At 42.7% G+C, this 144,179-nt stretch overlaps 5 protein-coding genes across 5 annotated transcripts; 1 reads left to right on the forward strand and 4 right to left on the reverse strand.

The window, feature by feature from the left end:
• Positions 1 to 8,047: 8,047 nt before the first annotated feature.
• On the reverse strand, positions 8,048 to 10,301 carry LOC124007928 (zinc finger protein 251-like). Its single transcript, XM_046318810.1, has 2 exons — positions 10,031 to 10,301; positions 8,048 to 9,700 (listed from the first exon to the last, which is right to left on the reverse strand). Exons 1-2 carry the CDS (start codon positions 10,194 to 10,196, stop codon positions 8,580 to 8,582), a joined length of 1,287 nt encoding a protein of 428 aa, XP_046174766.1. The 5' UTR covers positions 10,197 to 10,301; the 3' UTR covers positions 8,048 to 8,579.
• A 25,735-nt stretch (positions 10,302 to 36,036) lies between these two features.
• Positions 36,037 to 44,469, forward strand: LOC124007922 (zinc finger protein 135-like). The gene is made up of 2 exons (XM_046318802.1): positions 36,037 to 36,312; positions 40,620 to 44,469. The coding sequence occupies exons 1-2, from the start codon at positions 36,147 to 36,149 to the stop codon at positions 42,116 to 42,118; spliced, it is 1,665 nt and encodes a 554-aa protein (XP_046174758.1). The 5' UTR covers positions 36,037 to 36,146; the 3' UTR covers positions 42,119 to 44,469.
• A 6,168-nt stretch (positions 44,470 to 50,637) lies between these two features.
• LOC124008866 (zinc finger protein 250-like) lies at positions 50,638 to 120,324 on the reverse strand. Its single transcript, XM_046320450.1, has 3 exons — positions 120,242 to 120,324; positions 118,968 to 119,092; positions 50,638 to 51,744 (listed from the first exon to the last, which is right to left on the reverse strand). Exons 1-3 carry the CDS (start codon positions 120,322 to 120,324, stop codon positions 50,924 to 50,926), a joined length of 1,029 nt encoding a protein of 342 aa, XP_046176406.1. The 3' UTR covers positions 50,638 to 50,923.
• On the reverse strand, positions 85,644 to 88,983 carry LOC124007931 (zinc finger protein 84-like). The gene is made up of 2 exons (XM_046318813.1): positions 88,729 to 88,983; positions 85,644 to 86,923 (listed from the first exon to the last, which is right to left on the reverse strand). Exons 1-2 carry the CDS (start codon positions 88,892 to 88,894, stop codon positions 86,010 to 86,012), a joined length of 1,080 nt encoding a protein of 359 aa, XP_046174769.1. The 5' UTR covers positions 88,895 to 88,983; the 3' UTR covers positions 85,644 to 86,009.
• A 7,832-nt stretch (positions 120,325 to 128,156) lies between the features above and the next one.
• Positions 128,157 to 138,230, reverse strand: LOC124007919 (zinc finger protein 629-like). Its single transcript, XM_046318797.1, has 2 exons — positions 137,923 to 138,230; positions 128,157 to 130,885 (listed from the first exon to the last, which is right to left on the reverse strand). Exons 1-2 carry the CDS (start codon positions 138,086 to 138,088, stop codon positions 129,258 to 129,260), a joined length of 1,794 nt encoding a protein of 597 aa, XP_046174753.1. The 5' UTR covers positions 138,089 to 138,230; the 3' UTR covers positions 128,157 to 129,257.
• Positions 138,231 to 144,179: the final 5,949 nt, after the last annotated feature.

Genomic DNA, 144,179 nt, shown 5'->3' on the forward strand with positions numbered 1-144,179 from the left:
GGTAGCCTGTACCGATAAAACATAAGCCTATCACAATAATTTAAACAAAATGTCAAGAAAACTGTAGGCTATTACACACGTATTTATCATGACGCATGTCAGAGGAATTAACAATTTGCAAATGGACTTGTGGTATTGCCTACAATTCAAAATGCGATGTGGTTCTATGATAACACTGAAATTTTGCCAAGGCAGAGATGAGTGGCTGACACCAAGATGCGCGCGGGGACAACTGTTAACGCATAAATTCTGGCCCTAATGACAATCGGCCAATGTCATTACACTTTTTGGTGTTTTGTGTAAAATATGTCTCTTTCCATTCACTACTGTTTGGAGGCTGGAAATATGGTAGGGGAGAGTGAGGTATGTTCAATTCAATTCAAGGGCTTTATTGGCATGGGAAACATGTGTTAACATTGCCAAAGCAAAAAAAAAAAAAAACAAAGCAAAAGGTATGTTGACACACTTTTCACACTGTGTAACATTTACTAGGCGCAATACATCACAATGGAGCACAATACATCACAATACATCACAATGGAGCACAATACATCACAATACATCACAATGGAGCACAATACATCACAATACATCACAATGGAGCACAATACATCACAATACATAACAATGGTATACATGTCATACCAAATGAAATACGGAAGTCTTGGGCACATATGTTGTATTCATGACATCTCCATATCTTATTTCAGTAGGGAGTTGTAGACCGTTAAATAGAGAGTGAGCACTTGTGACAATTTGCCCCATCAGCGGGTAAATTGTCACACTACGTCAGGTAAGTTATCACATTGGATTATCAACAAATAAGAACAGCCTGTCTGAGCTTGTGCTAGGCAGGGCTGGAATGGTGCTGGGGCCTGGCAGGTTGGTGCTGGGGTCTGGCAGGGCTGGAATGGTGCTGGGGCCTGGCAGGTTGGTGCTGAGGCCTGGCAGGGCTGAAATGGTGCTGGGGCCTGGCAGGTTGGTGCTGGGGCATGGCAGGGCTGGAATGGTGCTGGGCACTGGCAGGTTGGTGCTGGGGCCTGGCAGGGCTGGAATTGTGCAGGGGCCTGGCAGGGCTGGAATGGTGATGTGACCTGGCAGGTTGGTGCTGGGGCCTGGCAGGTTGGTGCTGGGGCCTGGCAGGTTGGTGCTGAGGCCTGGCAGGGCTGGGATGGTGCTGGGGCCTGGCAGGTTGGTGCTGGGGTCTGGCAGGGCTGGAATGGTGCTGGGGACTGGCAGGTTGGTGCTGGGGCCTGGCAGGGCTGGAATTGTGCAGGGGCCTGGCAGGGCTGGAATGGTGATGTGACCTGGCAGGTTGGTGCTGGGGCCTGGCAGGTTGGTGCTGGGGCCTGGCAGGTTGGTGCTGAGGCCTGGCAGGGCTGGAATGGTGCTGGGGTCTGGCAGGGCTGGAATGGTGCTGGGGCCTGGCAGGTTGGTGCTGAGGCCTGGCAGGTTGGTTCTGAGGCCTGGCAGGTTGGTGCTGAGGCCTGGCAGGGCTGGAATGGTGCTGGGGCCTGGCAGGTTGGTGCTGGGCCCTGGCAGGTCTGGAATGGTGCTGGGGCCTGGCAGGTTGGTGCTGGGACCTGGCAGGTTGGTAACTGAGCTAAACGACTATCGCTCCGTAGGACTCACTTCCGTCATCATGAAGTGCTTTGAGAGACTAGTCAAGGATCATATCATCTCCACCCTACCTGACACCCTAGACCCACTCCAATTGGCTTACCTCCCCAATAGGTCCACAGACGACGCAATCACACTGCACACTGCCCTAACCCATCTGGACAAGTGGAATACCTATGTAAGAATGCTGTTCATCGACTACAGCTCAGCATTTAACACCATTGTGCCCTCCAAACTCGTCATTAAGCTCGAGACCCTGGGTCTCGACCCCGCCCTGTGCAACTGGGTCCTGGAAATTCTGACGGGCCACCGTTCTCAGCCCTCTCCTGTACTCCCTGTTCACCCATGACTGCATGGCCATGCACGCCTCCAACTCAATCATCAAGTTTGCAGACAACACTACAGTGGTAGGCTTGATTACCAACAACGACAAGACAGCCTACAGGGAGGAGGTGAGGGCCCTCGGAGTGTGGTGTCAGGAAAACAACCTCACACTCAACGTCAACAAAACAAAGGATATGATCGTGGACTTCAGGAAACAGCAGAGGGAGCACCCCCCTTTCCACATCGACGGGACAGTAGTGGAGAAGGTGGAGAGTTTTAAGTTCCTCTGTATACACATCACAGACAAATTGAAAGGGTCCACCCACACAGACAGCGTGGTGAAGCAGGCGCAACAACACCTCTTCAACCCCAGGAGGCTGAAGAAATTTGGCTGGTCACCAAAAACACTTACAAACTTTTACAAGTGCACAATCGAGAGCATCTTCTCAGACTGTATCACTGCCTGGTACGGCAACTGCTCCGCCCACAACTGTAAGGCTCTCCAGCGGTTAGTGAGGTCTGCACAACGCATCACCGGGGGCAAACTACCTGCCCTCCAAGACACCTTCACCACCCGATGTCACAGGAAGGCCATAAAGATCATCAAGGACAACAATCACCCAAGCCACTGCCTGTTCACACCGTTACTATCCAGAAGGCGAGGTCAGTACAGGTGCATCAATGCTGGGACCGAGAGACTGAAAAACAGTTTCTATCTCAAGGCCATCAGACTGTTTAACAGCCATCACTAGTCACTTTAAACAATGCCACTTTATATAATATTTACACACCCTACATTACTCATCTCATATGTATATACTGTACTCTATACCATCAACTGCATTCTGCCTATGCCGTTCGGTCATCGCTCATCCATATATTTATATGTACATATTCTTATTCATTCCTTTACACTTGTGTGTATAAGGTAGTTGTTGTGAAATTGTTAGATGACTTGTTAGATATTACTGCAGGGTCGGAACTAGAAGCACAAGCATTTCACTACACTCGCATTAACATCTGCTAACCATGTGTATGTGACCAATAACATCTGCTAACCATGTATATGTGACCAATAACATCTGCTAACCATGTGTATGTGACCAATAACATCTGCTAACCATGTGTATGTGACCAATAAAATTGGATTTGATTTGAATATAAAATATGGAGGTATACTATTCCCTGCGGCTGAGACAGCACAGGCCAGTGTGACGACGGGTTCCCCTTTCAGCGGAGGTCAGTGACCCTACTTGTTTGAATCCACATCTGCCCACCACTTTGTCAGGTGTATGTACATTCCATACGTCTCCTGGTCCAAGTTGATATCTCTGTAGCACCTCTGCTACATTGTTGAAGAAAGCAGTAACTCTTTAGGAAACCTGTAAACCACTCCAAGCTGGCCTTTTTCTGCCCCCATTTGCACAAACTTCAGCTGGTGTGCCACAGAAAACTGGTAGGCAAGTCTTCTGACCTCACTTGGCAACAGACCAAAATAAATGTCAGCTGACCTATTAATATACTGAACAAGCTGCATCTCCAAATCAGGTTGAAAAACCTGCCGTGGCTTTGTATAGGCAACAACTGTTGTTGGCGTGGCTGTCTGACTTTCAACTTCTTCTCTGGTAACCTTATGACAATACCGAGTCAGAGTACGGTAATTTATGTCAAAAAAACCTTGCTGTACTCCTGATTGACTTGTTCTGCAACTTCACCTGCCTCGCATCCTTTAACATTATGCCAGGTGGTGTGGTCTGCTATTTTATCTTTCTTTCTTTCCTTCTTTCCTTCTTTCCTTCTTTCCTTCTTTCCTTCTTTCCTTCTTTCCTTCTTTCCTTCCTTCCTTCCTTCCTTCCTTCCTTCCTTCCTTCCTTCCTTCCTTCCTTCCTTCCTTCCTTCCTTCCTTCCTTAAAAAACAAATTTCCTCATTGCAATGACATATTCATTACAGGCTAACTATACCCACCTCCCTGTCTACTATCCTTGTTGCCACAATGCAATTCATAACACCACATTAAATTCCACCTGGCTACCCCTACCCCGGTCAACTGCCCTGCGCCCCCCACAGCAACTCGCCCAAGCATCCCCCATTTCTCCCTCATCCAAATCCAGACAGCAGATGTTCTGAAAGAGCTGCAAAATCTGGACCCCTACGAATCAGCCCGGCTAGACAATCCGGACCCTCTCTTTCTAAAAATGATCTGCCGAAATTGTTGCAACCCCTATTACTAGCCTGTTCAACCTCTCTTTCGTCTTGTCTGAGATCCCCAAAGATTGGAAAGCTGCTGTGGTTGTCACCCTCTTCAAAGGGGGAGACACTCTAGACCCAAACTGCTACAGACCTATGTCTATCCTACCCTGCCTTTCTAATGTCTTCGAAAGCCAAGTTAACTAACAGATCACCGACCATTTCGAATCCCACCGTACCTTCGCCACTATGCAATCTGGCTTCCGAGCTGGTCATAGGTGCACCTCAGCCACGCTCAAGGTCCTAAACGGTATCATAACTGCCATCAATAAGAGACAATATTGTGCAGCCGTATTCATCAACCTGGCCAAGGCTTGACTCTGTCAACCACCACATTCTTATCGGCAGACTCAACAGCCTTGGTTTCTCAAATGACTGCCTTGCCTGGTTCACCAACGACTTCTCTGATAGAGGTCAATGTGTCAAATCGGAGTGCCTGTTGTCCGGACCTCTGGCAGTCTCTATGGGGGTGCCGCAGGGTTCAATTCTCGGGCCGACTCTCTTCTCTCTATACATCAATGATGTTGCTCTTGTTGCTGGTGATTCTCTGATCCACCTCTACGCAGACGACACCATTCTGTGTACTTCTGGACCCTCCTTGGACACTGTGTTAACTAACCTCCAGACTAGCTTCAATGCCATACAACTCTCCTTCCGTGGCCTCCAACTGCTCTTAAATACAAGTAAAACTAAATGCATGTTCTTAAACCGATCACTGCCCACACCTGCCCGCCCGTCCAGCACCACTACTCTGGACGGTTCTGAATATGCACAAATACCTAGGTGTCTGGTTAGACTGTAAACTCTCCTTCCAGACCCACATTAAGCATCTCCAATCCAAAATTAAATCTAGAATCGGCTTCACTCATTCTGCCAAACATACCCTCGTAATACTGACTGTCCTACCGATCCTCGACTTTGGCGATGTCATTTACAAAATAGCCTCCAAAACTCTACTCAACCAATTGGATGCAGTCTATCACAGTGCCATCTGTTTTGTCACCTAAGCCCCATATACTACTCAACACTGCAACCTGTACGCTCTCGTTGGCTGGCCCTCGCTTCATACTCATCGCCAAACCCACTGGCTCCAGGTCATCTACAAGTCTTTGCATCTACAAGTAAAGTCCTGCCTTATCTCAGTTCACTGGTCACCATAGCAGCACCCACCCGCAGCACGCGCTCCAGCAGGTATATCTCACTGGTCACCCCCAAAGCCAATTCCTTCTTTGGCCGCCTTTCCTTCCAGTTCTCTGCTGCCAATGACTGGAAAAAACTGCAAATATCACTGAAGCTGGAGACTAATCTCCATCACTAACTTCAAGCTCCAACTGTCAGAGCAGCTCACAGATCACTGCACCTGTACATAACCCATCTGTAAAGAGCCCATCTAACTACCTCATCCCCATACTGTATTTATTTTGCTCCTTTGCACCCCAGTATCTCTACTTGCACATTCATCTTCTGCACATCTATCACTCCAGTGTTTAATTGCTATGTCGTAATTACCTCGCCACTATGGCCTATTTATTGCCTTTACCTCCCTAATTTTACTACATTTCCACACACTGTATATAGACATTATTGTGTTATTGACTGTACTTTTGTTTAATTCCATGTCTAACTCTGTGTTGTTGTATGTGTCAAACTGCTTTGATTTATCTTGGCCAGGTCGCAGTTGCAAATGAGAACTTGTTCTCAACTAGCCTACCTGGTTAAATAAAGGTGTTCTCAACTAGCCTACCTGGTTAAATAAAGGTGAAATAAAAAATTAATGACGCTGTATTAAGTAGTGTGTGTGGACATACTGTCTCATACAGTAGGCATGCAGTGTGTTAGTACACACACACACACACAAAACCAGGGCCTGTCTTGTGTAGTCCAGGGATATGTCTGTTGCTCTAAACTATATGTATATATAATCAATTTACTGTAACCATTTAATACTATTATCCAAGCTGATTACACAATATCACAATGTTTTTTGAGCACTGTGTCTATGTATACTGGGGCAAGTTGTCACATGTGAAGACTTGCCCCAAGGTCATTGAGACAACTTGCCCCAAACTGACATGTGTGCTAATGTTGGGTAAATCTCAGGGTTAGCTCAACATAGAACTGCAGCTAAAGTATCAAAAATACACATTATTGTCTCCTCTACTCAGTGTAAAATTATAATTTTTGAACATTCATACTTTACATATTATTGCATAACATTTATAGTGGTAGATCTTTTACTTTTGAAGGGGGGGGGGGGATTAACTTGTGCTCCCTTCAGATTAGAGTGACCTTTACAACATGTGAACAGGAAGTTGACCATAGAACATGTAGTCACACAAAATAGCTGTTTGATTTTGGAGCTAGCGCCTCTAGTATTGGAGGTATGAAGTTTACCCGCGGTGACAACTTACCTCGCTCTCCCCTACGTTGCGTGTGGATGACCGTGAAAGGGTAGCCTCGTAAAGCAGCTCTTTGAAGTGATTGTTTGACAATCAGATGAAAACATCATGACTGGTTGTTTTTATGCCAATAAAAAGGTAAAACATAAAAAAAGTTACATGACAAATATTTACGACTCGGCCCACAGAGATCCTATTGAATTAATAGGGGTTCTATATGGAATTCTATGACTAGAGTCATAAAAAATGAAATATATGAACCTTTTTTTATGGGACCTCCTATGTGTGCAACCGTGTAGGAGGTCCCATACCGGGAAGAAATTCAATCTGCTTTCATCCCTAGTTTTAGTCTAAAAATATATAAAATATAATGCATATTTTGGGGGTTGCCTGTGCTGAAAACGTCTATATCAGTGAGCAAATACAGGACTAGTAAAGGCCCAGTGCACTGCATTTGTGAGCAAAAAAAAATATACATCATTTTTTAAAATTCAGATTTTTCAGGGGGTGCACAACTACTTCCCACAGCTATGCCTCCTTCTCAACACTCATTGGAGGAGAATGTCATAGAGGCTGGACCTATGGCTTGCTCATCCAATAGGTTTTAAGAAGGAGGTGAAAAGAGACGTGAAAGAACGCAAGAAGTACGCAATTGAGATTCTCCCGGACAATGAAATAAAAAAGTAAAAAAACCTTTTTTATACAATTAGATTTGCTAAACTCTTGTGTCCTCTCTCCTCAGTACTCTCTCGCTTCCTTTTGAAAAAGGTCAAAGTTAATCGAGGAGAGTCATCGAGCAGTGTGAAAGTGGATGGAAATGTGCTCGTTTGAAATTAGACGGTCCTCCACTCTTGCATCATTAGGCAATTTACGTTTAGTAAATACTTTAACACTTTTTGTTATTCTTAAAACTGCATTGTTGGTTAGTTAAAGGCTTGTAAGTAAGCAGTTCACTGTATGGTCGACACCCGTTGTATCCGTGCATGTGACAAATACAATTTGATTTGGATCCCAAACTTAATGTGTAAAGTGCTCAAAACAAATTAAATTCGTTGTGGAAGCCATTTTATAGATAAAAACAATATGCTACTTATCGTTTTAGAAGTGTGTATGGTTTTCTACTCCGACAATACAACTGCTGATTTAAAAGGGGGATGTGGAAGAGAGCTAAACTCTTCCGTGGTAGGCTTCACCTGGAGTGGAGGACACTCGACTGTACATCAATACTCCATAAAATATTAAATCAACATCATGAACGAGCAGCAGTAGGTCAACATTTCTGAGAAATACTCTTGGACGAATTGGGGGAGATATTTCCCAGAAAGTAAACATGTTTTAATGCATCAATGACATCAGTCAGACCATTCTCTCATCACCCGAGAGATGTAACAGATGTCAGTCGTACTCTCCTTGCGTTGTGTTTTGTCCAAAATAAATCACCCCCCAGCCAGTGGTCCCAGTTGAACATTCATTTATTATCTGTAGTTAAAAAGGAAACAGCACGTTAGTTGTGCAGATCTTAGCGATGTTGATGGTTGATGGTAAAATCTGTAGCATGAAAACTGTGTCAGTAGTGAGCTTGTGTGACCATTACATCGGTGCGTGCTAGCTAACACACTTATATACAGTAATCATGTAGCAACCAAAACAAGTGTTAAAACAAACCAAAATATATTTTAGATTCTTCAAAGTAGCGACCCTTTGCCTTGATGACAGCTTTGCACACTCTTACAAGGTAGAAAATAAAGTAAAACCCTCGAATGAGTTAGGTGTGTCCAAACTTGACAGATACTGTATGTTGCCATCTTAGGTGCATGCACTACTCATGAAGCAAATGTAGAATTTTAACTATTCAAAAACATAAAATACCTTCAAATATCATCCATTAAATATATATATACACCAGCTCTACTTAAAACGTGTTGTCCACATACTGCCTGTTTTTCCCATTCTTTTGACAGAACAGCTTTGTCCTCATTTTCTTTCTTTCAGTTTTTGTCCTGCTTTCCTCCTTTGTGGATGTTTTTCACATGCATCAGCAGGTTAGTCTTTTGAGTGAAGCTTTTCCCGCAGTCACCACAGCTAAATGGTTTCTCTCCTGTGTGAGTCAGTTTATGCCTGGTTAAGTTCATATTGAGACTGAAGCTTCTCCCACAGTCTCCACAGCTAAATGGTTTCTCTCCTGTGTGAGTCAGTTTATGCTTCCTTAGGTTGCCTTTCAAATTGAAGCTTTTCCCACAGTCACCACAGCTAAATGGTTTCTCTCCTGTGTGAGTCCTTATATGATCTGTAAGGTGTCCCTTCTGATAGAAGCTTTTCCCACAGACACCACAGCTAAATGGTTTCTCTCCTGTGTGAATACCCATGTGCCTAGACAGATCTCCCTTGTGTTTGATGGTCATGCCACAAATAGGGCAAGTGCAGGATTTCTCCATGGGACAGAGTTGGACATGGGCTTCCGGTTTACAGGTGGAGTTGTACTGTTTATTGGATAAGTGACATTCGCTGAGTCTCTTCTTGGTAAGAGTCCCGTGCCTCTGCAGGTCAGCTTTCAGAGGAAACGTTTCACCATAGTCATGGCAGTGGTGAGTTTTTCTAGACGTGGTGCTGGGTTTGGAACCGCGTTCCCCCATTGACATGTTTGGATCTAATGGTGGGGTGGGACCCAATGGTGGGCTGCTGTCAAGTCCTACTGGGTCGCTGCTTATGGCTGAACTGTGGCTGGAGGCATTGTTCTGAGTATATGGGGATAAACAGGGAATGTAAAGACCCTTAATGTGGGTCACAGTGGCAAAAGGTTTGAGATCCACTGGTTTAGAGTCTCTCTCTTTGTTCTCCACAGTCTTGGTTTGGGGAAGAGTCAAGGACTGAAGTGGGTCTTCCTGATCACATTCACTTTTCACACAGGAAGGAGTGAATATGAACTCTATGATATCAGGCTCCACCCCTTGAAGCTGCTCTTCCTCCTGATTGGTCCTGACTTCCTCCTGTTTCCCTTTAATCAGTGTGGTATCTGGGTCCTCCTGCCCCAAACTGGGGCTCCACTCCTGTTCACAGTGCTGCTGCTCAGGGGGAACCTCCTTTTCAGAGACAGAGAGCTGCAGGGAGTCTGGAGGGAAGGAGAGGAGGGGCAGAGGTTACCTAGACTTTAGACATCAGGGTTGGGGTCCATTTTAATTAGGTCAACTGTAATTCCAACTCAATAACTGGAAAACTAGAATCTATTTTAGACTATTTCTCAATAAATAAAGAGAATCATATTTATTTATAACGTTCTCTCATTTATTATACATCCAAATCACTTCCTGGTTTTCATCCATGCGCGGTAAATTAAAAAAACAAGTCTTAAAATTGATGTAATGATGATCACTGTTAGCCCAAACAGTTTATCAATAAGGTAGAAAGAACTATAGCTAGCTTTCTGTATCTACATACGAACCTATTTTACATAGTTGCATCTCTGGTGTCCTCCGCAGCAGTCTCCGTAGCCGATCATTCTCCTCCTGGTACTCCACTACCGTTTTCTCAACTGCACCGAAAATCTCCACAGCAGCCGCCGATAAACGCTCATTTAAAAACAAACGCAATAACTGTAGTTTAGACATTTTCAGTCGAATGAGATTCGGGTATCTTATTCAATTCAGTTAGTGGATATTTTGTTACTCCACGCAATGAATGCAAAATGAAAACAGAGTCGTTTCCAATCCTACTTCCGTGTTCTAGTCAAGGAAATTTTAGAAAATACCTCGGTTCTAACTGTGGCGAACCCGGAAACTGTGGCGAACCCGGAAACGCACAACAGCGCCGCCAGCTGGATGGGAGTTTACTACTGTGCAAGGCAGCCTACATGCCAGAAGTAAAGGGAAACAATAACTACATGTAGACAAACAGTGGTTATCATAAGTAAAGGATGATCTGAGATGGACAATTATTAAGCAGGAGTCGACTGTATATCATTACTTTATGCAGGATTCATTCAATATCATGAATGAGGAGCATTAGGTCAACATTTGTATTTAACCTTTATATTAACACAGAGTCATACTGAGACGAAACCCTGTAATTACAAAAAATATAGACATTAATACAATATGAAAAGCAAAGCAGAGATACAAAACAGTCACAGAAAACAAACACATACTACAAAATGTCCTCAATCAGCGTCCGAAATGCCCTAGAGGTACCAAATCATCACCTTTGAGAGTTTGAGATTATTCCACAAGTAAATTGCAAAAAACCCTCAAAAGCTGATTTACCTAACTGTAGAGAACCAAGGAATTTACAGAGTTAGTCATTCTTGGTAACTTGTACTTCTAAAAAGTTATTAATGATGTTAGGTATAGTGGGAGGTTTTGTAAGAAAAGCAATGCATCGATCTACGAGACTGCAGAGGGCCAACCTACTCTCTGATACAGAATGCAGTGATGTGAACCTGTCGCCCGTAATAAAGTGTAGTGCTCTGTGATAAACTGCATCTAATGGTTTCAGTGTATTTGGCAGCTGCATTAACGTAGATATTGTCGCCGTAGTCTATGACCGGTAGGAGCGGTGATGATAAATACTGTTGGACAAATGCAAGGAGATGTTTTCTTGAAAGCATATTTGAAATGTATCAATAACTTGGTGTTTTTTTACAGAACAGGGATAATGGAAATGGATAACTACATGTGGGGAAACAGTTACAATAAAAACAAGTCTAAATTTAAGGACACAAAATTGTTGCGTTTCCCTGATTTGTTATCCTGACTCCCCCTGTGGCTAAATATGGAAGTCAGGTTCACAACAAATTCCTCTCTTCCAGCTATGCTTTTATCCAAAGCAGATTGCCCAAAAATCATTCAGAATTAAACCAGATGAAACATGTTTATGAGGTGACCGATACCTCAGTATACACTCCAATATGTTTCAACCCTCCTTTTGTTCCACCTCGGTCTGATAAAGTGTTTGTTGAATGGAGTGAGAATGGGCTGGCCACAACTGAAAACCTAGACATAGAGAAGTCATTTGCATATTTTAACCAGTTAAAGAACACATTTGAACTCTCGAATTCCAAATGGTTCTGCTATTTACAAGTCAGACACTATATCAAAGGGAAAACATTTAAAACTTTGAAATCCTCCCTGTACAACATTCATTTTTAGAACCTGTTACAGCACCCTCCCTGTGCAACATTCATTTAATGACCTGTTACAGCACCCTCCCTGTGCAACATTCATTTAATGACCTGTTACAGCACCCTCCCTGTGCAACATTCATTTAAATGACCTGTTACAGCACCCTCCCTGTGCAACATTCAATTAATGACCTGTTACAGCACCCTCCCTGTGCAACATTCATTTTTAGAACCTGTTACAGCACCCTCCCTGTGCAACATTCATTTAATGACCTGTTACAGCACCCTCCCTGTGCAACATTCATTTAATGACCTGTTACAGCACCCTCCCTGTGCAACATTCATTTAATGACCTGTTACAGCACCCTCCCTGTGCAACATTCATTTAATGACCTGTTACAGCACCCTCCCTGTGCAACATTCATTTTTAGAACCTGTTACAGCACCCTCCCTGTGCAACATTCATTTAATGACCTGTTACAGCACCCTCCCTGTGCAACATTCATTTAAATGACCTGTTACAGCACCCTCCCTGTGCAACATTCAATTAATGACCTGTTACAGCACCCTCCCTGTGCAACATTCATTTTTAGAACCTGTTACAGCACCCTCCCTGTGCAACATTCATTTAATGACCTGTTACAGCACCCTCCCTGTGCAACATTCATTTAATGACCTGTTACAGCACCCTCCCTGTGCAACATTCATTTTTAGATCCTGTTACAGCACCCTCCCTGTGCAACATTCATTTTTAGATCCTGTTACAGCACCCTCCCTGTGCAACATTCATTTTTAGAACCTGTTACAGCACCCTCCCTGTGCAACATTCATTTAATGACCTGTTACAGCACCCTCCCTGTGCAACATTCATTTAATGACCTGTTACAGCACCCTCCCTGTGCAACATTCATTTTTAGATCCTGTTACAGCAACCTCCCTGTGCAAAATTCATTTAATGACCTGTTACAGCACCCTCCCTGTGCAACATTCATTTAATGACCTGTTGCAGCAACCTCCCTGTGCAACATTCATTTAAATGACCTGTTACAGCACCCTCCCAACTCAACACACCTAGTCTCCCAGTTTGTATCCTTTAATGACCTGTTACAGCACCCTCCCAACATTCATTTAATGACCTGTTACAGCAGTTTGTATCCTTTAATGACCTGTTACAGCACCCTCCCAACTCAACACACCTAGTCTCCCAGTTTGTATCCTTTAATGACCTGTTACAGCACCCTCCCAACTCAACACACCTAGTCTCCCAGTTTGTATCCTTTAATGACCTGTTACAGCACCCTCCCAACTCAACACACCTAGTCTCCCAGTTTGTATCCTTTAATGACCTGTTACAGCACCCTCCCAACTCAACACACCTAGTCTCCCAGTTTGTATCCTTTTCATTTAATGACCTGTTACAGCACCCTCCCAACTCATTTTTATAACCTAGTCTCCCAGTTTGTATCCTTTAATGACCTGTTACAGCACCCTCCCAACTCAACACACCTAGTCTCCCAGTTACTCAACACACCTAGTCTCCCAGTTACTCAACACACCTAGTCTCAAAGTTTGTATCATTTAATGACCTGTTACAGCTCCCTCCCAACTCAACACACCTAGTCTCCCAGTTACTCAACACACCTAGTCTCAAAGTTTGTATCAACACACCTAGTCTCCCAACTCAACACACCTAGTCTCCCAGTTTGTATCATTTAATGACCTGTTACAGCACCCTCCCAACTCAACACACCTAGTCTCCCAGTTACTCAACACACCTAGTCTCCCAGTTACTCAACACATCTAGTCTCCCAGTTACTCAACACACCTAGTCTCCCAGTTACTCAACACACCTAGTCTCCCAGTTACTCAACACACCTAGTCTCCCAGTTACTCAACACACCTAGTCTCCCAGTTTGTATCATTTAATGACCTGTTACAGCTCCCTCACAACAGCTCTATTCAATCAGATCCGACATCCGCATCGGTGTTGGAGGTGCAACTGCTTTTAGCTTAATGTGTTCATATACGAGGTTCTGTTTGCTCCGAGCAGAACTCAACTAGGAGAAAGCGAACATCTGTGCCCTTAACACCTTCTTCGGTTGAAAAACAAAAAGTCAAGCGGCATTATTACAATTTGCCCCTCTTGAGATGCCGTAGCAACAAATAGCCAATAAACACTTCCTCAAAATAGATAAATCAAGAAATTTGTGCCAAGGAGATCTTAGTCGCACATTTTTAACGTCTTACTAAGCTGTTTGGTGCAATGTTTCTCAAGTGAAAGATTGGCATGAAAACAAGTATTTTCTCATTGAATGACAAACACTTCGTTCAAGAATCCCTACTGTTGACCAATTACTGACAAAGGGGCATAGACTTCAGCTACCAAACTTTATGTTTTATATATCTATATTTTTTTTAGACCGTCATTGTAAATAAGAATTTCTTCATAACCGACTTGCCTAGTTAAATAAAGGCTAAATAAAAATGACTCCAAAACAAAACTATATAGAATCTACCTCCATGTTTCCTCAATGTGTGACAGGTGTAAACTATATAGAATCTATGTTTCTCCAATGTGTGACAGGTGTAAATCTTCTTCTTCTTCTATGGTTGATTGGCGGTCCACAAACAAACGTTCCATGTGCATGCCACCACCTACTGTTCTGGCGTGTGCGATCAATCATGGTTTGCCTAGTTCTGTACCACTAAAATAAATAAATAAATAAATCCCTACTAAGGTAGGGACAGCACATTTATCAGAGCAAGACAGAGCAAGAGAAACTGTGTCAGGACTAGTAGGGACACCAGTTCGGACAGTAGATCCACATACGACGGAAGACGCCATGATAAAGACATTAGTCCGCCTAGTAGTCACACTCTGTGGGCTGGCAGGTAGCCTAGCAGTTAAGAATGTTGGTACAGTAACCCAAAAGGTTGCTGGTTCGAATCCCCGAGCTGGCAATGTGTAAAACATATTCTGTTCTGCCCTTGTGCAAAAGAAAACTAAGAGTCTGAGTTATTCACCACAACCTGCAGAGAATGGGCTTTGGTCTGATATTCCACCTGGCCGGAGACAATGGGGCGTCCAGCAAGGCTTGAATCTGCAGTAGGATGGGCTTTGGTCTGATATTCCACCTGGCCGGAGCCAATGGGGCGCCCAGCAAGGCTTGAATCTGCAGTAGGATGGGCTTTGGTCTGATATTCCACCTGGCCGGAGCCAATGGGGCGTCCAGCAAGGCTTGAATCTGCAGGATGGGCTTTGGTCTGAATTCCACCTGGCTGGGGCGTGCAAGGCTCTGCAGGGCTTTGGTCTGAGGGGGGCGCCCAGCAAGGCTTGAATCTGCATGGGACCAATGGGGCATCCAGCAAGGCTTGATTTGTAATTATCTGTCTTGAATCTGCAAGGATGGGCTTTGGTCTGAAATGATCTGCTGCGGCCCCAGAGTTTCCCCGCTTCTCGGTGGTTGAAGGCTAAAATGGAGCTGCAGGATGGTGGCTGCTGGTCCCACACCGCCGTTGCCCAAGTTAGGGCCTTGCCCGAGAGTTGAAAGATACTGTAAGTGATCATAGCCCGATCGGTGTGGAACGAGGAGGACTGTAGCTCGAACAGAGAGCACTGAGTGAGGAACCCGTTGCATCCTCTCGGGTGGCAGTCATACCGCTCGGGGGCTGGGATCTTGGGTTCCCTGGAGGAACTACGACGACACCTGTAGCACTAGGTGATGCCTGTAGCACTGGGTGATGAGACTTGGGTATTGGCTCCCCCTGCGCCGAGGTTGGACTGTGGTTGGAGGGAGTCGGTAAGTGCCCGGAGGGTCTCTGATATTTGGGAGAGTTGTTCTTGCTGCCGCCCCAGCAGTGCTCCTTGGTGGGTTACAACCTTCTTGATCTGGGTGATCTCTACTGGGTGCTTGAGGCAGAAGCTTGCTGTGACGTGGTGAGGTTGGACCCAGGTACAGAGAAAATACCAGATGAGGAATCAGTTGTTAAGGATAAATATAATAGTTTGCTGAGAACGGTAGGATTACAGTAACACAGGAAAAACAACAAACACTAAGTCTCGGAAACTCACTCAGGAAACAAATACACCCGGTAAACAATTCAAGCTTCTGCAAAGGAAACCAGAAACACACCTCTTTTAACGGGGAAATCATAATGAATAATAGGACATACCTGAGTGTCACTAATGTCTCTAGGATGGTCTCTGCCGCCCTCTGGTGACGGGTGGTACCAATGACACGCACTGTATCTGCGAGCTGTTGGCTAGAGCGCTTGTGCCAAGAACATGGCTTTCTGAAATGAAACTTAACGAACCCCAAGTAACGAAACGTAACGTAACAAACCCCAATAAACGAAACGTAATGAACCCCAAGTAACGAAACGTAACGTAAAGAACCCCAAGTTAAAAGTGATTGCTTTTGTATTGGAACCGCAGCCCGGGCGTTCTTTCACGTGGAAAAGTGCTTTAAAAATCAAATAAAAAAGTAAAAACTTCTGTGGGTTTTATGGCAGACTACAACCCAACAAGGTGTATTGCCGCCACCAACTGGGCAGGTTGAATTTTTTGTTGTTGTTAAATATCTAATCCATACATGATAGGGAAACACATTTATAATCCAACAAAATAAAAAGAGTACAAAAAACCTCCCACTTCATCCTTCTTTCAATTCTTCATATCTCCCTTCTCTAGGGTCTGAGAGGGTGGTACAGCTTGTGACGACATCCACAATAATAATATCTATTTTCCTGGACCTTCTCTCCACCTTTGCAGTTCCGTTAATTACCACAGCTATAAAGGCTACAAAGTCCATCTTCTCTCCACCTTGGCAGTTCCATTAATTACCACAGCTATAAAGGCTACAAAGTCCATCTTCTCTCCACCTTGGCAGTTCCATTAATTACCACAGCTATAAAGGCTACAAAGTCCACCTTCTCTCCACCTTGGCAGTTCCATTAATTACCACAGCTATAAAGGCTACAAAGTCCACCTTCTTAACCTTTCAAATATCAGGGTCCTGCTGGTGAAAGGCAACCTCTGCAGCCTGCGGTGATGGCCTATCCACCTACATGGACTCTTCAGGAGCACCATTTCAACCCTCAACCCTTTTAAAAAGTTGGACAACCATGACTTTGGGTCACCTCGTTATCTTTTTTTGCAACACTTCAACGTTTTCATCACTTATATAACACGGGATAGGATCTTTTCCACACCTTGGACATCTCGGTTTCTCCCATCTGCAAACACTTGAAAACACCACCAAAAGCTTTTAGAGTGATAACACTGCATTGATCTTGGGATATATAATAATAATAATAATATATGCCCCAGACTCCAAAGCGACTTACAGTCAGTTTACAGAACCTTGGCGTTACAAGCGCCAAAACTGAGCGCCCGACTATTCAGACTCCTTGACTTTTTCCACATTTTGTTACGTTACAGCCTTTGTTCTAAAATTGATTAAATTGTCCCCCCCCCCGCATCAATCTACACATAATGACAAATATATATATTTTAATTTATTAGAAATACAAAACCAAAATATCACACTTACATAAGTATTCAGACCCTTTATTCAGTACGTTGTTGAAGCACCTTTGGCAGCGATTACAGCCTCGGGTCTTCCTGGGTATGAAGCTACAAGCTTGGAACCCATGTATTTGGGGAATTTCTCCCATTCTTCTCTGCAGATCCTCTCAAGCTCTGTCAGGTTGGATGGGGAGCGTCGCTGCACAGCTGTTTTCAGGTTGGATGGGGAGCGTCGCTGCACAGCTATTTTCAGGTTGGATGGGGAGCGTCGCTGCACAGCTATTTTCAGGTTGGATGGGGAGCGTCGCTGCACAGCTGTTTTCAGGTTGGATGGGGAGCGTCGCTGCACAGCTATTTTCAGGTTGGATGGGGAGCGTCGCTGCACAGCTATTTTCAGGTTGGATGGGGAGCGTCGCTGCACAGCTATTTTCAGGTTGGATGGGGAGCGTCGCTGCACAGCTATTTTCAGGTTGGATGGGGAGCGTCGCTGCACAGCTATTTTCAGGTTGGATGGGGAGCGTCGCTGCACAGCTGTTTTCAGGTTGGATGGGGAGCGTCGCTGCACAGCTATTTTCAGGTTGGATGGGGAGCGTCGCTGCACAGCTGTTGTCAGGTTGGATGGGGAGCGTCGCTGCACAGCTATTTTCAGGCCTCTCCTGATATGTTAGATCGGGATCAAGTCTGGGCCACACAAGGACAACTCCTGCATTGTCTTGACTGTGTGCTTATGATATTGTCCTGTTGGAAGGTGAAACTTTTCCCCGATTCCAGGCTGTGTCGCAGCTGGCCGTGACCGGGAGACCCATGAGGCGGCGCAAAATAGTCCTGGACGACGTTAGGAGAGGGTTTGGCTGGCTGGGATGTCCTTGTACCATCACACTCTAGTAACTCCTGTGGCGGGCCGGGCGCATGCACGCTGACACGGTTGCCAGGTGGTTCCTCCGACACATTGGTGCGGCTGGCGGGGTCGTGTTTCGGAGGACACACGGCTTTTGATCCTTTCCAGGGTGCTCAATGGAGACAGGAAGCACCTGAGCTCAATTTTTAGTCTCATAGCAATGTGTGTGCACACAATAAGGTATTTCATTTTTTTTTTACTTAAAAAAAAAATAGATTTGCTGTTTTCGCTTTGTCATTATGGGGTATTGTGATGTCATTACGGGTTATTGTGATGTCATTACGGGGTATTGTGATGTCATTACGGGGTATTGTGTGTAGATTGTTGAGGAAAGGCTGTATAAAGTAACAAAGTGTGGAAAAAGTCAAGTGGTCCGAATACTTCCCAAAGGCAATGTATCATATCCTAAGAGCAGGGAGTATATATCCTAACTGCACTTGAGCAGGGAGAGACTCCACATCTGCCACGTATAGGTAGCTCGAGGTCACCCGTCGGCTTATTATTACACACACCTGTCACCAGCGTTACGCTGTGGTGGAAATTCTACCTTTATTTACTAATAATGAGGAGAGGCAAAGTCTATAATTAAATCAAGGTGTTACTTTTATTTAAAACGTATTGCAATAAGGAAGTTGGTTGTAATCACAAACAGAGTGAACGGAGTGAGAGCCCCCGCAAAAAAACAGGTTACAGACTATAATAGAGAGGTTGTCTCAGTCCGTCACAACTGAGTGAGGACAATAGGCACCCAAAGTGACAGGAAGTCACTCCAGACATACTTCCTCTAACAGTAGCTCAACGGTTCCCCAAAGTTGGGCAAGCAAGCACCTTTGACCGTGAACCCAGATGATGTATGGTCCTATTGGTCGGTCACACACACACACACACACACACACACACACACACACACACACACACACACACACACACACACACACACACACACACACACACACACACACACACACACACACACACACACACACACACACACACACACACACACACACACACACACACACACACACACACACATTTTGCCTGGAAACAGGCTCCAAACAGAACAACAGAACAACAGCTTTATCACTGGTGAGTAAGATATAACCTTTACTCTGTCTCCACTTAAGCTAAGAGGAACAAGTCAGTTTCCCCAGACATCATGGGGTCATTCTACACACCCACAGAACAGTTAGAACAGAACCTCAACTTATGCACACACACTTTACTATCGTATAGGAGTTTGTTAAAGGAACTCTCAAGCACAATGCCTAGTCTTAAAGAACAATATTTTAGTACACAAGCATTAGTAAGGTTAAACAGAAAATGCCCTCACAGCCTACGCAATAAATAACGTATAATATTGGTACTGGGAGCAATACTGGCATTTCTCGCACGTTATGTTGTATTCTAACATCTATAAGTGACTTTTGTTGAGCTTCAAAATCAATTTGAGATACTTTCAGATGATTTGGACATGATGTGCGAAAAGTGGCAATATCGGTCCCATGAATTGAATTGGGATTTGTGCCAAAAATGCTAAAACATTAGCATGTGGAAACGGTCCCAGGGAAAATAAACCAAAGCATGGTTTGTTGTCATACCCTTGTCCATAGACAAGTTACAAGGAAACCAATTTGTTATTTGGGTGAACTATCCCTTTAACCACACTGCTAACCTTATGCCTAACCCTAAATTAAGACCAAAAAACTCATTTTGACTTTGTGGCTGTGGAATCTGACTTTATGCCTAGAGAAGCTAGTAGAAAGAAAAACAAAGGTTGTCACTCATTAGTTACCACCGCCACAAAGTTAACCACACCTGTTTCTACAATTTCTCTTCTTAAATTCCAATTTTTATACATAACCCTAACCCCACCGTTAATTTATTGCCTAATCCTAATTTTAAATTGAGACCAAAAAAGCCATTTTGGTTCTCGTTTATTTTTACGATATAGCCCATTTTGACTTTGTGATTGTTGTAACTAGTGACAACGCAAAACAAAACTGCATTTCCTTCTTCCGCTTGTGTCATGTTAATCTATATATTTTTTAAACACAGTGCACCCTGGTGGACGGAGTTCTACTACAAGCTACATACCAGTGGTAATATTTTTATTTTATATAACTAGGCAAGTCATTTAAGAACAAATTCTTATGAAAGCCTAGGAACAGTGGGTTAACTGCCTGTTCAGGGGCAGAACGACAGATTTGTACCTTGTCAGCTCGGGGATTTGAACTAGCAACCTTTCGGTTACCGGCCCAGCCGGTATGATAGAAGACAAACTATGAAATGACTCATATGGAATCATGTCGTAACCTAAGAAGTGTTAAATAAATCTAAATATGTTTTATATTTGAGATTCTTCAAAGTAGCCACCCTTTTCCTTTGATGACAGCTTTGCACACTCACTCAGGCATTCGCCTGTCATCACCCTGGGAGACATTCCAAAACAAACAATCAAGAATTCCTCTTATAATGACGTCAAAATATCGACACAGAGCTGCGATTTTCCTACAGTAGTGTTTGATCATTACCTCATCATCCAAATCAAACTTAATTTCATAAAAATGTTTACATAACTTTCTCACATTCAATTATCTGAGAGCAACAGGAAGTTGCTCTGCTCACATCCTGCTTTTTTATTCCCATCTTCCGACAGAAGATCTTAGTTCTAATGTAATTTTTTTCCCTTTCAGTTTTCATCCTGTTTTCTTCCTTTGTGGATGTTTTTGACATGAGTCAGCAGGTTAATCTTCTGAGTGAAGCTCTTCCCACAGTCACCACAGATAAAAGGTTTCTCTCTTGTGTGAGTCCGTTTATGCATGGTTAGATGTTCCTTGCGATTGAAGCTCTTCCCACAGTCACCACAGCTAAATGGTTTCTCTCCTGTGTGAGTCAGTTTATGCCTGGTTAGATGCTCCTTGCGATTGAAGCTCTTCCCACAGTGCCCACAGGTAAACGGTTTCTCTCCTGTGTGAATATTCATGTGCCTGGACAGATCTCCTTTGTATTTGAAGGTCTTTCCACAAACAGGGCAGGTGCAGGATTTACCACCATGACAGAGTCGGACATGGGCCTTCAGTTTACAGGTGGAGTTGTAGCCTTTCTTGCAGAAGCAGCATTCACCGAGTCTCGTCTTGGGGAGAGTCACATGCCTCTCTGGAGGGTAACAGGGAATGTCCAGACCCTATAGATGGGTCACAGTGCCAAAATGTTTCAGATCCCGAAGTGGGTCCTCCAGATCACATTCACTTTTCACACAGGAAGGAGTGAATATAAACTTTATGATATCAGGCTCTGCCCCTTGAAGCTGCTCTTCCCCCTGATTGGTCCTAAATTCCTCCTGTTCCTCTTCAATCTGTGTGGTCTCTGGGTCCTTCTGTCCCAGACTGGGGCTCCACTCCCGCTCACAGTGCTGCTGCTCAGGGGGAACCTCCTCTTCAGAGACAGAGAGCTGCAGGGAGTCTGGAGGGAAGGAGAGGAGGGTCAGAGGTCACCTAGACTTTAGACATCAGGGTTGTGGTCAACTTGAATTTATAAACCAGTAAATTCAAGACTAGGTAAACTATAATTCCAAATCAATACCTGAAAGCTATAATCTATGTTCAATTACTTCTGAATAAATTGTAGAGAAGAAGCTATTTTTTAGGAATGTTTTTCAATTTTCTTATTAAAACATTTTATTAAACAAATATCAACAAACAAAAGAGGATTAGCAAACAAACTATTTACATTGTCAGGAATCCTAAACAAACAAATCATATTAATTAATAATACAAGTTTTAATTGTCTTTTTGTTTTTCACTTTAGTTAAAGTAGTGCCATAATGTTTCAATTAATTTATAAAGTGAAAAAAGTTAGGTTTTTGAATTAGACCATTTGCAAATATGAAATTTACCTAGTATCATTAGCAGTTGAATTAAATATACTACATCTTTATCTATGTCAGAATTTCTGAAATAAATCATATCTCAAAACCATTAAATAGTACAACCGGCCCTATTTTTTTTGTAACAAGATTCTGTATGTAAATCCAAAAGCATTCTACTATAAATACAGGCAAAAAATAAATGCAAAATGGTCTCCTCCATTCCACAGAAATCACATGTATAGTCAATATTCAGCTTGAATCATTCCGAAACATGTTTAACAGGATACATTCTATGTAACATGTTAAATTAAACTTCCTTTACCTTGTTACTGATACAATATTTGTTAGCAATTTTTCATGCTTTCGCCCATTGTATATCACCATAGATATCTGACCAAAAGAGTCTTGCTGAGGGAATTGTAGTATCAAACAATATTCCTAATCTGTTTTTTACTACATTTATCTTTGATGGTAATATTGCCAAAGAATATATTTTCATGTAAATCTATGTACAACCTCCCTTGGAATCGCATCAAAAACAATTGCATATTCTTTCAAAGCAGTTACCAAAAAAAGGCTTATTTAAAAAGAAATTGTATATCTTTGTTGTTCCATATAAAGTATTTGTGAGGGGGAAAATTGTGTTTATATGCTAACATCCAAGCTAAAATGTCCTGTTTATGGAATTTGGCCAACTTTACTGGGATTTGATCAACATCAAAATTACATCGAAGCAAAAATTCTAAACCAACAGTCAAATAAATACATTTACATTACATTTACATTTAAGTCATTTAGCAGACGCTCTTATCCAGAGCGACTTACAAATTGGTGCATTCACCTTATGACATCCAGTGGGACAGTCACTTAACAATAGTGCATCTAAAACTTAGGGGGGGTGGGGTGAGAGGGATTACTTAACCTATCCTAGGTATTCCTTAAAGAGGTGGGGTTTCAGGTGTCTCCGGAAGGTGGTGATTGACTCCGCTGTCCTGGCGTCGTGAGGGAGTTTGTTCCACCATTGGGGGGCCAGGGCAGCGAACAGTTTTGACTGGGCTGAGCGGGAGCTGTACTTCCTCAGTGGTAGGGAGGCGAGCAGGCCAGAGGTGGATGAACGCAGTGCCCTTGTTTGGGTGTAGGGCCTGATCAGAGCCTGGAGGTACTGAGGTGCCGTTCCCCTCACAGCTCCGTAGGCAAGCACCATGGTCTTGTAGCGGATGCGAGCTTCAACTGGAAGCCAGTGGAGAGAACGGAGGAGCGGGGTGACGTGAGAGAACTTGGGAAGGTTGAACACCAGACGGGCTGCGGCGTTCTGGATGAGTTGAAGGGGTTTAATGGCACAGGCAGGGATCCCAGCCAACAGCGAGTTGCAGTAATCCAGACGGGAGATGACAAGTGCCTGGATTAGGACCTGCGCCGCTTCCTGTGTGAGGCAGGGTCGTACTCTGCGGATGTTGTAGAGCATGAACCTACAGGAACGGGCCACCGCCTTGATGTTAGTTGAGAACGACAGGGTGTTGTCCAGGATCACGCCAAGGTTCTTGGCGCTCTGGGAGGAGGACACAATGGAGTTGTCAACCGTGATGGCGAGATCATGGAACGGGCAGTCCTTCCCCGGGAGGAAGAGCAGCTCCGTCTTGCCGAGGTTCAGCTTGAGGTGGTGATCCGTCATCCACACTGATATGTCTGCCAGACATGCAGAGATGCGATTCGCCACCTGGTCATCAGAAGGGGGAAAGGAGAAGATTAATTGTGTGTCGTCTGCATAGCAATGATAAGAGAGACCATGTGAGGTTATGACAGAGCCAAGTGACTTGGTGTATAGCGAGAATAGGAGAGGGCCAAGAACAGAGCCCTGGGGGACACCAGTGGTGAGAGCGCGTGGTGAGGAGACAGATTCTCGCCACGCCACCTGGTAGGAGCGACCTGTCAGGTAGGACGCAATCCAAGCGTGGGCCGCGCCGGAGATGCCCAACTCGGAGAGGGTGGAGAGGAGGATCTGATGGTTCACAGTATCGAAGGCAGCCGATAGATCTAGAAGGATGAGAGCAGAGGAGAGAGAGTTAGCTTTAGCAGTGCGGAGCGCCTCCGTGATACAGAGGAGAGCAGTCTCAGTTGAATGACTAGTCTTGAAACCTGACTGATTTGGATCAAGAAGGTCATTCAGAGAGAGATAGCGGGAGAGCTGGCCAAGGACGGCACGTTCAAGAGTTTTGGAGAGAAAAGAAAGAAGGGATACTGGTCTGTAATTGTTGACATCGGAGGGATCGAGTGTAGGTTTTTTCAGAAGGGGTGCAACTCTCGCTCTCTTGAAGACGGAAGGGACGTAGCCAACGGTCAGGGATGAGTTGATGAGCGAGGTGAGGTAAGGGAGAAGGTCTCCGGAAATGGTCTGGAGAAGAGAGGAGGGGATAGGGTCAAGCGGGCAGGTTGTTGGGCGGCCGGCCGTCACAAGACGCGAGATTTCATCTGGAGAGAGAGGGGAGAAAGAGGTCAGAGCACAGGGTAGGGCAGTGTGAGCAGAACCAGCGGTGTCGTTTGACTTAGCAAACGAGGATCGGATGTCGTCGACCTTCTTTTCAAAATGGTTGACGAAGTCATCTGCAGAGAGGGAGGAGGGGGGAGGGGCGGAGGATTCAGGAGGGAGGAGAAGGTGGCAAAGAGCTTCCTAGGGTTAGAGGCAGATGCTTGGAATTTAGCGTGGTAGAAAGTGGCTTTAGCAGCAGAGACAGAGGAGGAAAATGTAGAGAGGAGGGAGTGAAAGGATGCCAGGTCCGCAGGGAGGCGAGTTTTCCTCCATTTCCGCTCGGCTGCCCGGAGCCCTGTTCTGTGAGCTCGCAATGAGTCATCGAGCCACGGAGCGGGAGGGGAGGACCGAGCCGGCCTGGAGGATAGGGGACATAGAGAGTCAAGGGATGCAGAGAGGGAGGAGAGGAGGGTTGAGGAGGCAGAATCAGGAGATAGGTGGGAGAAGGTTTGAGCGGAGGGAAGAGATGATAGGATGGAAGAGGAGAGAGTAGCGGGGGAGAGAGAGCGAAGGTTGGGACGGCGCGATACCATCCGAGTAGGGGCAGTGTGGGAGGTGTTGGATGAGAGCGAGAGGGAAAAGGATACAAGGCAGTGGTCGGAGACTTGGAGGGGAGTTGCAATGAGGTTAGTGGAAGAACAGCATCTAGTAAAGATGAGGTCGAGCGTATTGCCTGCCTTGTGAGTAGGGGGAAGGTGAGAGGGTGAGGTCAAAAGAGGAGAGGAGTGGAAAGAAGGAGGCAGAGAGGAAAGAGTCAAAGTTAGACGTGGGGAGGTTAAAGTCGCCCAGAACTGTGAGAGGTGAGCCGTCCTCAGGAAAGGAGCTTATCAAGGCATCAAGCTCATTGATGAACTCTCCGAGGGAACCTGGAGGGCGATAAATGATAAGGATGTTAAGCTTGAAAGGGCTAGTAACTGTGACAGCATGGAATTCAAAGGAGGCGATAGACAGATGGGTAAGGGGAGAAAGAGAGAATGACCACTTGGGAGAGATGAGGATCCCGGTGCCACCACCCCGCTGACCAGACGCTCTCGGGGTGTGCGAGAACACGTGGGCGGACGAAGAGAGAGCAGTAGGAGTAGCAGTGTTGTCTGTGGTGATCCATGTTTCCGTCAGTGCCAAGAAGTCGAGGGACTGGAGGGAGGCATAGGCTGAGATGAACTCTGCCTTGTTGACCGCAGATTGGCAGTTCCAGAGGCTACCGGAGACCTGGAACTCCACGTGGGTCGTGCGCTGGGACCACCAGAGTAGGGTGGCCGCGGCCACGCGGTGAGGAGCGTTTGTATGGTCTGTGCAGAGAGGAGAGAACAGGGATAAACAGACACATAGTTGACAGGCTACAGAAGAGGCTACGCTAATGCAAAGGAGATTGGAATGACAAGTGGACTACACGTCTCGAATGTTCAGAAAGTTAAGCTACGTAGCAAGAATCTTATTGACTAAAATGATTAAAATGATACAGTACTGCTGAAGTAGGCCAGCTGGCAGTGGGTGCGTTGTTGACACTACACTAATCAAGTCGTTCCGTTGAGTGTAATAGTTTCTGCAGTGTTGCTATTCGGGGGCTAGCAGGCTAGCTAGCAGTGATGTTTACGTTACGTTGCGTTAAAAGAACGACAATAGATGGCTAGCGAACCTAGAAAGTCGCTCTAGACTACACAATTATCTTTGATACAAAGACGGCTATGTAGCTAGCTAAGTAGCTAGCTACGATCAAACAAATCAAACCGGTGTACTGTAATGAAATGAAGTGAAAATGTGATACTACCTGTGAATGCGACCGGGTAGTTGAGTTCTATACAGAAGACGTTGGCTAGCGTTGGCTAGCTGTTGGCTAGCTAGCAGAGTCACCTACGTTAAGGACGACAAATAGCTGGCTAGCTAACCTCGGTAAATTAAGATAATCACTCTAAGACTACACACTCTAAACCTAAACAACACAATTATCTTGGATACGATGATACGAAGACAGCAAAGACAGCTATGTAGCTAGCTAACACTAAACTAATCAAGTCGTTCAGTTGAGTGTAATAGTTTCTCCAGTGCAGCTAATCAGTGGACGTTAGCTAGCTGGCTAGTGAAGACTACGTTAGGACGGCGAAATACGATAATTACGCAATTATCTTTGATACAAAGACGGCTATGTAGCTAGCTGAGAATAAATTGCTAAGATAAGACAAATCAAACCGTTGTGATATAATGAAATATAATGAAAAAGTTATATAAATAGTTAGGGAAGACATTCCAAATACTGTTCTGGTTCTTAACATACTTTTAAAATAAATTGGATTCTGAAGTATTATTTAGAGTATTGAAATCTAAAACCTCAAGACCTCCGTGTTCTTGGGGATTAGTGAGAATATATTTTCGTAAATAGTGAGGCTTGTTCCTGCAAATAAAATTATACAGAATCTTATCTAAGTCCTTTACAATTTTAGGGCATAATTCAAGTGATAACGAGACATAAACCGATATGGATAACCCTTCAGCTTCGGACAATAAAACTCGACCGTATAACAAAATATCTCTCAGCAACTAAAGGTTCAATTTCTTCTTTGTTTTCTCAATAATGGGGTTAAAGTTTAATTCACTCCTTTGTTTTTAATCCTTGCATATAACAATTCCAAGATAAGTTACCTTATCTTTAACTGGGAAACCATATACTTCCTGTAAAACACAAACCTTGAGTGGAAATAAGACTGACTTATTGATATTCCTTTTCAAACCCGAAATGAAGGAAAAGTCTTCAATACAGGAAACTGCTTTAGAAACCTCATTCCTGTCTCTTAAAAATATGGTGGTATCATCAGCCAGTTGACGTAGTTTAAATGCATTGCCAAGTGCTGAAACACATTGAAAATTCCCTTTCTTGATATGAAGAGACATAATTTGAGTAACCAATAAAAATGGACTAATTGGGCAGCCCTGCCTAATGCCACGGCCAATATTAAATCTTTGGGGTGTCTCGTGAGCTAACCAAACCCCCCAAAAACGTATTGCTTTGAACATAAAGCTTTTGAGACTGTAGAACATGAGTTTATAAAAACCAACAAACATAAGAAAACTATCATCAAGGATGAGGTCAGTATAGTCAATCATATCTAAGATCAACCTGATGTTATTACTAATGTGTTGAACGTGCATAAAACCAGATTGCTCTTCATCAATGATATGTTGCAAGCCTTGTTTCAACCTCTTAGCAAACACAAGGGCAAATCATCTCCCACCATTATTCAACAGGCTAATGGGTCTCCAGTTGTCTACACAAAGAGTATCCTTATTAGATTTGGGAATCAAAGTAATTACAACTTGCTTTAAGGAAGCCAGTAAATCCCCCTTTTTCTATTGATTCTTGAAACATAGCTAGAATGAAAGGAATCAATTTATCGTTAAACTTTTTCTCTCCCAACCATTTGTCTTGATCTTACAAACACTCCCCGGGCCTTTTCCTCGTAGATACAGTCTAACTGTTATGCAGGTGAATGAGGACCCAAAAGCGACTTAACGAAAACAGAGTCTTTATTCCAGTATTTGACAAAAGTGATAATCCTGGATATTATCAAGGTGAAAGCAAAACAGGAAAACTGAAATCCACTCGTCAGTAGAGAGGAAAGACTGGAGACTCGACCACAGACTGCAGGTCGCTTCGGGAAGGAACCGGTCGTAACTGTCACTGACACCTGCTCACACGCAGCATCTGAAGAAGGTAAATCACGACAGGGCGAAACAAGGACACAGAACAGCGAACATCATACAAGGATCCGACAAGGACAGAAGCGGAAAACAGAGGGAGAAATAGGGGCTCTAATCAGAGGGCAAAATAGGGGACAGGTGTGAAAAGAGTAAATGAGGTAGTTAGGAGAATGAGGAACAGCTGGGAGCAGGAACGGAACGATAGAGAGAGAGAGCGAGAGAGGGAGAGAGGGATAGAAAGAGGGAAAGAATCTAATAAGACCAGCAGGGGGAAACGAACAGAAGGGAAAGCACAAGGACAAGACATGACAATATATGACAAAACATGACAGTACCCCCCCACTCACCGAGCGCCTCCTGGCGCACTCGAGGAGGAACACTGGCGGCAACGGAGGAAATCATAGATCAACAAACGGTCCAGCACGTCCCGAGAAAGAACGCAACTCCTCTCCTCAGGACCGTAACGGGAGACGATGAAGAGGGAATCTAGGGCTACTACTCTTTAAAAAATGAGACACGGGTAGAGAACTGTAAGCGTTAGAGCAATCAGGACCAAACAGGCCAGGAGAGTAACAACTAGGGACAGACTGAGACACAGCAAGGCTAACACCAGGAACAGGAGAGAGGCGGTGGCTGTGGACAGACTGAGACACAGCAAGTGCAGGAGCAGGACCAGGAGAGATGCGGTGGCAGGGGACAGACTGAGACACAGCAAGGGCAGGAGAGATGCGGTGGCTGGGGACAGACTGAGACCCAGCAAGACCAGGAGCAGAAGCAGAAAAAAAGTTATCAGAGTTATTCTGCGCGCAGTCCGAACAAGCAGCCACGAAACGGCGCGTGTCACGCTCCTGAGTAGGCCACCAAAACCGCTGGCGAATAGAAGCAAGCGTACCCCGAATGCCGGGGTGGCCAGCTAACTTGGCAGAGTGAGCCCACTGAAGAACAGCCAGACGAGTAGAGACAGGAACGAAAAGAAGGTTACTAGGACAAGCGCACGGCGACGGAGTGTGAGTGAGTGCTTGCTTGACCTGTCTCTCAATACCCCAGACATTCAACCCGACAACCCGACGCCCCTCAGGGAGAATCCCCTCGGGATCGGTAGACGCTACAGAAGAACTGAAGAGACGGGATAAAGCATGAGGCTTGGTGTTCTTAGTACCCGGGCGATAAGAAATAACAAACTCGAAACGAGCGAAAAACAACGCCCAACGAGCATGACGCGCATTGAGTCGTTTGGCAGAACGGATGTACTCAAGGTTCTTTTGGTCAGTCCAAACGACAAAAGGAACGGTCGCCCCCTCCAACCACTGTCGCCATTCGCCTAGGGCTAAACGGATGGCGAGCAGTTCGCGGTTAGCCACATCATAGTTACGTTCCGACGGTGACAGGCGATGAGAAAAATACGCGCAAGGGTGGACCCCATCGTCAGTATCGGAGCGCTGGGACAGAATGGCTCCCACGCCCACCCCCGACGCATCTACCTCGACAATGAACTGTTTAGTAACGTCAGGTGCAACAAGGATAGGAGCGGATGCAAAACGCTTCTTGAGGAGATCAGTACAACAATCATACGACCGGTGAGGAGGAAGGGAGTTGGCTCTGGACCGACTGAAGACCGTGCGCAGATCATGATATTCCTCCGGCACTCCTGTCAAATCACCAGGTTCCTCCTGTGAAGAGGGAGCAGAAGAAACAGGAGGAATAGCAGACATTAAACATTTCACATGACAAGAAACGTTCCAGGAAAGGATAGAATTACTAGACCAATCAAAAGAAGGATTATGACACACTAGCCAGGGATGACCCAAAACAACAGGTGTAAAAGGTGAACAAAAAATCAAAAAAGAAATGGTCTCACTATGGTTACCAGATACTGTGAGGGTTAAAGGTAGTGTTTCACATAATATACTGGGGAGAGGACTACCATCCAAGGCGAACATGACCGTGGGCTCCCCTAACAGTCTGAGAGGAATGTCATGTTCCCGAGCCCAGGCTTCGTCCATAAAACAGCCCTCCGCCCCAGAGTCTATTAATGCACTGCAGGAAGCTGCCGATCCGGTCCAGCGTAGATGGACCGGCAAGGTAGTACAGGTACTTGACGGAGAGGACAGTCTAGTAGCGCTTATCAGTCGCCCTCCGCTTACTGATGAGCTCTGGCCTTTAACTGGACATGAAATGACAAAATGACCAGCGGAACCGCAATAGAGACAGAGGCGGTTGGTGATTCTCCGTTCCCTCTCCTTAGTCGAGATGCGAATACCCCCCAGCTGCATGGGCTCAACACCTGAGTCAGTGGGGAAAGATGGTAGTGTCGGGGAGAGGGGGGACACAGTTAAAGCGAGCTCTCTTCTATGAGCTCGGTGACGAAGATCTACCCGTCGTTCAATGCGAATAGCGAGTTCAATCAAAGAATCCACGCTGGATGGAACCTCCCGAGAGAGAATCTCATCCTTAACCTTAGCGTGGAGTCCCTCCAGAAAACGAGCGAGCAACGCCTGCTCGTTCCAGTTACTGGAGGCAGCAAGAGTGCGAAACTCTATAGAGTAATCCGTTATGGATCGATTACCTTGACATAGGGAAGACAGGGACCAGGAAGCTTCTTTCCCAAAAACAGAACGATCAAAAACCCGTATCATCTCCTCTTTAAAGTTCAGATAATCGTTAGTACACTCAGCGCTTGCCTCCCAGATAGCTGTGCCCCACTCCCGAGCCCGACCAGTAAGGAGTGATATGACGTAGGCAATCCGAGCTCTCTCTCTTGAGTATGTGTTGGGCTGGAGAGAGAACACAATATCACAATATCACACTGGGTGAGAAAGGAGCGGCACTCAGTGGGCTGCCCAGAGTAACATGGTGGGTTATTAACCCTAGGTTCCGGAGACTCGGAAGACCAGGAAGTAGCTGGTGGCACGAGACGAAGACTCTGAAACTGTCCTGAGAGGTCGGAGACCTGAGCGGCCAGGGTCTCAACGGCATGACGAGCAGCAGACAATTCCTGGAACTCGACAGTAGAGTAGAGAGAATCCGTAGTCGCTGGGTCCATTCTTGGTCGGATCCTTCTGTTATGCAGGTGAATGAGGACCCAAAAGCGACTTAACAAAAACAGAGTCTTTATTCCAGTATTTGACAAAAGTGATAATCCTGGATATTATCAAGGTGAAAGCAAAACAGGAAAACTGAAATCCACTCGTCAGTAGAGAGGAAAGACTGGAGACTCGACCACAGACTGCAGGTCGCTTCGGGAAGGAACCGGTCGTAACTGTCACTGACACCTGCTCACACGCAGCATCTGAAGAAGGTAAATCACGACAGGGCGAAACAAGGACACAGAACAGCGAACATCATACAAGGATCCGACAAGGACAGAAGCGGAAAACAGAGGGAGAAATAGGGGCTCTAATCAGAGGGCAAAATAGGGGACAGGTGTGAAAAGAGTAAATGAGGTAGTTAGGAGAATGAGGAACAGCTGGGAGCAGGAACGGAACGATAGAGAGAGCGAGAGAAGGAGGGATAGAAAGAGGGAAAGAACCTAATAAGACCAGCAGGGGGAAACAAACAGAAGGGAAAGCACAAGGACAAGACATGACAATATATGACAAAACATGACACTAACTGCATTTGCAATGATGACAGCTCCAGTAATTCTTGATTAGTTAGTTCAGTTTTTAAGTTGATCCACTATTCCCTTTATGATGTCATATTCTTTCTCTCTTGGCACGAGCAATTTCTTTCCCCATTGAAATAGCCAAAAGCCTTATATCAAATTTCATTAGATCCCAAACCACAGGCACAATTCCAGTATTTATCAATAATTCCTGCTACTTACTTCTTAAATACTTAATTCTATAGTAAAGTCTCATTCATTTTCCAGTAACCTTTTTTTTGTTGACAAACCTTTATTGAGATCCCTTTGTGGTCTGTTAAAATGGATGGTTCAATCGAGACTGTATCAACCTTGTCAGCCACATCTTCAGATATCAGCAAGAAATCATTACGGGATTGTATAGATAAGATTATGTTTACATGGAGTACCAAAGATTTATCTGGGTTTTTACGTCTCCAAATATCTAGACCACATATATTCCTTATCTTACAAACAGAATTGCTATCCTTAGGAGGCCATCTATCTAGATGATCATGTAATCATGTAATGCTGTATTAAAATCTCCACCCCATATTACTTTGGCCAATGGAAATTTAGACATAATTTAACTTATTTTCCTCTCAATTTATTTTTACCTTTATTTAACCAGGCAAGTCAGTTAAGAACAAATACTTATTTTCAATGACGGCCTAGTTCAGGGGCAGAACGACAGATTTGTACCTTGTCAGCTCGGGCATTTGAACTTGCAAGCTTCCGGTCACTAGTCCAACACTCTAACCACTGTATGTCTTTCTTTACTCCACACAATGAATGCAAACTCTTTTCCAATCCTACTTCCGTGTTCTAGTCAAGGAATATCTTAATTTTTAGTTTATCCGTCGTTCTAGTTGTTGACGAACCCAGAAACACACAACAGCGCCACCAGCTGGATGTGAGTTTACTACTGTGCAAGGGGGGAACCTCCTTTTCAGAGACGGCGAGGGGGAGCTGCAAGGAGAGTCTGGAGAGAAGGAGAGGAGTGTAGAGGTCATACAGCCTTTAGAGTCGCTGAGAAAACTCAACTCAACCGTCTATACAGTAGCAGTTAAAAGTTTGGACACACGGCTCATTCAAGTTTATTTTTTACTATTTTCTACATTGAAGAATAATAGTGAAGACATCAAAACTATGAAATAACACATGGAATAACTACATGGAATCATGTAGTCACCAAAAAAGTGTTAAACAAATCAAAATATATTTTAGATTTTAGATTCTTCAAAGTAGCCACCCTTTGCCTTGATGACAACTTTGCACAGTCTTGGCATTCTCTCAACCAGCTTCATGAGGAATGCTTTTCCAACGGTCTTGAAGGAATTCCCACATATGCCGAGCACTTGTTGGCTGCTTTTCCTTCACTCTGCGGTCCAACTTATCCCAAACCATCTCAATTGGATTGAGGTCGGTGATTGTGGAGGCCAGGTCATCTGAAGCAGCACTCCATCACTCTCCTTCTTGGTCAAATAGCCCTTACACAGCCTGGAGGTGTGTTGGGTCATTGTCCTATTGAAAAAGACAAGATAATCCCACTAGGTGCAAACCAGATAAGATGGCGTATCACTGCAGAATGCTGTGGTAGCCATGCTGGTTAAGTGTGCCTTGAGATGCTGGTTAAGTGTGCCTTGAATTTTAAATAAATCACTGACAGTGTCACCACCTACATAGTCACACCTCCTCCTCCATGCTTCACGGTGGAAACCACACATGTGGAGATCATCCTTTCACCTACTCTGCGCCTCACAGAGACACGGTGGTTGGAACCAAATCTCAAATTTGGACTCATCAGACCAAAGGACAGATTCCTACCAGTCTAATGTCCATTGCTCGTGTTTCTTGGCCCAAGCAAGTATCCTCTTCTTATTAGTGTCCTTTAGTAGTGGTTTCTTTGCAGCAATTCGACCATGAAGGCTTGATTCACGCAGTCTCCTCTGAACAGTTGATGTTGAGATGTGTCTGCTACTTGAACTCTGTGAAGCATTTATTTGGGCTACAATTTCTGAGGATGGTAACTCTAATTAACTTATACTCTGCAGCAGAGGTAACTCTGGGTCTTCCTTTCCTGTGGCGGTCCTCATGAGAGCCAGTTTCATCATAGCGCTGGATGGTTTTTACGACTGCACTTGAAGAAACATTCAAATTTCTTGAAATTTTCTGGATTGCCTGACCTTTGGGGCGGCAGGGTAGCCTAGTGGTTAGAGCGTTGGACTAGGAACCGCAAGGTTCCCAAGTATCACCACGTAAAGGTTGGTTAATAGTTGTTGTACAATATTGTCAATAGATCCTTTGTCAATGGACCCCCTGACTGACCTCAGTCACAAGCTTTATCTATGGTGCTGGAGATTCAAGCCAACTTGGCTCTGTAGATCATAGAGATCTATCATTTACATGTATAATTGAAGTGTTCTATTTAATTACGTGGTATATAGGTAACCTCCGCTCCTCCTCTCCCCTCCAGACTCCCTGCAGCTCTCTGTCTCTGAAAAGGAGGTTCCCCCTGAGCAGCAGCACTGTGAGCAGCAGTGGAGCCACAGTCTGGGGCAGGAGGATACCCATACCCATAGCCCACACAGATTAAACAGGAAGAAGTCAGGACCAGTCAGGAGGAAGAGCAGCTTTCAGGGCTGGAGGCTGATATCAGAGAGCTTATATTCACTCCTTCCTGTGTGAAAAATGAATGTGATCTGGAGAACCCACTTTAGTCCTTGACTCTTCCCCAAACCCAGACTGTGGAGAACAGAGAGTGACTCTAAACCAGCAGATCTCAAACCTTTTGACACTGTGACCCACCTAAGTGGTTTTGAAATTCCCTCTGACCCTCCAGATAATCAAAACAATGCCTACAGCCACAGCTCAGCTGTATAAGTAGTAACACAGTTGGACTTGACAGCTGCCCACCATTGGATTCAAACACACCAATGGGGGAACCCTGCACTTGCACCTCTTGTGACAAACAAAAAGGAAATCTGTCCAGGCACATGAGGATTCACACAGGAGGGAACATATTTAAATGTGGTGAATGTGAGAAAAGCTTCAAACTCAAGGAGCAACTAAACAGACATACTGCATATGCATTCACAGAGGACAGAAAACCAGCTGTAATTTTTTGCTTTTAAATGCTTCAATCAGAAAGGGGACCTAAGGAGACACATACTGACTCACACCTGAGAGAAACCATTTAGCTGTGGTGACTGCGGGAAGAGCTTTATTCAGAACGGGGACGTAAGGAGGTACATACTGACTCACACCTGAGAGAAACCATTTAGCTGTGATGACTGTGGGAAGAGCTTTATTCAGAACGGGACGTAAGGAGGTACATACTGACTCACACCTGAGAGAAACCATTTAGCTGTGATGACTGTGGGAAGAGCTTTATTCAGAACGGGGACGTAAGGAGGTACATACTGACTCACACCTGAGAGAAACCATTTAGCTGTGATGACTGTGGGAAGAGCTTTATTCAGAACGGGGACGTAAGGAGGTACATACTGACTCACACCTGAGAGAAACCATTTAGCTGTGGTGACTGCGCTAAAAACTTCATTTGCAAGGAGCACCTAATTGCACATATAAAGACTGACACAGGATGAGTTTCAGACTCAAGCAGAATCTTACCATGCATAAACTGGTAAATAGATCTATGATGGATTTACTGTCGTAAAAGATTGTATGTAAATAAAGTTTGATTTGAATGATGTGGTAATGATTATGCAGCATAGAGTATTGTAGGAAATTCACAGTTCTGCTGTACAAAGTCTGTAGAATTTTTCCCTTCGTTAGAAACAGGAATATCTGGTTGTTGGATTTGGAATGTATTTAAGGTGATGACATAATGGCCAGGATGCAGTCATTTATACATTATATTAAATACAATTCCAGAAAAGGACTTCTTTCATTTGTCAAAGAGCATTTCTCATCTATTCTTACCTAATGCTGCTCATTAATGATTATTGATTTGATATTGTATAGAGTAATGATATACTGTCGACTCCTGATTAATAATTTATGATAACCTCTGTTGGTCAATGACATGTAGTCATTGTTTCCCTTTCCTACTGGTCTGTAGGCTGCCTTGCACAGTAGTAAACTCCCATCCAGCTGGCGGCGTTGTTGTGTGTTTCTGGGCTCGTCACCAACTTCAACAAAGGACTTTATCAAATTCCTTGACTAGAACATGGAAGTTGGATTAGATACGAGTTTGTTTTGATTTTTGCATTCCTTGTGTGGAGTTAACAAATACATACTGACTGAACTAAATAGGCTACCAAAATCACATTCGACTGAAAATGTCTAAACTACAGTTGTTGCGTGTGTTTCTAAATGAGCGTTTAACTGCGGCTGCTGTGGAGATTTTCGGTGCAGTTGAGAAAACGGTAGTGGAGTACCAGGAGGAGAATGATCGGCTACGGAGACTGCTGCGGAGGACACCAGAGATGCAACTATGTGGAATAGGTTCGTATGTAGATCTACTGATTGCTAACTATAGCTATGTTTTATCACTTGTGGAAAAAGTAGCCAATTGTCATACGTGAGTAAAAGTAAAGATACCTTAATTAATAGAAAATGACTCAAGTAAAAGTCACCCAGTAAAATACTACTTGAGTTAAAGTCTAAAAGTATTTGGTTTTAAATACACTTGTCTTAAGTATCACAAGGACATGTAATTGCTAAAATATACTTAAGTATCAAAAGTTTACGGATAGCCCGGGCCACACTCCCAACATCATTTACAAACAAAGCATGTGTGTTTAGTGAGTCCGCCAGATCAGATGTTGTTGGGATGACCAGGGATTTACTCTGTTTAGTGAGTCCGCCAGATCAGATGTTGGGATGACCAGGGATTTACTCTGTTTAGTGAGTCCGCCAGATAAGATGTTGTAGGGATGACCAGGGATTTACTCTGTTTAGTGAGTCCGCCAGATAAGATGTTGTAGGGATGACCAGGGATTTACTCTGTTTAGTGAGTCCTCCAGATCAGATGTTGTTGGGATGACCAGGGATTTTCTCTTCATGAGCTTTGGACCATTTTCCTGTTCTGCTAAACATTCCAAATGTAACGAGTCATTTTGGGTGTCGGGGGAAATGTTTGCAGTAGAAATAACATTATTTTCATTAGGGATGTAAAAAGTAAAAGTTGTCAGAAATATAAATACTTATCCCCAAAAATTATTTAAGTAGTATTTTACAGTATTTTGCTAAAGTACTTTACACTAGAGGTCGACGACCGATTATGATTTTTCAATGCCAATACCGATTATTGGAGGACCAAAAAAAGCAGATACCGATTAATTGGCCGATTTATTTATTTTTAAATGTATTTATTTATTTGTAATAATGACAATTAAAACAATACTGAATGAACACTTCCTTGTTCAGAACATGAGAACATATGAAAGCTGGTGGTTCCTTTTAACATGAGACTTCAATATTACCAGGTAAGAAGTTTTAGGTTGTAGTTATTATAGGAATTATAGGACTAGTTCTCTCTATAGCATTTGCATTTCATATACATTTGACTATTGGATGTTCTTATAGGCACTTTAGTATTGCCAGTGTAATAGTATAGCTTCCGTCCCTCTCCTCACTCCTACCCGGGCTCGAACCAGGAACACATCGACAACAGCCACCCTCAAAGCATCGTTACCCATCACTCCACAAAAGCCGTGACCCTTGCAGTGCAAGGGGAACAACTACTCCAAGTCTCAGAGTGAGTGATGTTTGAAATGCTATTAGCGTGCACCCCGCTAACTAGCCAGCCATTTCACATCGGTTACATCAGCCTAATCTTGGGAGTTGATAGGCTTGAAGTCATAAACAGCGCAATGCTTGAAGCATTGCAAAGAGCTGCTGGCAAACGCACGAAAGCTAAGGTAACTGAGGTCCACAGACCACGCAACCACACTGCACACTGCCCTAACCCATCTGGACAAGAGGAATACCTATGTGAGAATACTGTTCATCGACTACAGCTCCGCATTTAACACCATAGTACCCTCCAAACTCGTCATCAAGCTCGAGACCCTGGGTCCCGACCCGCCTGTGCAACTGGGTACTGGACTTCCTGACGGGCCGCCCCCAGGAGGTGAGGGTAGGTAACAACATCTCCACCCTGCTGATTCTCAACGCTGGGGCCCCACAACTCAATCATCAAGTTTGCGGATGACACTACAGTGGTAGGCTTGATTACCAACAACGAAGAGACGGCCTACAGGTGAGGGCCCTCGGAGTGTGGTGTCAGGAAAATAACCTCACACTCAACGTCAACAAAACTAAGGAGATGATTGTGGACTTCAGGAAACAGCAGAGGGAACACCACCCTATCCACATCGACGGGACAGTAGTGGAGAGGGTAGTAAGTTTTAAGTTCCTCAGCATACACATCACGGACAAACTGAATTGGTCCACCCACACAGACAGCGCTGTGAAGAAGGCGCAGCAGCGCCTCTTCATCCTCAGGAGGCTGAAGAAATTTGGCTTGTCACCAAAAGCACTCACAAACTTTTACAGATGCACAATCGAGAGCATCCTGTCGGGCTGTATCACCACCTGGTACAGCAACTGCTCCGCCCACAACCATAAGGCTCTCCAGAGGGTAGTGAGGTCTGCATAACGCATCACCGAGGGCAAACTACCTGCCCTCCAGGACACCTACACCACCCAATGTCACAGGAAGGCCATAAAGATCATCAAGGACAACAACCACCCGAGCCACTGCCTGTTCCCCACGCTATCATCCAGAAGGCGAGGTCAGTACAGGTGCATCAAAGCTGGGACCGAGAGACTGAAAAACAGCTTCTATCTCAAGACCATCAGACTGTTAAACAGCCACCATTAACATTGAGTGGCTGCTGCCAACATAATGACTCAACTCCAGCCACTTTAATAATAGAAATGGATGGAAATTGATGTCAAAATGTATTACTAGCCACTTTAAACAATGCCACTTAATATAATGTTTACATACCCTACATGACTCATCTCATATGTATATGTATATACTGTACTCTATATCATCGACTGCATCTTGCCATCTTTATGTAATACGTGTATCACTAGCCACTTTAAACTATGCCACTTTGTTTATATACCCTACATTACTCATCTCATATGTATATACTGAACTCTATACCATCTACTGCATCTTGCCTATGCCATTCTGTACCATCACTCATTCATAGATCTTCATGTACATATTCTTTATCCCTTTACCCTTGTGTGTATAAGGTAGTAGTTTTGGAATTGTTAGGTTAGATTACTCATTGGTTATTACTGCATTGTTGGAACTAGAAGCACAAGCAATTCGCTACACTCGCATTAACATCTGCTAACCATGTGTATGTGACAAATACAATTTGATTTGATGTGAATGAATGCTTACAAGCCTGCTGCTGCCTACCATAGCTCAGTTAGACTACTATATCAAATATCAAATCATAGACTTAATTATAACATAATAACACACAGAAATACAAGCCTTTGGTCATTGATATGGTCGAATCTGGAAACTATCATTTCGAGAGAAAAAAACATTATTCTTTTAGTGAAATACTGAACCGTTACGTATTTTATCAAATGGGTGGCATCCCTAAGTCTAAATATTGCTGTTACATTGTACAACCTTCAATGTTATGTCATAATTATGTACAATTCTGGGAAATTAATTACGGCCTTTGTTAGGAATAAATGGTCTTCACACAGTTTTCAACGAGCCAGGCGGCCCAAACTGCTGCATATACCCTGACTGCTTGCACGGAACGCAAGAGAAGTGACAATTTCCCTAGTTATAAGAAATTCATGTTAGCAGGCAATATTAACTAAATATGCAGGTTTAAAAAATATATACTTGTGTATTGATTTTAAAGAAAGGCATTGATGTTTATGGTTAGGTACATTGGTGCAACAACTGTTTTTTTCCCGCAAATGCGCTTGTTACATCATCACCCGTTTGTCGAAGTAGGCTGTGATTCAATGAGAAATTAACAGCCACCGCATCGATTATATGCAACGCAGGACACAATAGATAAAACTAGTAATATCATCAACCATGTGTAGTTAACTAGTGATTTATGTTAAGATTGATTGTTTTTTTATAAGATAAGTTTAATGCTAGCTAGCAACTTACCCTGGCTTTTTGCTGCCGTCACGTAACTGCCATGCCGGCTCCTTGTGGAGTGCAATGTAAGGCAGGTGGTTAGAGCGTTGGACTAGTAACCGGAAGGTTGCAAGTTCAAACCCCCGAGCTGACAAGGTACAAATCTGTCGTTCTGCCCCTGAACAAGGCAGTTAACCCACCGTTCCAAGGCCGTCATTGAACATAAGAATGTGTTTTTAACTGACATGCCTAGTTAAATAAAGGTGTACTTTTTAAAAATAACAATAAAATTTAAAAATAGATTCTAGGTTTCAAATATTGATTTAGAATTATAGTTCACGTAGTCCTGATTTAACTGGCTTAAAGGTTCAAATTGACTCTAAAGTTTGTATAGGCAGAGATACTGAGAATGGTGCAATTTGGGGCATTGTTGCACATGGGCATTATATTTTGGTAAATTTAAAATGTTTAAGCTAAGACAGGCGGGGCCACTCCAGTACAGTAGGAGGCGATGATGCTGGAAAAGATCTGGAAAAGATCCTGCAGCCACTCAGTAATAATGAATGATCTGCTTAACGTGGAAAGATTTTGTGCGGAGTAAACCCTCTCGCTTCTCTTCTTCCTCTCTGGTATAGGTAACCTCTGTTCCTTCTCTCCTTCCCTCCAGACTCCCTGCAGCTCTCTGTCTCTGAAGAGGAGGTTCCCCCTGAGCAGCAGCACTGTGAGCAGGAGTGGAGCCCCAGTCTGGAGCAGAAGGACCCAGAGACCACACAGATTAAAGAGGAACAGGAGGAAGTCAGGACCAGTCAGGAGGAAGAGCAACTTCAAGGGGTGGGGCCTGATATCATAGATTTAGATTTCAATCCTCCCTGTGTGAAAAGTGAATGTGATCTGGAGGACCCACTTTGGTCCTTGACTCTTCCTCAAACACAGACTGTGGAGAACAGAGAGAGAGTCTCTAAACCAGTGGATCTCAAACCTTTTGGCACTGTGACCCACATTAAGGGTCTCTACATTCCCTGTGACCCTCCAGATAATCAAAACAATGCCTCCAGTCACAGCTCAGCCGTAATCAGCAACCCAGTAGGACTTGACAGCAGGTCACCATTGGGTCCCAGTCCACCATTGGATCCCAGTCCACCATTGGGTCCCAGTCCACCATTGGATCCCAGCCCACCATTGGGTCCCAGTCCACCATTGGGTCCCAGTCCACCATTGGATCCCAGTCCACCATTGGATCCCAGTCCACCATTGGATCTCAACTCACCATTGGAAGAACACTGTTCCAAACTCAGCACCACGTCTAGAAGAACTCACCACTGCCATGACTGTGGTAAAACATTTGCTCTGAAAGCTGACCTGCAGAGGCATGTGACTCTCACCAAGAAGACACCCAGTGAATGCTGCTTCTGCAAGAAACTCTACAACTCCACCTGTAAACTGAAGGCCCATGTCCGACTCTGTCACGGTGGTAAACCCTGTACCTGTCCAGTTTGTGGCAAGACCTTCAAATACAAAGGAGTTCTGCCCAATCACATGAGGATTCACACAGGAGAGAAATCTTTAAGCCGTGGTGACTGTGGGAAAAGCTTCAGTCACAAGGGCGCCCTAAATCTATATGAACTGACTCACACTGGGGAGAAACCATTTAGCTGTGGTGACTGTGAGAAAAGCTTCAATCTCAAGAATAATCTAACCAGGCATAAACTGATTCACACAGGAGAGAAACCATTTAGCTGTGGTGACTGTGGGAAAAGCTTCAGTCTCAAGAATAACCTAACCAGGCATAAACTGATTCACACAAGAGAGAAACCATTTAGCTGTGGTGTCTGTGGAAAAAGCTTTAGTCAGAAAGGGGACCTGGGAAGGCACAAACTGACTCACACAGATGATAAACCATTTAGCTGTGGTGACTGCGGGAAAAACTTCAGACAGAAAGGGGACCTAAGGAGACACATACTGACTCACACAGGAGAGAAACCATTTAGCTGTGGTGACTGTGGGAAAAGCTTCAATCAGAAGGGGGACCTAAGTAGGCACAGACAGACTCACACAGGAGAGAAGCAACATGGCTGCTCCGTCTGTGGGAAAAGATTCATTCGTAAGGCTCATCTGCTGAAGCACGTCAATAACATCCACAAAGAGAGAAAACTGGATGGAAACTAGAACAACGAAAATTAGGATTAAAATCTAGTTAGGACAAAGAGGATATGCGGGTTAGCAGATGGGAATTTAAAAGGCAGGATGTGGACACTTAGAAAAACAAAGCAACTCTGGATTATTGACGCTGTGGTTTTTCAAATAAATTAATGTGTGATGGAGTTACCTTTTTGTGAAACGTTTTATACGAATAAAGTTTCATTTGAACGATGAGGTTCTAAGAGTAGCATCCCAGTATTATGGGAATCTCACAGATCTGAGGGATGTACTACAAAGCAGGAGTTCACCAGCTAACATGCCTAAATATTCTATCATTTAAAAATATATATATTTTTAGCCAGATCTTGAAATGGGCATGGTCTAATTGATTCACAACAAACAAAAAAAAACACAAATTTAGATTTTTTTCTAAAATGAACCAGAATTTCTGTGAACCACGAACCAGTTATTTTTGGTTGCTTATCAAAGATCAATAGCTAAATCCTTGATTCTGCTTTGTAGTAGACCCCTCTGCTATTACATGTTAAGCATTTAGCAGACGCTCTTATGCAGAACGACTTACAGGAGCAATTAGGGTTAAGTGCCTTGCTCAAAGGGCATTTCAACAGATTTTTCACCTTGTTGGCTCTGGGATTTGAACCAGCGACCTTTCGGTTACTGGTCCAACCCCCTTAACAGCTAGGCTACCTGCCGATCCTGTCTAAAGTCTGTGGATGTTTTCAATAAAAATATATATATATATTTGATCTGTTTGTTTTGGAATGTCTCTCAGGGTGGAGAGAATTATCTGACTGATGTTATTGATACCAAAAAAAAAAAATTTGTCAAAAAATCTTCATCCATTTGTCCTAGTGTATTTATAATAAATGTTGACCTAATGCATCTTATTAATGGTATTGATTTGATCTTGTATTGAATAATGATATACAGTCGACTCCTGATGAAGAATGTATTATCCCAGATCATCCTGTATTTATGATAACCATTGTTCAGGGTTGGGTAGTAACGGATTACATGTAACGGGGAATAGTTCATCCAAATTACAAAACTAAAGTATGTAATCAACCCGGATTACTTAAATTAATAATATATTTTGGGATTACTTGTCTTCATCTAATTTCAATAGGCAGTGGTGACTCAATGTACCTTTTTAAAGGAAATTCTGATGCTTTGTGCCGGAACGCTACCTGTTCCAGAATGTCCCTACCCTACTCATCTGCCATGACCTTCAACAGTCCAATCAAAAGATCGGGCAGGCAAGGTTCTCCCTTACTGCTTTTGTCCCCCATTGTGAAACTCCACTATAAACACACTCACACTCAGACACACAAAATAACATTGTTTGATTAGGAACGTCTTAATTTCTTAAAATTCAAAATATATATATATTTTTTTATAAAGAGAAAATGGGGAAAAAAATAACAAATATATTCTGAATTATTATATGTAATTTACCCACATGGTAGTTTCTCCTATGTAAATGTCTGTGTAGGGTTTACATTTCTAGCTTAATAATAATGAGCGGAGTTAACCTCGGTCTCCCCGGGAACAATCAGCAAGCGCAGTTAACCTCGGTCTCCCCGGGAACAATCAGCAAGCGCAGTTAACCTCGGTCTCCCCGGGAACAATCAGCAAGCGCAGTTAACCTCGGTCTCCCCGGGAACAATCAGCAAGCGCAGTTAACCTCGGTCTCCCTGGGAACAATCAGCAAGCGCAGTTAACCTCGGTCTCCCCGGGAACAATCAGCAAGCGCAGTTAACCTCGGTCTCCCCGGGAACAATCAGCAAGCGCAGTTAACCTCGGTCTCCCCGGGAACAATCAGCAAGCGCAGTTAACCTCGGTCTCCCCGGGAACAATCAGCAAGCGGAGTTAACCTCGGTCTCCCTGGGAACAATCAGCAAGCAGAGTTAACCTCTGTCTCCCTGGGAACAATCAGCAAGCAGAGTTAACCTCTGTCTCCCTGGGAACAATCAGCAAGCAGAGTTAACCTCTGTCTCCCTGGGAACAATCAGCAAGCAGAGTTAACCTCGGTCTCCCTGGGAACAATCAGCAAGCAGAGTTAACCTCGGTCTCCCCGGGAACAATCAGCAAGCGGAGTTAACCTCAGTCTCCCTGGGAACAATCAGCAAGCGGAGTTAACCTCAGTCTCCCTGGGAACAATCAGCAAGCGGAGTTAACCTCTGTCTCCCTGGGAACAATCAGCAAGCGGAGTTAACCTCTGTCTCCCTGGGAACAATCAGCAAGCGGAGTTAACCTCTGTCTCCCTGGGAACAATCAGCAAGCGGAGTTAACCTCGGTCTCCCTGGGTGTATTGATACACCATCCAAAGTGTAATTAATACCTTTCACCATGCTCCAAGGGACTTTCATTGTCTGTTTTTTTTTACCCATCTACCAATAGATGCCCTTCTTTGCGAGGCATTGGAAAACCTTCCTGGTCCTTGTGGTCAAATTTGTGTTTGAAATTCACTGCTCGACTGAGGGACGTTATAGATAATTGTATGTGTGAGGTACAGAGATGAGGTAGCCATTGCACACAGATTGAGTCCATGTTACTTATCATGTAACTTGTTTCGCACATTTTTACTCCTGGTCTTACAGTATTTAGTAATATAATAATAATAAAAACATGTTGTATACTTATTGACTAAAGACATTTCAGTTTAAAAATTTTTTTTTTCATGTATGTAAATTACATTTCGAAAAACATAATTCCACTTTGACATTATGGGGTAATGTGTGTAGGGAAAGCATTGAACCCATTTCAATTCAGGCTGTAACATCAAATCAAACTTATTTATAAAGCCCTTCGTACATCAGCTGATATCTCAAAGTGCTGTACAGAAACCCAGCCTAAAACCCCAAAATAGCAAGCAATACAGGTGTAGAAGCACGGTGGTGCTTATTAACATAACTAAAGGTTTTTTTTTAAAGTCAAGGGGTGTGAATACTTTCTGAAGGCACTGTAGATTAAAAAATAAATAATAATCATATAACCTGACCTCGCAACAACATTTGGGTGTAACCAAATCATAGGCTTGTGCTACCAACTGAAAACGTTAGGAAGTAGCCTGTGTATGCTATCACACACAGAATATGGAACATGTAAACTATAGGATCTGTATGCTTTAACGCTACTCCCTAAATAGGAAATAGTCATGTTACTAAATTAAATAATTAGTGGATTTTAATGCCTCGGTGTTAAAAGTGAAAGTATTCCAAAAGTAATTGAATTACGTTACTCATTTTGAGGAAGCCAAAGGATTGTTACTGATTACTTTGTTTTTCATACAACTGTAATCAACAACAGATTCAATTGTTAAAGTAATCCGCTCAACCCTGCCACTGTTTTCTCTACACACAGTCATCGTTTCCCTTTACTACTGGTCTGTAGGCTGCCTTATACAATAGAAACCCTCATCCCGCTGTTGTGCGTTTCCAGGTTCATCACCCATTAGAAACAGTTTTGGAAAATTATTTGACCAGAACATGGAAGTAGGATCGGAGAGGATTTTGATAGATTTTTACAGAAGAGTTTTAGGGCCAAGTGAAGAAGAAAAAGAAAAAAACTGCAAGGAGTGGTGGTACTTGGATTATTATTTTTGTTTGCATGCTAGTACTTTAAAAAAGGGGCAATATTTGGAGAATAAAGGGGTAATATTTGGAGAATAAAGGGGCAATATTTGGAGAATAAAGGGGTAATATTTGGAGAATAAAGGGGCAATATTTGGAGAATAAAGGGGCAATATTTGGAGAATAAAGGGGCAATATTTGGAGAATAAAGGGGCAATATTTGGAGAATAAAGTTGAAATAAAATGTTGTGAGTAAAGGGGCAATATTTGGAGAATAAAGGGGCAATATTTGGAGAATAAAGGGGCAATATTTGGAGAATAAAGGGGCAATATTTGGAGAATAAAGGGGCAATATTTGGAGAATAAAGTTGAAATAAAATGTTGTGAGTAAAGGGGCAATATTTGGAGAATAAAGTTGAAATAAAATGTTGTGAGTAAAGGGGCAATATTTGGAGAATAAAGGGGCAATATGTTAAAGGGCAATATTTGGAGAATAAAGGGGCAATATTTGGAGAATAAAGGGGCAATATTTGGAGAATAAAGGGGTAATATTTGGAGAATAAAGGGGCAATATTTGGAGAATAAAGGGGTATTTGGAGAATAAAGGGGCAATATGTCGAGAACAGTTGCAGTTCAATTTTAAGAAGGGATTTGGTTAAATGCATGTCTGCCCGGCTCCCTATTGCTGGGCACGCCACCGTTGAAATGCCTGAGTACATGACTTGGTGAAACTATACTTTAGAATTTAGTAACAATTTAGGCGCTCTTTTAGCACCTAATAACCATAATATTATAAATATTAGGACCTGGAAAATGTGCCACCGATTATTTTGAGGAGGAACCGTGGTTACATACATAGGTAGAGACGGGCGCTTTGGGTTTGTATGCGTGCTGGTGTGTGTGTGTGTGTGTGTGTGTGTGTGTGTGTGTGTGTGTGTGTGTGTGTGTGTGTGTGTGTGTGTGTGTGTGTGTGTGTGTGTGTGTGTGTGTGTGTGTGTGTGTGTGTGTGTGTGTGTGTGTGTGTGTGTGCGTGCGTGTGTGTGTGCGCACTCACGTGTATCAATCTAATGATCTGTTCAGTTGTAAATAAAGAGTAAAAACTCACAGACGATTATTAAAACTCAAACCAAGTTTATTCACCCACTGGGTCGCACAGCTGCATAAGACCAAGACATATTCACACAAGTACCCCCAATGGTGGAACAAACTCCCTCATGACGCCAGGACAGCGGAGTCAATCACCACCTTCCGGAGACACCTGAAACCCCACCTCTTTAAGGAATACCTAGGATAGGATAAGTAATCCCTCTCACCCCCCCCCTTTAAGATTTAGATGCACTATTGTAAAGTGACTGTTCCACTGGATGTCATAAGGTGAATGCACCAATTTGTAAGTCGCTCTGGATAAGAGCGTCTGCTAAATGACTTAAATGTAATGTAATGTAATGTACTGGTATTTAACCCTTTCTCCTCTGCTGAGTCTCCTCCTCACACATCTGACGCTAGACAGAACTTTAGTGACATCTGTTCTTCCTCACTTCATCTGACCTGACCTCAGGCCCCAAATTCCTCACCCCTTCCCAACTCACGGCTGTCCTGTTGACTTGTACCAGACTGTGGTCCTTCTCCTTCCCATAGGATCCCTGATGTCTAACAATAACATATTCTGACGGAATGTGACATGAATAATGATATTTCATATTTTCAAGTTTAGAAGTCAGAACCCATCAGATCTAATAACTTGTAATTTATAATAATAATAATATGTATGTATAATAATATGTAATTTCACACTCTTCTAACGGCCACAGTGCGTTATGAGCAGAAAACAAAACAAAATGTATTGGCACTGTCACTGAACACAAAGAGAACTGGGGTTGAGTCCCATATACCTGTGGTATATGGTCTGATATACCAAGGCTGTCAGCCAATCAGCATTCAGGGCTCGAACCACCCGGTTTATGTTAGACCATATATTGACAAAAATAAACTTTTTACTGTTCTAATTATGTTGGTAACCAGTTTATAATAGCAATAAGGCATCTCGGGGGTTTGTGGTATATGGACAATATACCACGGCTAAGTGGTGTATCCAGGCACTCCGTGTTACGTCATGCATGAGAACAGCCCTTAGCCGTGGAATATTGACCATATACCACACCTCCTAGGGCCTTATTGCTTCATCAGAACAGTCAGAACATGTTAAGTCAACATCCATTGATGGAAAATGATCTGACGAGTTTAATAAGGGCGATTTATCCTTTCTCTTGCCACATTCAAATTCCTTTGTGACGTCAAGACATAGCTCCCAATAATTATTTTGAGGAAAACCGAATTTTGCATTTACTGCGATATTCCTTCTTATTTTGGGCGGGTTTTCAGTCGTCATTGGCCTATAAATGTTTACTTGACCTGGCAACCCTGTCCTGAACTATGTCACTTTCTGAGCTAATGGAAAAAAGAGAGGGAATTAAAACGTTGGCTCGAATTTTTGTATTTATAAAGTTATTTTGGGATGATAATTAAGTTGAGTGTTGAAGTTTCCAAAACCGTACAGCCATCAAGGATAAATTGTTTTTTAGATAGACCGTTTTATACTTAGACAACATTTCCTCAACAAAATAAAAATAAGATTCAATGTCTACAATGAAATGTATTGAAGTCAGAAAGACAAAGGTTTTTGTGACAGACAACTTTTTAAACATGTATGGTGAATTTACTCTTCTTTAAAAAATGGTGATCACTGTTTGCCTAAACAGTTTATTGAGTAGAACTAAAGCTAGTTATCAGTATCAACATACGAACCTATTCTACATAGTTGTATCTCTGGTGTCCTCCCCAGCAGTCTCCGTAGCCGATCATTCTCCTCCTGGTACTCCACTACCGTTTTCTCAACTGCACCGAAAATCTCCACAGCAGCCGCCGATAAACTCTCATTTAATAAACACACGCAACAATTGTAGGCTTAGCCATTTTTCGTCGAATGAGAGTTGGGTAGCCTACTAGTTAGTCAGTGGGTCTTTATTTACTCCACACAAGCCGTGTTTTAATCAATGAATTATAGAAAACTTCTTGGTTCAAGTCGGTGTGTGACGAACCCGGAAATGCAAAATAGCGCCACCAGCTGGATGGGAGTTTACTACTGTGCAAAGCAGCCAACGTGCCAGTAGGAAAGGGAAACAATGACTACATGTTGACCAACATTGTTTATCAAAACTATAGATAATCAATTATTTTATGAATTTATGAGAAATACTCTTGGACAAATGGAATTTATTTAATATAATGTATAAATAACTGCATCCTGGCCATTATGTCATCACCTTAAATACATTCCAAATCCAACAACCAGATATTCCTGTTTCTAATGAAGGGAAAAATTCTACAGACTTTGTACAGCAGAACTGTGAATTTTCTACAATACTCTGTACAGTTTGATGTAGGGATGCACGATATATCGGAACCGGACAATATGAGCTAAAAAGGCCAACATCGGCCCGATGTCTAGTTTATCGCCGATGTGTAAAACCGATGTCAAAGCCGACGTGAATACCTAATATAACACAGGTAGCTGATATGACACCACGACAAAATACAGCGCTACACAGAACAAACGCAGAAAAATACTAAGCGCTACACAGAACAAACGCAGAAAAATACTAAGCGCTACACTCCCAACAACTAAACAAGTTCAAGTCCAGCAGTCATTTGAAAGAGTAAGAACATTTCAGCGAGACGACTCAAAAGGTGAAATCCATTAACGCCAAGATAATGTAATTCATTGCCCTTGACAATCAACCGTTCTCTGTCGTGGATGATGTTGGCTTTTCTCCGACTGGTCGAGCCCCGGTACACACTATTTTTCAGATGCTGCCCTACTGGAGTTACACAGTATTGTTGAAACGTACATCTATGGGCGTCACTGCTATTAGCTTCACGACTGACACTTGGACCAGCGATCTCAGTCCCCGGCTGAGTCTGACAGCACAGTGAGTCGATGAGGATTTCGTACTGAGGAAAGTCGTATTGCTTAAAGAATGTGCTGGTTGTCACACCGCTGCTGCCATCTCAATGGCATTTGAGAAACATGTTGGAAACATGAACACACTCCTGGCTCCATTCTGACTGGATAAATAAGCTCATCAACTGCGTCTGCAGCAGACGTGATGCCCCTCTGTCATGGTATTGAAATGCCGGCTCAACAAAACTGCCGACACAGACCGTGGGGTTGAAATTTGGAAAAGTACTCTACTAGAGGCTGTGAACAAGGGATTCGGTGGCTTTCTCTCTGAGCCTCTTCACTGTGTTGCCACCATGCTGGATGTGTAGGTACAAGGACCGCTACCTCGGTGCAGACAAGAAACAGGGTTTATGTGAAATGTAACATACACAGCTGGACAAGATGGAAACAGACACAGTGACATTGCGCACCGAGGACGAGAGGCCACGGACAGACAGACAGCTGGACAAGATGGAAACGGACACAGTGACATTGCGCACCGAGGAAGAGAGGCCACGGACAGACAGACAGCTGGACAAGATGGAAACGGACACAGTGACATTGCGCACCGAGGAAGAGAGGCCACGGACAGACAGACAGCTGAAACTACACTTGAGTCATTTCATTCTCGTAATCATGTTTACATGATAATACATAATACACGTATGATGAAATTCTGGTTGGGAATGAAACTACTGAACAAATTAACGAATCAGCACAGCAAGTAAGTGAAAGAAATAGGTTTTGATGATGTTTTACTGGTAATGGGGACATATGTAAATGCCAAATAAATATTTTTTGTGGTCAGTGTCACCTTTATTTAACTAGGCAAGTCAGTTAAGAACAAATTGTTATTCACAATGACGGCCCGACCCCGGCCAAACCCCGACGACGCTGGGCCAACCTGTGCACCGCTCTATGGGACTCCCAATCACGGCCGGATGTGATACAACCTGGATTCGAACCGGGGATTGTAGTGACGCCTCTTGCACAGAGATGCAGTGCCTTAGACCACTGAGTCCATGTGTATGTGTGTGTGTGTTAACTCTTTAACTGTACTAGAATGCTTAAAAGTCCGCAAAGAAATTTGTAATATTGGTTATCGGTATCGGCCAAAAATGTCATATCGGTGCACCCCTAGTTTGATCATTACCGCATCATTCAAATCAAACTTGATTTACATACAATGTTTTTACGACAGTAAATCCATCAGAGATCTATTTGCCAGTTTCTGCATGGTTAGGTTCTGTTTGACACAGACACTTCTCCTGTGTGAGTCCGTACATGTGCAATTAGATGCTCCTTGCGAATGAAGCCTTTACCGCAGTCACCACAGCTAAATGGTTTCTCTCCCGTGTGAGTCAGTATGTGTCTCCTTAGGTCCCCTTTCTGATTGAAGCTTTTACAGCAAAAATGGCAGCTGAATGGTTTCTCTCCTCTGTGAATGCGTATATGTCTGGTTAAGTGCTCCTTGCGATTGAAGCGTTTCCCGCAGTCACCACAGCTAAACGGTTTCTCTCCTGTGTGAATCTTCATGTGCATGGACAGATTTCCTTTTTGTTTGAAGGTCTTGCCACAAAAAGGGCAGATGCAGGGTTCCCCCATTGGTGCGTTGGGATCAAATGGTGGTCTGATGTCAAGCCCTACTAGGTCGCTGCTTACGGCTGAGCTGTGGCTGGAGGCATTGTTACGATTATATGGAAGGTCACAGGGAATGTCGAGACCCTTTAAGTGGGTCACAGTGCCAAAAGGTTTGATATCCATTGGTTTAGAGTCTCTCTCTCTGTTCTCCACAGTCTGGGTTTGGGGAAGAGTCAAGGACCAAAGTGGGTCCTCCAGATCACATTCACTTTTCACACAGGAAGGAGTGAATATGAACTCTATATCAGGCTCCAGCCCTTGAAACTGCTCTTCCTCCTGACTGGTCCTGACTTCCTCCTCTTCGTCTATAATCAGTGTGGGCTCTGGGTCCTCCTGCCCCAGGCTGGGGCTCCACTCCTGCTCACAGTGCTGCTGCTCAGGGGGAACCTCCTCTTCAGAGACAGAGAGCTGCAGGGAGTCTGGAGGGAAGGAGAGGAGGGTCAGAGGTTATCTGAAGTGGCTTCAGAAAGTATTCACACCACTTCTTTTCCCAAAATTTTTGTTGTGTTACAGCCGGAATTTAAAATTTATTTAATTGAGATCTTGTGTGGCCTACACACAATACCCCATAATGTCAAAGTGTATGTTTTTAAACAAATTAATTAGAATTGAAAAGCTGAAATATCTTGAGTCGATAAGTATTCAACCCCTTTGTTACGGCAAAACTAAATAGGTTCAGGAGTGAAGATCTGCTTCACAAGTCACATAATAAGTTGCATGGACTCCCTTTGTGCAGTAGTAATAGTGTTTAACATGATTTTTAATGACTACCTCTTCTCTGTACCCCACACATACAATTATCTGTAAGGTCCCTCAGTCGAGCAGTGAATTTAAAGCACAGATTCAACCACAAAGACCAGGGAGGTTTTCCAAAGCTTAGCAAAGAAGGACACCTATTGGTAGATGAGTAAAACATTGTAAAAAGCAGATGTTGGATATCCCTTTCCCTTTTTTGAATTTATTAATTACACTTTGGATGGTGTATCAATACACCTAGTCACTACAAAGACACAGGCGTCCTTCCTAACTCAGTTGCCAGAGAGGAAGGAAACCACTTAGGGATTTAACCATGAGGCCAACGATGACTTTAAAACAGCTACAGATTTTAATGGCTGTGATAGAAAAAAAAACTGAGGATGGATCAACAGCACTGTAGCTTCTCCACAATTTTATTTTATCTTTATTTAACCAGGCAAGTCAGTTAAGAACAAATTCTTATTTTCAATGATGGCCTAGGAACAGTGGGTTAACTGCCTGTTCAGGGACAGAACGACAGATTTGTACCTTGTCAGCTCGAGGGTTTGAACTCGCAACCTTCAGGTTACTAGTCCAACACTCTAACCACTAGGCTACCCTGCCGCCCACAATACTAACCTAATTGACAAAGTGAAAAGAAGAATGCCCGTAAAGAATACAAATGTTCAGAAACATGCATCCTGTTTGCAATAAGGCACTAAAGTAAAACTGCAAAAAACGAGGCTTAGAAATGAACTTTATGTCCTGAACACAAAGCGTTACGCAACACATCACACTTCATAGTTTCAAGCACGGTGGTGCATCATGTTATGGGTATGCTTGTCATCAGCAAGGACTAGGGAGTTTTTTTAGGATAAAAATAAACGGAATAGAGTTAAGCACTGGCAAAATCCTAGTGGAAAACCTGGTTCAGTCTGCTTTCCACCAGACACTGGGAGACGAATGCACCTTTCAGCAGGACAATAACCTGAAACACTTGCAAATCTGTGGCAAGACTTGAAAATGGCTGTCTAGCAACTATCAACAATCAAATTTATAGAGTTTGAATACTTACAACAAAAAAAAAAAAATAATGTGCAAATATTGCACAATCCAGGTGTGCAAAGCTCTTAGAGATTTACCCAGAAAGCCTGTCAGCTGTAATGACTCTTAGAGATTTACCCAGAAAGCCTGTCAGCTGTAATGACTCTTAGAGATTTACCCAGAAAGCCTGTCAGCTGTAATGACTCTTAGAGATTTACCCAGAAAGCCTGTCAGCTGTAATGACTCTTAGAGATTTACCCAGAAAGCCTGTCAGCTGTAATGACTCTTAGAGATTTACCCAGAAAGCCTGTCAGCTGTAATGACTCTTAGAGATTTACCCAGAAAGCCTGTCAGCTGTAATGACTCTTAGAGATTTACCCAGAAAGACTCAGCTGTAATGACTCTTAGAGATTTACCCAGAAAGCCTGTCAGCTGTAATCGCCTCCAAAGGTGGTGCTAACATGTATTGACTCAGGGGTGTTTCATTTTCTAAAAAATTACAAACATTTCAATTAACATGTTTTCATTGTGTGTAGATACTGTATTTACCACATAATTAAATAGAACATTTATAAGAGCTAGACAGCCTGTATTCTATACAACCTAACAGATAGCTAGGGCCACATTCTAGACAGACTGTATTCTATACAACCTAACAGATAGCTAGGGCCACATTCTAGACAGACTGTATTCTATACAACCTAGCAGATAGCTAGGGCCCCTTTTTTTAATTTGACCTTTATTTAACCAGGAAAGTCAGTTAAGAACATATTCTTATGTTCAATGACGGCCTGGGAACAGTGGGTTAACTGCCTGTTCAGGGGCAGAACAACAGATTTGTACCTTGTCAGCTCGGGGGTTTTGAACTCACAACCTTCCGGTTACTAGTCCAACGCTCTAACCACTAGGCTACGCTGCCGCCCCCACATTCTAGACAGACTGTATTCTATACAACCTAGCAGATAGCTAGGGCCATCTTCTAGACATACTGCATTCTATACAACCTAGCAGATAGCTAGGGCCATCTTCTAGACATACTGCATTCTATACAACCTAGCAGATAGCTAGGCCCACCTTCTAGACATACTGCATTCTATACAGCCTAGCAGATAGCTAGGCCCACCTTCTAGACATACTGCATTCTATACAGCCTAGCAGATAGCTAGGCCCACCTTCTAGACATACTGCATTCTATACAGCCTAGCAGATAGCTAGGGCCACCTTCTAAACAGACTGTATTCTATACAGCCTAGCAGATAGCTAGGGCCACATTCTAGACAGACTGTATTCTATACAGCCTAGCAGATAGCTAGGGCCAGCTTCTAGACTGAGACTGTATCTCTTTGATAAATGCCTGAGTGCAGATAGCTAGGGCCACCTTCTAGACAGACTGTATTCTATACAACCTAGCAGATAGCTAGGGCCAGCTTCTAGACTGAGACTGTATCTCTTGAGAAATGCCTGAGTGCAGATAGCTAGGGCCACCTACAGACAGACTGTATCTCGGTCTAGCACTATAACACTAGCCCACTGTGGGACGTATTTACCATCTGTTTGGCGAACCCTTTTCCCCCATCGGAGGGTATATCTGTGGTTGATGGACGTTTCTGATAAGGAAAGTGTAGTTTTAATTGCAGAGTGGTGCCCAGGACAGAATACATTATTAGATGCTAACACACCCCTCTCCCCCTCCTCCAAACATGGATGTTAATGTTTACACTAGGGTTGCAAAGGGTCGTAAAATTTACGGAAATTTTTAAAGCCCTGGGAATTCTGGGAATTTTGCTTAAATTCATTAAAAAAAGTTAGCTTATAACAGTGAACCTTTTTTTGTGGAATACACAAGGCAATTCTAGATCTTGTGGCATATTTTGGTTCAACTATTCCCAATTCAATGGAATTGCAACCCTCTGCATGCACATGGCATTCTTCCATCACATGTACAACTGATACTCAAGATCTTGCACACTAATGAGATGCTATTGAGCCCACACTACTACACTGTCTGAGCCAAGGACTACATGTTTTCTGGTAAGTTGATTACAATACTGGGTGGGGTGAATATATTTTATTTTACATACATTATTTTTTGTTAACTAGTAAATAGTAGCCTACAGCAAAGTGTGTGTAAGTCATTTCTAACTTGTTAACAATGTGGGTTTTAGCTAGTTTGAGCCTGCTAACTGATGAGTGTTAATTCACCTGTTTCCATACATGTTTCATTTTAAAACATTTATCTGTATTTATCTATACATGGACATTTTTTTACTCCTTTTTTCCTAATCTTTACAGGAAAATGGCACCGGCACTATCTAATATGTGGAAACATTTCACTGCAGCTAATGTAGAAGGAAAAGCTGTGTATAATTGCAAATACTGTGCCAAATCATATGTGAAGAATGCAACAAAGATGCATAATCATCTGGCCAAGTGCATAAAGTTCCCTCAGTGCTCACAACAAACAACCTCTGACAAAAGTCCCTATACTTCTATTCGAGGTGAAAATGATGAATCAGACACCTTATCGATAGCAACAGCTCATGGTCCTCCTGGAATCAGAGTTTTTTTTTACTCAATGGAGGAACGTAGTCAGAGAAATGCTGATGAATGTCTTGCTCGAGCTGTGTATGCAACTGGTTCACCTCTGATGCTCACAGGCAATGTGTATTGAAAGAGATTTCTGAATGTTCTTCACCCAGCATACACCCTTCCAACCAGACATGCTTTATCTACTCATTTGCTGGATGCAAAGTTCAGAGTTCAAGTGAAGGTCAAGCAAATCATAGAGAAAGCAGACTGTATTGCAGTCATCTCTGATGGGTGTTTGAATGTTCGTGGGCAAGGAATAATTAACTACATCATCTCCACCCCTCAACTAGTATTCTACAAGAGCACAGACACAAGGGACAACAGACACACCGGTCTCTACATTGCAGATGAGCTGAAGGCAGTCATCAATGACCTTGGACCACAGAAGGTATTTGCACTGGTGACAGACAATGCTGCGAACATGAAGGCTGCTTGGTCTAAAGTGGAGGAGGCCTACCCTCACACCCATTGGCTGTGCTGCTCATGCATTGAAGAGAGCCAAGGAAATGGTTTGGTATGTGACGGGTCATGAGGTTATAGCAGCAATCTACCTCACCAAGCAAAGTGAGAAGAATAAGAGCACCACATTCACATTAACTATTGTTTTTAACCTTGAGGAATATTTTTTAGCATCATTGTCCAAAAGCTTATTAAATTCTTCAAATGTTTCATGACTTTGTCAATCAACTTGTTCTTAATGAATCTTAATCATTATTTAAAGTTTCTGTAACAATATGGACTTTGTAAAAAAAAGTCCGTTGGGGTCATTTTGACCCCAGGCAAAACATCTAATTCCGCCAATAGTAATTTGATAAATAGGACCTTCATTTGACTCCAGGTTTCTCTGGAGACATCATTACAAGGTTATCCATACCACCAGAGGGAGGAGGATACCTGTATTAGTGATTTTTACCAGATAGGCAAATCTACAGCAGATAAATAAACAGAGTATTTAAAACATTAGGAACACCTTCCTAATATTGAGGAGAGGAGCCAGGTTAAATAAGGATTTTTAAGCCTTGAGGCAATTGAGACATGGATTGTGTATGTGTGCCATTCAGAGGGTGAATGGGCAAGACAAAATATTGAAGTGCCTTTGAACAGGGTATGGTAGTAGGGTGCCAAGACCACCGGTTTGAGTGTGCAAAGAACTACAATACTGATGTTTTTTTCACACTCAACAGTTTCCCGTGTGTATCAAGAATAGTCCACCATCCAAAGGACATCCAGCCAGTTTGACACAACTGTGGGAAGCATTGGAGTCAATATGGGCCAGAATCCCTGTGGAACAATTTAGACACTTTGTAGAGACCATGTCCCGACGAATTGAGGCTGTTCTGAAGGCAACTCAATATTGCAAGGTGTTCCTAATGTTTTGTACACTCAGTGTAACTATATACAGTATGCAGATGGTGGTGTGTAGAGACAGTATGGACATTCTTTTGGAGAGATTTGAAACCCAAATTGGTCTACATGGACAAGTTCTGGCCTGGTTTAGATCTTATCTGTCGGAAAGATATCAGTTTGTCTCTGTGAATGGTTTGTCCTCTGACAAATCAACTGTAAATTTCAGTGTTCCTCAAGGTTCCGTTTTTACGACCACTATATTGTTTTCACTATATATTTTACCTCTTGGTGATGTCATTCAGAAACATAATGTTAACTTTCACTGCTATGCGGATGACACACAGCTGCACATTTCGATGAAACATGGTGAAGCTCCAAAATTGCCCTCCCTGGAAACCTGTGTTTCAGACATAAGGAAGTGGATGGCTGCAAATGTTCAACTTTTAAACTCTGACAAAACAGAGATGCTTGTTCTAGGTCCCAAGAAACAAAGAGATCTTCTGATGAATCTGACAATTGATCTTGATGGTTGTACAGTCGTCTCAAATAAAACTGTGAAGGACCTCGGCGTTACTCTGGACCCTGATCTCTCTTTTGATGAACATATCAAGACTGTTTCAAGGACAGCTTTTTTCCATCTACGTAAACATTGCAAAAATCAAGAAACTTTCTGTCCAAAAATTATGCAGGAAAATTAATCCATGCTTTTGTCACTTCTAGGTTAGACTACTGCAATGCTCTACTATCCGGCTACCCGGATAAAGCACTAAATAAACTTCAGTTAGTGCTAAACACGGCTGCTAAAATCTTGACTAGAACAAAAAGATTTGATCATATTACTCCAGTGCTAGCCTCCCTACACTGGCTTCCTGTTAAGGCAAGGGCTGATTTCAAGGTTTTACTGCTAACCTACAAAGCATTACATGGGCTTGCTCCTACCTATCTCTCTGATTTGGTCCTGCCGTACATACCTACACGTACGCTACGGTCACAAGACGCAGGCCTCCTAACTGTCCCTAGAACTTTTAAGCAAACAGCTGGAGGCAGGGCTTTCTCCTATAGAGCTCCATTTTTATAGAATGGTCTGCCTACCCATGTGAGAGACGCTAACTCGGTCTCAACCTTTAAGTATTGAAGACTCTTCTCTTCAGTAGGTCCTATGATTGAGTGTAGTCTGGCCCAGGAGTGGGAAGGTGAACGGAAAGGCTCTGGAGCAACGAACCGCCCTTGAAAAGTAGACTGAACCAGGTTGTAAATAAAACGAGGCTGCATTACACACGGCAATGGATATTCCCACCCTGAGTCCCGGCCTGCTCTGCTCTTACTGATAAAAACAGTTGTATTGTGTGCTGCCTAACCAATGGCTGTGCTGTGTAAGCCTACAGTGGAAGGTCGGGAATAGAGTCTAAGGCTTCTTCCATGTTTTTTTGTTGATTGATTAGGCCTAGTTCCAGGCCTCTGTTTAATCACAGCATTTGGAGATTTTTAACAAAATTTTGTGGTAAGTAGCCCTAGTTTCTTGACATTTTGGAAAAGTTGTAGACATATTCCTATGAAGTTTGATCTATAATTGTTTTTTAAATATACAAGTAGGAAAACCTTAAGATAAATAACCCACTTGTTTAGAGAGAAATTTATTTTTTTGTGTGTAAAGTAGTAATATGTTGGATGAGCAACTTCACAAGCAGTAAATGCTAGCCAGATAGTTAGCTAGCAACCTTACTACCAGATCATCTGAGGTAAAATACATTAAAAAGATCATGTAACTTAATTGCAGTTACAAATGTTTCCACTAGCTAGCTATGTTTTTAAGAGAGAGCTTTTCAATTGGCATTGCTCCCTGTTTTCAGTCAGTGAGCAGTGCAGGAGATGGGCTCATGAGTTGCTCCAATTGGACTGGGAACAGCTTTATTTGTGACCATGTAAATGTGATATTTCAGTCTCTTATTTTTTTGTAGAGCACCACTGATTTGAGCGGGGGGGTAACTAAAATGTTGTAAACTGTAACTGCAGACATTTATTTCCCTTAATAGTTTATTCACCTTTTTTTAAAAACCTTTATTTAACTAGGCAAGTCAGGAACAGTGGGTTAACTGCCTGTTCAGGGGCAGAACGATAGACCTTGTCAGCTCTGGGATTTGAACTTGCAACCTTTCGGTTATTAGTCCAACGCTCTAACCACCAGGCTACCCTGCTGCCCCGCACCTAAGCGTGAGCTTCCTCCACATACTATCCCCCCCAAACATTGCTTTTTTTGTGTCAGCAATTAGGCATTGTTCTTATGGGGTCTAGTTACACCTTAGTACCCTACCATTCTGCCTCGTTGACAACATGTCAGAATGGTGCAGATTACTGTTCGAATTTAAGGTCACTCTTCCCTCCCCGCTTTCGCACGATGACGAGACAGGCCATAGCCCGGTGTACCCCGGGCCAGATTAATCAAACCCCCTCTATATTAGCCCACACAGCTACAAGGGTCCACTTTCATTCCAGGTTTAAGAGCTCATATTGAAACTCAGAGAACCCAACCGATGTAATATACAATCTTCCAATTATCAACTTCGGTTTAGAGACAAGCTTCATGAAACCTCTAAAAAAGGGCGGCTCAATTTACCCCACTCTGCCCTGGGTGGTAATATCTCTCTAGAAGCTGACCCGTCGTCCGTATTGTGAAATAATTGGAATATTAAAGTAAGATATGAATAGAGAAAGCTCATCTGAGAGCAGGGCTGTCTTTCTTTCGATCCTATATGTAGTCCTATCGACACCCACTCCAACGACGCACTAGTGAATGTTCTCTCTGCTTGGTGTTTTTGGAAACGTTTGTTATAGGAAGGTTGTCACAAGTTACCACATCCACAAAGTCCTAAACCCCGCCCATTTCTTCAATTTCTCTCCTTAAAAACGTTATTTTAAACCTAACATTAATCACAGTACTAACCTTATGCCTAATCTTAAATAAAGACCAAAAATCAAATGTTGGTTTTCATGAATTTTTACGATATAGACCATGTTTACTTTGTGGCTGTGGTAACTAGTAGAAACCTTATTGGAACGATGCATTTTAAAAACACTCGGAAGCTTAAATTCCATCGCTTTTGCAAAACCGGGCCTTCAACTACAACTAGCTATCAGTTGATCTGCATACTAACCTATTCTACATAGTTTTATCTCCGGTGTGATTCGATTCCGCAGCAGTCTCCGTAGCCGATCATTCTCCTCCTGGTACTCCACTACCGTTTTCTCAACTGCACCGAAAATCTCCACAGCAGCCGCCGATAAACGATCATTTAAAAACAAACGCAACAATTGTAGTTTAGACATTTTCAGTCGGATGAGAGTTGGGTGGCCTATTTAGTTCAGTCAGTAGGTCTTATTTTTACTCCACTAAATTATTGCCAAAACAAACTCGTTTCTAATCCTACTTCCGTGTTCTAGTCAAGGAATCTTATAAAATCGTTTGTTCTAATGGCTAGAGAAACACAACAGCGCCGCCAGCTAGGTGGGAGTTGAATCCAGTGCAAAGCATTTTACAGACCAGTTGAAAAGGAAAACGATAACTACACAGTAGCGGTGGGTGGGTAAAATCACATGGGAAGCCAATCCAGGGGTAAAAAAAGCCATATTTACAACCGGTGTGTGGTGATAATGAAGTTGTTTGCTCTATAACAGTATAGTTCCATATGCCTTGCGACAGTGATATATAGGTCTAAAGGCCCAGACAATAAGAAGATACAGTAGCAGAATAAATTCAACCACACCTATATTTCATTAAAAAATGTAGAGCAACCTCTGTCTGGTAAAGTCCTCAAAGAATATTGAATGTTACAAACAGTTAGCTGACCTTCAGCATGGTCAAGCAAGTTAATGTTTCCGACATTTTCGGACCACTAAACAACGATTGATTTAGAACTACACAGCATTACTGCAAGTTGCAAAGAACACAGGAGCTGCCTGCACTATTCTAGCACCGTTTCAACGACACATACAGTGTGTTATGTTCTGTTCATTACTGATGTCCCCTTTAAGACGGGAGCACCCTTGGTCATGTGCAGTGTTGTTCCATGTTATTCTGGAACTAACTCGTTTGAGTAAATGTGAATCCAAATCCCTACCTCCATCAATGGCAAATTTAGGAAAGGGACAAATTTAGCTAGTGTAGAGGACTGCTAATTCTTATGTAGGTGACATTACTGCTATTGCATTGTTATAACTGAGACAACACATAACAACGTATTTTCATAGTAAAACAGGTTGGGCCCCATACAGGATACTCCTAGCCACAGGTGCTGGCCCGGGAGTTCGGCCATAACTCCTCTGAAGATAGGGACGCACACACATTACACACTGACTCCTCTGAAGACAGGGACGACGCACATACAATACACACTAACTGCCGAGGACACACAGATAAGACATACACCCACACATTGGGAAGAAGAGACACAGCCTTGACTTGCAGACAAACTAGCACACACACATAATCTCCCTCCCAGCCGAACATTGTGTGACTGAAGATAGCGCACACACCAGATCCCCTTTTCAGCTGAACATGGTGTGACGACCAAGAACAGGCATGGCAGGACTCTACGATGAAGGACAGACAACAGAGCCAATGCCGGACGACTACACCCCAGCCTGATCCAATCCGAAGATCCGATCTCCTAGAAATCAACCTACTTTCTGTTGTGTATATGAAGCTTGTACTCACTGTTAGCAGGTGCCTTTTTCTGCTAGTCTCTGATGAGCTAACAGAGGAGCCCGTATATACGTGTACCAGATATCTTTACTCTGAATAAACCTGTCGCTTGTCGTACAATCTACCACCTTGTCTGAATCGATCCTTAACCGGCTCATCCTTCTACATATCCTTTTATCAACACTAGCCAATAGAGGACAACAACACAAGGAGATGCGGCGGCAGCGTAGCCTAGTGGTTAGAGCGTTGGACTAGTAATCAGAAGGTTGCGAGTTCAAACCCCCGAGCTGTCGTTCTGCCCCTGAACAGGCAGTTAACCCACTGTTCCCAGGCCGTCATTGAAAATAATGTTCTTAACTGACTTGCCTGGTAAAAAAAAAAATGCAACAATTCAACTTTTTTTCTGTCAATAATGATGTTTGGCTTGTGATGTGATTGGTCTGAAGCCAAACCATTCAGAGCTGAGCTCACTCAGTTTAGCTCATCGCTGATGAGCTATTATTTTTAAGAAGGGAGGTCAAATGCTCGCTGGCTTCCCTTGCATTCATTGCTACGGGCGGCAACAATGTCATACTCTTTCTGACCAAACAGCATCAGATAGATACGCTTCACATACTGAGACAGAGGGGCGCTGTTTTGTTCGCTCGGATGCTTTCTCCGGTGAGACACATTAAGCCACTTGCAAATCTAAGGAAATGTATTATTTATTTATTTTTTATTTCACCTTTATTTAACCAGGTAGGCCAGTTGAGAACACCTTTATTTAACCAGGTGGGCTAGTTGAGAACACCTTTATTTAACCAGGTAGGCTAGTTGAGAACACCTTTATTTAACCAGGTAGGCTAGTTGAGAACACCTTTATTTAACCGGGTAGGCTAGTTGAGAACAAGTTCTCATTTACAACTGTGACCTGGCCAAGATAAAGCGTAGCAATTCGACACATACAACAACACAGAGTTACACATGGAATAAACAAAACATACAGTCAATAATACAGTAGAACAAAAGAAAACAAAACGTCTATATACAGTGAGTGCAAATGAGATAAGTTAAGGAAATAAATAGGCCATGGTGGTGAAGTAATTACAATATAGCAATTAAACACTGGAATGGTAGATCGGCAGAAGATGAATGTGCAGGTAGAGATACTGGGATGCAAAGGAGCTAAATAAATAAATACCAGTATGGGGATGAGGTAGGTAGATGGGCTGTTTACAGATGGGCTATGTACAGGTGCAGTGATCTGTAAGCTGCTCTGACAGCTGGTGCTTAAATCTAGTGAGGGAGATGTGAGTCTCCAGCTTCAGAGATTTTTGCAATTCGTTCAAATTTGTAAGATGAATGCACTAATTGTATGTCGCTCTGGATATGAGTGTCTGCTAAATTATTAAAATTATTAAAAATTATTAAACACAGAGATGAAATAAAAAAATATTTTGTATGTATTTTTCTCTTGGTCAATTTTCTGGGGGAAGCCTGGCTACCCTTGGCATCCACGAATACACATCACTGTAACTAAATGTACACACACAGTGGTTATCATGAGCATAGAATGATCTGAGATAATCAATTTCTTCATCGGGGGTCAAATGTACACCATTACTCTATACAAGATCAAAGGTAAGATGTCATGAATGAGCAGAATTAGGTCAGAATTGATGGCAAACACTCTTGGACAAACGCTTGTTGTGTTATTGACCGTATGTTTGGTTATCCCATGTGTAACTCTGTGCTGTTGTTTTTGTCGCACTGCTTTGCTTTATCTCTGCTAGGTCACAGTTGTAAATGAGAACGTGTTTTCTACTGAACCTACCTGTACAAATAAAAGGTGAAATAAAAATCCATTTTTAAAAAATGCAACGAGACCTTTTCTCAAAATTACATTTGACATTTTAACAATTTAGCAGACACTCATATCCAGAGCGACTTACAATTAGTGCATTCATCTTAAGATAGCTAGGTGGGTCAACCACATATCTGTCATAGTACATTTTGAAGTGCGAATGTTAGTTCAACAAAAGTTAAACACATTTTAGGGGGGCGAGGTGCTGTGGGACAATTTAAGATACTCTTTGAAGAGGTTTCAGACGTTTTCGGAAGATGGGCAGGGACTCTGCTGTCCTAGCTTCAGGCCAGGGGGAAGCTGGTTCCACTATTGGGCTGCCAGGACAGAGAAGAGCTTGGAGTTGTGCTGAGCGGTAGCTGCCCTCCCATTGAGGTGGGAGGGCCAAAAGAAGAACTTGGGTTGGATTTTTTTAAATGTATAAATAACATCAGTCCGACCATTCTCTCATCGCCCTGAGAGACATTCCGAATCAAACAACTATATATTTCTATTTCTAATTGCATTCTTTACAGCAGAAATGTGAGCTTCCTAAAATACTCTGTACTGTTCGATCATAACCTAATTCAAATCAAACTTTATTTACATGTAAAACATTCAAAAAATTAAATCCATAATATATGATTTATAATTTCTATTCATATCTATTTATCGGAAATGCACAGTATGCTTTTCAGATAAAGGGCTCCCGAGTGGCGCAGCGGTCTAAGGCACTGCTTTTCAGTACTAGAGATGTCACTACAGACCCTGGTTCGATCCTGGGCTGTATCACAACTGGCCATGATCGGGAGACCCATGGGGCGGCGCACAATTGGTTAATGGAAGGTTTGGCCAGGGTAGGCTGTCGTTGTAAAATAAGAATTTGTTATTTGTTAACTAGGCAAGTCAGTTAAAGTTAAACAAAAACATTTTTAAAAATGAATGATCCGGAGTGTTTTTCCTTTCATAAGAGTGTTGTCCACACCCCGCCTTCTGCTCCCCTGTCTGTTTTTCTCTCTTTGTGGATATTATCCGTATGCTTCAACAGATGTGTCTCCAGAGTGAATCTTTTACCACAGACTGAGCAGCCATGTTGTCTCTCCTCTCTGAGTCTGTATATGCAGGCACCATTAAGCCATAGACCGGGGCCGTGACATGAATGGGCAAAAGCTGTGAGGGAGGAGCTCCCTTCTTAAAGGCCCCAATTCTGAGGACACAGGACTTTTTTTGTCCTCTCATACACAAGTAATAAAGCCCTAGTTCACACAGGAGTAATATAATTGTGATTTTTTTTAATGTATATATATTTTTTAAGCACCCTCAGCACCCCTACATCCCGCGGATACGTCTGTGCCATTATTCAGAATTGAAATTGTGTGCCCTCAATTTGCGTGACTTAAATTTGGACAGCCAAGTTATAGGCTTCTGTAGTTTCAAGTTTTAATGTCACATGCACATGGTCTCTTTCGCATAGAGTTAATCAGGCTGATGATTGTCGGGAACTGGAACATTCTGTTCTGCACGTCAACCCAGAGCATCCCAAACATGCTCAATGGGAGACATGTCTGGTGAGTATGCAGGCCATGGAAGAACTGGGACATTTTCAGCTTCCAGGAATTGTTTACAGATCCTTGCGACATGGATTATCATGCTGAAACATGAGGGGATGGTGGGGGGGGAATGGTAATGGCTCTAAGGATCTCATCACAGTATATCTGTGCATTCAAATTGCCATCGATAAAATGCAATTATGTTCGTTGTCCGTAGCTTAGGCCTGCCCATACCATAAACCCACTGCCACCATGGGGCAGTCTGTTCACAACATTGACATCAGCAAACCACTCTCCCACACAACGCTATACAGGTGGTCTGCGGTTGTGAGGACGGTTGGACGTACTGCCAAATTCTCTCAAATGAAAAAGGTGGTTTGTGGTAGAGATTAAAGAGAAATTAACATTAAATTCCCTGGCAAGAGCTCTGGTGGAAATTCTTGCAGTCAGCATGCCAATGGCACGCTCCCTCAACTTGAGGCATCTGTGACATTGTGTTGTGTGACAGAACAACACATTTTAGTGTCTTTATTGTCCCCAGCATAAGGTGTAATGATCATACTGTTTCATTAATCAGCTTCTTGATATGCCATATCTGTCATAGGGATGGATTCTCTTGGCAAAGTAGAAATGCTCACTAACAGGGTTGGAAACAAATACAATTTGTGCAGAACATTAGAGCATGGCGCTTGTAACGCCAGGGTAGTGGGTTCGATCCCCGGGACCACCCATACGTAGAATGTATGCACACATGACTGTAAGTCGCTTTGGATAAAAGCGTCTGCTAAATGGCATATATAAATAAGCTTTGTGTGCGTATGGAAACATTTTGGGATCTTTTATTTCAGCTCGTGAAACATGGGACCAACGCTTGAGTTGTTGCGTTCATATTGTTGTTCAGTATATGTCATACATTGCCATAACTGTGCCTGCACATTGCTGTTGTAAATTACGCTTGGTCTCCAAAGCAAATAAACTGTCTTGAATACAAGTCATGTCTACTTATTTGCTATTTTGACAGACTAATCTACCGTTTTATTAAAACACGTTTACTTGCCAACAAATTAAAGTTGATACGATAAACCAACTCCATGCATCACTTGTAAATGGCATATATACATATATATACATATATATACTTGTTTTAGCAGTAACACTGAAGCTAGCTAATCCAAACATTTCATGAATATCAAGGAGTTTAAGTCAACACTGGTGGTGTCTGATGCAGCTGGAATCATTTTATCACTTGTCAGAACACTTGTAAACAATATGACACAAGACACCATTATATACCTAAACTCAGAAAAAAAAAAGAAACGTCTATTTTTCAGGGCCCTGTCTTTCAAAGATAATTCGTAAAAATCCAAATAACTTCACAGATCTTCATTGTAAAGGGTTTAAACACTGTTTCCCAGGGTTGTTCAATGACCCATAAACAATTAATGAACATGCGTCTGTGGAACGGACGTTAAAACACTAACAGTTTACAGACGCTAGGCAATTAAGGTCACAGTTATGAAAACTTAGGACACTAAAGAGGCCTTTCTACTGACTCTGAAAAACACCAAAAGAAAGATGCCCAGGGTCCCTGCTCATCTGCGTGAACGTGCCTTAGGCATGCTGAAAGGAGGCATTAGGACTGCAGATGTGGCCAGGGCAATAAATTGCAATGTCCGTACTGTGAGGTGCCTAAGACAGCACTACAGGGAGACAGGACGGACAGCTGATCGTCCTCGCAGTGGTAGACCACGTGTAAGACCTGCACAGGATCGGTACATTCGAACATCACACCTGCGGGACAGGTACAGGATGGCAACAACAACTGCCTGAGATACACCAGGAATGTACAATCTCTCCATCAGTGCTGAGACTGTCCGCAATAGGTTGAGAGGCTGGACTGAGGGCTTGTAGGCCTGTTGTAAGGCAGGTCCTCACCAGACTTCACTGGCAACAACGTCGCCTATGGGCACAAACCCACCGTCGCTGGACCAGGCAGGACTGGCAAAGAGTGCTCTTCACTGACGAGTCATGGTTTTGTCTCACCAGGAGTGATGGTTGGATTCACGTTTATCGTCAAAGGAATGAGCGTTACACCGAGGCCTGTACTCTGGAGCAGGATTGATTTGGAGCCGGAGGGTCCATCATGGTCTGGGGAGGTGTGTCACAGCATCATTGGACTGAGCTTGTTGTCATTGCAGGCAATCTCAATGCTGTGCATTACAGGGAAGACATCCTCCTCCCTCATGTGGTACCCTTCCTTCTGTGAGCTGCTCTGACAGTTGGTACTTATAGCTAGTGAGCTATGTTAGATGTCTTTACTGTAGCTACACTGTTAATCTAGTTAACCGAACCGTACTAACATATTACTGTAGCCTAATACACAGATCTTACTTGCTAGATATTCCGATCGATGATGATGATCCATGAAAACCGGCAGGCAACAATAAAATTGTAGTAGCTAACGTTACTTCAGAAAATGAAGATAATTCGAGAACAAAATTACCTGAGGAAATATATGTGTCCATGGTCCTCTTCTAGCATTTAAAGGTCCCGCCACAGGTCATAGCTAACGTTAGTTCAGAAAGGAAAGAAAACTCGGGAACAACATGACCTAAAAGGAAATACATTTTTCCACACCCCCATCTGCACGTCTATCACTCCAGTGTTAATGTTATATTGCAATTATTTCGCCTCTATGGCCTTACCTCACTACTCTTTTACATTTGCACACACTGTACATATATTTTTATATTGTGTTATTGACTGTACGTTTGTTTATGTGTAACTCTGTGTACTTTTTGTCGCGCTGCTTTGCTTTATCTTGGCCAGGTCTCAGTTGTAAATGAGAACTTGTTCTCAACTGGCCTACCTGGTTAAATAAAAAAGTTCAACTTCCACACTTCTTCTTCGTCTGTATTAGCGAGGGTTATTCGCATAAACCCAACGCAGTGCCCCCTAGTGGTTGAGTTCTACTAGACGCTACAGACCAGTGGTAACGGAAACCAATTAAATCAAACCTTTACTATAAGTAATAGTGATCTAGGATGATAATTTATTGCGTGAACTGAAAGACAACACATTTTATTTTATATATCACCAGGCAGGTCAGTTAAAAAAACACATTCACACAGGCGACTACTGACAACTGCAACAGCTTGGGACTCATGTGACAGTGTGCAGTAAACTAGAGCATGCAGTTACAAAGAATGCTATTGAATTAGGAAACACTGTAGTGCACGTAAAACATAGTCTGTACTTACAGAAGTGCACTTATCAGGAGTGGCCTGTGTATCAGCTAACCTTAATATTGATTCAAAAGATTGAATCTGTCATGTTTGTCATTTATTATCATGTCTTGTCCCTGTGCTCCCCATTCTATTCGTTTCCCTCTGCTGGTCTTATTAGGTTCTTTCCCTCTTTCTATCCCTCTCTCTCCCCCTCCCTCTCTCACTCTCTCGCTCTCTCTTCTCTCTATCGTTCCGCTCCTGCTCCCAGCTGTTCCTATTCCCCTAATCATCATTTAGTCTTCCCACACCTGTTCCCGATCCTTTCCCCTGATTAGAGTCCCTATTTCTTCCTTTGTGTTCCGTTCCTGTCCTGTCGGTTCCTTGTTTAGAATTCACCGTGCTGTGATTGTGTATCGCCCTGTCCTGTCGTGTTTTTGCCTTCATCAGATGCTGCGTGTGAGCAGGTGTCTCTGTCAGCTACGGCCTGCGCCTAATGCAGTCTGTGGCCGCTTCTCCTGTTATTCCCCTCTACAGACTAGAGGATTTCTGTTATTCCCTGTTTGGACATTTCCTGTTAAGGATTCAGGATTTGTCGTTTTCTGTTTGGACTTGAATAAACTCTGTTTCTGTTAAGTCGCTTTTGGGTCCTCTTTCACCTGCATGACAGAATCAATATTATGACTGAGCAGCATTAGGTCAACATGGATGAGACATACTCTTGGACAAGTGGAATGTTATATTTTCTGGAAAATATTTAAACTTATCAATAATATCTGTATCACCTTGAGAAACATTCCAAAACAAACAATCAGGAATTCCTGTTTAATGACGTGAAAATATCAACAGACTGAACGGCAGACCTCTGATTCCTATAATACTATTTACATCAAAATATTTACATAGTTGTTTATCTCACATCCAATTCTCTGAAACAAATAGCATAAATTATCGAGTTGCTTTGGTTTCCTAAGAGTGATGTCCACATCCTGCCTTTAAATTACCATCTGTTGACAGAACATCTTAGTTCTAATTTTCTTTCAGTTTTCTTCCTTTGTGGATGTTTTTTTTTTACATGTGTCAGCAGATTAGTCTTCTGAGTGAAGCTCTTCCCACATTCACCACAGCTAAATGGTTTCTCTCCTGTGTGAGTACGTATATGATTGGTTAGGTTGTTCTTGAGATTGAAGCCTTTCCCGCAGTCACCACAGCTAAAAGGTTTCTCTCCTGTGTGAGTCAATATATGCCTGGTTAGGTGCTCCTTGAGATTGAATCTTTTTCTTCAGTCACCACAGCTAAATGATTTCTCTCCTGTGTGAGTCACTATATGCTTCTCTAGAACTCCCTTCTGACTAAAACATTTTCCACAGTCACCACAGATAAAGGGTTTCTCTCCTGTGTGAATCCTCATGTGATTGGACAGAACTCCTTTGTATTTGAAGGTCTTGTCACAAACAGGACAGATACAGGGTTTACCACTGTGACAGAGTCGGACATGGGCCTTCAGTTTACAGCTGGAGTTGTAGAGTTTATTGCAGAACCAACATTCACTGGGTCTGTTCTTGGTTAAGGTCAGAGTGCCAAAAGGTTTGAGATCCACTGGGTTAGAGTCACTCTCTCTGTTCTCCACAGTCTGGGTTTGGGGAAGAGTCAAGGACCAAAGAGGGTTCTAAAGATCACATTCACTTTTCAAACAAGGAGGAGTGAAAATGAACTCTATGACATCAGGCTCCAGACCTTGAAGCCAGTCTTCCTCCAGACTGGTCCGGAGTTCCTCCTTTTCCTCTTTGATCTGGGTGGGTTCTGTGTCCACCTGCCCCAGACTGGGGCTCCAGTCCGGCTCACAGTGCTGCTGCTCAGGGGGAACATCCTCTTCAGAGATAGTCAGAGAGAGCTGCAGGGAGTCTGGAGGGAAATCCAGACCAAAGTGCAGACATTTTATTTGAACGTGCTCAGAGTAGTGTGACCCCTGCCATTGTCAACGCACACCTGTCCTTTACTACTCTGTTTCTCCATCTGAGATGTGTTTATTTCAGAAACAGTACTGACACATTCCAGGAACTTGAGAAAGGTGGGAGCATTCTCCCTCCACTCAGTCAGAACCTTCTCCCACTTGAGAAAGGTGGGCGCGCTCTCCCTCCACTCAGCCAGAACCTTCTCCCACTTGAGAAAGGTGGGAGCGTTCTCCCTCCACTCAGCCAGAACCTTCTCCCACTTGAGAAAGGTGGGAGCATTCTCCCTCCACTCAGCCAGAACCTTCTCCCACTTGAGAAAGGTGGGAGCGTTCTCCCTCCACTCAGCCAGAACCTTCTCCCACTTGAAGCTCTTTATGTCATCCGGGTTGATGCGTTGAAGGAGGGAATTGAGCCTCACGCTGGTTAGATTTCTTACATTCCTTTTCCACAACGCTGAGCATCTCGTCGACCGTTACGTCACGTAATCCAGGTATGGACATGACACACCTTGTGTGCTATCGTCCCTGGGTTAGGTTAGTTCCAATTTTCTCAAACGGGCCTTTAAGGATCCTACGGCAGGTAGCCTAGTGGTTACCAAGGTAGCCTAGTGGTTACCAAGGTAGCCTAGTGGTTACCAAGGTAGCCTAGTGGTTACCAAGGTAGCCTAGTGGTTACCAAGGTAACCAATGGACTGCACATCATTGACACTCTTGACTTGCATGTTCTGTTAATATGAATTACCATATTCTAAATTGTGATTTCTGTCCACTGCTCCCTATAGAGTGAAAAGATGGTTGAAAGAAAAAGGGCTCTGTTATCAACATAACATGGGTAATGTCCCAAATGGCATCCTATTTCTAACATAGTCCTTTTCATTTTGACCACTGCCCAAAGGACACTATGTAGGGACTAGGGGGCCATTTGGGACACATATTTGAACTTGGTATTTTACTATGATCCCTATTAGCTGTTGCAAAAGCAGCAGCGGCTCTTCCTGGGATTCACAAAAAACATGAAACATAATGACATAATACAGAACATCATTAGTAGACAAGAACAGCTCAAGGACAAAACTACATACATAAAAATAAAATAAAAATTGGGAGATGGGTGGGGATAAGGTTATGTAATCTCAATGTCATAGCTATGACCTCAGACAACATGATTTGGTACAAATTAACTATTTGGTGCATGATTGGAAATGAAATACATACACTACAGCCAAATTCGTTCCACGGATGGCCGAGGGTCTGCGGGTTTTCACTCCTCCCTTGTACTCGATTGATGAATTAAAGGTCACTAAATCGGTAAGGAACTCCCCTCACCTGGTGTTCTATGGCTAAGGATCTGACCCGTGTTTTCTATTTTCGGCACAAAAAAATGACATACCCAAATCTAACTGCCTGTAGCTCAGGACCTGAAGAAAGGATATGCTGATTCTTGATACTATTTGATATGCTGATTCTTGATACTATTTGATATGCTGATTCTTCATACCATTTGAAAGGAAACACAGCAGGGGCTCAAACTTTAGATCCCAGTTCCTACATTTGAATATAACATTGATTTTATCAAACAAAACTATGCTACATTTTATCTCTGGGTCCTTCAGGATAGCAAATCAGAGGAAGATTACTGAATGTAAGTACATTATTTACCTTCAGAGGTGAATGTATCAAACCAGTTGTCATGATACGTTTTCTGTCGTTGTGCACTCTCCTCAAACAATAGCATGTTATTTTAACAAGAATTTAAACATTCAGCCCATATAAGACATGTCTATGTCCTGGAAAGTTTGCTGTTACTTACAACGTCATGCTAATCACATGAGCGCATGTTTGCTCAACTGTCCAGGTATAGGGACACCGATCCCGCAGAGGTTCATAAAAAGGAAAAACCGAAAAACCTGCAGACACTCAGCCCTCCATGGAATGAGTTTGACACCCCTGTACTACAGGTTATACAGACAGTATTATGAAATGGACACAGTCAAGGAAATTGAGGCACGTAGCTACAGCAGGGTTCGGGTCAATCCCATTTCAACGCCAGTCAATTCAGGAAGTACACAGGAATTAAAATTATCTTCAACAAAGAACACTTTGAGTTGGAATTTGGTTTCCTTTCTGAAATGACTGGATTTGAAATGGAATCGACCCCAACCCTGCTGTACATATACACAGAACCGTTGAAGACAATAACAAGCTAGATAATTACACAAACACCAACATTTAACTACAGCACAACTGTCAGCTGGACCCATATCCACAAAGATCCTCGGGAGTTACATTTACATTACATTTAAGTCATTTAGCAGACGCTCTTATCCAGAGCGACTTACAAATTGGTGCGTTCACCTTATGACATCCACTTTACAATAGTGCATCTAAATCTTTTAAGGGGGGGGGGTGAGAAGGATTACTTTATCCTATCCTAGGTATTCCTTAAAGAGGTGGGGTTTCAGGTGTCTCCGGAAGGTGGTGATTGACTCCGCTGTCCTGGCGTCGTGAGGGAGTTTGTTCCACCATTGGGGGGCCAGAGCTGATCTAGGATCAGGTCCCAACCCGTCCATATAATCTAATTCATTATGAGCTAAAAGGCCAAACTCATCCTAGATCAGTTAGTTCTTTGGAAAGGGCCTCTACGCTGCACAATACATTTTATTGACAGGTAGAACATTGATACTAACCTTTATGGTTTCCACATTACAGGAGTTGGTGTGGTCGGTGCAGTCACAGTGGTTGATGATGTTGATGATGGGACGGATACACAATGAATCAGATTTCTTCATGCAGAGCCAATCTGTCTTGCAGCGGACAGAAGTGACAGAGTGTGGCTTTTTTTTCCTCTCCGTCGATTTCTCAGTAGACGTGGCGCACCTTTTAAATCCGACTGTATTCTCCCTTGTCATGTTTTTCACCCGACCGGTGATTCTCTGAGCATCTGCGTTACAGCTGTGATACTGGGAGAGCAGACCTTTGCAGTTGCTACAGACAGACGTCAGGTTATCGACAACGGTTACGGGTCCCATCAGCTCCTCCAAGGCAGAGGTGTAGTCAGTTCTTATTGAATAATCTTTCCCTAAATGTAAATCATTCTTCTTCGTTATTGCATCAAATGTACATCAACACATTCAACACCATTCTTCTTCCAGCCCTTTGGATCCCGGGGTTGCTGGCAAATCCGTTTTTTCCCCCAGGAGACAGTGGCTGCTCCATGTTTGTCCTCCTGTCCTTAATCTCAGACACACAGAAATAAAATATACCGTCAGATTGCTTGATTATGTTCTGGGGAGACGCCTCCAACCCTATAAACAGAAATTCTCAGTCAAATCCTGATCAGCGACGAAAAACCTGCATATAGCAGAACAATAATCGTCACATCCCAGTCAGTCAATAGATGCTACTACCATTTATGTTACATGCATCTGCCACAAGAGTTTATCCTGCCCCAGACTGGGGCTCCCCTCCTGCTCACAGTCCTGCTACTCAGGGGGAACCTCCTCTTCAGAGACAGAGAGCTGCAGGGAGTCTGGAGGGAAGGAGAGGAGGTTATCTATACAGCCTTTAGACATGCCGGAGTGCACAATCCCATTTAAAAAAAAAACTGTGACACAGACAACCATTTAATTATATAGTAGCGACCTTAACCCAATACCTAGCGACCTTGTCAAGAGGTTCGGACCTCTTGGTGTAAGGGTTAAGGCGTTAGCTTGACAGTCGCTGGGGCTATGCTCTGAATTCACCACATTGCCTTGGAAGTGTGATGAGGCCATCAGAGACACATGTACACAAGAGGGGTGTGTTATAGATGGAAGGGGATCATGTAGGGACCTTAACCTAACGACCTAGTCAATAGGTTCAGACCAGGGATGTGACAAATATATATTTTTTTAAATACAGTTTAAACTGCAATTTTTTTTCTCCTCTGATTTCTGCATTTTGCATCTTTAACAGTCAAAAGTGACAATATTTTTGGGAACCAAGAAATGTTTTGGTGAATGGTATGAATCATGCATTGAACTGCATCCATCTATTCTGCCAATCTACATCATGGAATGTTGAGTCAAATATAACCTATTTTTAAAACCTTCTATGAAGTTGGTTTTAGAGCATAAACTGGGAATTTGATATTGACTGATATGATTGTCTGTTTCTTGTACTTAAAACGCTGTCAGTTCGACTTTAATCACAGTCAGACAATATGCTGCGGCAGCTGTAGAAAGTCGATAACTATGACAAAGGCGCGAATCCAGGCTGAGTCACATCCGGCCGTGATTGGCCCAGCGTCGTCCGGATAGGGCCTTCATTGTAAATAAGAATTTGTTCTTAACTGACTTGACTCGTTAAATAAATACAGATTAAATCACAACTAAAGTGACCACATAATTCGGCGTACAACGGGTGTTGAGCCTAACTGGCATATATAAGCAGTGTGTGAGTTTCAAGTTTGGGGAAAATAAATGTCACCATAAACATGCACCTTTATAATAAGAGCATTACTTGCCTTTGCGGACCCTTTTGATAATGGTGTTTTCCGCTAATGTAACATTCGCGCTTATAGCCCACTACCAGGTGCGCATTGCTGCGCTTATAATGTGAATAAATATCCTAATAGTTTCTTAAACATTTTAAGCTAAACGTTCTGATCTGTTGTGTCAGCCACATTGCATTAAAAAAAACATATTTGATGCTAGTCGTTGTATTAATTTGGAATCTATTGTATCCCATAACTGTCCCAGACTATGTTTGGAATATTTATTTCTCGCACAGAATGGAATAGGTTGACTATTGTACTATAGGGGATAGTACTTCAATATGCACCTCGGAATTGGATAGGATGCGCGCAGTTGCGTGCCGGATGTGTCTGTCTTCACATGTAGCCTATGAGAAAGACCCGATCACATGACAGAGAGCAGTGCCTCGATCGCACAGCACAGTGAGGAAGGAGGGCACAACACAGCACTCAGGGCTACGAAAGGCATGGATTTTTTTAGGGTGCATTACGGCTGTGAAATTTCAAGTGCTTGTCAAATTGTGAATGAGAGACTATTGGAGTGGGTACAAAGAACCAAGCAAAGCTCATGCCTTTGCAAGCAACTTTTTTCAAATCATCATTATAGTCGCATCATGTAGCCTTAAAATATATTAAACAAGACATATAGCCCAACGTTTGTAGAACAACTCTAAATGAAGCATATAGGAATACCTATTTATTTGTTAACCGCTCAACATATAATAGCTAGCTGCATGTGCGCACTCAAATCGTTTGGAGAAAATGTTTATATTTATTCAGCTTTGTTTTGTATGAAGTATTCTTCCTACTATAAAATAATGCCACGGAATGATTAGCAAATCTTGTCTGCTAAATGAACTAGTTGTATTCCACAGCCATTTGGCACAGCCAGATCAGGACCTAACATAAGGACAACACAGAGTATGCTATTCTGTTCTTCTGAAATGGACTACATTTTCTTCATATCATGCTTCTTTAAACCTGTCTAAAATAAATAATGGATTTATTGTGAAGGTGTAGGCTATATTGCATGGATTTCTTAGACTTTTTAAAATGGTTTGTAGGCTTTGATATGTACTTTTATGCTAATTAACGGTCAATTACCGGCTGACGAAATTTCGTGACCGTCACAGCCCTAGTGGTGGCAGCATCATGTGGTGGGGATGTTTTTTAGCGGAAGAGACTGAGACTAGTCAGCATCGAGGCAAAAATGAACAGCGCAAAGTACAGAGAGATCCTGCTCCAGAGCGCTGAGGACCTCAGACTGGGGGCGAAGGTTCACCTACCAACAGGACAACGACCCTAAGCACACAGCCAAGACAACGCAGGACTGGCTTCGGGACAAGACTCAATGTCCTTGAGTGGCCATCCAGAGCCCAGACTTGAACCCGATCGAACATCTTGTCATTATGGGGTATTGTGTGTAGATTGATGATGGGGGGGGGGGGGGGGGGGGGGGGACAATTGAATCAATTTTAGAATAAGCCTGTAACGTAACAAAATGTGGAAAAAGTCAAGGGGTCTGAATCATTTCCAAAGGCACTGTACATGTTGAATGCCCTTCCTTATGAGCCTACTGAGAATCTGTTAATAATTTGTTTACTGTGAAATAGCATTGTATCCGGTCAAACTTTCCCCAACAGTTTACTAAGGGTTGGTAACAAGCTGATTGCTGATTGGTTGGCTGTTTGAGCCAGTAAAGGGTACGTGCTATTCTTGGGTAGCGGAATAACGTTTTCTTCCCTCCAGGCCTGAGGGAACACACTTTCCTGTCGGCTTAGATAGAAGAGATGGCCAATAGGAGTGGCAATATAGTTCACTTTCATCCATCTAAGTTGTCAAATCCAGGTGGCTTGTCATTTCTGAAAGACAACTATCTTTTTTCCCCACCTGTTCCACACTCATTTTACAAAATTCTAAATTGCAATGCTTGTCTTTCATAATTTGGTCAGTTATGCATGGATGTATAGGTTTAGAATTTGTTGTTGGCATGTCATGCCTACATTTGCTAATCTTGCCAATGAAAACATTAAAGTAATTGGCAATATCAGTGGGTTTTGGGATGAATGAGCCATCTGATTCAATGAAGGATGGCACCAAGTTTGCCATTTTGCCCAAAATTTAATTTAAGATTACCCCAAAGCTTTTTACTCTCATTCTTTATATAATTTATCTTTGTTTCATAGTAAAGTTTCTTCTTCTTTTTGTTCAGTTTAGTCACATGATTTCTCAATTTTACAGTATGTTTGCCAATCGGCTGTGAAGCCAGACTTATTTGCCAATTCTTTTACCTCATCCCTCTCAACCATAAAAATGTTCAATTCATCATCGAAAACACAGGGATTTCATATTTTTAACAGTCATTTTCTTAATTTTCTAACACCTTATTAGTAACTGGAATAAAAAATGTAATAAATGTGTCAAGTGCAGGTTGCTCCTCATTACACACCACAGACCAGCAGCATCTGGTTGCTCCTCATTACACACCACAGACCAGCAGCATCTGGTTGCTCCTCATTACACACCACAGACCAGCAGCATCTGGTTGCTCCTCATTACACACCACAGACCAGCAGCATCTGGTTGCTCCTCATTACACACCACATACCAGCAGCATCTGGTTGCTCCTCATTACACACCACAGACCAGCAGCATCTGGTTGCTCCTCATTACACACCACATACCAGCAGCATCTGGTTGCTCCTCATTACACACCACAGACCAGCAGCATCTGGTTGCTCCTCATTACACACCACAGACCAGCAGCATCTGGTTGCTCCTCATTACACACCACAGACCAGCAGCATCTGGTTGCTTCTCATTACACACCACAGACCAGCAGCATCTGGTTGCTCCTCATTACACACCACAGACCAGCAGCATCTGGTTGCTCCTCATTACACACCACAGACCAGCAGCATCTGGTTGCTCCTCATTACACACCACAGACCAGCAGCATCTGGTTGCTTCTCATTACACACCACAGACCAGCAGCATCTGGTTGCTCCTCATTACACACCACAGACCAGCAGCATCTGGTTGCTCCTCATTACAAACCACAGACCAGCAGCATCTGGTTGCTCCTCATTACACACCACAGACCAGCAGCATCTGGTTGCTCCTCATTACACACCACAGACCAGCAGCATCTGGTTGCTCCTCATTACACACCACAGACCAGCAGCATCTGGTTGCTCCTCATTACACACCACAGACCAGCAGCATCTGGTTGCTCCTCATTACACACCACAGACCAGCAGCATCTGGTTGCTCCTCATTACACACCACAGACCAGCAAATATTCTTTACATTCCCTACATAGGAATCCCGACGAAACGTATTGTATGACCTCTTATACACTACATTAGGCCCAGCCTGACCTCTTATACACTACATTAGGCCCAGCCTGACCTCTTATACACTACATTAGGCCCAGCCTGACCTCTTATACACTACATTAGGCCCAGCCTGACCTCTTATACACTACATTAGGCCCAGCCTGACCTCTTATACACTACATTAGGCCCAGCCTGACCTCTTATACACTACATTAGGCCCAGCCTGACCTCTTATACACTACATTAGGCCCAGCCTGACCTCTTATACACTACATTAGGCCCAGCCTGACCTCTTATACACTACATTAGGCCCAGCCTGACCTCTTATACACTACATTAGGCCCAGCCTGACCTCTTAGTTTTTCCTAGCCACCGTGCTTCTACACCTGCATTGCTTGCTGTTTGGGGTTTTAGGCTGGGTTTCTGTACAGCACTTTGAGATATCAGCTGATGTACGAAGGGCTATATAAATACATTTGATTTGATTTGATTTGACTAGATTAGGCCCAGCCTGACCTCTTATACACTACATTAGGCCCAGCCTGACCTCTTATACACTACATTAGGCCCAGCCTGACCTCTTATACACTACATTAGGCCCAGCCTGACCTCTTATACACTACATTAGGCCCAGCCTGACCTCTTATACACTACATTAGGCCCAGCCTGACCTCTTATACACTACATTAGGCCCAGCCTTTTGAACTTTGGTTTTCCTAGATATGGCAACTATATTGTGTGATCACTACATCCTATGGATTTGGATGCTGCTTTAGAGCAGATTTCTGCAGCTTTAGTAAAGATGTGATCCATACATGTTGATGATTTCATTCCTGTGTTGTTTGTAACTACACTGGTAGGATGACTGATAACCTGAATCAGGTTGTAGGCACACTAGTTACAGTTTGAAGCCTTGTCTTGAGTGGGCAGCTTGATGAAAGCCAGTCCATAATTAGGTCACCCAGAAAATATACCTCTCTGTTGATATCACATACATTATCAAGCATGTCACACATATTATCCATATACTGACTGTTAGCACTTGGTGGTCTATAGCAGCTTCCCACAAAAATGGGCTTTAGGTGGGGCAGGTGAAACTGTAGCCATATTACTTAAACAGCTAAGCTTTACAGGAATATGACTGAACATAAACAGCAACACCTCCACCATTGGCATTCCTGTCAATTCTGAAGATGTTGAAACCATGTATTGCTACCACTGTATCATCAAAGGTATTAATTATCTAAGTGAGTTTCAGAGATAGTCAGTACATAACTGTTATCTGTTACTAGCAAGTTATCAATTTCATGAACCTTGTTTCTTAGTCTACATATGTTCATGTGGGCGATGTTTAGCACTTTTCTGGGATGCTTGATTGTTTTTATTGCTCTACTGGGAGGCTTATCAGAGGTAGACATGACAATGTTATTTATGTCTGAGCTGATAGTGCAGGTGAGGGACATAAATTAGGTTTCTTACGTTATGACTGCCAACGCCCCTGGGACAATGTAGATTTGCAGCAGCACTACGACAGCTCAGTAACACAACGGTAGGGATTATCTGAGCAGGACTTGGGTCACTGATGAGTCATTGTCTCGACGCAGCCTTGAAATGCGCGTACAGAGTCCAGGAGCCAAGGTTTGGATCATTCCCGTAGAGCATCTTCGGGTTCCAAAAAATATCAAAATTGTCTATACAAGTTAAGCCAACAGAGCTACGGTAGTCTTCTAGCCAGGTGCGTAATGCCAGTAGCCTAGAGAATATTTCAGAGCGATGGTACCGGACCTAAAATAATTGGCCTCTTTTTGGAATCTTTCAGAGCTAGAATCAGTTCTTTAAAATCCATTAACAGCAGTTCTGAGCCAGCTGTCGTAGAATGGTAGGCAATAGAAGAAGAAAAAAATATAAACAGTTATTGAGACGGTAGGATTCAAGAAATATGTTGTTTCATTTAACATGTCCAAACAGGAATGGAAGGTAACGATATTTTGATGTGTCACATAAACCAGTGTTAGGAATTAATGTTGGGTGCCATTAGGCTATTGTCAAAATAGGGCTCCAGAATTGCATATTTATTTAGTTCAATAGAATGAATTTGCTTACATATTTTTTGTGTACAAATATTACACAGGATCAACCACTTGAGGCTAATCACCAAGTGGAAAATCAAAACCCATGAGCCAGATTGCTTTGTACTGCTAGTTAGCAGTGTAATTAATTAATCTAACAGTACATGTAATGTCTTTAAAAACTTTGCAGCATACTACCCAATGATGTTTCCTCTATATACCCAATGACGTTGCCTCTATATACCCAATGATGTTGCCTCTATATACCCAATGATGTTGCCTCTATATACCCAATGATGTTGCCTCATTATACCCAATGATGCTGCCTCTATATACCCAATGACGTTGCCTCTATATACCCAATGATGTTTCCTCTATATACCCAATTATGTTGCCTCTATATACCCAATGACATTGCCTCTATATACCCAATGATTCTGCCTCTATATACCCAATGACGTTGCCTCTATATACCCAATGATGTTTCCTCTATATACCCAATTACGTTGCCTCTATATAGCCAATGACGTTGCCTCTTTATAGCCAATGACTTTGCCTCTATATACCCAATGATGTTGCCTCTATATACCCAATGATGTTGCATCTATATACCCAATGATGTTGCCTCTATATACCCAATGACATTGCCTCTATATACCCAATGATGTTGCCTCTATATACCCAATGACGTTGCCTCTATATAGCCAATGATGTTTCCTCTATATACCCAATTACATTGCCTCTATATAGCCAATGACTTTGCCTCTATATACCCAATGATGTTGCCTCTATATACCCAATGATGTTGCCTCTATATAGCCAATGACTTTGCCTCTATATACCCAATGATGTTGCCTCTATATACCCAATGATGTTGCCTCTATATACCCAATGATGTTGCCTCTATATACCCAATGACGTTGCCTCTATATACCCAATGATGTTGCCTCTATATACCCAATGACGTTGCCTCTATATACCCAATGATGTTGCCTCTATATAGTCAATGACGTTGCCTCTATATAGCCAATGACGTTGCCTCTATATACCCAATGATGTTGCCTCTATATAGCCAATGACCTTGCCTCTATATACCCAATGACGTTGCCTCTATATACCCAATGACGTTGCCTCTATATACCCAATGATGTTGCCTCTATATAGCCAATGACGTTGCCTCTATATACCCAATGACGTTGCCTCTATATACCCAATTATGTTGCCTCTATATAGCCAATGACGTTGCATCTATATACCCAATGATGTTGCCTCTATATACCCAATGACATTGCCTCTATATACCCAATGATGTTGCCTCTATATACCCAATGACGTTGCCTCTATATAGCCAATGATGTTTCCTCTATATACCCAATTACATTGCCTCTATATAGCCAATGACTTTGCCTCTATATACCCAATGACGTTGCCTCTATATACCCAATGATGTTGCCTCTATATAGCCAATGACGTTGCCTCTATATACCCAATGACGTTGCCTCTATATACCCAATTATGTTGCCTCTATATAGCCAATGACGTTGCCTCTATATACCCAATGATGTTGCCTCTATATAGCCAATGACCTTGCCTCTATATACCCAATGACGTTGCCTCTATATACCCAATGACATTGCCTCTATATACCCAATGATGTTGCCTCTATATAGCCAATGACGTTGCCTCTATATACCCAATGACGTTGCCTCTATATACCCAATTATGTTGCCTCTATATACCCAATTATGTTGCCTCTATATACCCAATTATGTTGCCTCTATATACCCAATGATGTTGCCTCTATATAGTGGTTAGCGTGTTGGACTAGTAACTGAAAGGTTGCAAGATCAAATCCCTGAACTGACAAGGTACAAATCTATCGTTCTGCCCCTGAACAAGGCAGTTAACCCACTGTTCCTAGGCTGCCATTGAAAATAAGAATTTGTTCTTAACGGACTTGCCTAGTTAAATAAATACATTGTCCATTTGGAAGACCCATTTGCCACCAAGCTTTAACTTCCAGATATCTTGAGATAATGCTTCAATATATCCACATAATTTTCCTACCTCATGATGCCATCTATTTTGTTAAGTGCACCAGTCCCTCCTGCAGCAAAGCACCCCCACAACATGATGCTGCCACCCCTGTGCTTCACGGTTGGGATGGTGTTCTTCGGCTTGCAAGCCTCCCCCTTTTTCCTCCGAACATAACAATAGTCATTATGGCCAAACAGTTCTATTTTTGTTTCATCAGACCAGAGGACATTTCTCCAAAAGTACGATCTTTGTCCCCATGTGCAGTTGCAAACCGTAGTCTGGCTTTTTTTAATGGCGGTTTTGGAGCAGTGGCTTCTTCCTTGCTGAGCGGCCTTTCAGGTTATGTTGATATAGGACTCGTTTTGCTGTGGACATAGATACTTTTGTACCTGTTTACTCCAGCATCTTCACAAGGTCCTTTACTGTTGTTCTGGGATTGATATACACTTTTCGCACCAAGGTATGTTCAACTCTAGGAGACAGAATAAGTCTCCTTCCTGAGCGGTATGACGGCTGCGTGGTCCCATGGTGTTTATACTTGCGTACTATTATTTGTACAGATGAAAGTGGTACTTTTAGGCATTTGGAAATTGCTCCCAAGGATGAACCAGACTTGTGGAGGTCTACAATTATTTTCTGAGGTCTTTGCTGATTTCTTCTGATTTTCCCATGATGTCAACCAAAGAGGCACTGAGTTTGAAGATAGGCCTTGAAATATATCCATAGGTACACCTCCAATTGACTTAAATTATGTCAATTAGCCTATCGGAAGCTGCTAAAGCCATGACATAATTTTCTGAAATGTTCCAAGCTGTTTAAAGGCACAGTCAACTTAGTGTATGTAAACTCCTGACCCACTGGAATTGTGATACAGTGAATTATATGTGAAATAATCTGTCTGTAAACAATTGTTGGCAAAATGACTTGTGTCATGCACAAAGTAGATGTCCTAACCGACTTGCCAAAACTGTAGTTTGTTAACAAGACATTTGTGGAGTGGTTGAAAAACTAGTTTTAATGACTCCAACCTAAGTGTATGTAAACTTCCGACTTCAACTGTATATGCTTACTTTAGAGTTATTTATGTAACTTTAGTTGTTCTACAAACATTGGGCTATATGTTTAATGCATTTTAAGGCTACATGATGCGACTAATGATTATTTGAAAAATGTTGCTTGAAAAGGCATGAGCTCTGCTTTGTTTTTTTTTGCGCAGACTGCAAACACTACACCCGTCTCTCATTCACAATTGGACAAGCGTTTGATAATGCCTCGAATTCCACAGCGGCATCCCCTTTTTGTGGCCGTAACGCACCCTAAAAAATCCATGCCTTTTGTGGCTAGTGGCCGTTGTGCCCTTCTCCCGGAGTGCTACTCGCTCCAGCGCACATGGCAACTGCGCGAGTCCTTTTGCAATTCCAAGGTGCATATTGAAGATATTGGAAGAACTGTCCACATTTACTTTAAGTCAGCCAATAAGATGAGTAGACCTAACAAACAGCAAAAGCACTAGTCTATGTCAATCTACTATCCCCCATAGTACAAAAGTCGACCTATTTTATTCTGTGCGAGACATAAATATTCCAAACATAGTCTGGAACAGTTGTGGGATGATAGATCCCAAATTAATACAACGACTTGTGGCTGACACAACAGATCAGAACATTTAGCTTAAACTGTTTAATAAACTATCAGGCTATTTCTTCCCATTATAAGTGCTGCAATGCACACATGGTATCAGGCTATTGCTTCCCATTATAAGTGCTGCAATGCACACATGGTATCAGGCTATTGCTTCCCATTATAAGTGCTGCAATGCACACATGGTATCAGGCTATTGCTTCCCATTATAAGTGCTGCAATGCACACATGGTATCAGGCTATTGCTTCCCATTATAAGTGCTGCAATGCACACATGGTATCAGGCTATTTCTTCCCATTATAAGTGCTGCAATGCACACATGGTATCAGGCTATTGCTTCCCATTATAAGTGCTGCAATGCACACATGGTATCAGGCTATTGCTTCCCATTATAAGTGCTGAAATGCACACATGGTATCAGGCTATTGCTTCCCATTATAAGTGCTGAAATGCACACATGGTATCAGGCTATTGCTTCCCATTATAAGTGCTGAAATGCACACATGGTATCAGGCTATTGCTTCCCATTATAAGTGCTGCAATGCACACATGGTATTAGGCTATTTCTTCCCATTATAAGTGCTGCAATGCACACATGGTATCAGGCTATTGCTTCCCATTATAAGTGCTGCAATGCACACATGGTATCAGGCTATTGCTTCCCATTATAAGTGCTGCAATGCACACATGGCAGTAAGCTATAAGCGCGAATGTTCCATTAGTGGAAAACACCATTATCAAAAGTGACCGCAAATGCAATTATGCATGTAATACTTTTATTATAAAGGTGCATTTTTAATGGTGAAAATGATCTTCCGCAAACTTGAAACTCACGCGCTGCTTATGTATGCCAGTTAGGCTTTACTTCCCTTGGAAAGTAGATTGTGCTTAATTTTAATTAGTTATTTGGCCACTTTAGTTGTGATTACAAACCTTATTAAAACATATAGGCCTATGGGCTAGGCTACATGAGGTTGTGTGACTATTATTGAACAAGTCGCAAAAGAAAGGCATTGTTTCTTATGCTGGGCGTCATTCACAAGTGTTAGGCTAATTTTGTCACCCATCAGACTATTCTTGATTTGATCTTGTCTTTGCATATACTAAGTAATATGTGTGACATTTGTTTTGATTTAGAATGGACCATTAACATGCACCTGTATCGAAACAGGGGCAGCTGGAAAAATGACATGTCATCTATGCCCTTAAATAGCAGGGGTTTATGTTCATATGCCCTTAAATAGCGAGGGGTTTATGTTCATGGCAACCAGGTAGAAAGTTAAAAAAATAAATATAGTAGGCCTATCCTATTTGAAAGCTGATGGGATCCTCCTCTTTTTAGTAGAGGCAATCACACCGTTTTCTCCCGCAATTACTTAGCTTATTGACATATTGCGCAACATGGGCTCTCGTGAAGTGTTTGATTCGATTTTCGATTACATTTGCATTGATGTCATGGTGATTAGAGGGACAATAGAGTACTTGAGTACCCGGCAGTTAGCAAGTTTGGTAGGCTACTAATAACTATCAGCAGCATCAGAGCTTGGAGAAGCCTAATTACCGTGACTAAGCGGTCAGGTGGAATTTGACTGCCTTCGTGACTCGTGACTGTTGGTGTGGCGGTAATATGGTCGCTATAACAACCCTACTACACATAACCAGATATTCCTGTTTCTAATGACGTGAAAACATCAAGACTTTGAACAGCAGATCTGTGAGATTCCCATAATACAGGCACTACTGTTTGTTCATTATCAAATGTTTTAATTGACATCAAACTTTATTTACACAAAACATTTTACTAAAGTAAATCCATCATGTATCTATTTATCTGAAACCCACAGCAGGAATGATCCAGAGTAGCTTTGCTGTCCTAAGAGTGTTGTTCACATCCTGCCTTTTAATCCCCATCTTCTGATAGGAGATCTTTGTCCTGTCTTTCTTTGCTGTCCTAAGAGTGTTGTTCACATCCTGCCTTTTAATCCCCATCTTCTGATAGGGGATCTTTGTCCTAATTTTATTTCTCCTTTGCGTTTTCATTCTGTTTTTCACATGCGTCAGCAGGTTTACCTTCTGAATTAATATATTTTTTTACCACAGACCATGTAAGTAGCCATGTGATTACTCTCCTGTGTGAGTCCGTATATGTGCAGTTAGGTGCTCTTTGCGAATGAAGCCTTTACCACAGTAACCACAGCTAAATGGTTTCTTTCCTGTGTGCGTCAGGATATGTCTCCTTAGGTCCCCCTTCTGAATAAAGCTCTTCCCACAGTAACCACAGGTAAATGGTTTCTCTCCTGTGTGGATTCTCATGTGAGTGGACAGATGTCCTTTTTGTTTGAAGGTCTTGCCACAAAAGGGGCAGGTGCAGGGTTTCCCACCATCACAGAGTCGGACATGGGCCTTCAGTTTACAGGTGGAGTTGTAGCGTTTTTTGCAGAAGCTGCATTCGCAGGGTCTCTTCTTGGGGAGAGTCACATGCCTCTGCAGGTCAGCTTTCAGAGCAAACATTTCACCACAGTCACGGCAGTGGTGAGTTATTCTAGATGTGGTGCTGAGTTTGGAAGAGTTTTCCCCGAATGGTGGGTTGAGATCAAATGGTAGACTGCTGTCAAGTCCTACTGGGTCGCTGCGTATGGCTGAACTGTGGCTGTAGGCATCGTTCTGATTATCTGGAGGGTAACAGGGAATGTCCAGACCCCTTAGGTGGGTCACAGTGCCAAAAGGTTTAGGATCCACTGGTTCAGATTCACGCTCTCTGTTATCCACAGTCTGGTTTTGGGAAAGAGTCAAGGATGGAAGTGGGTCCTTCTGATCACATTCATTTTTCAAACAGGAAGTAGTGAATATGGAGTAATTCATATCAAAGAGCCCTTGAAGCTGCTCTTCCTCCTCACTGGTCCTGAGTTCCTCCTGTTCCTCTTTAATCAGTGTGATCTCTGGGTCCTTCTGTCCCAGACTGGGGCTCCACTCCTGCTCACAATGCTGCTGCTCAGGGGGAACGTCCTCTTCAGAGACAGACAGCTGCAGTGAGTCTGGCGGGAAGGAGAGGAGGAGCAGAGGTCATCTATACAGTAGCAACGGTAGTTAAAATTGATAAAAGGTCAAAAATTCCTCGTAAACAATTGTGTAATAAGAAAATCCATGGAATTCAGACATTTTGGTGGGACTTCATGCATTTAATTAAATGTCAAATATAAAAATGCTTCTTCTTTGAAATGATACATTCCAAGATTTCTAAACCACATAATGGTGGTCAACTATATTTATTATACATTTATTAACGTTTGAACTACGGATTAAAGCACACAAAGAAAAATCACACAGTTACACAGGTCAAACACAGGTACGAGGTAGGCATTAAAGAATGGACATTTTTACAGTTAGGACTGATACAGTAAGTGACGACGTAATCGGAGGTACACTCCACCCGCACTCAAACACAACTGACGTGTATATGGTGGAGTTGATTTCTCTCAGCTAGCCATTTCAAATTGCATGACACAGACCACAATTTAATCATACATATACATTGTTTATTGGTTCATTTTATCTTAACGGCTACACAGCTTAAAGCCGAATTGCCGTATATATTATTTATAAAGATAAATAAATGGAGAGAGCAATTAGTTGTTTAGTTAGCTAGGTAGATAAATGAACGTTAGAAACATTAAAAAACAATGTATTACATTTGTTTTTGTTAAATGGTGATCTCTATTTGCCTAACCAGTTTACTAATTGAGCAGAATTATATACCTACCAGTAGATTTACATACTTTATTAGATTTTACCTTTATTTAACTAGGCAAGTCAGTTAAGAACAAATTATTATTTTACAAGGACTGCCTACCCCGGCCAAACCCGGACAATGCTGGGCCAATTGTGCGCCGCCCTATGGGATTCCCAATCACGGCCGGGTTGTGATACAGCCTAGAATCGAACCAGCTAGTTTAGCCTACTCAAACACCTGGCTCAAACAGAGGGATGCTATGTTAGCTAGCTGGCTATCCAACACTGGAACTCTTCCAAGTCCAGGTAAGCTTTTGGTTTTACGAATGTATTGCCACCGGGGCCCGCCGGAGTAACTGCTAAAAATGCTTAATGACTGTACACTGTATTGCATGATGGTAGCAGGTTTACTAACGTGTTAGTTATATTAGTAATGTTGACAATGGCGTTATAATAAGGTGACAACGGACGAAGGCTGTGTGTAGAGGCTATGATATGATGGTTTGGCTTGGAAAGGTTTTTTCACCTGGTCATAGACAGCTGGTGTTGTGCATTGAAGTCCACAAGCGAAGGGAAAAGGTGAGAGGAGGAGAGCTCCTAGTTGCGAGAAGGAAATACCACGAGCTGTTTGTATGTGGCTGTTATGAGAGTAAACAGTGTTTGTGTGTGATCAAAAGTGTATTCATTCCGCCGACTCCGTTGAAAAACGTTTCTTAAATGGAAACAAACGGAACAAGGATAAACTTAAATTTGTCCAATAGAAACTCTCGTTTTCAACTGTTGGACTAATGATTACGCCCTAGATAAGGTAGATGCAGGCAAGGTGGTATTTTATTTTATGTGTCGCCTCAATTTTTCTCTCTAGATCTGTGTGCACCTATTTTTGTCAACTTTCTTTCATTCATGGGCTAGGTTGTAGCAACCTCGTGACGGGTATTAGGTGACATTTGAGTATTATGTAGTAGCTTAAACATATCGATCTTACATTGAGCTGGGTGAATGGAATATGAATGAGTCATCCACTATGCTGTATCAGAAATAAGCCAATGCGCAGAAATCAAATGATCGTCCTACCTCATCTTAAATGGCACCGACAGCCACCGAGTCTTACCTATTCTACATAGTGGTACCTCCGGTGTGATCCGCAGCAGTCTCCGTAGCCGATCATTCTCCTCCTGGTACTCCACTACCGTTTTCTCAACTGCCCCGAAAATCTCCACAGCAGCCGCCGTTAAACGATCATTCAAAAACACACGCAACAATTGTAGTTCAGACATTTTCAGACAAATGAGCTTTGTATAGCCAATTCAGTTCAGTCAGTATGTGTTTCTATACTTGAAAATGTAAACTCGTTTCCAATCCTACTTCCGTGTTTAAGTCAAGGAATCTTTAAAACTCCTTCGCTCTAGTGGGTGGCAAACTTGGGGACGCACAACAGCGCCGCCAGCTGGATGGGAGTTTAATACTGTGCAAAACAGCCTACAGACTAGTGGTAAAGAGAAACGATAACTACATGTTGACAGACAGTGGTGTTCATAAGTATAGGTTGATCTCAATTCATCATGAGGAGTCGTCTGTAATATCATTACTCTATACAGCATTACATCAATAATCATGAATGAGCACCATTATAGGTCAGAATTGATGATAAATAATCTTGGACAAAAATGCAAGGAGATGTTTTCTTGAAAGTATATTTGAAATGTATCAATATTATTTATGTATACAACCACAGGCTTTACTTCGAGGTACAGACAAGTGATAGTGGAAATAGATAACTACATTGGGGGGTTGGGGGGTATTTAGAATACGTAATAGGGTGATCTAAGATGTTCATTTCTTGTATGAACTGAATGGGAAGGCAACACATTGTAACACTCTTGACAACAGCACTTGCTTGGGACTGATGTGACAGCGTGCACAAAACCAGAGAATGCAGTTATCAAGAGGATATTATGAAGAATGATATTGACTTGGGACTGATGTGACAGCGTGCACAAAACCAGAGAATGCAGTTATCAAGAGGATATTATGAAGAATGATATTGACTTGGGACTGGAAAAACACTGTCGTTCACTTAAACAGAGTTTGCATTTATATATATATTTTTAAATGCACTCATCGGGATTCAAATGTATATTGTTATTTCCCCAAATATTCAAACAATACTATGAACGAGCAGCATTTGGTGGAAATGGATGAGAAGACGGGTGGATATGGATGAGAAGACGGGTGGAAATGGATGAGAAGACGGGTGGATATGGATGAGAAGACGGGTGGATATGGATGAGAAGACGGGTGGAAATGGATGAGAAGACGGGTGGATATGGATGAGAAGACGGGTGGAAATGGATGAGAAGACGGGTGGAAATGGATGAGAAGACGGGTGGAAATGGATGAGAAGACGGGTGGAAATGGATGAGAAGACGGGTGGAAAGAAAGATTTCTTTAAATGTATGTAACATCAGTCAGAACATTCTGTCATCACCCCTGAGAGACTTCAAAAGCAAACAACACATTCCCAATGACGTGAAAACATCTGCAGACTCTGAACAACAGACCTGTGAGCTTCCTACAATATTGTGCCACAGTGATGTTGTCATAAGCGGTCAAATCATACTCATACTCAAAATGAACTTTTTGTTATTGTTGAATGTTGTTGACGTTATTGACATTTGTATTCCGATACCCATCTCTTTTTTTTTTTACTCATCTTATTTTATTCTATTGAAATAAATAGAAATTAGCTGAAACATTTTTATGTAATTAATTTCATTATTCTTTTGGCCAAATTTCATATACACAAATGTAAATTTACAAACAGAAAACCACATTTTCGTACCCTACAAAAATAAATGTAACTGTATTTTAAGACGGTTAAATGCTCTACTAACAAAAAAGCTGTTAGAATTGTAAGTATATGCATGTCCCTTAAGGTTCTTGTGTAATTGTAATGTGATATTGTACCCCTTAGCTCGATTGTCTATTGTTTGTAATCTATGTATGCTTGTGTTCCCTCGTGTGCTTTATGTATTGATTTGATATTAATAAAATAAAATAAAAATACAAAAAAAAGAGAGAAGAAAAAAAAAGGACCCGCCTGGTGCCCAAATTGATGACGTGTTTTTCGCACAGCTGAGAGTCGCGTTGAGACGAATGGATCTGGATCAGTATGTAAAGTCGGTTGTCCTGATGAGCCCAACCTATCTAGCTATAGTTTATGCTGGCTAGCTGACAGCAGCATGGCGCTAGTTAAAACTTGGTTATTACGATGGGCGAGGAAGAAATAACTTGTAGTATTTTATTTTATTTCACCTTTATTTAACCAGGTAGGCAAGTTGCGAACAAGTTCTAGTTTACAATTGCGACCTGGCCAAGATAAAACAAAGCAGTTCGACAGATACAACAACACAAGAGTTACACATGGAGTAAAAACAAACGTACAGTCAATAATACAATATAAAAATAAGTCTATATACAATGTGAGCAAATGCGGTGAGATAAGGGAGGTAAAGGCAAAAAAAAGGCCATGGTGGCGAAGTAAATACAAGAGGTAGTATTGGTCACTATGTGGATGACACCGTGACAATTAGATAACATTATGACAAGCCGGTGCGAATGATCAGTACAACAGCGTTATATTAAGGTGGTTGCCAACTTGAGTTGATTCCCACCGAAAAACAAAACAATTACTCCGATATAAACTGAATGATTCTGAACACTTTCCCAAGTCCTGACTTCGGCAGACAGGTTTCAAATTCAAAAAGTTTCTAGCCACAAGCATAAACTAGCTAGCTGGGAAGGGCTCATCAGGAGGACTGACTGAACTGAATCCGTTCATCTCCACTCGATTCGACTCGTGTTGCATGACGTCATCAATTTGGGCACCAGGCGTGTCCCCATAGCCTCTTCCAGACACATGTTTAATTTGATGTAGCAACTTACATTGCTACATCAAACGTGTCTAACAAAACAAAACACAGGTATTAACAAGAAATTACTAAAACATACAAAAAATATATAAAAATAATAAATAAACAATTATAGTGCAATTGTATTCACTCTAAAAAAATGTTTTATAAAGATTTAGGAAGATGTTATTCTTATTGTTATTCACTAGGGATAAAGTCTTAACCAGATAATTCAATTAAATAAAAAAAACTGTATTTTTGGTATAGAATTCTGGAATTTTTGTTTATGTATGAAGTATTTGGAAACAATAATTTAAAAAATCACAATTTCAATGGTCCTGTTATCATTGCAACAGAAACATATTATATCCTTCATGTCAAAAACATAGGCAGTGTTCATAATGGTAAATAAGTATTTAGCAAGGTTTTCCCAAAATTCAGACACAAATTTATATTCAAAGAACAAGTGAGTTAGATTCTCAACCTCTTTTTCACAGAAAACGCAGATATCACTAAACGAATGTTAGAGTTTATGTGACGGCCCTACATACATCCTGTTTGAGTCTCATTTATAATGGTATCTATTCCTTTCTTTAATCTTTTGGCATAAACCAGAGCAATCCATTTGTAATGTTTAATAAAGTAATTGGTCTCCAATTGTCAATGAGAGAAAGGTCTTTATCGGGCGTCGGAATCAATGAAATAAAGCCCTGTTTCATAGTGGAGACCATTTCACCCTTTTCTATGCAATCTTGAAACATTACATTAAAAATATAGTGTGTTCTAGTAACTTCCAAAACTGTCTATAGAATTCAACTGACAGGCCATCAGGGCCAGGTGATTTCCCTTTTTTCATTGAATTCAGAGCCTCTCTAATTTCTTCGATTGACACAGAGGTGAATCGCAAACTGAGTGGCAATCATCCTCAATTACAGGGACATAATTCTGAATGTGGCCAATCATCTTCCTGAAATTGTGAGTTGTAAAGGTTTTCATAAAAGGAAATGACAAATATACATATTGTAATGGGGTCTTTGAATAACACATCATTCATTTTGAGTTATAGATTTTCTTTTTGTAGTTTCTCTTTTCAAGTGCAAAAAATGTAACGAGTGTTTCCTTCCCCCTCTTCAATCCATTTTGCTCTTGATTAGACAAAGGCACCCTCTGCCAGGTCTGTGTAAAGCTGTTCGAAAGATAAAAAATTAGCAGAGGATGGTTTCGATCCATCGACCTCTGGTTATGGGCCCAGCACGCTTCCGCTGCGCCACTCTGCTATACAGACGAATACGACTTGTGCAGTTTGAACTACTCCAGGAAATGACGTTGCAGACTAGCTCTATGCTGCCCCCTTTCATTGGGTAACTCCAGTTGAAGGCCGACCGGGGTACTGCAGGCTGTCATTAGCACAACACAGAACAAAAATATAAAACGCAACATGCAACAATTTCTAAGATTATACTAAAATACAGTTCATATAAAGAAATCAGTCAATTGAAATAATTAATTAGGTCCTAATCTATGGATTTCACATGACTGGGAATACAGATATGCATCTGTTGATCACAGCTATCTTAAAAAGAAAACATATATATATCAAATGTAACATTTATTTAACTAGGCAAGTCAGTTAAAAACAAATTCTTATTTACAATGACGGCCTACCCCAACCAAACCCGGATGACGTTGGGCCAGTTGTGCGACCGCCCTATGGGTTACAGCCTGGATTTGAACCAGGTACTTGAACTGAGATGCAGTGTCTTACACCACCGTGTCACTCAGGAGGCCCAAAGGGTAGGGGCGTGGATCAGAAAACCATTCAGTACCTGGTGTGACCACCATTTGATTCCATATGTGTTATTTCCTAGTTTTGACATCTTCACTATTATTCTACAATGTAGAAAATAGTAAAAAATCAAGAAAAACCCTGGAATGTGTAGGTTTGTCCAAGCTTTTGACTGGTACTGATACCTGTATGCACTTGTGATAAAACGTAATCTTTTTTTATAAACTATTGATCCTTTGTGGGTAAATTATGCTCTCCGGTATATTTTTAACGTTGACAGTGGGCTCCTGTGGTTGGATAAAAACCTATAATAATACATTTAAAAAATATCATTTTTTCATCTTGGGCGTCTGACTCAAACAAATGACCAGTCACATGTATTTAATACGCAGTTTTTGTATTGTAATTTTGCATTAATCGGTTACCCACATGGGCCACCTACCTCCTCTCCTCCCCCATCTGATGATGAGCAGAGCACAGCAGCAGCCTGTCTACACCCAGAGAACCACAGTATGAGTCATAAAACCCATCAAATCTAGCGGTCAAACAAGGAAATGGTTCCAACCGTTTTACCAACATTCATTTTCCCCATAGGGTGATTTTAGAAACACTTCAAATACGGGCTGTGTTTTGTGTAGGCTTACCCTGACATTATGTTTTGTGTAGGCTCACCCTGGCATGATGTTTTGTGTAGGCTTACCCTGGCATTATGTTTTGTGTAGGCTCACCCTGGCATGATGTTTTGTGTAGGCTTACCCCGGCATGATGTTTTGGGTAGGCTCACCCTGGCATGATGTTTTGTGTAGGCTTACCCTGGCATGATGTTTTGTGTAGGCTTACCCTGGCATGATGTTTTGATAACTGTGCAAATCTCTCTGGGACAAGGTACTTTAATCAACATATTTGTCTGTATTTACCCAAAATACTTTGTACTTTACTATTTATATTACTATTATATACATTTTCACTGACACCAAAAAAGGTACTCGTTACATTTTGAATACTTAGCAGGACAGGGAAATTCACGCACTTATCAAAAGAACATCCCTGGTCATCCCGACTGTCTCTGATCTGGCGGACTCACTAAACAGATAACATCCCTGGTCATCCCTACTGTCTCTGACCTGGCGGACTGCCTAGAAGGCCAGCGTCCAGGACTCGCCTCTTCACTATTGTCGTTGAGACGGTTGTTTTGAGGGTACTATTTAATAAATCTGCCAGTTGAGGACTTGTGAGGTGTCTGTTTCTCAAACTAGACACTAATGTACTTGTCCTCTTGCTCAGTTGTGCACCGGGCGTCCCATTCCTCTTTCTATTCTGGTTATAGCCAGTTTGCGCTGTTCTGTGAAGGGAGTAGTACACAGCGTTGTACGAGATCTTCAGTTCCTTGGCAATTTCTCGCATGGAAAAGCCTTCATTTCTCAGAACAAGAATAGACTGATGGGTTTCAGAAGAAAGTTCTTTGTTTCTTGCCATTTTGAGCCTGTAATCGAACCCACAAATGCTGATGCTCCAGATACTCAACTAGTCTAAAGAAGGCCAGTTGTATTGCTTCTTTATTTAAATAGCACAAGAGTTTTCAGCTGTTCTAACATAATTGCAAAATGGTTTTCTAATGATCAATTAGCTTTTTAAAATGATAAACTTGGATTAGCTGACACAACGTGCCATTGGAACACAGGAGTGATGGTTGCTGATAATGGGCCTCTGTACGCCTATGTAGATATTCCATAAAAAAATCTGCTGTTTCCAGCTACAATAGTAATTTACAAATCAAATCAAATCAAATTGTATTTGTCACATACACATGGTTAGCAGATGTTAATGCGAGTGTAGCGAAATGCTTGTGCTTCTAGTTCCGACAATGCAGTGATAACCAACAAGTAATCTAACTAACAATTCCAAAACTACTGTCTTATACACAGTGTAAGGGGATAAGGAACATGTACATAAGGATATATGAATGAGTGATGGTACAGAGCAGCATACAGTAGATGGTATCGAGTACAGTATATACATATGAGATACACTGTCTACACTCTACACTCTATTTCAGTTTTTGTTTCTTTAAGTGTTTTTCTTTCAAAAACAAGAACTTCTAAGTGACCCCAAACTTCTGAACGGTAATGTATACATATACAGTATATATTTACGTAATACTTTTCAGACCCAGTAAACCCCTGCAACACCCTCGGAGAGTCACTGTTAGCCTAAACAGTGTTGAGTGTATTGTGTACAACTATAGCTAGCTATCAGTATCTACATACGAACCTATTCTACATAGTTGTATCTCTGGTGTGATCCCCAGCAGTCTCCGTAGCCGATCATTCTCCTCCTGGTACTCCACTACCGTTTTCTCAACTGCCCCGAAAATCTCTACATCAGCCGCCCGCAACCTTCAACAAGAGACCCAGTTTTTGCACACGGAGTCGAACATTGCACTCCAAAACAACATATTCAGATTATTAGGCTCCTGAGACGCCCTGGGGAGGGGCGTCTCACTTTTTATGTTATGTTTATATTTTTGTTCACTATACTAATGAATAATAACATATATGTCCGAGTGTCCAGCTGGTGAACAGTGTCCGAGTGTCCAGCTGGTGAACAGTGTCCGAGTGTCCAGCTGGTGAACAGTGTCCAGCTGGTGAACAGTGTCCGAGTGTCCAGCTGGTGAACAGTGTCCGAGTGTCCAGCTGGTGAACAGTGTCCGAGTGTCTAGCTGGTGAACAGTGTCCAGCTGGTGAACAGTGTCCAGCTGGTGAACAGTGTCCGAGTGTCCAGCTGGTGAACAGTGTCCAGCTGGTGAACAGTGTCCGAGTGTCTAGCTGGTGAACAGTGTCCGAGTGTCCAGCTGGTGAACAGTGTCCGAGTGTCCAGCTGGTGAACAGTGTCCAGCTGGTGAACAGTGTCCGAGTGTCCAGCTGGTGAACAGTGTCCGAGTGTCCAGCTGGTGAACAGTGTCCGAGTGTCTAGCTGGTGAACAGTGTCCAGCTGGTGAACAGTGTCCAGCTGGTGAACAGTGTCCGAGTGTCCAGCTGGTGAACAGTGTCCAGCTGGTGAACAGTGTCCGAGTGTCTAGCTGGTGAACAGTGTCCGAGTGTCCAGCTGGTGAACAGTGTCCGAGTGTCCAGCTGGTGAACAGTGTCCAGCTGGCGAACAGTGTCCGAGTGTCCAGCTGGTGAACAGTGTCCAGCTGGTGAACAGTGTCCGAGTGTCCAGCTGGTGAACAGTGTCCAGCTGGTGAACAGTGTCCAGCTGGTGAACAGTGTCCTGGTTTCCACAAATCAGGGAATAACTGCACCTTTTGCAGCATATATTATTGATTGCAAACAAATAAATTTGACTCAAAATCACCCTGCGATAAAGATTTACTGTTGCTGCAGCACAGATGTTTAGAAATGTAACTTTTGAACCAACACATCCTTAGGAAACTATGAATTCGTTGATTGAAGTGTTTGTGGCTATGTAACTTGCCTTATAATGTTGTATGTTACTTCTTCATCTTTATTCCATGTATTTGTCTCGCCACTTTTAGGGATTGATAAAGGTGGTATGAACATAATTGAATTTTACACACTGAGGTCACTAAGTCTATCTATTATAAACGTTATGCATTTATACAGTACATGAACATAATTGGAATCTACTGTATATGTCAATGAGACTTGATATGTTTACTTTAGTGTTTGATCTGTCACATCTGCTCCCACTACGCCCTCTGGTGTCCATCTGGTGTCCATCTGGTGCCGTCCTAACATTCTTCTTCCCCTGTATACTCTCTCTCTCTCTCTCTCTCTCTCTCTCTCTCTCTCTCTCTCTCTCTCTCTCTCTCTCTCTCTCTCTCTCTCTCTCTCTATTCAATTCAATTCAAGGGCTTTATTGGCATGGGAAACATGTGTTAACATTGCCAAAGCAAGTGAGGTAGACAACATACAAAGTGAATATCTGTCTGTCTCTCTCTCTCTCTGTCTCTCTCTGTCTCTCTGTCTCTCTCTCTCTCAACAAAATCTATTGTAGTTATTAATCATTCAAACAATTTTTCTGCTCTACTTTTTGTCTTCCTTTAAAAAATTAGCAGAGGATGGTTTCGATCCATCGACCTCTGGGTTATGGGCCCAGCACGCTTCCGCTGCGCCACTCTGCTATACAGAGGAATACGACTTGTGCAGTTTGAACTACTCCAGGAAATTACGTTGCAGACTAGCTCTATGCTGCCCCCTTTCATTGGGTAACTCCAGTTGAAGGCCGACCGGGGTACTGCAGGCTGTCATTAGCACAACACAGAACAAAATATAAAACGCAACATGCAACAATTTCTAAGATTATACTAAAATACAGTTCATATAAAGAAATCAGTCAATTGAAATAATTAATTAGGTCCTAATCTATGGATTTCACATGACTGGGAATACAGATATGCATCTGTTGATCACAGCTATCTTAAAAAGAAAAAGAAAATATATAAAATGTAACATTTATTTAACTAGGAAAGTCAGTTAAGAACAAATTCTTATTTACAATGACGGCCTACCCCAACCAAACCCGGATGACGTTGGGCCAATTGTGCGACCGCCCTATGGGTTACAGCCTGGATTTGAACCAGGTACTTGCACTGAGATGCAGTGCCTTACACCACCGTGTCACTCAGGAGGCCCAAAGGGTAGGGGCGTGGATCAGAAAACCATTCAGTACCTGGTGTGACCACCATTTGATTCCATATGTGTTATTTCCTAGTTTTGACATCTTCACTATTATTCTACAATGTAGAAAATAGTAAAAAATAAAGAAAAACCCTGGAATGTGTAGGTATGTCCAAGCTTTTGACTGGTACTGATACCTGTATGCACTTGTGATAAAACATAATCTTTTTTTATAAACTATTGATCCTTTGTGGGTAAATGATGCTCTCCGGTATATTTTTAACGTTGACAGTGGGCTCCTGTGGTTGGATAAAAACCTATAATAATACATTTAAAAAATATCATTTTTTCATCTGACTCAAACAAATGACCAGTCACATGTATTTAATACGCAGTTTTTGTATTGTAATTTTGTATTAATCAGTTACCCACATGGGCCACCTACCTCCTCTCCTCCCCCATCTGATGATGAGCAGAGCACAGCAGCAGCCTGTCTACACCCAGAGAACCACAGTATGAGTCATAAAACCCATCAAATCTAGCGGTCAAACAAGGAAATGGTTCCAACCGTTTTACCAACATTCATTTTCCCCATAGGGTGATTTTAGAAACACTTCAAATACGGGCTGTGTTTTGTGTAGGCTTACCCTGGCATTATGTTTTGTGTAGGCTCACCCTGGCATGATGTTTTGTGTAGGCTTACCCTGGCATTATGTTTTGTGTAGGCTCACCCTGGCATGATGTTTTGTGTAGGCTTACCCTGGCATGATGTTTTGTGTAGGCTCACCCTGGCATGATGTTTTGTGTAGGCTTACCCTGGCATGATGTTTTGTGTAGGCTTACCCTGGCATGATGTTTTGATAACTGTGCAAATCTCTCTGGGACAAGGTACTTTAATCAACATATTTGTCTGTATTTACCCAAAATACTTTGTACTTTACTATTTATATTACTATTATATACATTTTCACTGACACCAAAAAAGGTACTCGTTACATTTTGAATACTTAGCAGGACAGGGAAATTCACGCACTTATCAAAAGAACATCCCTGGTCATCCCGACTGTCTCTGATCTGGCGGACTCACTAAACAGATAACATCCCTGGTCATCCCTACTGTCTCTGACCTGGCGGACTGCCTAGAAGGCCAGCGTCCAGGACTCGCCTCTTCACTATTGTCGTTGAGACGGTTGTTTTGAGGGTACTATTTAATAAATCTGCCAGTTGAGGACTTGTGAGGTGTCTGTTTCTCAAACTAGACACTAATGTACTTGTCCTCTTGCTCAGTTGTGCACCGGGGCGTCCCATTCCTCTTTCTATTCTGGTTATAGCCAGTTTGCGCTGTTCTGTGAAGGGAGTAGTACACAGCGTTGTACGAGATCTTCAGTTCCTTGGCAATTTCTCGCATGGAAAAGCCTTCATTTCTCAGAACAAGAATAGACTGATGGGTTTCAGAAGAAAGTTCTTTGTTTCTTGCCATTTTGAGCCTGTAATCGAACCCACAAATGCTGATGCTCCAGATACTCAACTAGTCTAAAGAAGGCCAGTTGTATTGCTTCTTTATTTAAATAGCACAAGAGTTTTCAGCTGTTCTAACATAATTGCAAAATGGTTTTCTAATGATCAATTAGCTTTTTAAAATGATAAACTTGGATTAGCTGACACAACGTGCCATTGGAACACAGGAGTGATGGTTGCTGATAATGGGCCTCTGTACGCCTATGTAGATATTCCATAAAAAAATCTGCTGTTTCCAGCTACAATAGTAATTTACAAATCAAATCAAATCAAATTGTATTTGTCACATACACATGGTTAGCAGATGTTAATGCGAGTGTAGCGAAATGCTTGTGCTTCTAGTTCCGACAATGCAGTGATAACCAACAAGTAATCTAACTAACAATTCCAAAACTACTGTCTTATACACAGTGTAAGGGGATAAGGAACATGTACATAAGGATATATGAATGAGTGATGGTACAGAGCAGCATACAGTAGATGGTATCGAGTACAGTATATACATATGAGATACACTGTCTACACTCTACACTCTATTTCAGTTTTTGCTTCTTTAAGTGTTTTTCTTTCAAAAACAAGAACTTCTAAGTGACCCCAAACTTCTGAACGGTAGTGTATACATATACAGTATATATTTACGTAATACTTTTCAGACCCAGTAAACCCCTGCAACACCCTCGGAGAGTCACTGTTAGCCTAAACAGTGTTGAGTGTATTAATTGTGTACAACTATAGCTAGCTATCAGTATCTACATACGAACCTATTCTACATAGTTGTATCTCTGGTGTGATCCCCAGCAGTCTCCGTAGCCGATCATTCTCCTCCTGGTACTCCACTACCGTTTTCTCAACTGCCCCGAAAATCTCTACATCAGCCGCCCGCAACCTTCAACAAGAGACCCAGTTTTTGCACACGGAGTCGAACATTGCACTCCAAAACAACATATTCAGATTATTAGGCTCCTGAGACGCCCTGGGGAGGGGCGTCTCACTTTTTATGTTATGTTTATATTTTTGTTCACTATACTAATGAATAATAACATATATGTCCGAGTGTCCAGCTGGTGAACAGTGTCCGAGTGTCCAGCTGGTGAACAGTGTCCGAGTGTCCAGCTGGTGAACAGTGTCCAGCTGGTGAACAGTGTCCGAGTGTCCAGCTGGTGAACAGTGTCCGAGTGTCCAGCTGGTGAACAGTGTCCGAGTGTCTAGCTGGTGAACAGTGTCCAGCTGGTGAACAGTGTCCAGCTGGTGAACAGTGTCCGAGTGTCCAGCTGGTGAACAGTGTCCAGCTGGTGAACAGTGTCCGAGTGTCTAGCTGGTGAACAGTGTCCGAGTGTCCAGCTGGTGAACAGTGTCCGAGTGTCCAGCTGGTGAACAGTGTCCAGCTGGTGAACAGTGTCCGAGTGTCCAGCTGGTGAACAGTGTCCGAGTGTCCAGCTGGTGAACAGTGTCCGAGTGTCTAGCTGGTGAACAGTGTCCAGCTGGTGAACAGTGTCCAGCTGGTGAACAGTGTCCGAGTGTCCAGCTGGTGAACAGTGTCCAGCTGGTGAACAGTGTCCGAGTGTCTAGCTGGTGAACAGTGTCCGAGTGTCCAGCTGGTGAACAGTGTCCGAGTGTCCAGCTGGTGAACAGTGTCCAGCTGGCGAACAGTGTCCGAGTGTCCAGCTGGTGAACAGTGTCCAGCTGGTGAACAGTGTCCGAGTGTCCAGCTGGTGAACAGTGTCCAGCTGGTGAACAGTGTCCAGCTGGTGAACAGTGTCCTGGTTTCCACAAATCAGGGAATAACTGCACCTTTTGCAGCATATATTATTGATTGCAAACAAATAAATTTGACTCAAAATCACCCTGCGATAAAGATTTACTGTTGCTGCAGCACAGATGTTTAGAAATGTAACTTTTGAACCAACACATCCTTAGGAAACTATGAATTCGTTGATTGAAGTGTTTGTGGCTATGTAACTTGCCTTATAATGTTGTATGTTACTTCTTCATCTTTATTCCATGTATTTGTCTCGCCACTTTTAGGGATTGATAAAGGTGGTATGAACATAATTGAATTTTACACACTGAGGTCACTAAGTCTATCTATTATAAACGTTATGCATTTATACAGTACATGAACATAATTGGAATCTACTGTATATGTCAATGAGACTTGATATGTTTACTTTAGTGTTTGATCGGTCACATCTGCTCCCACTACGCCCTCTGGTGTCCATCTGGTGTCCATCTGGTGCCGTCCTAACATTCTTCTTCCCCTGTATACTCTCTCTCTCTCTCTCTCTCTCTCTCTCTCTCTCTCTCTCTCTCTCTCTCTCTCTCTCTCTCTCTCTCTCTCTCTCTCTCTCTCTCTCTCTCTCTCTCTATTCAATTCAATTCAAGGGCTTTATTGGCATGGGAAACATGTGTTAACATTGCCAAAGCAAGTGAGGTAGACAACATACAAAGTGAATATCTGTCTGTCTCTCTCTCTCTCTGTCTCTCTCTGTCTCTCTGTCTCTCTCTCTCTCAACAAAATCTATTGTAGTTATTAATCATTCAAACAATTTTTCTGCTCTACTTTTTGTCTTCCTTAAAAAAATTAGCAGAGGATGGTTTCGATCCATCGACCTCTGGGTTATGGGCCCAGCACGCTTCCGCTGCGCCACTCTGCTATACAGAGGAATACGACTTGTGCAGTTTGAACTACTCCAGGAAATTACGTTGCAGACTAGCTCTATGCTGCCCCCTTTCATTGGGTAACTCCAGTTGAAGGCCGACCGGGGTACTGCAGGCTGTCATTAGCACAACACAGAACAAAAATATAAAACGCAACATGCAACAATTTCTAAGATTATACTAAAATACAGTTCATATAAAGAAATCAGTCAATTGAAATAATTAATTAGGTCCTAATCTATGGATTTCACATGACTGGGAATACAGATATGCATCTGTTGATCACAGCTATCTTAAAAAGAAAAAGAAAATATATAAAATGTAACATTTATTTAACTAGGAAAGTCAGTTAAGAACAAATTCTTATTTACAATGACGGCCTACCCCAACCAAACCCGGATGACGTTGGGCCAATTGTGCGACCGCCCTATGGGTTACAGCCTGGATTTGAACCAGGTACTTGCACTGAGATGCAGTGCCTTACACCACCGTGTCACTCAGGAGGCCCAAAGGGTAGGGGCGTGGATCAGAAAACCATTCAGTACCTGGTGTGACCACCATTTGATTCCATATGTGTTATTTCCTAGTTTTGACATCTTCACTATTATTCTACAATGTAGAAAATAGTAAAAAATAAAGAAAAACCCTGGAATGTGTAGGTATGTCCAAGCTTTTGACTGGTACTGATACCTGTATGCACTTGTGATAAAACATAATCTTTTTTATAAACTATTGATCCTTTGTGGGTAAATGATGCTCTCCGGTATATTTTTAACGTTGACAGTGGGCTCCTGTGGTTGGATAAAAACCTATAATAATACATTTAAAAATATCATTTTTTCATCTGACTCAAACAAATGACCAGTCACATGTATTTAATACGCAGTTTTTGTATTGTAATTTTGTATTAATCAGTTACCCACATGGGCCACCTACCTCCTCTCCTCCCCCATCTGATGATGAGCAGAGCACAGCAGCAGCCTGTCTACACCCAGAGAACCACAGTATGAGTCATAAAACCCATCAAATCTAGCGGTCAAACAAGGAAATGGTTCCAACCGTTTTACCAACATTCATTTTCCCCATAGGGTGATTTTAGAAACACTTCAAATACGGGCTGTGTTTTGTGTAGGCTTACCCTGGCATTATGTTTTGTGTAGGCTCACCCTGGCATGATGTTTTGTGTAGGCTTACCCTGGCATTATGTTTTGTGTAGGCTCACCCTGGCATGATGTTTTGTGTAGGCTTACCCTGGCATGATGTTTTGTGTAGGCTCACCCTGGCATGATGTTTTGTGTAGGCTTACCCTGGCATGATGTTTTGTGTAGGCTTACCCTGGCATGATGTTTTGATAACTGTGCAAATCTCTCTGGGACAAGGTACTTTAATCAACATATTTGTCTGTATTTACCCAAAATACTTTGTACTTTACTATTTATATTACTATTATATACATTTTCACTGACACCAAAAAAGGTACTCGTTACATTTTGAATACTTAGCAGGACAGGGAAATTCACGCACTTATCAAAAGAACATCCCTGGTCATCCCGACTGTCTCTGATCTGGCGGACTCACTAAACAGATAACATCCCTGGTCATCCCTACTGTCTCTGACCTGGCGGACTGCCTAGAAGGCCAGCGTCCAGGACTCGCCTCTTCACTATTGTCGTTGAGACGGTTGTTTTGAGGGTACTATTTAATAAATCTGCCAGTTGAGGACTTGTGAGGTGTCTGTTTCTCAAACTAGACACTAATGTACTTGTCCTCTTGCTCAGTTGTGCACCGGGCGTCCCATTCCTCTTTCTATTCTGGTTATAGCCAGTTTGCGCTGTTCTGTGAAGGGAGTAGTACACAGCGTTGTACGAGATCTTCAGTTCCTTGGCAATTTCTTGCATGGAAAAGCCTTCATTTCTCAGAACAAGAATAGACTGATGGGTTTCAGAAGAAAGTTCTTTGTTTCTTGCCATTTTGAGCCTGTAATCGAACCCACAAATGCTGATGCTCCAGATACTCAACTAGTCTAAAGAAGGCCAGTTGTATTGCTTCTTTATTTAAATAGCACAAGAGTTTTCAGCTGTTCTAACATAATTGCAAAATGGTTTTCTAATGATCAATTAGCTTTTTAAAATGATAAACTTGGATTAGCTGACACAACGTGCCATTGGAACACAGGAGTGATGGTTGCTGATAATGGGCCTCTGTACGCCTATGTAGATATTCCATAAAAAAATCTGCTGTTTCCAGCTACAATAGTAATTTACAAATCAAATCAAATCAAATTGTATTTGTCACATACACATGGTTAGCAGATGTTAATGCGAGTGTAGCGAAATGCTTGTGCTTCTAGTTCCGACAATGCAGTGATAACCAACAAGTAATCTAACTAACAATTCCAAAACTACTGTCTTATACACAGTGTAAGGGGATAAGGAACATGTACATAAGGATATATGAATGAGTGATGGTACAGAGCAGCATACAGTAGATGGTATCGAGTACAGTATATACATATGAGATACACTGTCTACACTCTACACTCTATTTCAGTTTTTGCTTCTTTAAGTGTTTTTCTTTCAAAAACAAGAACTTCTAAGTGACCCCAAACTTCTGAACGGTAGTGTATACATATACAGTATATATTTACGTAATACTTTTCAGACCCAGTAAACCCCTGCAACACCCTCGGAGAGTCACTGTTAGCCTAAACAGTGTTGAGTGTATTAATTGTGTACAACTATAGCTAGCTATCAGTATCTACATACGAACCTATTCTACATAGTTGTATCTCTGGTGTGATCCCCAGCAGTCTCCGTAGCCGATCATTCTCCTCCTGGTACTCCACTACCGTTTTCTCAACTGCCCCGAAAATCTCTACATCAGCCGCCCGCAACCTTCAACAAGAGACCCAGTTTTTGCACACGGAGTCGAACATTGCACTCCAAAACAACATATTCAGATTATTAGGCTCCTGAGACGCCCTGGGAGGGGCGTCTCACTTTTTATGTTATGTTTATATTTTTGTTCACTATACTAATGAATAATAACATATATGTCCGAGTGTCCAGCTGGTGAACAGTGTCCGAGTGTCCAGCTGGTGAACAGTGTCCGAGTGTCCAGCTGGTGAACAGTGTCCAGCTGGTGAACAGTGTCCGAGTGTCCAGCTGGTGAACAGTGTCCGAGTGTCCAGCTGGTGAACAGTGTCCGAGTGTCTAGCTGGTGAACAGTGTCCAGCTGGTGAACAGTGTCCAGCTGGTGAACAGTGTCCGAGTGTCCAGCTGGTGAACAGTGTCCAGCTGGTGAACAGTGTCCGAGTGTCTAGCTGGTGAACAGTGTCCGAGTGTCCAGCTGGTGAACAGTGTCCGAGTGTCCAGCTGGTGAACAGTGTCCAGCTGGTGAACAGTGTCCGAGTGTCCAGCTGGTGAACAGTGTCCGAGTGTCCAGCTGGTGAACAGTGTCCGAGTGTCTAGCTGGTGAACAGTGTCCAGCTGGTGAACAGTGTCCAGCTGGTGAACAGTGTCCGAGTGTCCAGCTGGTGAACAGTGTCCAGCTGGTGAACAGTGTCCGAGTGTCTAGCTGGTGAACAGTGTCCGAGTGTCCAGCTGGTGAACAGTGTCCGAGTGTCCAGCTGGTGAACAGTGTCCAGCTGGCGAACAGTGTCCGAGTGTCCAGCTGGTGAACAGTGTCCAGCTGGTGAACAGTGTCCGAGTGTCCAGCTGGTGAACAGTGTCCAGCTGGTGAACAGTGTCCAGCTGGTGAACAGTGTCCTGGTTTCCACAAATCAGGGAATAACTGCACCTTTTGCAGCATATATTATTGATTGCAAACAAATAAATTTGACTCAAAATCACCCTGCGATAAAGATTTACTGTTGCTGCAGCACAGATGTTTAGAAATGTAACTTTTGAACCAACACATCCTTAGGAAACTATGAATTCGTTGATTGAAGTGTTTGTGGCTATGTAACTTGCCTTATAATGTTGTATGTTACTTCTTCATCTTTATTCCATGTATTTGTCTCGCCACTTTTAGGGATTGATAAAGGTGGTATGAACATAATTGAATTTTACACACTGAGGTCACTAAGTCTATCTATTATAAACGTTATGCATTTATACAGTACATGAACATAATTGGAATCTACTGTATATGTCAATGAGACTTGATATGTTTACTTTAGTGTTTGATCTGTCACATCTGCTCCCACTACGCCCTCTGGTGTCCATCTGGTGTCCATCTGGTGCCGTCCTAACATTCTTCTTCCCCTGTATACTCTCTCTCTCTCTCTCTCTCTCTCTCTCTCTCTCTCTCTCTCTCTCTCTCTCTCTCTCTCTCTCTCTCTCTCTATTCAATTCAATTCAAGGGCTTTATTGGCATGGGAAACATGTGTTAACATTGCCAAAGCAAGTGAGGTAGACAACATACAAAGTGAATATCTGTCTGTCTCTCTCTCTCTCTGTCTCTCTCTGTCTCTCTGTCTCTCTCTCTCTCAACAAAATCTATTGTAGTTATTAATCATTCAAACAATTTTTCTGCTCTACTTTTTGTCTTCCTTTAAAAAATTAGCAGAGGATGGTTTCGATCCATCGACCTCTGGGTTATGGGCCCAGCACGCTTCCGCTGCGCCACTCTGCTATACAGAGGAATACGACTTGTGCAGTTTGAACTACTCCAGGAAATTACGTTGCAGACTAGCTCTATGCTGCCCCCTTTCATTGGGTAACTCCAGTTGAAGGCCGACCGGGGTACTGCAGGCTGTCATTAGCACAACACAGAACAAAAATATAAAACGCAACATGCAACAATTTCTAAGATTATACTAAAATACAGTTCATATAAAGAAATCAGTCAATTGAAATAATTAATTAGGTCCTAATCTATGGATTTCACATGACTGGGAATACAGATATGCATCTGTTGATCACAGCTATCTTAAAAAGAAAAAGTAAATATATAAAATGTAACATTTATTTAACTAGGAAAGTCAGTTAAGAACAAATTCTTATTTACAATGACGGCCTACCCCAACCAAACCCGGATGACGTTGGGCCAATTGTGCGACCGCCCTATGGGTTACAGCCTGGATTTGAACCAGGTACTTGCACTGAGATGCAGTGCCTTACACCACCGTGTCACTCAGGAGGCCCAAAGGGTAGGGGCGTGGATCAGAAAACCATTCAGTACCTGGTGTGACCACCATTTGATTCCATATGTGTTATTTCCTAGTTTTGACATCTTCACTATTATTCTACAATGTAGAAAATAGTAAAAAATAAAGAAAAACCCTGGAATGTGTAGGTATGTCCAAGCTTTTGACTGGTACTGATACCTGTATGCACTTGTGATAAAACATAATCTTTTTTATAAACTATTGATCCTTTGTGGGTAAATGATGCTCTCCGGTATATTTTTAACGTTGACAGTGGGCTCCTGTGGTTGGATAAAAACCTATAATAATACATTTAAAAAATATCATTTTTTCATCTGACTCAAACAAATGACCAGTCACATGTATTTAATACGCAGTTTTTGTATTGTAATTTTGTATTAATCAGTTACCCACATGGGCCACCTACCTCCTCTCCTCCCCCATCTGATGATGAGCAGAGCACAGCAGCAGCCTGTCTACACCCAGAGAACCACAGTATGAGTCATAAAACCCATCAAATCTAGCGGTCAAACAAGGAAATGGTTCCAACCGTTTTACCAACATTCATTCATTTTCCCCATAGGGTGATTTTAGAAACACTTCAAATACGGGCTGTGTTTTGTGTAGGCTTACCCTGGCATTATGTTTTGTGTAGGCTCACCCTGGCATGATGTTTTGTGTAGGCTTACCCTGGCATTATGTTTTGTGTAGGCTCACCCTGGCATGATGTTTTGTGTAGGCTTACCCTGGCATGATGTTTTGTGTAGGCTCACCCTGGCATGATGTTTTGTGTAGGCTTACCCTGGCATGATGTTTTGTGTAGGCTTACCCTGGCATGATGTTTTGATAACTGTGCAAATCTCTCTGGGACAAGGTACTTTAATCAACATATTTGTCTGTATTTACCCAAAATACTTTGTACTTTACTATTTATATTACTATTATATACATTTTCACTGACACCAAAAAAGGTACTCGTTACATTTTGAATACTTAGCAGGACAGGGAAATTCACGCACTTATCAAAAGAACATCCCTGGTCATCCCGACTGTCTCTGATCTGGCGGACTCACTAAACAGATAACATCCCTGGTCATCCCTACTGTCTCTGACCTGGCGGACTGCCTAGAAGGCCAGCGTCCAGGACTCGCCTCTTCACTATTGTCGTTGAGACGGTTGTTTTGAGGGTACTATTTAATAAATCTGCCAGTTGAGGACTTGTGAGGTGTCTGTTTCTCAAACTAGACACTAATGTACTTGTCCTCTTGCTCAGTTGTGCACCGGGCGTCCCATTCCTCTTTCTATTCTGGTTATAGCCAGTTTGCGCTGTTCTGTGAAGGGAGTAGTACACAGCGTTGTACGAGATCTTCAGTTCCTTGGCAATTTCTCGCATGGAAAAGCCTTCATTTCTCAGAACAAGAATAGACTGATGGGTTTCAGAAGAAAGTTCTTTGTTTCTTGCCATTTTGAGCCTGTAATCGAACCCACAAATGCTGATGCTCCAGATACTCAACTAGTCTAAAGAAGGCCAGTTGTATTGCTTCTTTATTTAAATAGCACAAGAGTTTTCAGCTGTTCTAACATAATTGCAAAATGGTTTTCTAATGATCAATTAGCTTTTTAAAATGATAAACTTGGATTAGCTGACACAACGTGCCATTGGAACACAGGAGTGATGGTTGCTGATAACGGGCCTCTGTACGCCTATGTAGATATTCCATAAAAAAATCTGCTGTTTCCAGCTACAATAGTAATTTACAAATCAAATCAAATCAAATTTTATTTGTCACATACACATGGTTAGCAGATGTTAATGCGAGTGTAGCGAAATGCTTGTGCTTCTAGTTCCGACAATGCAGTGATAACCAACAAGTAATCTAACTAACAATTCCAAAACTACTGTCTTATACACAGTGTAAGGGGATAAGGAACATGTACATAAGGATATATGAATGAGTGATGGTACAGAGCAGCATACAGTAGATGGTATCGAGTACAGTATATACATATGAGATACACTGTCTACACTCTACACTCTATTTCAGTTTTTGTTTCTTTAAGTGTTTTTCTTTCAAAAACAAGAACTTCTAAGTGACCCCAAACTTCTGGACGGTAGTGTATACATATACAGTATATATTTACGTAATACTTTTCAGACCCAGTAAACCCCTGCAACACCCTCGGAGAGTCACTGTTAGCCTAAACAGTGTTGAGTGTATTAATTGTGTACAACTATAGCTAGTTTAGTTTAGTTTATTTTATTTTTACAGGGACAGTGCACATAATCAACGTTTCAGTAAAAGTGCCGGTTTTAGCCAGCCGGTTAATTTTCAACATAGTCCCTGGGCAGGTTATTAAAAACAATTACAATATAGACAATAGCACCATAGAACAAGCAAGACATAGCAACATACGACAAGCAAGACATAGCATACAGACAGACCAACATAGAACAAAAAGCAGAGCAGAACAAAAAGCTAGCTATCAGTATCAACATACGAACCTCTTCTACATAGTTGTATCTCTGGTGTCCTCCGCAGCCGTCTCCGTAGCCGATCATTCTCCTCCTGGTACTCCACTACCGTTTTCTCAACTGCCCCGAAAATCTCTACAGCAGCCGCCCGCAACCTTCAACAAGAGACCCAGTTTTTGCACACGGAGTCGAACATTGCACTCCAAAACAACATATTCAGATTATTAGGCTCCTGAGACGCCCTGGGGAGGGGCGTCTCACTTTTTATGTTATGTTTATATTTTTGTTCACTATACTAATGAATAATAACATATATGTCCGAGTGTCCAGCTGGTGAACAGTGTCCGAGTGTCCAGCTGGTGAACAGTGTCCGAGTGTCCAGCTGGTGAACAGTGTCCGAGTGTCCAGCTGGTGAACAGTGTCCAGCTGGTGAACAGTGTCCGAGTGTCCAGCTGGTGAACAGTGTCCGAGTGTCCAGCTGGTGAACAGTGTCCGAGTGTCTAGCTGGTGAACAGTGTCCAGCTGGTGAACAGTGTCCAGCTGGTGAACAGTGTCCGAGTGTCCAGCTGGTGAACAGTGTCCAGCTGGTGAACAGTGTCCGAGTGTCTAGCTGGTGAACAGTGTCCGAGTGTCCAGCTGGTGAACAGTGTCCGAGTGTCCAGCTGGTGAACAGTGTCCAGCTGGTGAACAGTGTCCGAGTGTCCAGCTGGTGAACAGTGTCCGAGTGTCCAGCTGGTGAACAGTGTCCGAGTGTCTAGCTGGTGAACAGTGTCCAGCTGGTGAACAGTGTCCAGCTGGTGAACAGTGTCCGAGTGTCCAGCTGGTGAACAGTGTCCAGCTGGTGAACAGTGTCCGAGTGTCTAGCTGGTGAACAGTGTCCGAGTGTCCAGCTGGTGAACAGTGTCCGAGTGTCCAGCTGGTGAACAGTGTCCGAGTGTCCAGCTGGTGAACAGTGTCCAGCTGGCGAACAGTGTCCGAGTGTCCAGCTGGTGAACAGTGTCCAGCTGGTGAACAGTGTCCGAGTGTCCAGCTGGTGAACAGTGTCCAGCTGGTGAACAGTGTCCAGCTGGTGAACAGTGTCCTGGTTTCCACAAATCAGGGAATAACTGCACCTTTTGCAGCATATATTATTGATTGCAAACAAATAAATTTGACTCAAAATCACCCTGCGATAAAGATTTACTGTTGCTGCAGCACAGATGTTTAGAAATGTAACTTTTGAACCAACACATCCTTAGGAAACTATGAATTCGTTGATTGAAGTGTTTGTGGCTATGTAACTTGCCTTATAATGTTGTATGTTACTTCTTCATCTTTATTCCATGTATTTGTCTCGCCACTTTTAGGGATTGATAAAGGTGGTATGAACATAATTGAATTTTACACACTGAGGTCACTAAGTCTATCTATTATAAACGTTATGCATTTATACAGTACATGAACATAATTGGAATCTACTGTATATGTCAATGAGACTTGATATGTTTACTTTAGTGTTTGATCTGTCACATCTGCTCCCACTACGCCCTCTGGTGTCCATCTGGTGTCCATCTGGTGCCGTCCTAACATTCTTCTTCCCCTGTATACTCTCTCTCTCTCTCTCTCTCTCTCTCTCTCTCTCTCTCTCTCTCTCTCTCTCTCTCTCTCTATTCAATTCAATTCAAGGGCTTTATTGGCATGGGAAACATGTGTTAACATTGCCAAAGCAAGTGAGGTAGACAACATACAAAGTGAATATCTGTCTGTCTCTCTCTCTCTCTGTCTCTCTCTGTCTCTCTGTCTCTCTCTCTCTCAACAAAATCTATTGTAGTTATTAATCATTCAAACAATTTTTCTGCTCTACTTTTTGTCTTCCTTTAAAAAATTAGCAGAGGATGGTTTCGATCCATCGACCTCTGGGTTATGGGCCCAGCACGCTTCCGCTGCGCCACTCTGCTATACAGACGAATACGACTTGTGCAGTTTGAACTACTCCAGGAAATTACGTTGCAGACTAGCTCTATGCTGCCCCCTTTCATTGGGTAACTCCAGTTGAAGGCCGACCGGGGTACTGCAGGCTGTCATTAGCACAACACAGAACAAAAATATAAAACGCAACATGCAACAATTTCTAAGATTATACTAAAATACAGTTCATATAAAGAAATCAGTCAATTGAAATAATTAATTAGGTCCTAATCTATGGATTTCACATGACTGGGAATACAGATATGCATCTGTTGATCACAGCTATCTTAAAAAGAAAACATATATATATATCAAATGTAACATTTATTTAACTAGGAAAGTCAGTTAAGAACAAATTCTTATTTACAATGACGGCCTACCCCAACTAAACCCGGATGACGTTGGGCCAGTTGTGCGACCGCCCTATGGGTTACAGCCTGGATTTGAACCAGGTACTTGCACTGAGATGCAGTGCCTTACACCACCGTGTCACTCAGGAGGCCCCAAGGGTAGGGGCGTGGATCAGAAAACCATTCAGTACCTGGTGTGACCACCATTTGATTCTATATGTGTTATTTCCTAGTTTTGACATCTTCACTATTATTCTACAATGTAGAAAATAGTAAAAAATAAAGAAAAACCCTGGAATGTGTAGGTATGTCCAAGCTTTTGACTGGTACTGATACCTGTATGCACTTGTGATAAAACATAATCTTTTTTTATAAACTATTGATCCTTTGTGGGTAAATTATGCTCTCCGGTATATTTTGAACATTGACAGTGGGCTCCTGTGGTTGGATAAAAACCTATAATAATACATTTAAAAAATATCATTTTTTCATCTTGGGCGTCTGACTCAAACAAATGACCAGTCACATGTATTTAATACGCAGTTTTTGTATTGTAATTTTGTATTAATCAGTTACCCACATGGGCCACCTACCTCCTCTCCTCCCCCATCTGATGATGAGCAGAGCACAGCAGCAGCCTGTCTACACCCAGAGAACCACAGTATGAGTCATAAAACCCATCAAATCTAGCGGTCAAACAAGGAAATGGTTCCAACCGTTTTACCAACATTCATTTTCCCCATAGGGTGATTTTAGAAACACTTCAAATACGGGCTGTGTTTTGTGTAGGCTTACCCTGGCATTATGTTTTGTGTAGGCTCACCCTGGCATGATGTTTTGTGTAGGCTTACCCTGGCATTATGTTTTGTGTAGGCTCACCCTGGCATGATGTTTTGTGTAGGCTTACCCTGGCATGATGTTTTGTGTAGGCTTACCCTGGCATGATGTTTTGTGTAGGCTTACCCTGGCATGATGTTTTGATAACTGTGCAAATCTCTCTGGGACAAGGTACTTTAATCAACATATTTGTCTGTATTTACCCAAAATACTTTGTACTTTACGATTTATATTACTATTATATACATTTTCACTGACACCAAAAAAGGTACTCGTTACATTTTGAATACTTAGCAGGACAGGGAAATTCACGCACTTATCAAAAGAACATCCCTGGTCATCCCGACTGTCTCTGATCTGGCGGACTCACTAAACAGATAACATCCCTGGTCATCCCTACTGTCTCTGACCGGGCGGACTGCCTAGAAGGCCAGCGTCCAGGACTCGCCTCTTCACTATTGTCGTTGAGACGGTTGTTTTGAGGGTACTATTTAATAAATCTGCCAGTTGAGGACTTGTGAGGTGTCTGTTTCTCAAACTAGACACTAATGTACTTGTCCTCTTGCTCAGTTGTGCACCGGGGCGTCCCATTCCTCTTTCTATTCTGGTTATAGCCAGTTTGCGCTGTTCTGTGAAGGGAGTAGTACACAGCGTTGTACGAGATCTTCAGTTCCTTGGCAATTTCTCGCATGGAAAAGCCTTCATTTCTCAGAACAAGAATAGACTGATGGGTTTCAGAAGAAAGTTCTTTGTTTCTTGCCATTTTGAGCCTGTAATCGAACCCACAAATGCTGATGCTCCAGATACTCAACTAGTCTAAAGAAGGCCAGTTGTATTGCTTCTTTATTTAAATAGCACAAGAGTTTTCAGCTGTTCTAACATAATTGCAAAATGGTTTTCTAATGATCAATTAGCTTTTTAAAATGATAAACTTGGATTAGCTGACACAACGTGCCATTGGAACACAGGAGTGATGGTTGCTGATAACGGGCCTCTGTACGCCTATGTAGATATTCCATAAAAAAATCTGCTGTTTCCAGCTACAATAGTAATTTACAGCATGAACACTGTCTACACTCTATTTCTGTTTTTTGTTTCTTTAAGTGTTTTTCTTTCAAAAACAAGAACTTCTAAGTGACCCCAAACTTCTGAACGGTAGTGTATACATATACAGTATATATTTACGTAATACTTTTCAGACCCAGTAAACCCCTGCGACACCCTCGGAGAGTCACTGTTAGCCTAAACAGTGTTGAGTGTATTAATTGTGTACAACTATAGCTAGTTATCAGTATCTACATACGAACCTATTCTACATAGTTGTATCTCTGGTGTGATCCCCAGCAGTCTCCGTAGCTGATCATTCTCCTGCTGGTACTCCACTACCGTTTTCTCAACTGCCCCGAAAATCTCCACAGCAGCCGCCCGCAACCTTCAACAGAGACCCAGTTTTTGCACACGGAGTCGAACATTGCACTCCAAAACAACATATTCAGATTATTAGGCTCCTGAGACGCCCTGGGGAGGGGCGTCTCACTTTTTATGTTATGTTTATATTTTTGTTCACTATACTAATGAATAATAACATATATGTCCGAGTGTCCAGCTTGTGAACAGTGTCCGAGTGTCCAGCTGGTGAACAGTGTCCGAGTGTCCAGCTGGTGAACAGTGTCCAGCTGGTGAACAGTGTCCGAGTGTCCAGCTGGTGAACAGTGTCCGAGTGTCCAGCTGGTGAACAGTGTCCGAGTGTCTAGCTGGTGAACAGTGTCCAGCTGGTGAACAGTGTCCAGCTGGTGAACAGTGTCCGAGTGTCCAGCTGGTGAACAGTGTCCAGCTGGTGAACAGTGTCCGAGTGTCTAGCTGGTGAACAGTGTCCGAGTGTCCAGCTGGTGAACAGTGTCCGAGTGTCCAGCTGGTGAACAGTGTCCAGCTGGCGAACAGTGTCCGAGTGTCCAGCTGGTGAACAGTGTCCAGCTGGTGAACAGTGTCCGAGTGTCCAGCTGGTGAACAGTGTCCAGCTGGTGAACAGTGTCCAGCTGGTGAACAGTGTCCTGGTTTCCACAAATCAGGGAATAACTGCACCTTTTGCAGCATATATTATTGATTGCAAACAAATAAATTTGACTCAAAATCACCCTGCGATAAAGATTTACTGTTGCTGCAGCACAGATGTTTAGAAATGTAACTTTTGAACCAACACATCCTTAGGAAACTATGAATTCGTTGATTGAAGTGTTTGTGGCTATGTAACTTGCCTTATAATGTTGTATGTTACTTCTTCATCTTTATTCCATGTATTTGTCTCGCCACTTTTAGGGATTGATAAAGGTGGTATGAACATAATTGAATTTTACACACTGAGGTCACTAAGTCTATCTATTATAAACGTTATGCATTTATACAGTACATGAACATCATTGGAATCTACTGTATATGTCAATGAGACTTGATATGTTTACTTTAGTGTTTGATCTGTCACATCTGCTCCCACTACGCCCTCTGGTGTCCATCTGGTGTCCATCTGGTGCCGTCCTAACATTCTTCTTCCCCTGTATACTCTCTCTCTCTCTCTCTCTCTCTCTCTCTCTCTCTCTCTCTCTCTCTCTCTCTCTCTCTCTCTATTCAATTCAATTCAAGGGCTTTATTGGCATGGGAAACATGTGTTAACATTGCCAAAGCAAGTGAGGTAGACAACATACAAAGTGAATATCTGTCTGTCTCTCTCTCTCTCTCTGTCTCTCTCTCTCTCTCTCTGTCTCTCTCTCTCTGTCTCTCTGTCTCAACAAAATCTGTTGTAGTTATTAATCATTCAAACAATTTTTCTGCTCTACTTTTTGTCTTCCTTAAAAAAATTAGCAGAGGATGGTTTCGATCCATCGACCTCTGGGTTATGGGCCCAGCACGCTTCCGCTGCGCCACTCTGCTATACAGACGAATACGACTTGTGCATTTTGAACTACTCCAGGAAATTACGTTGCAGACTAGCTCTATGCTGCCCCCTTTCATTGGGTAACTCCAGTTGAAGGCCGACCGGGGTACTGCAGGCTGTCATTAGCACAACACAGAACAAAAATATAAAACGCAACATGCAACAATTTCTAAGATTATACTAAAATACAGTTCATATAAAGAAATCAGTCAATTGAAATAATTAATTAGGTCCTAATCTATGGATTTCACATGACTGGGAATACAGATATGCATCTGTTGATCACAGCTATCTTAAAAAGAAAACATATATATATCAAATGTAACATTTATTTAACTAGGAAAGTCAGTTAAGAACAAATTCTTATTTACAATGACGGCCTACCCCTACCAAACCCGGATGACGTTGGGCCAATTGTGCGACCGCCCTATGGGTTACAGCCTGGATTTGAACCAGGTACTTGCACTGAGATGCAGTGCCTTACACCACCGTGTCACTCAGGAGGCCCAAAGGGTAGGGGCGTGGATCAGAAAACCATTCAGTACCTGGTGTGACCACCATTTGATTCCATATGTGTTATTTCCTAGTTTTGACATCTTCACTATTATTCTACAATGTAGAAAATAGTAAAAAATAAAGAAAAACCCTGGAATGTGTAGGTATGTCCAAGCTTTTGACTGGTACTGATACCTGTATGCACTTGTGATAAAACATAATCTTTTTTTATAAACTATTGATCCTTTGTGGCTAAATGATGCTCTCCGGTATATTTTTTACGTTGACAGTGGGCTCCTGTGGTTGGATAAAAACCTATAATAATACATTTTAAAAATATCATTTTTTCATCTTGGGCGTCTGACTCAAACAAATGACCAGTCACATGTATTTAATACGCAGTTTTTGTATTGTAATTTTGCATTAATCGGTTACCCACGTGGGCCACCTACCTCCTCTCCTTCCCCATCTGATGATGAGCAGAGCACAGCAGCAGCCTGTCTACACCCAGAGAACCACAGTATGAGTCATAAAACCCATCAAATCTAGCGGTCAAACAAGGAAATGGTTCCCAACGTTTTTCCACCATTCATTTTCCCCATAGGGTGATTTTAGAAACACTTCAAATACGGGCTGTGTTTTGGGTAGGCTTACCCTGGCATGATGTTTTGTGTAGGCTTACCCTGGCATGATGTTTTGTGTAGGCTTACCCTGGCATGATGTTTTGTGTAGGCTTACCCTGGCATGATATTTTGTGTAGGCTTACCCTGGCATGATGTTTTGTGTAGGCTTACCCTGGCATGATGTTTTGTGTAGTCTCACCCTGGCATGATGTTTTGTGTAGGCTTACCCTGGCATGATGTTTTGTGTAGGCTTACCCTGGCATGATGTTTTGTGTAGGCTTACCCTGGCATGATATTTTGTGTAGGCTTACCCTGGCATGATGTTTTGTGTAGGCTTACCCTGGCATGATGTTTTGTGTAGTCTCACCCTGGCATGATGTTTTGTGTAGGCTTACCCTGGCATGATGTTTTGTGTAGGCTTACCCTGGAATGATGTTTTGTGTAGGCTTACCCTGGCATGATGTTTTGTGTAGGCTCACCCTGGCATGATGTTTTGTGTAGGCTTACCCTGGCATGATGTTTTGTGTAGGCTCACCCTGGCATGATGTTTTGATAACTGTGCAAATCTCTCTAGGACAAGGTACTTTAATCAACATATTTGTCTGTATTTACCCAAATACTTTGTACTTTACTATTTATATTTATGACAACGTCAATTTTACTCCATACATTTTCACTGACACCAAAAAAGGTACTCGTTACATTTTGAATACTTAGCAGGACAGGGAAATTCACGCACTTATCAGGAGAACATCCCTGGTCATCCATACTGTCTCTGATCTGGCGGACTCACTAAACAGAGAACATCCCTGGTCATCCCGACTGTCTCTGATCTGGAGGACTCACTAAACAAGGAACATCCCTGGTCATCCCTACTGTCTCTGATCTGGCGGACTCACTAAACAGAGAACATCCCTGGTCATCCCTACTGTCTCTGATCTGGCGGATTCACAAAACAGGGAACATCCCTGGTCATCCCGACTGTCTCTGATCTGGAGGACTCACTAAACAGAGAACATCCCTGGTCATCCCTACTGCCTCTGATCTGGAGGACTCACTAAACAGAGAACATCCCTGGTCATCCCTACTGTCTCTGATCTGGCGGACTCACTAAACAGAGAACATCCCTGGTCATCCCTACTGTCTCTGATCTGGCCTGCGTCCCGGACTCGTCTCTTCACTGTTGTCGCTGAAACCGGTGTTTTGAGGGTACTATTTAATGAAGCTGCCATTTGAGGACTTGTGAGGTGTCTGTTTCTCAAACTAGACACTCTAATGTACCTGTCCTCTTGCTCAATTGTGCACCGGGGCGTCCCACTCCTCTTTCTATTCTGGTTAGGGCCAGTTTGCACTGTTCTGTGAAGGGAGTAGTACACAGCGTTGTACGAGATCTTCAGTTCCTTGGCAATTTCTCGCATGGAAAAGCCTTCATTTCTCAGAACAAGAATAGACTGACGGGTTTCAGAAGAAAGTTCTTTGTTTCTTGCCATTTTGAGCCTGTAATCGAACCCACAAATGCTGATGCTCCAGATACTCAACTAGTCTAAAGAAGGCCAGTTGTATTGCTTCTTTATTTAAATAGCACAAGAGTTTTCAGCTGTTCTAACATAATTGCAAAATGGTTTTCTAATGATCAATTAGCTTTTTAAAATGATAAACTTGGATTAGCTGACACAACGTGACATTGGAACACAGGAGTGATGGTTGCTGATAACGGGCCTCTGTACGCCTATGTAGATATTCCATAAAAAAATCTGCTGTTTCCAGCTACAATAGTAATTTACAGCATGAACACTGTCTACACTCTATTTCTGTTTTTTGTTTCTTTAAGTGTTTTTCTTTCAAAAACAAGAACTTCTAAGTGACCCCAAACTTCTGAACGGTAGTGTATACATATACAGTATATATTTACGTAATACTTTTCAGACCCAGTAAACCCCTGCAACACCCTCGGAGAGTCACTGTTAGCCTAAACAGTGTTGAGTGTATTAATTGTGTACAACTATAGCTAGTTATCAGTATCTACATACGAACCTATTCCACATAGTTGCATCTCTGGTGTCCTCCGCAGCAGTCTCCGTAGCCGATCATTCTCCTCCTGGTACTCCACTACCGTTTTCTCAACTGCCCCGAAAATCTCTACATCAGCCGCCCGCAACCTTCAACAGAGACCCAGTTTTTGCACACGGAGTCGAACATTGCACTCCAAAACAACATATTCAGATTATTAGGCTCCTGAGACGCCCTGGGGAGGGGCGTCTCACTTTTTAGGTTATGTTTATATTTTTATTCACTATACTAATGAATAATAACATATATGTCCTAGTGTCCAGCTGGTGAACAGTGTCCGAGTGTCCAGCTGGTGAACAGTGTCCGAGTGTCCAGCTGGTGAACAGTGTCCGAGTGTCCAGCTGGTGAACAGTGTCCGAGTGTCCAGCTGGTGAACAGTGTCCGAGTGTCCAGCTGGTGAACAGTGTCCGAGTGTCCAGCTGGTGAACAGTGTCCGAGTGTCCAGCTGGTGAACAGTGTCCGAGTGTCCAGCTGGTGAACAGTGTCCAGCTGGTGAACAGTGTCCGAGTGTCCAGCTGGTGAACAGTGTCCGAGTGTCCAGCTGGTGAACAGTGTCCGAGTGTCTAGCTGGTGAACAGTGTCCAGCTGGTGAACAGTGTCCAGCTGGTGAACAGTGTCCGAGTGTCCAGCTGGTGAACAGTGTCCAGCTGGTGAACAGTGTCCGAGTGTCTAGCTGGTGAACAGTGTCCGAGTGTCCAGCTGGTGAACAGTGTCCAGCTGGTGAACAGTGTCCAGCTGGTGAACAGTGTCCAGCTGGTGAACAGTGTCCAGCTGGTGAACAGTGTCCGAGTGTCCAGCTGGTGAACAGTGTCCAGCTGGTGAACAGTGTCCTGGTTTCCACAAATCAGGGAATAACTGCACCTTTTGCAGCATATATTATTGATTGCAAACAAGTAAATTTGACACAACATCACCCTACGATAAAGATTTACTGTTGCTGCAGCACAGATGTTTAGAAATGTAGCTTTTGAACCAACACATCCTTAGGAAACTATGAATTCGTTGATTGAAGTGTTTGTGGCTATGTAACTTGCCTTATAATGTTGTATGTTACTTCTTCATCTTTATTCCATGTATTTGTCTCGCCACTTTTAGGGATTGATAAAGTTGGTATGAACATAATTGAATTTTACACACTGAGGTCACTAAGTCTATCTATTATAAACGTTATGCATTTATACAGTACATGAACATCATTGGAATCTACTGTATATGTCAATGAGACTTGATATGTTTACTTTAGTATTTGATCTGTCACATCTGCTCCCACTACGCCCTCTGGTGTCCATCTGGTGTCCATCTGGTGTCCATCTGGTGCCATCCTAACATTCTTCTTCCCCTGTATACTCTCTCTGTCTCTCTGTCTCTCTGTCTCTCTGTCTCTCTGTCTCTCTCTCTCTCTCTCTCTCTCTCTCTCTCTCTCTCTCTCTCTCTCTCTCTCTATTCAATTCAATTCAAGGGCTTTATTGGCATGGGAAACATGTGTTAACATTGCCAAAGCAAGTGAGGTAGACAACATACAAAGTGAATATCTGTCTGTCTCTCTCTCTCTCTCTCTGTCTCTCTCTCTCTGTCTCTCTCTCTCTCTCTCTGTCTCTCTCTCTCTGTCTCTCTGTCTCAACAAAATCTGTTGTAGTTATTAATCATTCAAACAATTTTTCTGCTCTACTTTTTGTCTTCCTTAAAAAAATTAGCAGAGGATGGTTTCGATCCATCGACCTCTGGGTTATGGGCCCAGCACGCTTCCGCTGCGCCACTCTGCTATACAGACGAATACGACTTGTGCAGTTTGAACTACTCCAGGAAATTACGTTGCAGACTAGCTCTATGCTGCCCCCTTTCATTGGGTAACTCCAGTTGAAGGCCGACCGGGGTACTGCAGGCTGTCATTAGCACTCCACAGAACAAAAATATAAAACGCAACATGCAACAATTTCTAAGATTATACTGAAATACAGTTCATATAAAGAAATCAGTCAATTGAAATAATTAATTAGGTCCTAATCTATGGATTTCACATGACTGGGAATACAGATATGCATCTGTTGATCACAGCTATCTTAAAAAGAAAACATATATATATCAAATGTAACCTTTATTTAACTAGGCAAGTCAGTTAAAAACAAATTCTTATTTACAATGACGGCCTACCCCAACTGTGCTGCCATCCTGTTAGAAGGTAACAGATTATTTTATTACAATGGTTAAATTGGATTTTCATTGTTCAATGGTGTTATTTGCCCCCTAGTGGCGCTTTCTGGTACTTAGAAAGACAACGCAAACGGGAAGTTCAGAATTGGTTTTGCACGCATAGAAGCAGCTACAGACAACGCTACGGTGCAGGTCTTTCAATATAGTTATTTCTTGTCACGCTTCAGCCTTGGAAAAATATTTGTTTGTAAGTTCGATTCAAGCATTTAGCTAATGATGATAATCTTGTTATTGATAGAGTTTCTTACATATCAATGTTGGTTGCATTTACTCACAAATTGCATGCCTTTTGTGTATGTCGTTAGCTGTATTACTTTGCTCATGCGTCATGCAAACGAATTGTAAAATATACAATACTGTAGTTTTGTTACTGTTTCTAGTGTAATATGCTTTGTTATTCTACATAGATGGTTATACATTATTAGAGTAATGAAAGGAGCAATTACCATATGGTTAACAATTAGATATATGGTTTGGCATCATGCCAGATGCATGGTACCTTAGCACGTGCTTTGTATTATGCAACTTCAAATGTTTAATGTACAGCTACAGTATGTCGGTGTGAATTGAACACTAAAGTATATTCTTTTCTGTATTTTGCAGTTTCACAACATAAACGTTTTCAATATATTCATTCAAGAAAAGTCACGCCTTGGCAGTTTTATTGAAGACTTAGTTGTTAGCTATCTGTCTAGTTTTGCATGGGAACGCAACTCAAGGGCAGAATACCAACCAAACCCGGATGACGTTGGGCCAATTGTGCGACCGCCCTATGGGTTACAGCCTGGATTTGAACCAGGTACTTGCACTGAGATGCAGTGCCTTACACCACCGTGTCACTCAGGAGGCCCAAAGGGTAGGGGCGTGGATCAGAAAACCATTCAGTACCTGGTGTGACCACCATTTGATTCCATATGTGTTATTTCCTAGTTTTGACATCTTCACTATTTATGTAGAAAATAGTAAAAAATAAAGAAAAACCCTGGAATGTGTAGGTTTGTCCAAGCTTTTGACTGGTGCTGATACCTGTATGCACTTGTGATAAAACATAATCTTTTTTATAAACTATTGATCCTTTGTGGGTAAATTATGCTCTCCGGTATATTTTTAACGTTGACAGTGGGCTCCTGTGGTTGGATAAAAACCTATAATAATACATTTTAAAAATATCATTTTTTCATCTTGGGCGTCTGACTCAAACAAATGACCAGTCACATGTATTTAATACGCAGTTTTTGTATTGTAATTTTGTATTAATCGGTTACCCACGTGGGCCACCTACCTCCTCTCCTCCCCCATCTGATGATGAGCAGAGCACAGCAGCAGCCTGTCTACACCCAGAGAACCACAGTATGAGTCATAAAACCCATCAAATCTAGCGGTCAAACAAGGAAATGGTTCCAACCGTTTTACCAACATTCATTTTCCCCATAGGGTGATTTTAGAAACACTTCAAATACGGGCTGTGTTTTGTGTAGGCTTACCCTGGCATGATGTTTTGTGTAGGCTTACCCTGGCATGATGTTTTGTGTAGTCTCACCCTGGCATGATGTTTTGTGTAGGCTTACCCTGGCATGATGTTTTGTGTAGGCTTACCCTGGCATGATGTTTTGTGTAGGCTTACCCTGGCATGATGTTTTGTGTAAGCTCACCCTGGCATGATGTTTTGTGTAGGCTCACCCTGGCATGATGTTTTGTGTAGGCTTGCCCTGGCATGTTTTGTGTAGGCTTACCCTGGCATGATGTTTTGTGTAGGCTTACCCTGGAATGATGTTTTGTGTAGGCTTACCCTGGCATGATGTTTTGTGTAGGCTTACCATGGCATGATGTTTTGTGTAGGCTCACCCTGGCATGGTGTTTTGTGTAGGCTTACCCTGGCATGATGTTTTGTGTAGGCTCACCCTGGCATGATGTTTTGTGTAAGCTCACCCTGGCATGATGTTTTGTGTAGGCCTACCCTGGCATGATGTTTTGTGTAGGCTCACCCTGGCATGATGTTTTGTGTAGGCTCACCCTGGCATGATGTTTTGTGTAGGCTTACCCTGGAATGATGTTTTGTGTAGGCTTACCCTGGCATGATGTTTTGTGTAGGCTTACCATGGCATGATGTTTTGTGTAGGCTCACCCTGGCATGGTGTTTTGTGTAGGCTTACCCTGGCATGATGTTTTGTGTAGGCTCACCCTGGCATGATGTTTTGTGTAAGCTCACCCTGGCATGATGTTTTGTGTAGGCCTACCCTGGCATGATGTTTTGTGTAGGCTTACCCTGGCATGATGTTTTGTGTAGGCTCACCCTGGCATGATGTTTTGTGTAGGCTTGCCCTGGCATGTTTTGTGTAGGCTTACCCTGGCATGATGTTTTGTGTAGGCTTACCCTGGAATGATGTTTTGTGTAGGCTTACCCTGGCATGATGTTTTGTGTAGGCTTACCATGGCATGATGTTTTGTGTAGGCTTACCCTGGAATGATGTTTTGTGTAGGCTTACCCTGGCATGATGTTTTGTGTAGGCTTACCATGGCATGATGTTTTGTGTAAGCTCACCCTGGCATGATGTTTTGTGTAAGCTCACCCTGGCATGATGTTTTGTGTAGGCCTACCCTGGCATGATGTTTTGTGTAGGCTTACCCTGGCATGATGTTTTGTGTAGGCTCACCCTGGCATGATGTTTTGTGTAGGCTTGCCCTGGCATGTTTTGTGTAGGCTTACCCTGGAATGATGTTTTGTGTAGGCTTACCCTGGCATGATGTTTTGTGTAGGCTTACCATGGCATGATGTTTTGTGTAGGCTTACCCTGGAATGATGTTTTGTGTAGGCTTACCCTGGCATGATGTTTTGTGTAGGCTTACCATGGCATGATGTTTTGTGTAAGCTCACCCTGGCATGATGTTTTGTGTAGGCCTACCCTGGCATGATGTTTTGTGTAGGCTTACCCTGGCATGATGTTTTGTGTAGGCTCACCCTGGCATGATGTTTTGTGTAGGCTTACCCTGGCATGATGTTTTGTGTAGGCTCACCCTGGCATGATGTTTTGTGTAGGCTTACCCTGGCATGATGTTTTGTGTAGGCTTACCCTGGCATGATGTTTTGTGTAGGCTCACCCTGGCATGATGTTTTGTGTAGGCTCACCCTGGCATGATGTTTTGTGTAGGCTCACCCTGGCATGATGTTTTGTGTAGGCTTACCCTGGCATGATGTTTTGTGTAGGCTCACCCTGGCATGATGTTTTGTGTAGGCTCACCCTGGCATGATGTTTTGTGTAGGCTTACCCTGGCATGATGTTTTGTGTAGGCTCACCCTGGCATGATGTTTTGTGTAGGCTCACCCTGACATGATGTTTTGTGTAGGCTCACCCTGGCATGATGTTTTGTGTAGGCTTACCCTGGCATGATGTTTTGTGTAGGCTCACCCTGGCATGATGTTTTGTGTAGGCTTACCCTGGCATGATGTTTTGTGTAGGCTCACCCTGGCATGATGTTTTGTGTAGGCTTACCCTGGCATGATGTTTTGTGTAAGCTCACCCTGGCATGATGTTTTGTGTAGGCCTACCCTGGCATGATGTTTTGTGTAGGCTCACCCTGGCATGATGTTTTGTGTAGGCTCACCCTGGCATGATGTTTTGTGTAGGCTTACCCTGGAATGATGTTTTGTGTAGGCTTACCCTGGCATGATGTTTTGTGTAGGCTTACCATGGCATGATGTTTTGTGTAGGCTCACCCTGGCATGGTGTTTTGTGTAGGCTTACCCTGGCATGATGTTTTGTGTAGGCTCACCCTGGCATGATGTTTTGTGTAAGCTCACCCTGGCATGATGTTTTGTGTAGGCCTACCCTGGCATGATGTTTTGTGTAGGCTTACCCTGGCATGATGTTTTGTGTAGGCTCACCCTGGCATGATGTTTTGTGTAGGCTTGCCCTGGCATGTTTTGTGTAGGCTTACCCTGGCATGATGTTTTGTGTAGGCTTACCCTGGAATGATGTTTTGTGTAGGCTTACCCTGGCATGATGTTTTGTGTAGGCTTACCATGGCATGATGTTTTGTGTAGGCTTACCCTGGAATGATGTTTTGTGTAGGCTTACCCTGGCATGATGTTTTGTGTAGGCTTACCATGGCATGATGTTTTGTGTAAGCTCACCCTGGCATGATGTTTTGTGTAGGCCTACCCTGGCATGATGTTTTGTGTAGGCTTACCCTGGCATGATGTTTTGTGTAGGCTCACCCTGGCATGATGTTTTGTGTAGGCTTACCCTGGCATGATGTTTTGTGTAGGCTCACCCTGGCATGATGTTTTGTGTAGGCTTACCCTGGCATGATGTTTTGTGTAGGCTCACCCTGGCATGATGTTTTGTGTAGGCTCACCCTGGCATGATGTTTTGTGTAGGCTCACCCTGGCATGATGTTTTGTGTAGGCTTACCCTGGCATGATGTTTTGTGTAGGCTCACCCTGGCATGATGTTTTGTGTAGGCTTACCCTGGCATGATGTTTTGTGTAGGCTCACCCTGGCATGATGTTTTGTGTAGGCTCACCCTGGCATGATGTTTTGTGTAGGCTCACCCTGGCATGATGTTTTGTGTAGGCTTACCCTGGCATGATGTTTTGTGTAGGCTCACCCTGGCATGATGTTTTGTGTAGGCTCACCCTGGCATGATGTTTTGTGTAGGCTCACCCTGGCATGATGTTTTGTGTAGGCTTACCCTGGCATGATGTTTTGTGTAGGCTCACCCTGGCATGATGTTTTGTGTAGGCTTACCCTGGCATGATGTTTTGTGTAGGCTCACCCTGGCATGATGTTTTGTGTAGGCTTACCCTGGCATGATGTTTTGTGTAGGCTCACCCTGGCATGATGTTTTGTGTAGGCTTACCCTCTCTCTGTCAACAAAATCTATTGTAGTTATTAATCATTCAAACAATTTTTCTGCTCCACTTTGTGTCTTCCCTGTATTTACCACATATTGAATATACTCTCCCCTTGGACAGTGGAGCTTAACCTTTTCAATTGGCTCTGCAGTGTACTCCAGCATTTTGGATTTGAGATAAAATATGTTACATGAAGCAGAATGTCACCTGTTATTTGAGGGTGTTTTCATACATTTCAGTTCTACAGTTTAGACATGAAAGCACTATGTATCCAGTCCCCCCATTTGAAGTTGTCATATAAGTATTTGGACAAATTCACTTATTGTGTATTAAAGTAGTCAAGTTTAGTATTTGGTCCCGTATTCCTAGCACACGAGTATATAGCCAAATGTAAAAATGTAGCATCACTGTTGAAATACTCTCCCCGGGAGCTGTCGGTCTGTCCTCTGGAGCTGTAATATCATAGAGAACCACAGGGGGTGCTAATACCACACCATGTTCCTGTCTGTCCTCTGGAGCTGTAATATCATAGAGAACCACAGGGGGTGCTAATACCACACCATGTTCCTGTCTGTCCTCTGGAGCGGTAATATCATAGAGAACCACAGGGAGTGCTAATACCACACCATGTTCCTGTCTGTCCTCTGGAGCGGTAATATCATAGAGAACCACAGGGGGTGCTAATACCACACCATGTTCCTGTCTGTCCTCTGGAGCGGTAATATCATAGAGAACCACAGGGAGTGCTAATACCACACCATGTTCCTGTCTGTCCTCTGGAGCGGTAATATCATAGAGAACCACAGGGAGTGCTAATACCACACCATGTTCCTGTCTGTCCTCTGGAGCGGTAATATCATAGAGAACCACAGGGAGTGCTAATACCACACCATGTTCCTGTCTGTCCTCTGGAGTGGTAATATCATAGAGAACCACAGGGAGTGCTAATACCACACCATGTTCCTGTCTGTCCTCTGGAGCGGTAATATCATAGAGAACCACAGGGAGTGCTAATACCACACCATGTTCCTGTCTGTCCTCTGGAGCGGTAATATCATAGAGAACCACAGGGGGTGCTAATACCACACCATGTTCCTGTCTGTCCTCTGGAGCGGTAATATCCAATGATAACCTATACACAGTGCATTCGGAAAGTATTCAGACCACTTGACTTTTTCCAAATTTTGTTACATTTCAGCCATATTCTAAAATGTATTAAATTGTCCCCCCCCCCTCATCAATCTACACACAATACCCCATAATGACAAATCAAAAACAAGTTTAGAAATGTTTGCTAATTTATACAAATTTAAAAAGTGGAAATAACAAATTTACATAAGTATTCAGACTCTTTACTCAGTACTTTGTTGTAGTAAACCCACTGTTCTTAGGCCGTCATTGAAAATAAGATTTTGTTCTTAACTGACTTGCCTAGTTAAATTAAGGTAATAAAAAGGTGTCATGGACAGAGCAGGTGTTCTTAATGTTTTGTATACTCAGTGAATATCATTCCTCTATTGAAGATTAAACATCAAGGATCGGACACTTTCTTTCCCCATTTTCGCCTGAAATGAAGAAAAAAAACTGCTTGTAAGCACAGGACCTGAAGAAAGGATATGCTGATTCTTGATACCGTTTGAAAGGAAACACTTTTAAGTTTGAGAAAATGTGAAATGAATGTAGGAGAATATAACATTAGATCTGTTAAAAGACAAGACAAAGAAAAAAACATGCGTTTTCTATTTATTTTTTTTCTCCATCTTTGAAATGTAAAAGGAGTCTAGGTGCAATTTAGATTTTGCCCACTAGATGGCAGCAGTGTATGTGCAACGTTTAACTGATTCAATGAACCATTGCATTACTGTTCAAAAGTCTCACCACAATGTGCCGAATTGGTCAATTGATACATTTTCATGTACATAACATACAAAAATGATATGGTAATAAAAGATGTACGTTTAAACACTCCCAGGAATGTCATAAATGATGGATCATTAGCTGGACACCGATCCCATAGAGGTTAATAAGCAGCATTAGGTAAAAATGGTTGATAAATACTCTTGGACAAATTGAAGGAGACATTTTCTGTTAAAAGTATAAACATTTTTTAATGTATCAATAACACCAATCTTACCATCCTCATCACCTGAGAGACTTTACAAAACAAACAACCAGGAAGTCCTGTTTACATTTGAGTCATTTAGCAGATGCTCTTATGCAGAATGTCTCCTTCTGGTCCCCCGTCGGTTTCGAACCCACAACCCTGGCGTTGCAAGCACCATGCTCTACCAACTGAGTTACATATAATAACCTGAACACACCAACAGTGTTTATTTACACGGGCAGCCCAATTCTTATCCATTCCCGAGAACAAAATTGGGCCTTCATGTGCTGTTGGCTTTGTTGGAGTTGGGAGAATTTGAGAATTTTTACAAATAATTTGTACAATATGATTTTTTTTTTAAACATGTAAATGCTTAAAGGGATACTTAAGGATTTTGGCAATGAAGCCCTTTATCTACTTCCCCTGAATCAGATGAACTCATAGATGCCATTTTTATGTCTAGGCATGCAGTTTACAGGAAGTTGCTAACTCGTGTTACCGCAATGACTGGTAGTTTATGGCAACTGCTAGCATGCTAGTAGATACTATATACTTCCAGTTATTGTGCTAACACTATTTAGCATTGGCTCACAAAACTACCTCCAACTTCCTTCATACTGGATGCAGAGACATACAATTTGTAAAATAAAACCCTAAAAGGCCTAAATCATAAAAGCCCAAAGTATCCCTTTAAGATCCCAGACTGCACCTTCAAGCAAGCTTGCTAAATGTATTGTTAGCAACATTGGCTAGCTTATCTAACTTGCTAAAATCTTAATGGTCGAAGAATTGTTCCGACTTCCAAAAGCTTTTGTTTGAACACAATCATGTCACACTTGCGACTTCCTTCCTTCCTTCCTTCCTTCCTTGTTTTTTTTTCTTACACACACAAAACATTCAAACGACAACATCGCACAGACATCCACAACATCTCCCCTGCCCAGACCCACCTGCGCACACTCCCATCTCCAGGGCCCGCATCACTCTCCGTCACATGGCCTCAAACTGCACCATTTTGTTTCTCTCCATTGCCCCACACACACAGTCAACATTTAGATAATAAAGCATTTGAATTGCAGCTTCCTTATTGGGAAGTTTTCCACTTCGGATGTGAATGCCCCAATAGTTTTCTTGCTTTGTGGATGTTTTTAACATGCATAAACAGATTGCTCTTCACACTGAAACTTTTCCCACAGTCGCGACAACTAAATGGTTTCGCTCCTGTGTGAGTCAGTATATGATTGTTTAGGGTCTTCTTGTGTCTGAATCTCTTCCCACAGTCGCGACAACTAAATGGTTTCTCTCCTGTGTGAGTCCGTATATGTTCGTTTAGAGTGTGCTTGCGACTGAAGCTTTTCCCACAGTCGCCACAGCTAAAAGGTTTCTCTCCAGTGTGAATCCGTATATGTTCAGTTAGGTTCCCCTTCTGACTGAAGCTTTTCCCGCAGTCGCCACAGCTAAATCGTTTCTCTCCTGTGTGAATCAGTTTATGTCTGGTTAGAGTCTTCTTGAGACTGAAGCCTTTCCCACAATCACCACAGCTAAAACATTTCTCTCCTGCGTGAGTCCTCATGTGCCTGGAAAGATCTTTTTTGAGTTTAAAGAACTTGCTACAAATGGAACAGGTGCAGAGTTTCTCTACGTGGCAGAGTCGGACATGGGCCTTCAGTTTACAGGTGGAGTTGTAGCGTTTTTGGCAGAAGCGGCATTCACTGGGTGTCTTCCTGGTGAGAGTCACGTGTCTCTGCAGGTCAGCTTTCAGAGGAAACGTTGCACCACAGTCACGGCAGTGGCGAGTTTTTCTAGACGTGGTGCTGGGTTTGGAACAGTGTTCTTCCAATGGTGAGTTGAGATCCAATGGTGGACTGGGACCCAATGGTGGGCTAGGACCCAATGGTGGGCTGGGACCCAATGGTGGGCTGGGACCCAATGGTGGGCTGGGACCCAATGGTGGGCTGGGACCCAATGGTGGGCTGGGACCCAATGGTGGGCTGGGACCCAATGGTGGGCTGGGACCCAATGGTGGGCTGGGACCCAATGGTGGGCTGGGATCTAATGGTGGGCTGGGATCCAATGGTGGGCTGGGATCCAATGGTGGGCTGGGATCCAATGGTGGGCTGGGATCTAATGGTGGGCTGGGATCTAATGGTGGACTGGGATTCAATGGTGGACTGGGACCCAATGGTGGACTGGGACCCAATGGTGGACTGGGACCCAATGGTGGAATGGGACCCAATGGTGGACTGGGACCCAATGGTGGACTGGGACCCAATGGTGACCTGCTGTCAAGTCCTTCTGGGTTGCTGATTACGGCTGAGCTGTGACTGGAGGCATTGTTTTGATTATCTGGAGGGTTACAGGGAATGTAGAGACCCTTAATGTGGATCACAGTGCCAAAAGGTTTGAGATCCACTGGTTTAGAGTCACTCTCTCTGTTTTCCTCATTCTTGGTTTGAGGAAGAGTCAAGGACTGAAGTGGGTCCTCCTGATCACAATCACGTTTCACACAGGAAGGAGTAAATTGGAACTCTATGATATTAGGCTCCACCCCTTGAAGCTGCTCATCCTCCTGACTGGTCCTGACTTCCTCCTGTTCCTCTTTAATCTGTGTGGTCTCTGGGTCCTCCTGCTCCAGACTGGGGCTCCACTCCTCCTCACAGTGCTGCTGCTCAGGGGGAACCTCCTCTTCAGAGACAGAGAGCTGCAAGGAGTCTGGAGGGAAGGAGAGGAGGAGCAGACATTATTTATGTACCACGTAATTAAATATAACACTTTAATCATACAGATGAATTTTAGATGTCTATGATTTTAAATATCAAATGGCTTTATTAGCATGGATGTCTATGATCTACACAGCCTGTAGACCTGTCTGAGTCCAACTAGGTATATGTTCTTCTTACCACAACCCATATAAGACTTGGGTTCTCATTCCTACTATGGAACTCGCTGTGGCTAATGTGTACAAAAGTCCTGACACTCTGTCTAACCCTTAATAACCATTGTGTTCAATACGGTTTTGGAAATCTTAGAAACTCAACTTTTATATCAACCCAAAATAATATACACCGATGCTGTTTTACCACAGATTCCCACAGAGGTGTTTAGTGTTGCACATTGACCTGAACTATAACACTTCCTGAGCGAAAGGAAACAAAGAGTGGGATTAAAAACAAGCATTGGCTCGAATCATTTGTTTGGTTATTTTTAGACGATTATGAAGTTCAGTTTTTAGGTTTCCAAAAAACGTATCACAATCAAGAACCAATTGTTTTGTTTTTTAGATAGAGCTGAGACGCAGAGTTTTATTTTTTAAATGTATGCCAAACTGTCAAGTAATTATTTAATCAGTGTTCATAAATTCCAAAATTATATTTATCTGTCTGATACCCAGAGTTTGTAAAGTTCTGGTCTTAAATAAAAACAGACAGAATTCCCAGCTCACAATTGATCAGGTTCCAATTTATTTGCGAGAGCTCCAAAGTTTTCACAAATCCATTCCTTCCTATCATCTTAAACCACGTACACACATACACACCAACAGGGAGTTTCTCATGAGTCTAACCACAGTTTATAACCCCTCAACTGACGGTTCCAGGCTCCCCAAACACCATAACCCTGGAGGAGCCCTCCATGTCCTCTCTTATCTCCACATACATTCCTTTCTTCCTAGGTCCATGCCATGTAACCCCTTCCTAATGAACAAACATGATTTAATAGTGCAAGAAAGACCGGGTAGAATTCTTGCCAGTTATAGTGCAGTATACCTCATTTAGTCATTATTGATGAAAATCCCATAACACAAACAAAAACTATTAATTCCAAAGTTAACAACTCTTTGCACAAGGACAACTTTTTTTAAAAGTCCAATGAAAATTTTACAAAAACATATTTACTGGAAGAACAGTGCAGAATGACGGTAAAATCTCTGTATGTTTTTTATGTGACCCAAGTTTTCTAAAAACGGTTAAATATATATTCTGAGTCAAGATTCAAAGATGTCTGCAGAAAGAATGGGATGTCAGCTATGATATTACACAGAGTAATAAAAAATGAAAAAACTATAATGAACAAGAATATAAACAACATGTAACGTGTTGGATCATTGCTATTCCAACTTCCGCGACGCGTATAAGGCCCTGCCCCGCCCTCCTTTCGGAAAAGATGACCACGACTCCATTTTGTTGATCCCTGCCTACAGACAGAAACTATTTTTTTAAAAATTTTACCTTTATTTAACCAGGCAAGTCAGTTAAGAACATATTCTTATTTTCAATGACGGCCTGGGAACAGTGGGTTAACTGTCTGTTCAGGGGCAGAACGACAGATTTGTACCTTGTCGGCTCGGGGGTTTGAACTCGCAACCTTCCGGTTACTAGTCCAACGCTCTAACGACTAGGCTACGCTGCCGCCCCAAGACAGAAACTAAAATAAGAAGCTCCCGCGCTGAGGTCTGTTCAACGCTGGTCCGACCAATCTGACTCCACACTCCAAGACTGCTTCCATCACGTGGACTGGGATATGTTCCGTATTGCGTCAGACAACAACATTGACGAATACGCTGATTCGGTGAGCGAGTTCATTAGAACGTGCGTTGAAGATGTCGTTCCCATAGCAACAATTAAAACATTCCCAAACCAGAAATCGTGGATTGATGGCAGCATTCGCGTGAAACTGAAAGCACGAACCACTGCTTTTAGTCAGGGCAAGGTGACCGGAAACATGACCGAATACAAACAGTGTAACTATTCCCTCTGCAAGGCTATCAAACAAGCTAAGCGTCAGTATAGAGACAAAGTAGAATCTCAATTCAACGGCTCAGACACAAGAAGTATGTGGCAGGGCCTACAGTCAATCACGGATTACAAAAAGAAAAACAGCCCCGTCACGGACCAGGATGTCTTGCTCCCAGGCAGACTAAATAACTTTTTTGCCCGCTTTGAGGACAATACAGTGCCACTGACACGGTCCGCAACTAAAACATGTGGACTCTCCTTCACTGCAGCCGACGTGAGGAAAACATTTAAACGTGTCAACCCTCGCAAGGCTGCAGGCCCAGACGGCATCCCCAGCCGCGCCCTCAGAGCATGCGCAGACCAGCTGGCTGGTGTGTTTACGGACATATTCAATCAATCCCTATCCCAGTCTGTTGTTCCCACATGCTTCAAGAGGGCCACCATTGTTCCTGTTCCCAAGAAAGCTAAGGTAACTGAGCTAAACGACTACCGCCCCGTAGCACTCACTTCCGTCATCATGAAGTGCTTTGAGAGACTAGTCAAGGACCATATCACCTCCACCCTACCTGACACCCTAGACCCACTCCAATTTGCTTACCGCCCAAATAGGTCCAGACGATGCAATCTCAACCACACTGCACACTGCCCTAACCCATCTGGACAAGAGGAATACCTATGTGAGAATGCTGTTCATCGACTACAGCTCGGCATTTAACACCATAGTGCCCTCCAAGCTCGTCATCAAGCTCGAGACCCTGGGTCTCGACCCCGCCCTGTGCAACTGGGTACTGGACTTCCAGACGGGCCGCCCCCAGGTGGTGAGGGTAGGCAACAACATCTCAACCCCGCTGATCCTCAACACTGGGGCCCCACAAGGGTGCGTACTGAGCCCTCTCCTGTACTCCCTGTTCACCCACGACTGCGTGGCCACGCACGCCTCCAACTCAATCATCAAGTTTGCGGACGACACAACAGTGGTAGGCTTGATTACCAACAACGACGAGACGGCCTACAGGGAGGAGGTGAGGGCCCTCGGAGTGTGGTGTCAGGAAAATAACCTCACACTCAACGTCAACAAAACTAAGGAGATGATTGTGGACTTCTGGAAACAGCAGAGGGAACACCCCCCTATCCACATCGATGGAACAGTAGTGGAGAGGGTAGTAAGTTTTAAGTTCCTCGGCGTACACATCACAGACAAACTGAATTGGTCCACCCACACAGACAGCATCGTGAAGAAGGCGCAGCAGCGCCTCTTCAACCTCAGGAGGCTGAAGAAATTCGGCTTGTCACCAAAAGCACTCACAAACTTCTACAGATGCACAATCGAGAGCATCCTGTAGGGCTGTATCACCGCCTGGTACGGCAACTGCTCCGCCCACAACCGTAAGGCCCTCCAGAGGGTAGTGAGGTCTGCACAACGCATCACCGGGGGCAAACTACCTGCCCTCCAGGACACCTACACCACCCGATGTCACAGGAAGGCCATAAAGATCATCAAGGACAACAACCACCCGAGCCACTGCCTGTTCACCCCGCTATCATCCAGAAGGCGAGATCAGTACAGGTGCATCAAAGCTGGGACCGAGAGACTGAAAAACAGCTTCTATCTCAAGGCCATCAGACTGTTAAACCGCCACCACTAACATTGAGTGGCTGCTGCCAACACACTGACTCAACTCCAGCCACTTTAATAATGGGAATTTATGGGAAATGATGTAAAATATATCACTAGCCACTTTAAACAATGCTACCTAATATAATGTTTACATACCCTACATTATTCATCTCATATGTATACATATATACTGTACTCTATATCATCGACTGCATCCTTATGTAATACATGTATCATTACATTTTACATTTACATTACATTTAAGTCATTTAGCAGACGCTCTTATCCAGAGCGACTTACAAATTGGTGCATTCACCTTATGACATCCAGTGGAACAGTCACTTTACAATAGTGCATCTAAATCTTAAAGGGGGGTGAGAGGGATTACTTATCCTATCCTAGGTATTCCTAGGATAGCCACTTTAACTATGCCACTTTGTTTACATACTCATCTCATATATATATACTGCACTCAATACCATCTACTGCATCTTGCCTATGCTGCTCTGTACCATCACTCACTCATATATCTTTATGTACACATTCTTTATCCCCTTACACTTGTGTCTATAAGGTAGTAGTTTTGGAATTGTTGGCTGGATTACTTGTTGGTTATTACTGCATTGTCGGAACTAGAAGCACAAGCATTTCGCTACACTCGCACTAACATCTGCTAACCATGTGTATGTGACAAATAAAATTTGATTTTATTTAATTTGATACCATGTTTCATGAGCTGAAAAAAAAGATTCCAGAAATCCTCAATATGCACAAAAAGCTTATTTCTCTCAAATTTTGCACACAAATTAGTTTACATCCCTGTTAGTGAGCATTTCCCCTTTGCCAAGGTGTGGCATATCAAGAAGCTGATTAAAAGGAATGATCATTACACAGGTGTACCTTCTGCGGGGATAATAAAAGGCCACTCTAAAATGTGCAGTTGTGTCACACAACTATAATGCCAAAAATGTCTCAACTTTTGGGGGAGCGTGCAATTGGCATGCTGACTGCAGGAATGTCCACCAGAGCTGTTGCAGAGAATTTAATGTTCATTTCTCTACCATAATCCACCTCCAACGTCATTTTAGAGAATTTGGCATTACATCCAACCGGCCTCACAACCGCAGACCACGTGTAAACAACGCCAGCCCAGGACCTCCACATCTGGCTGTTTCACCAGCAGGATCGTCTGAGACCAGCCACCCAGACAGCTGATGAAACTGTGGGTGTGTACAACTGAAGAGTAACTGCACAAACTGTCAGAAAGGGATCATCTTCAGGGAAGACAATTTGCTCGTCGTCCTCAACGGGGTCGTGATCTGACTGCAGTTCCGTATCGTAAACAACTTCAGTGGGCAAATGTTCACCTTCGATGGCCACTGGGACACTGGAGAAGTGTGCCCTTCACGGATGAATCCCAGTTTCAACAGATAGCAGACAGATGGCAGACAGCGTGTGTGGTGTAGTGTGGGTGAGCGGTTTACTGATGTCAACGTTGTGAACCGAGTACCCAATGGTGGCGGTGGGGTTATGGAATGGGCAGGCATAACAATAGCATTTTATTGATGGCAATTTGAATGCACAGAGATACTGTGACGAGATCCTGAGGCCCATTGTTGTGACATTCATCCACGGCCATCACCTCATGTTTCAGCATGATAATGCACAGCCCCATGTTGCAAGGATCTGTACACAATTCCTTGAAGCTGAAATTGTCCCAGTTCTTCCATGGCCTGCATACTCACCAGACATGTCGCCCATGTTTGGGATGTTCGAGCATGTTTGGGATGCACTGGGTTGACGTGTAAGACAGCGTGTTCCAGTTCCCACCAATATCCAGCAACTCAGCACAGCCATTGAAGAGGAGTGGGACAACATTCCACAGGCCACAATCAGCCTGATCAATGCTATACAAAGTAGATGTGTCGCGCTGCATGAGGCAAATTGGTGGCCACACCAGATACTGACTGGTTTTCTGATCAACGCGCCTACCATTTTTTAAAAAGGTATCTGTGACCAACAGATGCATATCTCTGAAAAGCCATAGATTAGGGCCTAATGAGTTTATTTCAGTTGACTGATTTTCTTATATGAATTGTTACTCCGTAAAATCTTTGCAAAATTGTTGCAGTTTGCGCATTTATAGTTTTGTTCAGTGTATATTTAAGTTGACCTTGAAGTGGATTAACACCTGATAACATGGGTCCCTGTTTAAGTTGACCCTGAAGTGGATTAACACCTGATAACAGAATGACATCATGGGTCCCTGATCTTGTACTACACAGAAATGCATGGAAATATTATGGATTCCGTAACAGAATGACACTTTTAAGTACTTCATAAATCATAAACAAACACAATAATGAATTGGTAGGTCCAAATATAGTTCTTACTTCTGTAAACTTTCATTATCCTTCCTCATGAGGGAGAGAAATTAGAAAACGATTCTTAAAGATCCAATGAGCTCCAAAAGTATTGGGACAGTGACAATGTTTTTTTTTTTTTTTTTTTTGTCTCTGTACTCCAGCACTTGAAATGATACCATGAGGTTAAAGTGCAGACTGTCAACTTTAATTTATATCGGGTGAACCGTTTAGAAATTACAACACATTTTGTACAAAATCCCCACATTTTAGGGGACCAAAAGTATTGGGACAAATTCACTTCAATGTGTATTAATCAAATTCACTTATGTGGTATTAATGTAGTCAAAACGGAGCCAAAACAACAATGTAAATGTGTTACTGTCCCAATACTATTGGAGCTACTAACTGTATGTGGGGTTTTTGTAACAATAACAAGACAACAAGGTAATGCTCCTAAAAACTCACATTAGGCAAATCATTTCTGCAAAATGAAACATAGTTAAAATGAGTTTAAATGAGTTGGCCTTCCTTAGTGGTCTTAACTTCAGTATTATTGTGTTTTGATGTATTTCTTATATATTTGCCTGGTAAATGTTTAAAACCCCTTTTCCATGTATTTATTTTTAACCAGAAATCAAAGCCTTTGCTTATTCCTAAAAAAATAAAATAAAACATGTGTCTTATGCCTTTATTAATATATACATTTGACATGCTTCTATGAATTTCACATGTTCGTGTTCATGGGTCCTTTAACTTGGAAATGGCCTTTGATCATTAACCCCCAGCTGATCAAAAGAAAGATCTAATATCTCCAATGAAATTGCGTCTGCGTCAGAATGACGAAGCCAACCAGTTATGCTATTTCAATACGTTTTTCGTGACACACACCTTTTAAATGATGCACGGGTGGATCTTACATTAAATAGCTTAGCTAACTGTTCCTTCAAATGGATTCACAGTGACTCACTTTAGCCAAACAGTTTATAAATAAAGTAGAACTATAACTAGTTACCAGCATATCTATATACTCACCTCTTCTACATAGTGGTATCTCTGGTGTGATCCCCAGCAGTCTCCGTAGCCGATCATTCTCCTCCTGGTACTCCACTACCGTTTTCTCAACTGCACCGAAAATCTCCACAGCAGCCGCCGATAAACGCTCATTTAAAAACACACACAACAACTGTAGTTTAGACATTTTCAGTCAAAAGGGAGTTGGGTAGCCTATTTAGTTCAGTCAGTATGTCTTTCTTTACTTCACACAAGGAATGTAAAATCAAAACAAAGTCTTCTCCAATCCTATTTCCGTGTTCTAGTCAAGTAATAATTTAAAAAATGTTTTCCTTGGTTGTAAGCGGGTAGCGAACACGGAAAAAAAACAATAGCGCCGCCAGCTGGATTGGGGGCAGCCTACAAACCAGTAGAAACTGGTTTAGGATCATCAGGAGTCGACTTTATAACATTATACAATATTAAATAAATATCATCAAAGAGCAGCATTAGGTGAAATCTGATGAAACATACTCTAGGACAAGAGCAAGGAGACCTTTTCTGACATTTTATTTGATGTATCAATCACATCAGTCCAAACATTTTCTCATCAGCATGACAGAAATGACAAAACGGAGGAATTTATATTCTAATTATGTGAGAACATCAACGGACTTTGAACAGCAGACCAGTGAGTTTCCTCCAATACGCTGTACTGTTTAATCATTACATCCGCCTTTCCTTCCAGTTCTCTGCTGCCAATGACTGAAACAAACTGCAAAAATCACTGAAGCTGGAGACTCATATCTCCCTCACTAGCTTTAAGCACCAACTGTCAGAGCAGCTCACAGATCACTGCACCTGTACATAGCCCATCTGTAAAGAGCCCATCTAACTACCTCATCCCCATACTGTATTTATGTATTTATCTTGCTCCTTTGCACCGCAGTATCTCAACTTGCACATTCATCTTCTGCACATCTACCACTCCAGTGTTAATGCTAAATTGTAATTACTTTGCCACTATGGCCTATTTATTGCCTTACGTCCCATAATCTTACCTCATCTGCACACACTGTATATATACTTTTCTACTGTATTATTGTCTGTATGTTTGTGTAACAGTATAACTTTAGACCGTCCCCTTGCCAGAACCAGGGACCTTCTGCACACATCAACAACAGTCACCCACGAAGCATCGTTACCCATCGCTCCACTACTTCAAGGTCTCAGAGCAAGTGACATCACCGATTGAAACGCTATTTAGCGCGCACCACCGCTAACTAAGCTATCCGTTACATTTGTTTATTCCATGTGTAACTCTGTGTTTTTGTATGTGTCGAACTGCTTTGCTTTATCGTGGCCAGGTCACAGTTGTAAATGAGAACTTGTTCTCAACTGGCCTGCCTGGTTAAATAAAGGTGAAATAAAATGTTTTAAAAAATTGAATACATCTTTATTTATTTACCTTGACCTTTTAGTCATTTAGCAGACAGTTCTATCCAAAGTGACTTACAGTCAGTTCATTCATCTAAAGATAGCTAGGTAAGACAAGCACATATCAAATAAAATAACATTGTATTTCTCATATGCACTGAATACAACAGGTGTAGTAGACCTTACAGTGAAATGCTGAATACAACAGGTGTAGTAGACCTTACAGTGAAATGCTGAATACAACAGGTGTAGTAGACCTTACAGTGAAATGCTGAATACAACAGGTGTAGTAGACCTTACAGTGAAATGCTGAATACAACAGGTGTAGTAGACCTTACAGTGAAATGCTGAATACAACAGGTGTTGTAGACCTTACAGTGAAATGCTGAATACAACAGGTGTAGTAGACCTTACAGTGAAATGCTGAATACAACAGGTGTAGTAGACCTTACAGTGAAATGCTGAATACAACAGGTGTAGTAGACCTTACAGTGAAATGCTGAATACAACAGGTGTAGTAGACCTTACAGGGAAATGCTGAATACAACAGGTGTAGTAGACCTTACAGGGAAATGCTGAATACAACAGGTGTAGTAGACCTTACAGTGAAATGCTGAATACAACAGGTGTAGTAGACCTTACAGTGAAATGCTGAATACAACAGGTGTAGTAGACCTTACAGTGAAATGCTGAATACAACAGGTGTAGTAGACGTTACAGTGAAATGCTGAATACAACAGGTGTAGTAGACCTCACAGTGAAATGCTGAATACAACAGGTGTAGTAGACCTCACAGTGAAATTCTGACTTACAAGCCCTTAACCAACAATATTTACTAAATAAACAAAACTAAAGTAAAAAATAAAAAGTAAGGATCTGGGAATCTTTTCAGTCTCCTGAGGGGGAAAAGGTGTTCTTGTGCCCTCTTCACAAATGTCTTGGTGTGTTTGGACCATGATAGTTTGTTGGTGATGTGGACACTGTTCGGCCCTCCTTTCCTGTAGTCCACGATCATCTCCTATTTCTTGCTCACATTGAGGGAGGTCAGAGACTGTTGTTTCATCAGAAAACTTAATGATGGTGTTGGAGTCGTGCTTGGCCATGCAGTCATGGGTGAACAGGGAGTACAGGAAGGGACTGAGCACGCATCCCTGAGGGGTCCCTGTGTGGCAGATGTGTTGTGCACTACCCTTACCACGTGGGGGCGGCCCGTCAGGGAGTCCAGGTTCCAGTTGCAGAGGTAGGTGTTTAGTCCCAAGGTCCTTAGCTTAGTGATGAGCTTCGTGGGCACTATGGTGTTGAACGCTGAGCTGTAGTCAATGAACAGCATTCTCACATAGGTGTTCCTTTTGTCCAGGTGGGAAAGGGCAGTGTGGAGTGCGATTGAGATCGCGTCATCTGGGGATCTGTTGGGGCAGTATGTGAAATGGAGTGGGTCAAGTGTTTCCACGATGATGGTTTTGATGTGAGCCATGACCAGCCTCTCAAAGCACTGTCATGGCTACCGACGTGAGTGCTACGCTGTGGTAGTCATTTAGTCAAGTTACATTTGCATTCTTGGGCACAGGGACTATGCTGGTCTGCTTGAAACATGTAGTTATTACAGACTCGGTCAGGGAGAGGTTGAAAATGTCAGTGAAGACACTTGCCAGTTGGTCCGCACATGCTCTGAGTACACGTCCTGGTAATCTGTCTGGCCCAGCAGCCTTGTGAATGTTGACCTGTTTAAAGGTCTTGCTCACATCGGCTGCGGAGAGCGTGATCACACAGTTTTCCAGAACAGCTGGTGCACTCATGCATGTTTCAGTGTTATTTCCTCAAGACAGAAGTTATCAGCAAAGTCAATGCTACTAGAAAAAGACAAGCGCAATATATGTATATATATACAGTGGGGCAAAAAAGTATTTAGTCAGCCACCAATTGTGCAAGTTCTCCCACTTAAAAAGATGAGAGTGGCCTGTAATTTTCATCATAGGTACACTTCAAATATGACAGACAAAATAAGGAAATAAAATTCAGTAAATCACATTGTAGGATTTGTAATGAATTTATTTGCAAATTATGGTGGAAAATAAGTATTTGATCAATAACAAAAGTTTATCTCAATACTTTGTTATATACCCTTTGTTGGCAATGACAGAGGTCAAACGTTTTCTGTAAGTCTTCACAAGGTTTTCACACACTGTTGCTGGTATTTTGGCCCATTCCTCCATGCAGATCTCCTCTAGAGCAGTGATGTTTTGGGGCTGTTGCTGGGCAACACGGACTTTCAACTCCCTCCAAAGATTTTCTATGGGGTTGAGATCTGGAGACTGGCCAAGTCACTCCAGGACCTTGAAATGCTTCTTTTACGAAGCCACTCCTTCGTTGCCCGGGCGGTGTGTTTAGGATCATTGTCATGCTGAAAGACCCAGCCACGTTTCATCTTCAATGCCCTTGAATTGTAGGCTTTGTTACTTTGGTCCCAGCTCTCTGCAGGTCATTCACTAGGTCCCCCCGTGTGGTTCTGGGATTTTTGCTCACCGTTTTTGCTTGTGATCATTTTGACCACACGGGGTGAGATCTTGCGTGGAGCCCCATATTGAGGGAGATTATCAGTGGTCTTGTATGTCTTCCATTTCCTAATAATTGCTCCCGCAGTTGATTTCTTCAAACAAGCTGCTTACCTATTGCAGATTCAGTCTTCCCAGCCTGGTGCAGGTCTACAATTTTGTTTCTGGTGTCCTTTGACAGCTCTTTGGTCTTGGCCATAGTGGAGTTTGGAGTGTGACTGTTTGAGGTTGTGGACATGTGTCTTTTATACTGATAACAAGTTCAAACAGGTGCCATCAATACAGGTAATGAGTGGAGGACAGAGGAGCCTCTTAAATAAGAAGTTACAGGTCTGTGAGAGCCAGAAATCTTGCTTGTTTGTAGGTGACCAAATACTTATTTTCCACCATAATTTGCAAATAAATTCATTAAAAATCCTACAATGTGATTTTCTGGATTTTTTTTCCTCATTTTGTCTGTCGTTCCCATATCAACAATTAAAACATTCCCAAACCAGAAACCGTGGATTGATGGCAGCATTCGCGTGAAACTGAACGCACGAACCACTGCTTTTAACCAGGGCAAGGTGACTGGAAACATGACCGAATACAAACAGTGTAGCTATTCCCTCCGCAAAGCGATCAAACAAGCTAAGCGTCAGTATAGAGACAAAGTAGAGTCGCAATTCAAGGGCTCAGACACAAGAGGTAGGGTCTACAGTCAATCACGGATTACAAAAAGAAAACCAGCCCTGTCACGGACCAGGATGTCTTGCTCCCAGGCAGACTAAATAACTTTTTTGCCTGCTTTGAGGACAATACAGTGCCACTGACACAGCCCGCAACCAAAACATGCGGACTCTCCTTCACTGCAGCCGAGGTGAGTAAAACATTTAAACGTGTCAACCCTCGCAAGGATGCAGGCCCAGACGGCATCCCCAGCCACGCCCTCAGAGCATGCGCAGACCAGCTGGCTGGTGTGTTTACAGACATATTCAATCAATCCCTATCCCAGTCTGTTGTTCCCACATGCTTCAAGAGGGCCACCATTGTTCCTGTTCCCAAGAAAGCTAAGGTAACTGAGCTAAACGGCTACCGCCCCGTACTTCCGTCATCATGAAGTGCTTTGAGAGACTAGTCAAGGACCATATCACCTCCACCCTACCTGACACCCTAGACCCACTCCAATTTGCTTACCGCCCAAATAGGTCCACAGACAATGCAATCTCAACCACACTGCACACTGCCCTAACCCACCTGGACAAAAGGAATACCTATGTGAGAATGCTGTTCATCGACTACAGCTCAGCATTTAACACCATAGTACACTCCAAACTCGTCATCAAGCTCGAGACCCTGGGTCTCGACCCCGCCCTGTGCAACTGTGTACTGGACTTCCTGACGGGCCTTCCCCAGGTGGTGAGGGTAGGTAACAACATCTCCACCCCGCTGATCCTCAACACTGGGGCCCCACAAGGGTGCGTTCTGAGCCCTCTCCTGTACTCCCTGTTTACCCACGACTACTTGGCCATGCACGCCTCCAACTCAATCATCAAGTTTGCGGACGACACTACAGTGGTAGGCTTGATTACCAACAACGATGAGACGGCCTACAGGGAGGAGGTGAGGGCCCTCAGAGTGTGGTGTCAGGAAAATAACCTCACACTCAACGTCAACAAAACTAAGGAGATGATTGTGGACTTCAGGAAACAGCAGAGGGAGCACTCCCCTATCCAGACAAACTGAATTGGTCCACCCACACAGACAGCATCGTGAAGAAGGCGCAGCAGCGCCTCTTCAACCTCAGGAAATTTGGCTTGTCACCAAAAGCACTCACAAACTTCTACAGATGCACAATCGAGAGCATCCTGTCGGGCTGTATCACCGCCTGGTATGGCAACTGCTCCGCCCACAACCGTAAGGCTCTCCAGAGGGTAGTGAGGTCAACACAACGCATCACCGGGGCCAGACTACCTGCCCTCCAGGACACCTACACCACCCGATGTCACAGGAAGGCCATAAAGATCATCAAGGACAACAACCACCCGAGCCACTGCCTGTTCACCCCGCTATCATCCAGAAGGCGAGGTCAGTACAGGTGCATCAAAGCAGGGACCGAGAGACTGAAAAACAGCTTCTATCTCAAGGCCATCAGACTGTTAAACCGCCACCACTAACATTGAGTGGCTGCTGCCAACACACTGACTCAACTCCAGCCACTTTAATAATGGGAATTGATGGAAATTGATGTAAAATATATCACTAGCCACTAAACAATGCTACCTAATATGTTTACATACCCTACATTATTCATCTCATATGTATACGTAT

The sequence above is a fragment of the Oncorhynchus gorbuscha genome, linkage group LG21, assembly GCF_021184085.1.
Source record: "Oncorhynchus gorbuscha isolate QuinsamMale2020 ecotype Even-year linkage group LG21, OgorEven_v1.0, whole genome shotgun sequence".
In the NCBI taxonomy this organism is placed as follows: Eukaryota; Metazoa; Chordata; class Actinopteri; order Salmoniformes; family Salmonidae; genus Oncorhynchus; species Oncorhynchus gorbuscha.

Excerpts from the sequence above, each read along its gene's own strand:
- LOC124007928 (XM_046318810.1), bottom strand. The coding sequence starts at position 10,196 with ATGTCTAAACTACAGTTATTGCGTTTGTTTTTAAATGAGCGTTTATCG. Across the intron at positions 9,701-10,030 it reads GATGCAACTATGTAAAATAG|ACTCCCTGCAGCTCTCTGTC; the intron begins GTTCGTATGTAG and ends CCTTCCCTCCAG.
- LOC124007922 (XM_046318802.1), top strand. The coding sequence starts at position 36,147 with ATGTCTAAACTACAGTTGTTGCGTGTGTTTCTAAATGAGCGTTTAACT. Across the intron at positions 36,313-40,619 it reads GATGCAACTATGTGGAATAG|ACTCCCTGCAGCTCTCTGTC; the intron begins GTTCGTATGTAG and ends CCTTCCCTCCAG.
- LOC124007931 (XM_046318813.1), bottom strand. The coding sequence starts at position 88,894 with ATGTCTGAACTACAATTGTTGCGTGTGTTTTTGAATGATCGTTTAACG. Across the intron at positions 86,924-88,728 it reads GGTACCACTATGTAGAATAG|ACTCACTGCAGCTGTCTGTC; the intron begins GTAAGACTCGGT and ends CCTTCCCGCCAG.
- LOC124008866 (XM_046320450.1), bottom strand. The coding sequence starts at position 120,324 with ATGGCACCAGATGGACACCAGATGGACACCAGATGGACACCAGAGGGC. Across the intron at positions 119,093-120,241 it reads GTGACAGATCAAATACTAAA|GTTGCGGGCGGCTGATGTAG; the intron begins GTAAACATATCA and ends TCTCTGTTGAAG. Across the intron at positions 51,745-118,967 it reads GATGCAACTATGTGGAATAG|ACTCCCTGCAGCTCTCTGTC; the intron begins GTTCGTATGTAG and ends CCTTCCCTCCAG.
- LOC124007919 (XM_046318797.1), bottom strand. The coding sequence starts at position 138,088 with ATGTCTAAACTACAGTTGTTGTGTGTGTTTTTAAATGAGCGTTTATCG. Across the intron at positions 130,886-137,922 it reads GATACCACTATGTAGAAGAG|ACTCCTTGCAGCTCTCTGTC; the intron begins GTGAGTATATAG and ends CCTTCCCTCCAG.